We start from the raw sequence: 125680 nt of genomic DNA on the forward strand, positions 1-125680 counted from the left end.
TGTTAGTATTCCAAAATTTGAGTACTCATGCTTAGTTCATCTCTAATTAGTCAAACATCTCCTTACTCTTCACTTTTGAATACTATCACATATAATCTGTAACTTAGTATATAAAATTTTCCTTTTACTGGTTAATATCACAATTCTATGGCAGCGAGCCATTCTCCCAACACGAAATATGGCTTTCGCAGATGCCGATTGACATTGGGCCTTTTCGTCTGTCTAGAATCATCTGTAAGAGATGCATTGGCGAAACTTGAACATCTGGTTTCAGTTCTCTTTGCTATGAAAAGCATAAGTATAACACAGCCTGGAAATAACCTGGGTCTCGAAGGGGGGGGGGGGAGGTAAAGATATTCCTGTTTTTATTAAAAATTTTCTCTCTAGCCGCATGAAAAGGCATTTTATCTCTGCTATGCTGCCAAGAGTGTGCTCCTGAAAGCTCTGTCTTAGTGTGACACTCTTTGCTATCAAACTAAATTCAATCAACGAAAAAGTTTCTCAAACAGTAGGCAATGCTCCACATGTTAACGACTTTTCGATTTTCTTTCATTCTTGTAACTTGAAAGTCCGTAATGAAAGGCAATAAGCAATTGAGCGTATATGTTCACAGACTCTTAGTAACAGCTTCAGCTTTTCAGCAGAAAAAAGGGCACACATTTTTGGTGAAAATGCAATCTCCATCCTGTCCCATTGTTAAGGATGGGACAAACTAGTATCTCAGTAGCAACAGAAGCAAACTCCTGATGACTCATTTTTGATAGAAAGCTAAATATTCCATGCACACATTCGTCAACTAAGAGAGAAAAGTGTAAAAAGAGTCGAATATCTTTCTTACACAATCCTCCACAGAGTGGAGTGCTGATCGACGTTCGTTGCTTCGTCTTTATCTTGCACTTATTCGATCAAAGCTTCAATATGAATGACATGTCTACGCTTCTACATCACCCATTCAGAGTCTGCGGACTTTGCCTCCATTTGTGAAGACAAGTACCTGCTCTATCGCTTAACTATGCCTTAAAAATGAAGTTTTTTTTTTCTTCTTAATAAGCATCCTACATGGAGGCTATTAATTTTGCCCTGAGTTCTGAAGTTTAATATTACAGACATCAGACTGTCATTCATTCGTTTGACAAACCTGTGAAAGATTATTCAAGTTGTTTGCAAAAATGTTAACAACATTAGCTACACTGAAGATGACAGTACAGTATTCTTCCATGGAATGTTTGCACTCCATCATGCAACCTGTCGTTGTACTAGCCAAGTAAGTCGCATACTCTGTCATCAGCATACCTGCAGTTTAATGCACACAGAGCAGAGTACTCCGATTTCTTACTTGTCTATACCGAAGGTTCGAGATCCGAGTCGTCTATTAAATGTACCGTACTGCTATTTTTCTTGACCACACTGTCTCGAGTTAGATTCCATTTGAAAGCGGTAACTATACTAGTATTACCGCACCCTACAGTTTGCTCTTCTCTGCATCTATATTTATGCAAACCGACCAAAAATGTATAATTTTTGGTAGGTATACTGCCAGTTGCTTACAGGCCATATCCTCCTGTGTACGATCCACTTTCAGTGCCTTGTGATTTTTTTTTTTTTTTTTTTTTTTTTTTTTTTTTTTTTTTACAATTATATCAAATGAAGACTTAATTTTGATCTACGATTCTTCTGGATTCCCAGCTACACATTGGAATCACGAGAAATGGTGCTGCCAATGCAGTTGCTAGGTCAGCTCGTACTCTGTCATTCTCCTATACAGACAGTTAATAAGGATAGATTTAATTAATCAATAGCGGTCACTGACAAATTGCATGTGCTCTTGCCAGGCTCCACATGGGTCAAAGTAATCTTACACATTCTCATCTATTGAGGGATGATAACCTATCTTACCACATGTCGTGTTCTTGTGTAATGCCAGCACCTCACAGAAGAAAGATGTAGTTTTGATTTATCAGGCTTAGCTACACACTCTCGGACAGATCTTGTAAGACCCGCACAAACTATGCGAAGTTTAACTTTAAGAATTAATTTCTGCAAACTCATTTGCAGAAATTTATTCTACAATTATGTATTACAGCATTTCTCAATTTTTCGACATCTTATGTACATATAAACAAATTTATTTATGTAGCTATTTATTTTTATTATCTTGTGCACGGCTGTAAGACGTTTGCTATTCTTGTAGCAATAAACCTACCAATCTGTTAACTGTACAGTCCGTGAAGAGAACAAATTCATTTTCAATGAGCTCATTTGTTGTGTTGACGATTAAAGAAAATAATAAGTGGAGCTTTCTTTCTTTCAGAGATGAAAATATGAAGGAAAACAGGAATCTCATTTACTTTGAAAGTTACATTGGCACCTTCGAAAACCATAAGTCGCAGAGCAATTTTATACAGCATCGTCTCCCCACCCCCTCCCTAAAAATAAAAAATAAATAAATAAATAAAAAAAAAGGATCATATAGTCTGGAAAAAATACTTCAATGAAATTCAGTCGGAAGGACATTCTTTAATGATACGCTGATAACTTCTGATTCCAGCACAGACCATAATATACCTCAATCTTTGACTTGATATTTCCCCATCTTTGTTACTAACTATTACAAAACCCATTAATGTTCTGCATGCTAAAAAATGAGTAGGCCACACATTTCTCCTAAGGCAAAACTCACGTCGTTAAATCTCAGTATGCACAGTTGTGATCACATTACATTTTTTACGATAATTATTCGTAAACTTCCGCATTGTAGAAGCCCATCACACAAACAAACTCATGTTTGAGGGCCTTCTTTTATTCCTCCTCCCATTGTTTAAATTTTCTCCGGACCATAAATGAATCTCAAAATGGGCACTTTACGACACCTTACACAAAGGAAAATTTGGAAAGTAAGTAAATTTAATGTGATTGCCATCTCGTGTGGATTGGCAAAATATTTTTCTTGAAATGGGCTAGGATAATGCACAATCGAGACTGTTTTGTTCTTGTCAATATTCTGTTGTGATGTAGATGCTCTACGAGTATGAACTTTGCGTTTGTCCATTAAAGTACTAATAATAGTGTTTAAAATATAAAAGACTACAGGAATGTTTAAAGAGCAACGTTTGCCACAGCTTAAAATTACGAACACCTGTCCACCCATTCAAAGTTCGAATGTCTGAAACCGAGAAATACAGTATGATTTGCATAGCGTAATATAAATATACAAACTTAGCAATTTGACATTAAGTTCTTGCTAATGACAAAGTTTACGCTCTATATCTCTTAAGAAATCTACATCTCTTAAGATTATACTCACGAATTATATTAAAATTATAATCGAAAGGAAAAAGTTTTATTTTTTGTTTTCTCGTCAATTTAACTTAGAATGCACAGTACTTTACAAATTATTTAAAAAAAGAAAAAAAAATGTATCTCAACTTCGCATTTTCCTACCTGATACTTCCACTATTACTGTTCTTGTCAAATATAATAATTACCAGAGAAGGGTGGGGGGCTTTCTACAACTATTCATTAACTTACAGTGGGTGATCAAATTATTGGAGCCACAGTGGGAAAAAGGTATTTTGTGAGTTTCTGGTAGAAATAACACACACTGTCAATGTTTTTACATCAAATTGTTTTTATTAAAATTAGTCCTCTAATGATATACTTAAAAAAGTAAAGTATGCTTATATAATTAAAGAAAAATGTATAAAGAAATAATTATGAGGTCAATATTTGATAACGCCGCCTTTTGCTGCAATTACTGCTTCGATTCTTTTGGGCATACTTTTTATGCATTTGGCGCAGTTTAATTTTATTGATTGGTTCCTATGCCACACATCAATCAAACGCGCTATTAATTGATGTTTGTTGGTGACAAGTTCCTTGGAAATTTCCCGCTTCATCAGTTCCTAAAGGTTCTCGATGGGTTGAGATCCGGTGAATTTCCAGGCTAAAAAGGGCCTGGAATTTCTAGGCATCTCAAACGGGATTCGAATGCGTACGTTTCCAGCCATATCAAAAAATGATAGAGGAAAGCTTGTGTGTATGCTAGGATGTTGGAATAAACTGTCCCCTCCCTCCCCACGAAATATACCAACCGTGTAAAATGGCCGATTTAGTACTTCGTTGTTTATTTTTATTATTGAAAAAATTTCAACTTTTAAAATGTTATCATTGACTGTACTATCAAGGTGAATGTTACACTACTTCCTATATCTGGTTATAGCACTTATCCGTTTCCCTCTAAACCTACTAAAACACTGGTTCAGACATCATTCTTGTCTTCCGCATTAATCAAGGGTCACGTGTACGCCAAATCAGCTGATGTCAGAAGAAAGCATACCTGGTTCTGAGTGATTAACCAGAAATATCCAAGTGAGATGAGTTGGCCATCTTTACATAACTGTGCTATGTCGTTGTTTTTCTTATTTATATTCTTCCCTTTCTATCTTTCAATCGCTATTTTACTTCTTCAGATATCGGGCCTGATATACTTACATCTAGGATCGTTTCCTCTTCGGATACTGGCAAATTTATATTATGCTGCGCCAGCCAGTATCCTATAGCAAAAAAGATCCTTACTCAGGGAGACAATACTAGATTCTGAGGCGCTCTTACACAATGTTTTACTTTAATACGGCTGTATAGATTGAGACTGCAGTCGTGTCCTAAATCTATGATTATATACACTTTCTAATTCCTTCCCACCAAAAAAGGTTCTATTTTTATAAATGGTAATTCGAAATCGTAGTCAGGCATGACTCAGGTTTAGGCAAATAAATCATGTTTATTGGAATATCAGAGCAAAATACACTAAAGAATTTCATGCATTCAATTCATCTCAATACTAAATAAGGAAACTCAAGTTAAAAGATCAACACACTTTAAGTTTAGATCAAAGGTTATAAAGCACGTAAAAAACAGTGACTGATAATTGGGATAGATAGCAAATGATATGGCGTTAAATTAAAAGTCCTTTCTGCAAGCTATTCATAAGATAATATAACAAACATTCTAATGTTATTCACAGTTACTATAAATCTACAATCCCAGTCTCGTTATGTTAAATCAATCACATACAACACAAAAGATCTCTTCCAAACAATTCTTATTCTCAAAAGGAGGCTATCTATCTAATTAGAGTCTGTCCACAAAGTCCTTTAGAATAATGTTCATAATTTACATTCATAAATAATTTTCTCTCTTCTAAAGAATTCTAAACACAAAATAGTGTAATTCTACTTTACCGAACTTTTTCCGACGTCCTTCAACACCACGTGTACGTCTGGTTACCTCTTGTCTATTGGCTGTCCTTACGCCAGCGTAAGGGCTACGCTATCTTCATAATTACAGCCGAACACGGACTCGATTCTATGCGTATCAGGAAACATCTCTATTCCTCTCGATGGAACTTTTCAGCGAGGGCTCGATTCTTCTAGGACTGGAAATTTCACCTTCAGTTCTGCTTGGAATCCTTCGCCATTCAGGGAAAGCTCGCCGTCCGACATCGTAGCACTGACGCTTCACCCCCCCCCCTTTTACTCGAACCACCGGCTAACTTCCGAACCAGGAACCAGGAAAACGATAAGACAAGAGAGGGCCGATGCGACACTCATTCCCTTATATTCTTCGTTCGATGGTCCCCTTTTTCGGAGTCCCCTTTTCACACGACCTATATATCTTTTCTCCCTTTGGGTTCATTCCTTGCTCTCCCCTTTGCTGTTATACTCTTGTATTCACGGAATGCGCGTCGACGTACCTTCCGCGTAACTCCTGCCTCCGGCGTTACTCTGGACACGTGCAGTTGTATACCTTCTATGAATTGTTACTTAATATCTACCTAGTGACTCACAATCATTCTATACAGCTAAAGTGAGGCTTAAATAATATTAACAAATTCCTCTTTTAAGACATTCTCTAATTCGATCTTGGTATGATCACAATAGATTAATGTAGATGGTACATATAATTAACGCAATTTTATACATATGTGAAGAAGTTTCATTTTAATTTCAACTGATGTGCAGGTATTTCTCTTTGTCTGTGTAGTTTAGTATGTTAGACCCTGAATAAATGATTTCTTTGCAAGATTCCTTCATTCAGGATTTAACAACTGATCTGAAGGTCCCACTCAATTTACAATCAACTAATATCAAAACTGTAGTGTCTAGTTTTTTATTATTATTATTGTTCCGGGAAACTCCAAGGAGTCGACAGACTCATCGAGGGAGGCCCTAACATCATGTCAAGAACAACTATTCGACATTGACACAGTATCTATCATATCTTGCCTTGAACTCATTCACGGTCGTAGCACCCACAACAGACTCTGGAAGCTTATTCCACTCATTCACGACTCTCCAAGTAAAAAACCTTGCTCTAACTCCTTTGTCAACCACGCTCTTTCCCAGCTTCCATGCATGGCCCCTAGTCATCCCACCACCCGTCATATTTTCAAAAATATCTTCTGGATCAATCTTATAGAAACCCTTCAATAATTTGAATGTCTCAATCATATCACCCCTCCTTCGCCTATCGTCCAATCTCTGCAACCCACAAATCTTCAACCTATTCTCATAAGGTTCATTCCACAGACCTTCTATCATCTTGGTCACTCGTCTCTAGATCCTCTCCACTTCCTCCCCATCACGAAGAAACTCTGGTGCCCATAACTGGGCACAGTAGTCCAGATGGGGTCTTATCAAGGCTCGATACAGAGGAACAACAACTTGTTTATCTCTACATGTTAAAGTATTTTTCAGAAGCCAAGTGATTTGATGAGCTGATTTAGTCACTTTTGCAATGTGTCCCCTAAACTTCAATTCCCTATCCACCAACACTCCCAAATCCCTGGCCTCATCAATCTCCTGTAGTACGGTTCCACCAATGCGATATACTGCTGCTATTCTTTTCACCCCAAAGTGCATAACCTTACACTTTGCCACATTAAATTGACATCCATTTTTCCTAGCACAGTCCTCCAAACTATCCAAATCATCCTGTAAAATTTTGACATCCTGTGCACTCGCAATTGCTCCACCCAACTTTGCATCATCAGCAAACAAGTGAACACTTCCTTTCAAATCCTTTCCTATATTATTGATGAACAAATTGAAAAGCAGTGGTCCAAGAACAGAGCCCTGAGGCACACCACTAGTCACAAGCCGTCTTTTAGACTCCACTCCTGCAAAAATCACTCTCTGGTATCTCTCCTTCAACCACCCTCCTATCCATCTCACCAACCCTATATCTATCCCCATCTGCTCCAGTTTACTGATTAAGGTTCCATGTGGTATCCTGTCAAAGGCCTTGGCAAGGTCCAGTAGTATCACTGTAAACCCATTACCCTTATCCAGTTCAGCCGTCACTGTGTTATAAAACATGAGCAAGTTACTGAGGCATGATCTACCCTTCACAAAACCATGTTGTCCCCCATGCAATATCCCATTTTCATCTATCCAATCCTGTATTCTTTTCTTGACTAATTTCTCTAAGACCTTGACAATGATTCCTGATATGCTAATCGGTCAGTAATTTACAACAGCAGTGGAACTATTTCCCCTCTTTCCACCCACTCGGGACTAACCCAGACCCGAGACTCAAATTAAACAAAATGGTCAAGGGTACTGACAATTCTTTAGCTGCTTCTCGTACGACACGAGCTGATATACCATCCAATCCCACAGATGTATTGACATTGAGGTTATGCAATAGACTACTCACCTCCACTTCATTCACCACAATTCCCGTATAATCTACTGGTACATTCGTTTCTGCAATGTCACCACCTGGATGATATATTCTTGCAAAGAGCTCACTCAGTAACTCAACTATATCAACTGATTCAGTTACCTCCCTACCATCGGCATTCTTTAAAATCATTCTGCCATGTACATTTTTCCTTTTACTTGCTACATATCTAAAAAACTGTTTAGGATTCTCTTTAGCCTGCATGGCCAATGTTCTTTCGTAATCCTTTTTTGCTTTTCTTACCACACTCGTTACCCTTCTGGCCTGCGCTTTATACCGTTCATGTGCCTGCCGGTCACCTTTCTCCTTAAATTCCCTCCATAATTGTTTCTTTTTTTGCAGCTCACACTTAATGGTGTTGTTCATCAGTTTAACCTCTAGTTGATTTATTATTCGTACTCTAGGTATACAGTCAGCCATTGCTTCATGCAAACACTTCTTAACTGCCTCCCACGCACTATCAACTTCTAGTCCTTGCAGTCGTACATGCCATGGCACTGAACCAATCAAACTCCTAAGCTTGTCATACTTTCCAGCCCGATAATTCCACATGTACCCTGTCTTAATTGAAAATTTCACACCTTTAGCCACCTCCCAAGTCAAGACCCTATGATCACTCTCACCAATTGGTGGCAATGAGGTCATATTTGTTACAGTCAAATCCTCAGATGTAATTACTAGGTCAAGCACTGTCTGACCCCTAGTATTTTCCATTACATGCTGTCGCAGATAGTTATCCCTTAATAACCGCATAAAATCCAATTCCTTCCTCCCGTGTGTCCTCTCCTCAGCCAATCAATGCGACCATAGTTGAAATCTCCCATAATAATCACCCTCCTTCCACTCATTTCTTCTATTTGAGTGTGCATACTGTCACCACCATCTTTTCCATCACCTGGTCTATAGCAGCACCCAATTGTATATTTAGTTCTGCTAGCCACAATCTCACACCAAATGGCCTCAAATGTGCTCTTTTCTCTATCCTGCAATTCAACTTCTATTCTCCTTGGCTGTAGCTCATCAGCTATCATCACAATACTCCCCCCCCCATTTTATTCTCCCTGTCATTCCTGAACACACTATACCCATCACATTCAATCCCACTAGCTATATCATCTACAGTCAGCCATGATTCACTGATACTAATAACCTGTGGTCTGGAAGTGCCAACCATGGCCAAAAACTCTTCCTTCTTATTCCTAATACTCCTAGCATTAGTGTACATGAATTTAAGACCTCCATTAGACCCAATCCTACCTTGATGCCTTATATTAACTATCCCACTCTGATTTGTTGTCTTTATTCCCTCGGGCATATTATATTCATTCATGCATTCAACTGCCTCCCTAAGGACTGTATATCTACCCCCCCCCCCCCTTAATAAATCTAGTTTCCCTGAATTTGCACATCCATTACATTCAGCAACACTTTCTCAAGTGTCTCCTTACACCGTAACCATTCAAATGGAAGCCATCCATCTTATATAGATCCTTTCGCCCATCGAACTCACTCCACACATCCACAAATTCCACACCACTCGTTATACATAATCCACGCATAAAGTCATTCGCAATTATGGCTCTCCTTTTAAACATTTCACTGTCATACCTTGGCAAAAGACTAATCATTCTAACTCTCTCACTCTTTTCTTTTGCTACCTTAAACAATTCATTCAGGTCTTCTATCATTTCCATTTTATCTCCTTTCAAATCATTCGTACCTGCCACAACAATCATTTCTTTCACCCTTTCCTTTTGCTCTCTAATAGACTCAGTTACATCCTTTATGGTCGCACCAGGTTGGTACGATTTTGTCAAATCCTCTACTAACACACCTCGTACTAACGAGTCTCCATACAGCACTCTATCCTTCATTTTGTTCATGTTCACACTCATACGCCTATTTTTCCTGTCATACTTTTTTATTATTGGTTGGTTCATTCAGTCGACTTTTGCTCATACGCTCTAGCTGCTGTTTTGCCCTTTGTATCGCACCATTCAACAACGCGATCTCACTCATTGCATCTATCTCATCTTTTTTATTCTCTGTAAAACCATTAATACTATCATTCACACTCTCACAATTCTCTGGTACAACCTCGCCGTTTCTTGTCATATCCCTATTTTCTTCATTCTGAAGTTTGACAAAAATATCACACTCACGATCCGAAATACACTTCAATTCCTCATTCTCCCTACATTTTCTACACACATTCACTCCTTTATTATCATCTAACCACACTCTGACCGCACTCCGCAAAGCGTACATTTCGCAGATAGTACACTGAATCATCTCCTTTACATTACCGTTCTTGAAAGAAGATGGCGAACCATCATTACTGGCCGCCATTTTCCTTCGTACTGGAGCCATTACTAGTAACGTATTTTATCAAATTATAAATACCAAAAACACACAAACAGACGCACTAAGATACGTAAGGCAAACAAAACTACGCAATATTAAAGTAAATTTATCAATGATAACTGAAAATAACGCTTATCTTATCTGGAGCTTTCACGAACACTACACTACGAATCCCTCTAGCGGCGACTTCTCGACATAGATTATGTTATAAAACACTTTAATACACTAACTACACTAATAAAACTACAATAATATACTAAAATTACACAATTAAATCTAACAAAATATTAATAAATCAACAAAAATCACAAATCTTTCAGGAGCTCTCCGACAGTACGTCCTTTCACCAGCTAGCCTCGCCACCAGTCCCCAAAAGTTTTCATCTAAATAAACAGAACAGAATATGTGCATTTGTTTCAGCAGAATGAATTTTGCTCTCGCTGACTCCAAACTATTGCTGGACATTGGTATCAGCCTGACAATATCGCAGAAATGCGAAGAAAACTCATGATGAAAGCAATTGTCAAGAGTAACTTCAATAACGAAGTTTTCCTAAGTGAAGCAACCAATTTGCTAAATGAACAATCGCGTTATTCCACGTGTATTCATCTGCTAAATTTGTACTCTGCTCCAATATACGATGTGGCTTGCATGTGTCTTGCTGCTGAAACTGAACCAAATAACGCCATGAACAACATGTCATTCAGTAATGCCAAAAAAAACGACGTTATGATTTGAATTTACTTCCGAAGTAGCTCAGGCTATTGGGCCAGTGTATTATGTCTGTTAATTTCGTGTGCTGAAAATTATTTACTCTAAACAGCATTAGAACCATTTCATAGGACGTGCTAGTGGTTCTTCCAATAGAAGGTGGCCGAAGACGTACTTGGACGACCACAGTAAACATTGGTTTCCATTCCCAACAATTATGCTCTTTGCAATTCCACAAATGAATAAATAAATTTAAAAAATTAAAAAAGATTGGGTTGTTAAACGCTACAAAACAGTTTCACATAAATCAAGTTTCTCTTTATAAACGCTTTATGATATACGTTTTTTTTTTTATTTAGATTCTTATACATAATAAGCGTATTTACATGGAAATTATACAGCAAAATGGTTAATATCAAGTCTTTTTCTCTTTAACCACATCGACGTCAATATGGATAAAATACATCACTCCTCATACACTTCGTATTCATCATATATTTCAATGTAATAATGATGATATTACAATTTTAATATGCACTTCGCATCCGTGGTAACTTTGACGTGTATACACGTCATGGCTGGTTTTTAATAAATATCAGCCATACTAAAATATAATGCGGGTTCAAATTGTATCGGGTTGTTATAATTCTAATAACCAGACTCAGAAATAACTAAGTGAGATGAGATAGTCATAAGTAAAATATCATTGGACTAATGCTTAATCTTACAGGCTTGCAGATTGTAAGGAATGAATTGAATGTCCAGAACTAATTTTTCTTTTCTCACGATCAAAAAAAGATCGAGAACTACAATTTCCCCAAATGTGCTTCAACTTTTATCCCTCGCAAACCCAGTCAGTCCTCTCGCCATGTGTGTATATATACATACATATTCATATACACACTATGTTGCAAAATGTCCGGACAGTGTATTTCCCATTGCTGCCAATGTAATAATAATAACAATAATATAAGGACGAGCAGGTCTGGCATCCAACCTTCGCTCCAGCTCATTCCAAAGATGTTACATAGGGTTGAGATCTGGGCTTTGGGCAGGCCAGTTTAGTTCTTCCATCTCCATGTCTTCAAATCATGGAGCTAGGGCCCTTGCTTTGTGAGCAGGTGTGTTGTCGTGCTGATACAGGAGTTTATTACAAACTGTTGCCACAGTGTTGGAAGAACGGAATTGTCCAAAATGTCGTGGTAGACATGCGTTTAAAGATCCGGACACAGAAACCAATGGGCCCAATTCAAACTAGATTGCAGGAAAAACAGCTCCAGACCATTATGCAACTACCTCCAAATTTCACTGATCGATATAAGCTATTCCAGTGTGTATCATTCACCAGGCATCCGCCAGATTTAGACACGTCCATTAGATTGCCAGATCATATAACCACAATTCATCACTTCACAGGCATTGGTAGGTGTAATCAACGGCTTGTGAGCCACAGCATGACAATGAAATCCAACGGCAAACGTCTCCCGGCGAATAATTTTGTCACTGTCAACCGTTCCAGAGCTCATGCGGAAGTCGTTTGTGCAACTTGCAAAGGCTGACGGATGATTTACTGTGACAACAGGTATGAGAGTTCGGCGGTCCAGATTTGTTAGTTTCCATCACGTTTCCACTTCAAGATAACCTCGTTAACAGCAGAATGGGTCGAATGCAATGTGGTAGAAATCTCTCGGAACAAACTTGTGGGCTCCGACTATCGTTTCACGTTCGAACAGATTCAACTCTTTTCATCCACTCAGACTGATGGCAAAGAATAGCTACACTGCCAATGTCCACGTGCCTATGCTTATATAGCGTCGCGGGCGAGGATTATCTGTGACATACAGGCGATGCAAGGCGGAGCTATGGAGGTGTCCGGATACTTTTGGCAACATTGTGTGTGTGGGAAATTACTGTCGATATTCAGAGGCCTAGTTGCTACCTTGCCTAAAAAGGAAAATTTTTAAACAGTGCATTCTCCCTATACTGATATATGGCTGCGAAACATGGATATTAAACGCAGGGCATGACAAGACCAACGATGGACAAAAGTACTACTGGATTGGTTCCACGGAAGGAAAAATGATGACCAAAATCATGATGAAATCAGATTTGCAGGAAGGGAAGAAAAGCCATTGATAGTCTTGGAATCATCTCGAAAGTATTTGCATCCAGAAGTGGATCGGCTGCATATTTATCATGACAATTATGTTTATCTGTCTCACAAAAAACACAACGCATTCTCTTCTTCCTAGACCTACTTCTCACCTTACCAACTGCTACTGTTTACAGGTCAAAATCTACTAGTAATAAAATCTCTCTTTTCTTTCTTTCTCTCTCTCTCTCTCTCTCTCTCTCTGAGGGGGGGGGGTATTAACTGCAACTCCTGAAAAATTTTAGCTTCTGATCAATAGGGAGATATTAATGTAACTTATTCCAATTTCTGGCCATCTTTTCCACATATACCTTCTATTAAAAAGGTTAGATGTTTTTGGTCTTTGAATTAACATGATAAAAATTACACAAAAATAGCGTGTTCATATTCTGAGAGCAAAAAATATTCAATAACTTATTCACTAATATTTTTAAGAGAGAGAGAGAGATGATTGAAAGAAGTTTCATGCAAAACAGTTGGCCGAATAAGTAAATCCTCAGTATACAAAAATAGAAGTGATAAAGTAAATCATAAAAGTAAATTTTATGATATACTTTCGAATGCACCGGATGCCTCCGTTATTGCTGAATGATGTCAAGGCATGACAGTCATTTGTGGAGTATTATGAGAATTAATATCAAGGGTTCCAAAGGGAAAATTCTGGAGGTATTTCAAAAATGATGAGAGGTTATTAATGTATGTATGAAGACGTCTTAAGCAAAAACTGACTTTTGTATCTGAATTTTTGTCAAATAGCTTGCTTATTATAACTAAACCGAAGAAGTATTTTCGTTATAAATGTAGGTGTCTAAATATTTCTATGGAAATGTGACTGGAAAGGAAATATTATTATAATTTATACGGGTACTCCATGGAGTCAAAAGACTCATCGCGGGAGAACCACTCTACCCATTAACACACACATACACCCCCTTAAACCTATTCACTGTTGAAGCGCTCACAACCATGCACAACCACCTCTGGAAATCCATTCCACTCATTCACCACTCTCCAAGAAAAGAATCTAGTCCGCACATCCTAACTAACCATACTCTTAGACAACTTCCAAGTGTGACCCCTTGCTTACCCCCCTACTTCCCATATACCGTACTCTTCCTAATATGATTGTACTCTTTCTAGAATAAGAGATGTTTAAGTTTCAATGTCACATTTTCTATTGCTCCGGTTCAGAGCAGTTTGGAAACAGACGAACCTGTATCTGATTTAAGTATTTAATGATAACCTCATGATCAATATATGTTATAAATAACTAAATATCTAAGCAGGATATTGTTAATCTATAAGACGTACCAATTCCTGGGCTTTCGAATGGCTTGAAATGCAAGTTAAATTTGGAATTATGCAATTATATATTGCTGCTCTACACGAGGGACTCATTGACTCATATGCAGCTATAGAGAACATTAATATAATGGAATACAGATTTTGCCAATTCTCTTTCCCCTAAACTAATACAATATTCTTAATCTTATGACAATGCATGAGCCAAAGACGACTGAGGACCTTATGGCGTAGTGGTATACTACATCCTTACTTTGGCTTAGACTAGACGAAGTTAAACAAGCTGCCTATTAGGAAATGTTTTTGCCGGTATTACAATTAATGAATCAGATGGGATAGAAAACAATTTTTAATGTGATGTGAATTGCGTGAATAAGTTAAAAAACAGATAATAGTTAATATATATAATGAAAATATTTGAATATGAATAACAAATGGAAATCGCATATTGGCTATGATGATATTTGCTGGTTCGCGGACTGCTGTATGCTACTGATAACTACGTGCGTGTCGTAATGAATTAGTAAAGACCATACCTGATGTAAAATCATCCCTCGTTTTCTGTGGCACTGTAGAGGATATTTCATAATTTCATCTGATTCTTTGAGCGCTCTTCTCTCCACAGAAGCCTACGCAACGATGAGCTGACCACTGTTGCGATTGATTACTATTATTAAACAGATCCCAAACGAATATTTTTTGGCGCACTTTTAAATGCATGGAAAATTAAAAATGTGATTATTTCAGTGATCTGGTGGCTCACTATTAATAAACTGGAACATTCAGCACTGAATAGGATTGGAGAATGGTAATATTAGTATGAAATGCGATGAGGAAGCAAAACTTACACAGTGTCAATGCTAGAACACACATAAACTGGATCCCCAAGAGTAAAATATCCCATGCAGACATTGATAATTGAAATTTTATACCAAAGTAATAAAAACAGCTCTTGACAACAGAAGTATTCTATCCTAGTTTCTTTTTTAAATCACACACACACAAAGTATAAACCATAAGGGACTGCCATTATACCAAATGAGATTCCCCTTTAAATATTTATTTAATAAAGATCGAAACCGGTCTGCGTAATGACCCTTCTCATAGGTGTGCTCTGCATTATGGGATCTAGCGGCAATCGACAAGCAGTCGTCAGCCTCTATATAAGTAGCCAAGTTGTTTCACGTGAGAACTTTGTTTTGCTTACACTTGGATAAAGATTAAATAGGAATATAATTTCTTGGCGAGTATAATTTACTTTGTAACCAAGTGAAAAAAACTTTCCGCATAATTATCTTGAATTTATATAAGACGTCTGCTGCTATAATATTTTCTGGAAGTTTATTCCAATTAATGACTTGACTTCTTTACTATAAGAATATTTCATTAAGTGTAACCTAAGCAACTCCATTAGTTCAAAGTATATCCCCTAGATAGCTAAGCGATTTTTACGAAAATGTAAAGATTTCTCTATAATTCGACTTATGTCTTCTATGAAGTTTCCTGCTATTTGTTTTGTCTCTTAAGATTTTCTGTTATCTGGGATCGAAGCCTTCCTTAACAATAGACACTCATGCGAGATATCAGGTCCCAATATGGTTCGTTCTCCTCTGAAAATTCTCAGCCTATCCTTCTTAGATAGGGATTCCACTCTTCAATGTGGTACTATAAATGAGGCGTGATCAGTTTTATACAAGGTGGAATAATCATGCTGTTGTCTGTTGCTGAAGTTCCTACAAAATAATGGAATCCCGTTAGCAATTCTGGATGCCTTAATACTGCACTATTAAAAAAAAAAAAAAAATCAAAAGTGGACCACACCACTTTTCCGAGTTCTTTACCCAAATAATCGTAGTAAGCTACTCTTAGATTTTTGTTACTCATACTTGACATTTTAATTTATCACTCTTCAGTGCCATTTCTCGAACCGACAAAATAACGTATGTTCGACTATTGCTTCAGGCGAACTACCTATCCTAAAGGGACTACCTATCCTTGCTTCAGGCGAACATAACTTATGTTCGCCTGAAGCAAGGATAGGTAGTCCCTTTTCTTTACTGCTAACTATGCTTTCCATTCTGCAAAATTTAATGTCTAAATTTGCAGGCAAAATGATTATTAACCTGTATTTTCAGTTTCATAAAAAGTCATTGCTAAAATATTAAAAGCGACCAATGGATCCCTTTGGAATTATGCTGACTAAAAGATCCCAACTGGAAAGTATTGCAATTAAGCTCTCTCTCCCTCTCTGACAGTCACTAACAACTTCAGTGTAATTGCCCAACAATGCTATGTGTTACCCAGCAAACCGATTCTGCAATAGGTATAAGATTGAATTGAATGTCTTACTAAAATCCAGATACATAATGTCGAAATTATATCCACTATCTAATTCCTTTGTGATAGTATCATAGTTACTAAGTTTGAAACACAGGATTTGCCATGTTGAGATTCACTTAAAATTTTAATATCCGTCTAAATGGCTGTGTATGCAACCTTTAACAGATTTTTTTTTTCATCTGGCGTATGTTAAAGGCTTGTAGTCTTTCAATTTACTTTTCGATCAACCGTTATAGATTTAGGTAACATTATGAAAGTTAGTTACTTTGTCTTTCCCTTGATGGTATATTATTATTATTAAGAGAGACCTCCAGGGAGTCAGGGATTCATCAAGGGAGGCCACATACTACACGCACCAGCTATCATACTTATTCTTGAATTCATTCAGCTTGCACTCACAACATCCAGTGGCAACCCATTCTAATCACAGACCACCCTATGAGAGAAAAATCTAGTCCCCCCCCCACTTCTTAGCGGCATTCATTCCCAGCTTCCAAGGATGCCATCTTGTCCTTTCCCCACTCTCCATATTGAAAAATTCCATCAAATGAAATCCTGTATAACCCTTTCAGAAGTTTATACGTCTCAATCACATTCATAATCAGTATTCCACAATCCTAATATCATTTTTAACACTCTTCTTTGAATCTCTCTAATATATCAGAATCACAAAGGAAATCAGGCAACTATTGTGCACAGGAGATCACACCTGTGCACAATAGTTTAAATGAGATCTTATCAAGGCCTTGTAAAATGATAAAATGTCATCCTTATCTTTACCATGAATGTTCGTTTCAGCGTCGCAATTATCTTTTGAGTTGTATTTGCAATCTTTGCTGCATGGTCCCTGAACTTTACCTTCCTATCTACTAACACTCCAAGATCCCTAGCTTCAGTTTCTTCCAGCATAATCCCAACAATATAATACGACACTAGATATCTAATCACGCAAAAGTGCATGGCTTTACATTTACTGATGCTGAACTGATCAATTTTCCCATGCCCACACTTCCAGCCTATTCAAATCATTCTGCAAATGTTGCATATCAATAGCATTCCTGATTACCCTACCTATCTTTTCATCATCAGCAAATAGCTGTATGTCGCTTGTCAAATCCTTCCCAATATCATTAATGTACAGATTGAATAACAGTGGACCAAGCACTGATTTTTGTGGTACACCACTGGTTACTTTAAATCTTGCAGACCCGCATCTCCCGTATACCACTTTTTGGTATCTGTCAGTCAGCCCTCCTCCTATCCATTCTAATATTCTCTAATCCAAATCCATTTTCTCCAATTTATGCAACAGTCTACCATGCTGTATTCTGTCAAAAGCCTTAGCTAAATCCAAAAGTATCATGATGTATCCATCCGTCTTGTGTAGGTCAATGGTAACATTATTATAGAATGTGAGAAAGTTAATAAAACATGACCTTCCCTTAGTAAAACTCATGTTGCTCATTGCAAAGTAGAGATTCACTGTCAACCCATTTCTGAATGCCAGCCCTAAACAATTTTTCCAAAATCTTCACCACTACCACTCCTGAGATACTAATTGGTTAATAGTTGGATACATCGGTCTTTGCACCACCCTTGTGCAATGGAATTACCATACATTTTTTCCATTCCTGCGGAATCTTTCCTGTTCTGAGACTCATATTAAACAGCTTGGTCGAAGGAATAACCAGTTCAGCTGAACACTTTTTTAGCACACGTGCTGATATATTATACAGTTTTGGTTTTCGAGTTCATTCTCAGGCACTGAAGTCTTAAATTCTCTATGAAAAGCTTTGGTTGCTAATGAATGATGACAAACAGTTATGTTGAAAAAGTTTCTTTGTCGTTATTGGAATTGTTAAATTGTCTAATTTAATATCATACCAAACAGATTCAATAGTAACACTTGAATTATTGTTACGAGAGGGAGGGGCTGAAAAGTTCTGATAAACGCCTAGAACAAAAATTATATTCAAGCAACTGATATAACCACAAGAAATGATGTACCAGTAGCAAAGAACATACGAGGACCATAAGGTCCTCGTATGGTCTTTCTTGTGGTTATATCAGTTGCTTTAATATTTTTGTTCTCAGTGTTTATCAGAACTTTCCAGCCACTCACTCGTAACTACGAGGGAGGGGACTGAAAACATACCCTGTCACTTGTTCCCTAAACATATGCTTTCGTAAGAAATCCGACCTATTTATACATCATCCTTAACCATGGTAAACACATCTCCTGATACCATCTTCTTTACATAAAATATTTCCATTTTCTCTTATTAGCGAATCTCCAATTAATTAGTTTGTCAATCATCTCATTAGATTTAATGTCGGCAGCTCTGTGATCAACAACTTACTGTTCTCTGAAAATTTTACCATTTGTACCTTATGTCAGCGATTTGTTTACAATGTCGAATAGCTTCCTTACCGTTGGAAAATGCTATTAAATTAAGGTTTATCCACCCTTTAACACTCGCTGCATTCCAATTACTTCATGATTATCTCGCTTTGCTATTTTGTGTTTTTATTTATCAAATACCTATCTTATTATAAAGCGAATAGGAAATCAACTTCCTATGTAATTTATAATACTTGGATTTCAAGTTATTGAATTCACCCACACACACACGTTAACAACATATGATAAAGAGGTTTCTCTCGTAAGTGTAAGGGAATAAATAAGCTTACAAAGATATGGTAGGCAACTGTAAAGATTAGACCCGACCTCCTATGATGGGTCTTAGAACTCACATCGAGCTATTTCTATAATAATATTGAAATCAAGTCAGACTATTGGCTACCCGCTGTGCTTCGTGAATGAGAATGAATTGGGCTTATTTGTTCACGAGCGAAGCGCACTTTATTCATAATCCGAAAACATATGAAATGGTGCCAGCCGCTGAGAAGATATGCTGTACACGCGGATGACTGATATTACGAGTCCATTTAAACGACATGCCACAACCGTTATGAAATGTTGCTGTAATGACAATGGTATAATAATCCACAGTACTTTTACAGTCTATTAAGGCTCACCATGACTCACCCAGATCAGTTTTAGTAACCGGTAGTTAGTTTTATGGCCGTCTATATACACTATATATATTTTTGTGTATAAATTTTATTTGTTCTCAGGGGCCGGTTCGCTTAGTTGTGGGATGAAAAGCGCCAGTTTCCGGGGAATAACCTTCATACCCCTGTGTAAGATTGTCTAACTCACCTTCATATGAAAAAAGGCTGAAAGGTTATTCGGATCCTAGAATGGATTCGAACAAAAGTCTTTCCCACCAAAGCGCTTCGTCGAAACTAACTGAACTACAGGAGTTCTTTGAGGATATATTTACACCTAAAACAAAATCATAGAATGAAGACGAGAAATCCCCCCAACTTGGCATTTATAAATTATGAAAGCCTTTGATCGAGTTACACAATAATTATGGAATATAATATAAGACCGAGACTCCAAAAATAGCTATTACGTAAATACAGTTAAGAACTTATTAATAGCTGTTTATAACGGCAAGAAATGGAAAGTAATCAATGAGTTCGACGCGTATGAAGCCTTTCCCAACCTTACACACACACGACGAACAATGAAGTGAAAATTATACCAAATTCAAGAATAAACAGTAAAGTGAATGCTGCTGTATTTGCAGACGAGATCATGCAAAATTCAAACCTTGAAAATATGTCATTTGCAGCAAATAGTACTGAATTCAATTTACAAATTTCATCAAAGAAAATCAACCCTGCAAAACATTTTATGTACTTAGGTTGTGATGAATAACATTTGATACATATAATGATGTCAACGGTAAATTATTTCGTTTCCAAGAGTTTTCCTGCACTACTGTAAAAACAGACCGTGGAAATACGAACAATATTATGTTTGGAAAGTTAGAGAGGGGAAAAGAGGATGAGCGTAGAATAAAGCGGATGGAATGAAATTACTTAGAGCAGCTAAAGAATGTGCAAAAATGGATGGAATAAGGAATCACAAATAAGTGCAATAAATGATAAGAGAACAGGCAAATTGAAGAGATCATACTTAGAAAGGAAGATGGATGAATACCAAAGGAAATAATTAAACGTGAACAAATTGACATAGGAAATCCTAGAAAAATAATCAAATCTTTAATTCCTAAACACGATTGGACTTAATCTTGAAGGAAGAAGATTATTATCACAGTTTCTGAACTCCAAAACGTTTTTGACCAAAGTACTACCAAACGCCAGAAGTATGTTAATACTTGGTTTTACATAGTGTTTATCTTTGCATATTGAATAAAATTGATCTGATTTAACGCAGGTTTGAGTTAAATTAGATAATTAACTTAGTGCGTCTTATTTAGTTGTACATAAGAAAACCTGTTTTGCCGATTTTATTATAGCAGTTTGCGACAAGTCTAGTAATTAAATATTTTGAATACGTACGTAAGCCAATTTCGGTCCTAAATACTTGACGTTCAAATAAAATAAACCAAGGTATGTTGACACTAAACGACAACCATTTGCTATTTCCGAAATACGATGATCCATTACTAATGCGCATTACACGCTTTTGTGAAGAATTCAAAAAAATGAAAAATACCAATAAAGCAAATATCTTGTTTTGTTGGATAATCTTAATAAAATGAGCAAAACAAGTTGGCAGACATAAGAATAATATTATTCCTTGCATAAGGAAATTTCACAGTAGATCAAAAGACAAAACACTCCAGAAAAGATCGGATATCTAGCATCGTGAGAGCATAAATGGTTTATAAGCTCTTTGGATCGGAAAGACCTGGGTTCGATTCTACCCGGAAACTCGAGTTTTTTTTTTTTTTTTTTTTGTCCCTCAGAACAGGCAAACCAGCCCCGTGAACACACGGGTCTACAGTCATAAAACAAATATATACTTAATCCCTCATCAGGAGGGCTCAACCCGCCCGCCCGCAACCCCCCCCCCCTCCACAAAGTGACGGGGGAGAAAGGGTGGAAACCCCATACAAATATTAATGGTTTATGCCTGCTAACCGTTTACATAATTCATGCTTGTTGCATTCTTCAAACCGTCATAACAAATTGCTAGGATACAATTGACATCGCAACGAAACAGGCAATATTTACTTAGTGAATTCAAATAAATGATAAATCTGACGGAATTGATTCATAAATTATGATCAGCCGAATACGACTTTATTAGTCAACAGCACAAAACACATTACTAACTTGAATATGGAATGGGCGTTCGGTATTGGCTATTCTTTTAATGGACTGTTTTTAAGGCGCAAACGTTTTGTTGATAATTTCTTATATATTCTTATAATTTCTTATATGTTCATAATATAGTTAAAGCCCGGGGGGGGGGAAAGTAATAGCTTAAGTTGTAAGTTTAACTGTATTGTTTGACAAATGACAGTTACTCTTTTACGATCATTGCGAATAACTCACAAAAACAAATGATTAAAGTGCCTTTCATGGATTAATTCGAGTATCCATCTATCTGTAACGTGGATGGCGTATAATTTGCACATTTTGTTAAGAAGTGCGTATTAACCAGTTGTTTGAACATATATAACTGCAAGTGCAATGGGTGACAAAGTGGAAAATTTGCATTTTGTCACCCATTTTTTTCTTAAAAATGGGTGACAAAGTCCAATTTTAAGAAAAAAAAATCGATCTAAAAACCATTTAATTATAAAAAGACAATTTCAAAAAAATAAATAAATAAAATAATAAGCTGATACTGTATATATTGCGCAGATAAACTCATCTGACGCATGTCATATGCTCAGTGAAGGACCTTAATATACAAAGTATTTTTTTCCCCAGAAAATATCGATATTGATGTGATCGCACAAATAAGAGAAGTATAGCTGAAATAATAACAGGAACATACCTATCTCTTTTGTTACGTTTTTTTTCTTCTGAAGTGTTTACCAGATGCGAACAATAAAAAAAAAAATCGTATACAGTCCCACTTGCAATCCCACCTTTCCTGAAAAATAATATAAACTCATCAGATTGAAAGTAAAAATGACTAAAGTTAATTCCTTTATAAATTCTTGACACATTTTAGTTTCAGATTTCATTCTTAATAATATGATACATGCACATTACTAAGCCTAGTAGTTTAAATGCTATTTTTGTGCAACAGTGTTCTATTTCGTATTTAAATTTCAGTTATGCATTTCGTCAGGCAGCGCTTATTTAAATAGTCCAGACTTTATATGTATATATTAGTTTAAAAGTTCCATAGTGAAAATATGCAAGAAAATATTAGCAGAATTTTTTCCCGGCTTATGAAAACTCAGAAAGCTTAGGCCTAATAAAGTGATTCGAATGCAGTCCTATTCTAGTTTCTATTCGTAAGTCTGTGCATATGGTTCCTAATCGTCATATTACTATACTTTAAAACTATCTTTATATTTAAATATAGAAGAAATTAAATCGAACAATTAATTCTCTGAACTATACATTAAGTAAGATATATATTTATCATTTGATAAATATATATCTTACTTCATATAAAGATCAAAATAATATTATTTACTCAAAAGTTCATTTACGGTAAAATACACACACAAGATCGACCTCCCATTCCTTTGATCTCCAATGATTGTTATTTCGCCATACAACCATCAGCAGAACCAAGAGGTTTCATGGTAGTCTTCCTCCAGTTCAAATTCAAAATATTTGTGGGATCAATTGGGATATTTTATTGAATCATGGCTTTACTTGTAGTCTTCCTGAAAACATTGCATCTGACGAAACATTGTTTATTATTACTATAAGAAAAGAGACAAGCAAATGAAGGCAAAATGCTCATTTTCTAAATTCATTCACCTTCTTAGATCGAAATGGATACTCTTAACTTCTTCCATCCCACCCTGAAGAAAATTTATTTCAAAACTTCCTAACATAAGCATGTTATTCAGTACAATGAGCCTCCCTAGTCCAGTCAGTATAGACGAAGCCCTTTGGTCGTGAAGACCTGGTTTCGATTCCCGTCAGTGACGTGGGAAACTTTTCCCACGGGAATCTCTTTCCGCTAAAGATGAGTTAGCCGGTCTCATACGGAAATAGGGGGTTTTTCGCCGGGAAACTCGGGTTTTTCGTCCCCCCCCCCCAGCAGAACAGGCAAATCGGCCTGAACACACACACACACACGGATTACAGTCATGAATATTGGCGTTAGGGGATGCAGCAGAGAGTGACGAACCGGCTGCATTAATTCGCCGTAAGCCCCTCAATTAGGGGAGCTCAACTCGTCTTAAGGGACGAATAGGATTCAGTACAATTTTTTACCCGTATATAAGTCTCCCCCCACCCCAATTATGCGCTTCTCAGAAAATTCTGATTTTAATTTCGTGGTAAAGACAATTTATTTTGTTAATACTACTTCAAAACTAATAGGGTTAGACTGGAGAACAAACTTGAGATTGTACCATCCTCACTCAGTCGATTCAGAAATGTATCCGAAATGTTTAAAGATTTTATTGGGTTTAGCCGAAGCAACTAAGGCTATGCCAGATAGCGTATTACGCTTGTTAATTGCATGTTTTCTCCGTGAAAAACCCAAAGAGACTGATCTAATCTTTATTTAAAACTTTCATGCAGCCAAACAACTGGATTGATTGGTTTACAACGGATGCGTAATAATGCTTTACGTTACCATGGAAACAGGAAATACGTCATCCAAAGTAATATGAAAGCGTCTGTAGTTCAGTTTTAAGTCCTCGCCATCTACTTTTGAGTCCACTTATGCTGCAAAATATGCGCTTATATCTGGCTGGCGCCTTGTAAAGATAAATGGGAGGAGATAGAAACTGTAATCACGCAATACCCGTGTAAACCGTTAAAAATACGGGGAGATGGAGGGGAAAATAGAAATTACACAATAGCGATATTTTAGCGCACTACTAGTCTGAAGTACTATTATAAAAACAAACAAATTTGTCAACCTCTAATCCCACACTAAATTAACTTTTGGGTTTTTTCTTGAGAAGCGCCATAACATGTATTGGTTTTTCTTTGTCCCAAATACTCAGCTATGCAGGTTAATCTTTCCGCTCAAATGGACTTTGCACGTAAATCGGTTCCTGTCAATGTCTTCCAACATCGTTAAAAAAGACATCTTTACTCAAAAAAGTAGATTAGACAATTGCAAGGACCTTTAATTTATGTATCTCCATGGTTTTATAAGCAAACATAAATTGTCTTATACATTATAACACTTTTGTGGCGGTTAGACTTTGGCCTATATTTTAAATGAAGGCAATATTAAAACAAAATAAATGTGATTAATTGTAAATGTACTGAAGATTTAAATACACACCAGAGGGGACATTCCATTATGTGCTTAAAAACTTGCCATGATTACCCCCCCCCCCAGCAACGATAAGTGCTTTCTATCCTTTTTTATGCAGGATCAAAACTTAAATTTATAATATGTGCTTTCCTACGATGAAAGTAATCTTTCTATAAGCTCAAAAAAGATTTTTTTTTCTTCAAAATTTTGTTTTCTTTGAAGTATAGATCTTTTCAAAACGTCCACGGCCGTTTTGAGAACTTTTCTATGAAGCTGACATCTTTTAAGCCATCTTACGAAATATCAGTTTGTAGTCGCGCTTTTAAATTGAGCTCTGCACTTCAAAATTTAGTAATAAGAACAAATAGAATTCATGTCTGGCAAGACTGACTATAAAGAGGCACCGACGAATCAGGCGCATATTTACGAGGGTGGCATTCCATCAATATATAAAAAGCAATCAAAAGATTGGATGGCTGAAAAAAAAAAATAGCTTGGGGCGGAAAGAAACCTAGAGCCGGTTTTTGATGTCTAGAGATTCTAATCGAATCTTCGAGTTTATATGAAAAATGATAAGTAATCCACAATCCGCTAGCAGTGCTCTCCATTCAACTGCATTTTAAAATGATCACGATATAATAATTTTCAAAGTTAAGGCTGATACAGCGCTAACAACCGAGAGAGGATTTATTAATACGCATATAAAGGATGTGTTGAACACATAATGCCTTTATTTTTACGAAATATGCCTACGTAATGGTGACAATCGAAGCGAATCTCAGATCTTTCCTGCACTTCGGTATGAAGTTTCACTGGTCAGTCACTAGAGGTCTCCAAGTCACAGTATTGCAAAATGACAGATTAAAAGATCGTATCTTTTACCACTGTAAAAATGATTTCTTCAACAAAATGTTCGGTTATACTGCGATGGATTCATTAAACCATCTGAACGTTTGTGAAAATATACGGGACGTAAAAGGAGATTATGCTGAGAAATAATCGAGTATAATTGGAGAATAAACATGAAAGAATACCGGTTATTGCTTTTTCATGAAATATCCATTACCTAAAAAGAAACGTCACATTTTCAGTAAGTCTTGTTCATTATAGAGGTCCCAACTTCATTATTCACTGGATGAATCTAAATCAGCATAGAAACTAGTTATCAACTTGTTAAATTTCTTGTAAAAACAAATTAAGTAGGTCTTTTTAGCACTGAGAATTTATCTCTTACATTTATAGTAAAAATACAAAAAAAAAAATAAAATAATAATATAAAGCCTTGCATTGCTGTAATTACATAGGTGCAATTATTCTTTCGTGGACCGGTTTGAAGAACCCAGATTTACCAAGCTACAAATCTTGAATCCGTGTGGAAGGAACATTTGTTTGGTACTGCGGAGGGACAATGAAAGCCACAAGTCGCGCGTGTTATGAACTAAGTGGATTTTCAAATCGTTTTATAAATTACCTGGTTCTGGGAGAGAAATCCTATTATCTTCGTATGAGACAGGCTAAGAATTTAATCTTTCAGCTAAAAAGACGGGGGGATGCATTTTTATATTCTCTTTTAATTACACTCTTATTTCCATCTTTATTTTTCATTTTCGAATAGTCATTTTTTCCCCTGAATTTCTTCCCCATGCCAACTGTGAAATGCAATTCTTCGTCCTTCCCAACCAGAAGTAGGTTTGCCAGAGAGACTGTTCTTTGAACAGCTATGACTGCAATGAGAAATAAATACAATCGAATTCCGTATTTAATTTGTGCTTTTACATAAATGAATAACAAACCTACAAAAATAATAAAAACAGCATTTTATCATTGCCAGTCCAGTATACGATTTTAAAACGAGCTATCGTATTAATTGCGAATTGAATTCTCCGCAAAGAGTACTCCGAAGGTCGATATAACAAATGCTTCTCTCTCAATACAAAATGTCCCTCCTTACCGCTCTCCCTCCCACACCGCAATGACCTAGCAGTGTACACTGTGAAGAAATGAGGGTGAAAGCCGTCATTGCCGGAGGGCGACTGCAAAATTAGGTAACTGTATATATAGTGAGGTGTGCTATGAGTTCTTGTTCAGCAAGTTTAGCCGGAGTTCATTCGCCTGTAGCTCACGATGCCTGTCTGCTCCTTCTCCTATCAAGTAAGTACAGTACACTTATTGCATTACCACTTTAGTCAGTCACATGCGAGAGGTGACGTAGTGTAGAGCGGCATATTATTATGTACACCACGCTCACAGTTGTTTATTGAGTTAATAAGTCGACTAATGATCATTACATCCAGATATCAAGGACGCTCTCCTTAATCCATGTGTAATATTGGTTTCGGAGCAATGGAATAACTTAGACCAAATCAGCGTTTGCATTAACCAAGAAAAATTTCGATAATATAGCAGTTTATTCATGTATGTGAATAACCGTATTGCTATGCTTTTAATTTTGCAAGCTTTGTACAGTTTGTGTGCAAAACCTTTTTGAGAGACGATTCAAAAACAGTATCGAAAAAATCGAAACTTGACTTTTTCAATGAGTAATTTTGCTTTATGTAATAGGAGTAATAGAATATTAATCGTGTATGTGTGTGGAGAGAGATACCTTTATCATTTCCACTACATAAAATGCTAAAGTGCGGTGGAAATGATAAAGATAGCTGCCATTCTCTGTATTTTATCACAAACGCTTCTTGAAATAAACAGAGCATTTATCTTATTTGTAGAAAATAAAATATCACTAGAATTTGCGATTGTGGAACATATTCCTTTATTGTTAATTGCACATTTGGGGTATTACTTATGGCAATTTCAAGCATTTGACAACTATAATGCAAGACAGTTTTCCCGTATGATGTTATGAATCTAACTATCCGCAGATTAGCCATTCTAATTAGCCGTCTAAATTATGCAGTGCTGGTTTCAATCCATAGGAATTAACTGAAACTTCCACCGAAAATGTGTGCTACCTGTACTTTAAATAGATGTGGAGAAATAATTTTTCCAGAATGTAATCAAGAATATGACGCCTTATTGAAATTTTAATCTTGAGAAGCTGTAATCGTACAATTAAATTCTCTCTCCGGATCGGGTAAAATTCATCTTTCACCTATCTAATCAAAAACTTTCAACAGTCTGCAGTTAATATCATTCGGTGGTTGTTCTCAGCTAAACCTGCGGGAATTCAAACTTACAATTTTAAATTCAAGGTTTATATATATATTTTTTTTTCTCGTTTGTCCAACAATCAAGATGGTGAAGAATAGACTTAGTACCAAAGAAACTGCATTCTTTCTATTTCTCTCGTCCAAGCCAGATGTCAGTGTATGGTATTACTTATGACAGTAATTGCAAACAACTCTTCAAGTAGACGTCCTCCATACTAATTAATGTTACTCTTTAGTATAGCCGATCCTCTATCTCATTGAAATGTGTGATAGCACTTCCATAATATCCTACTGTAGGAAGACAATGAGCAGGGTGACTATTATCCTCATGACCTCACGGAACCATTTGCAGTCAGTATCGAAAGAAGTGAAAGTTTCAACACGCGATACAATTCAACGAGGCAAGAAGAAATTCTTAACATTATCCTTTTACTGTCGTATGCTTGAACTGCAGGCAATTATTAATAGAAATTCCATATTCAGGTTTATTGTGTTTAGCGCATGTTCCACTGATCACTGTACCAAGGTGTTGTTAAAAGCTGCTTGCGAAGTTCATGAAGGAAGCAAGATTTTTTTAATTCCAATTCACAGTCAGCTGGACGGAACAAACCAACCGAGCGATGCGGAAACATCGAGCAAATTAAGGAACTGGATTTAAAACAATCTAGTAGGGCAGTTTCGTGCAAGTGTGGTGTAGTGTACACTACCATGAAATGAGTTCCAGCTGCTCGCAGGAACTCATCATTAATGGCAACACTTTTTAGGTGAACCAGGTGATGAGCTCTTAACATAGTTCCCACCATTTATTTAAAATTTATTATGTGAGGTAAATTATAGAGTTTTACATTAATAATGAAATGAAATTACATAATGTTATTTAAATTAAGGAGATATTAATCCCACATTGTTTCAAAACCGAATAAGAAACTCAAAGATCCGAATCAAAGAGTTTCATGCCGAATATAGTAAAGTATAAAAGTATCGGCGAATACTAGCGTAAGCCAAAGCACGTAGTACAAACTAGGGCAACTCGTAGCAAAGGAGGGTAAAGCTCTGATCACTATTCTTAGTCTTTTTCATAATGTAAAACACATCTCCTAGGAGATGTATGGTGTTATCCATTATGGTGGGAGGTCACTGCCCAGACCGGTTACTCTAGTATTCGCCGATACTTTTATAGTTTACTATATTCGGCATGAAACTCTTTGATTCCGATCTTTGAGTTTCTTATTCGGTTTTGAAACAATGTGGGATTTAATATCCCCTTAATTTAAATAATGTTTATATCACCGAAATGAAGCCAATTGGCTCTTTATATTTAAGTAACTTAATGGTTGCACCTTTTTGACAACTCGTATAGCAAAGTATATAAGTTCTTTTCGCTATACCTTAGTATTATTTTGGTCTACCTACTCACTGATGAGACCCCAATGAGGGTTGAAACCGGTGCGGGGTTGGCTTTGAGAAGCTCCGCTTGGGGGTAGGTTTTTGCCTGTCTCTGATTGTGGCCACCACTGAGATTATGGCTCTGCTTAGTGGTGAGCCTGCCACTGGGTAGAGCCAATGCTGAAAGTTCTTCTCGGTGACGGGGTGAGCCTGTCACTTAGTGGAACAACGCTGAGATGGGCGATCTTTCGGGATCGCCTAATTTTTAGAGTCCGCTTCACCTATGAAAAAAGGTCGAAACCAGTCTGGGTAGTGACCTCCCACAATAATGTATAACATCATAGATCTCCTAGGAGATGTGTTTTACATTATGGAAAATACTAAGAATAGTGATCAGAGCTTTATCCACCTTCGCTACGAGTTGCCCTAGTTTGTATTACGTGCTTTGGCTTACGCTAATATTCGCCGATACTTTTATAGTTTACTATATTCGGCATGAAACTCTTTGATTCCAATGTGCGAGTTTCTTATTCGGTTTTGAAACAATGTGGGATTTAATATCCCTTTAATTTAAATAATGTTACATCGCCGAAGTGAAGCCTATTGGCTCTTTATATTTATATTTAAGTAACATAATGTTATTTGGTGATCCGCTCATTCCTAGCAGGTAAATAGTAAGTATTTAAAACTTCCTATTTTCTCTATCTCTATTCCCCCCCCCCATAGTTTTCATACCATTTTTTATAGCAGAAACTAACACTACAAGTTATGAATCGGATGGACACTATTGCTTCTGGACGGAAAATAGCGATAGATTATAATCTCTACAACAAATGTGTGCTGGTTCCCTATAAGGAAAATCCAATGACTACGACCCGGCCGATTTCAGTGTTAAAACGGAAATTTCCCAGGCGAAGTTTTTCCTTTAAGCCAGAGCTTTTATCGAGTCTAACCATGGCGTAACAGAGAAAAGGTTTTAGCACAACTGGCTTTTTTCGGTCTTCTTCTGTGATATTTTAGTAAAGCGCCACGAAGACACTGAGGTCATTCTAGCTACAATACAGCCTATTAAAAAACGGTTGTGAGCAGCCCGCTACTATCAGCCCTTCCATAAGCTAATTTCCTGAATGATTAAACTAAAATATTTTATAAGCCATCTAAGTTGCAAATATGTAATTTTTTTAAAAAATCAAATTGCTATACAGATCCTAAAATAAGTAGCACTTCAATGGTGAGAATGTAGTAGCAGCTGATTAAACGAAATGCTTTCGCTAATAATTAAAATGTGGAACATATTTCCCCTGGTGTTAATTATCCCTAATTTTAGTCATTCATCATCAGAAAAAATAAATAAATAAATAAAAACGACCTTCAATCGAGAATATCAAGACAAAGCTGTTAGCCGACTAAGAAAGCAGAAGGTTGACTGAAATTTAAAAACATTGATATGCCGGCCTGTTTGGGCGAGTGGTTAGCGTACTCACTCTCCAAATAACAGGCTGCAGGTTCGAATCTCGCTGTAGGCATGGACGTTTGTGATTGTCTTTAGGTAGGAGATGAATTTCAATTCTCGGTAGAAGACCACCGTCTTCCCTATTGGAGACTTGAAATGGCTTAAACTTCCATGTTCGGTCCCTAGAGCAGGATTTCCGAACTATGAAAAAAATTAATTAAATTATATTAAAAATGCAAAAGAATATATAAAAATAGAAGAAAAAATCCTTAACCCACCAACGGTACAAAATATACCAACCCCCCCTCTTATATAAAAGTTTTTATGCAGGATCATTCATTTTTTTTTTTTTTTTTAAGATGAATTAAGTAAAACTCGAGGAATAAATTGCCGAAATGAGAGGCAGTGCGACAGGTACGTGGTGTGTCTGCAGCATTTTACACCACCGTACTCCATTTTGTACCAGTTATGTAAATGTAAGAAACAGTGGTGAATTCTCTATGCTTGCTGCGCAAGCTTATTAACTGAGAAAGAAGTAATATTTATTTGTTAATAAATGCATGCATTTATAAGCATTCTATTTAGGCTTTTATTTTTGTAGACAGAAGACGTTTTAAGCTTGCGCGGCAATAATTGAGGTTTGCGTTGTGTATCGAAGGCTGACGCTCGCTCATCTAATCAAGCTACCTTGGCTTGCTCGGTTTTGGGAGCATCCAAGTCCTCACTTCAGCACTGTGATTTCATGCGCGCGCATAGCCATTTGCGCTCCCTCCACGTCATCTCACCCATACGCAGTCAAAGTAGCTATAGCCAGCCTTTACAAGTGTGCGTATTGCTTGGAAAAATTAAGTTACAACCAACTTTTTATGACGATGTTATTGACCAGTTCATAAAGAAGAACCGTAGAGTAGAATTTGTATTCAAGTAGCTAAATCGAAAAAGATGGAATATCATTTGTAAAATAAATGTTGTATTTGTATGATTAAATGTACATAAATTTCTAAATATCTAGTTTTGAATGGTCAGTAATTCATTATTCCGCTAATCAGACTTCAATCACACCTCTCACTCCCTGAATGATAACAAGAGCAAGCGTGAATTTCAAGACCAGCATTCGCCCCTGAACACTATATAATATAATATTATATTATATATAACACTAGAACAAATAGCAATTGTGAATTTGCGAGTGGAAATATAAGTCCCCTTATTTGTACGTACGTTTCTTTAGGAAAACTTTGCGGGATCCTGCACTTCATGCTATTTTGTGCTGCTCTAATTAGAAACTACAGGCTAATTTTTTTGTGCCATTTCACTGCTTTTGGAATATTTACAGACATTTTTAATGTAATATTTTATGCAAGCAAACACTAGCGCTGATTAACATGTGTAACCTCGTTCTTTTACTTCGCAATATTTTATTATTAATATTGGGTTAGTTTTTAATGTTGTATCACAAAGATATTACCGGAAGATATTTTAAATGGGAATATTTATCTGTTCTGGCAAAGAATTAGGATTCATCTAAAAAAATAAATAAAATAAATTAACTGCAAACGATACTTGAATATTTAATAACTGATAAATAATCCAGCCACTTCGTGGTGTATTAATTTTCAGACAAATTACTTCGCACAGCATTTTTTCACTCATATGGCCAAATTATATCAAAAACTATAGATTTACGTTAACTGTTTTAGAATGAGTAGTCGAGTGAATTGTGATCGGACGTATTCCTTTAGACTCTGCCTAGTTGAATTTTATATAAGGTTTTTCGGGAAGTTCGAATTGCACTGGAACTAACACATTTTGAGACCTACTGTCTCCCGCTCTGTATGAAATATGCAGAGGTATGATGGCCGGGCAGGCCCCCCCACCCGCAATGAGGACCAGTGGTGGATGAATGGTATTTTAGGGAGGTAGGTCTCTGCACTGTGTCTAAGTAAGTTCCCAAAACTCCCTTTTCCTTGTTTTTAGGATAGTCACCTATAATAAACTAACTTTTTGCTGGTAGATGCTTACTCTAAGCTGTCTATGGGATTAGCTAGTGGACTCTCAAAGTCTACAGGATCACTCGCAAACTACTCGGGAAACCCGAGCAACCGCTATTTTCTCTTAGGCCAAATTATGGACTCTCCATATGATGAGCTCGACTTCAAGCAGCTATTGGCAATCTTCAAACATGCAGGAGGCCTGCTGCAAAGGAAATGACCAGGAAAGGTAGCAATCCACCAAATAGAAGAGGTTGAAACAGAGGACTATCAGTCCCCCTGACCCTCTCCCCAGCACTTCTCAAGATAACACCAGAGAGGTTATGTCGCCAGTTAACGACCAGCCCCTAGTAGACTCAGATTATCAGGTTGTCAGCAGAAAGAAGCACAAAAAGGAGTCTCCAGCTGCAGAACCCTGAAATAATACCTCAACCCTTGGAAAGAACAGCTCCAATGGACTTAACAGCATAACCTGATGAAAGAATAGAGACTGACTCCAGAGCAGAACCCAAAGAGGATTCCACCAGTAATTTTAAGAACAAAAGAAAAATGGTCTTTAATTATAGAGACGATGAAGAATACAAACATCAAATTTACATCAGCCAAGAGTACAGATGAAGGAATCCGGATTCAACCTGAAGGAACTTCGGACTACTGCCAGCTCACCAGACTTATGGATGAACTGAAAGTCCCATATCACACGTTTCAGCTTAAGAGTGAAAAAAATCTAAAAGTGGTCATCAGGGGTCTGGCTGAAACCATACCAGCTGAAGAAATAGCTACTGACCTCAGATCACAAGGCCTAGAGAGCCTATTAAGATATCGCGCATGTACCGAGCAGACAAGCGCCCCATGCCTCTGGTCTTAGTCGAGATCAGTAAAGATCATAGAGAAATTTACGACCTTAAGGTAGTCTGCAGCTTAGTCATCAAGACCGAACCTCTCAGAAGAAAGGCTTCAGCTGGTCATTGCCATCGCTGCCAAAAATATGGGCATGCACAAAAAAACTATGTAAAGCGGATTACAAGTGCGTCAAGTGCGGTGACAACCATCCTTCGTACACTTGCGTCAAACCGCGAATCATGCCCGCTAAATGTGCAAACTGTGGCGGCCCACACCCAGCCAACTACAAGTGATGTTCACTCCACCCATCTAACCTGCAGAGTGCTAGAGAGGCATTACCCCCGCCCACTCAGAAGCGAACTACACCAGAAATCAGAACGCGGGCTGTTACTCCCGAGAAATCATACGCATCTGCGGTCTCTACAAGTAACAATCTGGCATCTTGCAACCAAACCCCGCAGCAATCCTAGTTGCTGCTCTAGGAGAGATATTAATGGCCTTTAGCATTAATGGCCAATCCCAATCAGGCCGACACCAACAAATTCCTCAAAAACACATAATCATCTTCTCCATGATTAATGGATAATATGGTTACCATAACTAACTCAATACAGATTGCATATTAGAATGCTAACGGACTAAACAACAACCTCCTAGGGTTACAGGAAAATTTATCGAAAGACAATTCATCGAAAAGGCAATTCATCGAATGAACAATTCATCGAAAGACAATTCGTCGAAAATGCAATTCATCGTAAAACAATTCACCGAAAATTTTAAAATTTCGATAATGTTATGGTAAAATAATCCATTTAGAACAAAAAACTTAACCATGCAGACTGCTTCTTGTACTGCAACTTATACTAATTCCGCCACGTCAGAGAGTTTTTGTAATCCGGTACATAATTTGGACACATTATTTCTTTGTCGCCCCGAATATAGCTGAACTGAAAACTGAAACGGTTCGACATTTTCTTGTAAAAGTTTCAAATTGCGAATCTAAGTAAAATTCATCCCATAAAAATTGCTGTATTGAAGTCGCATATTACTACTAGCAACAATAATAATAATGAAGCCCGCATAGTTCAGTCGGAAAAAACGAAGCTATTTAGTTAGAAAGACCTGGGTACTTTGAATCCCATTTACGTATAATTTTCATCAGTCCTGTTCTGCTAAAGGCAAGTTAGCAGGCATAATAGAGATACGGCTGGTCTTTTTTTCTGGAAACAGGCAAATCAGTCCCATGAACAGACATTAAACAGTTTTCGGATAAGAAAGACTATAAGAACCATATTGTTCTATAATTTCCCTATGAAAGTAGCATTGTAATCTCCTTATTCACGGTTCAGGTTTTGTTCTAAATGGATCAATTTTCTCATAACATTTTCGAAAATTTTAAATTTTCGGTAAACTGTTTTTTCGATGAATTGCATTTGCGACGAATTGTCGTTCGATGAATTGCCTTTTCGATGAACTCTCCGGATACCACCTCCGGTTAATCACGGAAGCACAGGGAAGCAGAAACCTCCTAGAACTAAAAGAATTCGCTGAAAGATATAATAAGATAGACATCCTTTTAGTCAAAGAGACGCACCTTCGGCCTTGCGATAACCTCAAAATAAGGTACTACACCCTACTTAGGACAGACATGCTCAATGCCAGAGGGGGAGGGACGGCTGTATTTGTTTAAAAAAAGCATAAGATACAACGAGATCAAGAAAACAACAACTACAAACCTGGAAGAAACCGGAGTTGAAATACACGCCAACAACACAGGTAGTCTAAAACTATATTCAGTCTACAACCCTCCAGGCAAACCACTCGTAGCCTCAGCCCTCTCCCAGCTCCTTGACACAAACGAAGCAACAATAGTGGCGGAAGACCTAAACGCAAAACATCCCACATGGAACAGTAGAAACACCAATAATGGGAAGAGCCTACACAAATTCGCTATGACAAGAAACATCACCATAGCAGGTCCTGTTGAACCAACACACTACGGACCACTGGGCAAACCTGACGCGCTGGATATAGCCATTTTCAGGAACACCCACACACCAGTTCCAGTTACAGGTTATTAATGATCTTAGCTCCGACAACAATCCAGTTCTTCTTAGCCTAGGCGGGGAAGCAGAAACCATCCCCGAACGATTCTACACAAATCTCAAAAAGCTCAACGCAACTCTCTGCAACATCACAGGCCCTGTCCCAACCATCTCCTCACCCAAAGAAGTAGACACAGCGATCAATAAACTGGAAAGCACAATCCAAACTGGCCTTGCAACAGCCTCCACCGTTACCGCACCAGCTCAAACTAACCTGCTCCCAGAAGAGATTCTAAAGTTTATCCGCAACAAAAACAGGATCAGACGTCGATACCATGCAACGAATCTTGAAAAATGGTTTCGGAAATGAAGAATTGACGTCAATGTAGACAAAAGCACGGCCATACTATTTACAAGGAAGAAAGCAAACCATCACGGAGCAGTCACGATGTTCAATACTGATACCCCATGGCAAAAAGAAGTAAAATACCTGGGAATCAAACTAGATAACCATCTTAGCTTCAACTCCCACATCTCTCATGCCTGCAACAAAGCTAACTCAGCAATAGCTCAACTCTACCCTCTACTCAACCGTAGAAGCAAAGTCAGTCCAGAAAACAAACTAAGAATATACAAAGCAATCATCAGACCCATACTAACTTACGGTTCACCAGCGTGGAGCCACCTACCCTAGCAACATCAAAAGATTACAAATAATCCAAACCAAATGCCTCCGAATGATCTTCGATGCCCCATGGTTTGTAAAGAACACTATCCTCCACCAAGACAGAAACCTGCCAGATATACCTACGTTTCTCCTCCAGATAGCAACCAAGTATTTTGCTCAGGCATCACTCCATCCCAACCTACTCATTCGTGAGTCATCAGATTACGATGAAAAAGACAGATGGAAACATAAACGCCCAAAGGCGGCCCTGATCACAGATTGAAATATTTCTACACATTATTTCTTTGTGTAGAAATATTTCTACACATTATTTAATTAGGGCGAGCCAAGTGCTCAAAACTTTCTTTATTTAAACAATTAAAAATATACCGATTACGGGATAAAAATCCAAGGGATTGATGTCCATCCAGCCGTAGAAGTTAAAAGTTAACTGTTTTAGTATAACGATTTGTTTTTCAAACCAAATATTTTTCAATTCAAAAGACAATTCATTTCCCGGTATTCTTCCACTTATTCAATCATAATCACAGATTCACGCATTTTAAGCAGTTGAAGTTAATGAAATACGAACAATAAAATGTTTTCTGGAGTCCACCCAATTGTTGCCTATCTGAAGTTTTATTTTTATTTCAAACATTCTAATATTCGATGCTATAATACGACTTTAAATCAATCCCAAAACAGTATTCAAGAAAGGAAAAACACTGGATGTCAATTGTTTAACACAAATTCGATATAACTCCAAGTTGAAGTGTGAATTATTCAGTGGGTGGGCGTTACACTTGTTTTAAAACAGATGTAGAGAAGAGTAAGTGACGGAATTACTAACGTCAGTTCTTATGAACGTTGATCTAGAGCCTCCGTAGTTCAGTCGGTATGGTCGGAAAGACCTGGGTTCGATTCCCGTCCATGACGCAAGGACCAGGTCTCTTTCAATTAAAGGTGAGTTAGCAAGTCTCATACGGTGGAGGAGGATTTTTTTCTCCTGGAAACTCGGGTTTTTCGTCCCTCGGAACAGGCAAACCGGTCCCGTGAACATACACTCTACAGTCAAAAAATACATACTTAGTCCCTCATTAGGAGGACTCAACCAGTCCTAAGGGGAGTCAAGGAACGAGGGAGAACCCTACACGAATAAAAAAAAAAAGAAATGAACGCTGACCACGGAAACAACAAAAATATGCAAGCAGCAGTAACGGATCGTCTTTATCAAAGAGCAATGAACTGGTGGGAGAAGGATCATTAATCACCCTAATTGCTCTATTATGCGCCGAGTCAAGGATTTTATTTATTTTTTTTAGGGACTTCGTAGAGTCACACCGCCCAAAATATGAAAGAACAGCACTCAATGGTAGAATGAATCTTGCACAATTAATAGTTACTTGGAAACCAAACTCCTAAAATGAAAGGGAAAAAGAAGTTACATTTTTGAACACCGAGAAGGCAATACAGTACTTGTAATATGTTAAGGTTAGAGTTATATTAAAGAAAAATCTCGTCCAGAAATTTGGGTACTGTTTCATGCATTCATGAAATACCCAGCTTTTTGTTAATTTTTTTTTTATAGTTCTAGGTTACGCGATTTGTCTGCGAGATTTTTAAATTGTCGCAAATCTCCAAAAAAAAAAAAAAAAAAAATTTCCAATATATTTATTCAAAAAAACAACAACAACAACAACAAAAAAAAAAAACGTATAAGTGGATCTGCGCAGTTCAAACCTGCTTTCTTCAAAAGCCAACTGTAGTTCCAAATGGTTAGTTGTATTAGAAGAGAAATAAAAATGAAAAATTGAAAGGAAAAAAAAGCCAAAGAAGATCAAAGAAATGACGTGAAATTAAGTTGGACAGTGGTCACGGGATGTTATAACAAACGTGCCGAAATGCAGCCAGTGAACAAAGAAGCAGAAGGTGTAATTGGGAAACAGTGAGGAAAAGAGAGAGCTGAAATTAGGTGTTAATGCGAATATGTATGAAAACGAAAGTCGTTAAGAATGGAAGAGGGGTCACATACATCTGTGAAGTAGATCTTGGTCATGGAAAGCAGTTCAATAGGATCATTTTGTAATGGCAAAAATTGGAAAAAAATCAACGTAGACAGGATCGAAATGAATGAATAAATTTCTAACTCAAATCTTCCAAAATGTGAAGAACCTATAACACCTTAATAGGAATAAGTGTTAGACAATCTGAGAATCCAGACACCAAATACGCTACTTTTTAAGCCACTTCAGGCCACCTATAATCAGGATGGAGGTCTCACATTAGGTGACTGCCTCTTGGTGGAAACCAAAGATATCTACATTCACTCGGCTTATCAAACTGGGAATTAGTGAATTATATAAATTCACTCGTTACCATAATGTCTTAACAAAGATAGAACCATTCGATAGTTTTTGTGGATCGTAAATTTATCATTGACTACATACGCCAAACACTGCAATAGGTTCAACAGGTATGAAGAATGGTCTCGCTATAGAGGATTATCTTTGAGAAAAGTGACATAGTCTCATCGTCCACGTTAGTTTCTTTGCGTATTTAAAAATCCAATTCTTTCAACCTTGATCTGAAATGTTCTGCATGTCTGCTAACGTTAGCAAACACACAGATGTCTACAACTCCCAAAGATTTATTTTGAGCATGGTTAGCAGTTAAATACTATCCTCCCCCCCACCACTTTTTTTTTCAGGTGGAAGTAAAACACACTTCGTTAGAATATGCAAAAGTATGTATTAATATTAGATCATGCTACCCAAGAACCAACCTTACGAAAAACGAAAATATGGTTAACCTTGAGCACAATATCTCTAACAAATGATGGGAGTGGGGATACAATGATCGTGTGGGAAAAAAAATGAGTTTAAAAAACTTGCGATTTCTTTTTTAAAATATGAAGACTATATCTGTAATTATAACGAGGGATTTTTTCCCTGATGTAGGCGCCGACTTATTTTTTCATGTACGGCAAAGTCTGTAAATATAACTTGTATTTTATGAAACAATAACTTGTCGTCTAGACGGTGTCATTTTTCGTTGCAACCGTAAAACTTCTCTTCCCATCACTTTCAGCATAGCAAATGAATGGGTTCAATGTTCCATAAATACTATAACTTCCTTAATCCTTGAAGTCGTATCTTTGTTTCTTCTTCTTTACGACCTTGACTGGTCATAGAGTGCCGGCCTCGAAACTTCGTTACGTATCTTACGAGCGCATTTTTAGCAGAAGTGTACTGAGGCTAATACACAGTTCAGGAGGCCATTTTGCCAACTGAGGAACAGTCAAAATTTCATATGAAATAACTTGCATTGAAAAATATTTTGCGAGCAAAACAGGATCGTCCCTTAGGAATTAAACAACTGAGAACTCTCACAAAAGTATGATGAATGTTTCAAGTCTATGCGAGGTGATAGGCAGGAAGTATTACTCTTTAATATCGACAACAAAATGCTAGGCTGCTTCTCGTTTCAAATTGAGGCAACAAGCGATCAGTGTACCGTTCTTGGCACTTAATAACTTCAACATCTGAATCGGAATAAACGGCTTAGAATAAGTATGATTCCAAGGCGCCCTTAATTCCAAATCATCACAGCATTTTGGATCACAATTTTAGGTTAAAAAAGACTTGCACTGTAATTTATACAGCTTACCGTTGAAGGTGGAAAGCTATGAGATTTAGTACGATTTATCCCACTCATTATAGAATGGTGCGCTATCCTCTCCAACTACAAACAAATGTGTTAAACAATGCAGAAAGCTTTTGGTTCAATATTTGCTGTATGAAACTCAGACATCTGGTTATGGGTGTGGCAAAATAGAGGAAAGAACAAATACAGAGCGCTCATGAAAATCGAGGTTAGCACCAAAAAGACTGTCTTTTCCTTATTCTACATAAAAACGCCTTTCATATTTAAAAGGGGATATATTTTAATAGCGAAATATTCACCTGGTTGCTAGAACTGTAATTTAAAAGAAAAATCGTGTACTAGGATTGGTGGGATAAGATTTTTGAAACTGTGCACTACTATCGTTCTTTATATGCTGTAATTTTCTTTATAAGTATTAGGGGACTTTTAATAGTCGTTGTGCAATACACTACATATTAATCAAACCGACTATTTTCGCAAACCTATAATATGATTTTTTACTGAATTAACCGAGAAATCAACTAATGTTAAAAAAAACTAAATCGTTAGAAGGGCATAAATCAACGCAAATGAAATAATGACAATGACACGTGTCAGCTTTCTCTGTAGAGTTTACAAGTAATTGCTGGAAAAGTTCAAGTCTGATATATCAAAAGATCTGCTTAGTGATTTCCAGACATAAGAGCGAATTATTGTTGTAGATTTCTTGGTTAGTCTAGAAGAGGGGAAAAAAAGTTTTCTTCCAAATAGGGCAGGGCGGATGTATCCGAGCCAACAGCGTGATTTGTAGTCGAAGTATGTGAGCTAACCCAGACTTTTATTCCCTTTTGTGCTCTACATTGCTAACGTGTTCTTTCTTTCTTGCCTCACTGGCCTATGTAAACAACAGGAACATAGTATCATCATCTAAACGCCTGGATACTGGTATAAGGGAATACTGTCCTTCGGAGTCATACTGTCTTTTGTGATCTTTGAGAAGTTCAATAATCTTGATGGACAAATTATCAATACAGAGAATGTATATCGAACCCTTGTGCGGAATATTCTGGTTTTGGAGAGGAGGATTATCCGAAACTGTAAGGCATAAAAGTAAGAATCTAAAAAAAAAATAAGAAATCACCTTTGCATCATAAGTATGATAGAATAAAATGAGGAGAAATCAGTCACCAGAAACTCAGCATTGAAAACCCCACAGTTTATGAGGATATACGAAACAATAATTAATCTATCTTGTTAAGTGAACAGTCTATTCTGAAACCGGCCAACTATCACCAAACTGTTTGTTCGGAAACAAAACCTTTGCAGGAAGTAGAACCGCTTTCATTCTCGACTATGGAAGTACAATTTTAGAAATGAAGTCAGTGAAGTAATTATAATTCAGGAATACGAAGTTGGAGTGCAAAAACCGTTTCACTAGTAAGGACAAAAATAAATAATTATTAGGCATACTCGTTAAATGAAATGAAGGTCGGAATAAGTCTGGAACGATATCATTACAATAAGGTTAATACAATAATAAAATGAAAACAAAGCCAAAGTGAAAAAAAAAAGAGAGAGTTGTTTTCAATTGAAAACACAACTGACACACACACACACGATGAGAATAGGGGGAAAGGAGTCAAATGAATGTCATCGTTTCAGAATAATCTCTTAACTAATACAGAGTTGTGATATTTTCGGCAGCTCAAAAATATCTTTTATTCCGCACCATTTAAGTAAACCTGAAACTTTAAACATAAACGTAACTGATAGAAGTTACTACTCACCAAGACTCAGAGAAACACTATTTCGGAAGTGATATGTGCAGATTTTTTTTTTTTTTTTGTAACTCTTTCTCTTCCCCCTTTTATACCTACTAAATAATGGTTCGAATTTTGGTAAGCATAATCCTGATAAAAGTTAATATAAAACTCCTTCCTTCTTGACGCATGCTGTAATTATCAGTTGCTTGGTGGGAAGTGTCAGAATCTTGAAGAATGATAATAAACATGTTAATGACCTACCACTCCACATTTTTTTCTTGTTTAGACATGCATATGTTGTATAGGCACCACATATAATACTAGTTGAATTAGCATAGCGAAATTCATTATTTTGCCAAATGTAAATAGAAACACATCTCTAGTCTGATTGCCTGAGTGGCTAGCGAACAAATTAATCCGAACACTCACATTTTAAAGAAAAATTTTAATTTCAAGAAAATAAGTATAAAAATTAAACTTTAACTAATGATTTATGTGCTCCTCTGTTCCTAATAAGTTCATTAATTCGCTTAGGCTCGAAATCTACCAACGCAGAACACATTCTTCTTATTTCTGCAACTCGAAACCATATTTTATAATGGATTGTATTAAGTTATCCTTTGTATGACAATTTAAATTTTCCAAGTTTCTTTTTCACTATGGCCCAGAAATTTTCTGTTGGGTTAATGTCAGGAGAGTTACCTGGCCACTGAAACAATTGGATGTTGTAAATTTTGAGCTCACTTTTTTTGAAGTGTGGCATGGAGCGAGATCCTGTTGTAAGATGAGTTCTTTGTCTTTCTGAATCTGGGGGACCACTCGTTTCTCAAATATTTTTAGGTACTGGCCACTTATCATACCAGCGACAGGCGCAAGTGATCCTGGACCCTCATGTATAAAACAATGCCAGAACATCTCTTTAGTTGAGTGTTTAGGAGCTTGTTGAAGGTGGGCAAGAGAAGTCTTCTCAGCCGCTGATTTGCGAACTTAGGCAAAAAAAAAATGGCTCTTGACTGAGAATATGACCTTCTCCACTTCTGAACAGTCCAATCTTTGTAAACGTTTGCCCACTTGAGCCTCTTTTTCTGCATAGCCTTCGACCACAGTTTTGGACGGACTGTCATGTCAGAAACATTAATCCCACTAGTTGCCAAGTCTCTATAAAAGTCTACAGCAGACAAAACCTTGGATTCATTTTGCTTTTCCTAACTAGTAAATGATCTTAAGTGTAGCTTTCCTTTTTCGGCCATATTTTCCTTTTCTGTCAGAAAAAAAAAAGAAAAAAAAAGTACCTGTCTTCTTAAACCGCTTTAAAATTGCATTAAAAGTATCAGTATCCAAATCCAAAGCACACTCTTTGACAATTTGAGTCATTGATGTTTGTTGAGAAAGAGTACATATTTTTGAATGCATTCCTGGAGATGTGTTTTATTCATTTTGTGTAACTATGAAGCTACACAAAGTGAATAAAACAGTACGAATGTCAAATTGTTTACACTATTAAAAACGCGCAACACTATTAATAAACATCGTAGAGGTAGTTAAAACATGCAGCACTCAACCAAAATAGTGAACCAAAACCGAAAATTATTGTGAACTGAAACAAAAACCGAACCAAAATTAAAAACTTAACGAAAATTCGGCTTGTTCGGATTAATTTGTTCGCTACTGTATCTGCTCTCCAACTAACAGGTTGCTGTTCGATCCCTACCTTGGGCATTGGATGCTTGTGATTGTTTTCAGGTGGGAAACGAATTTCATCGGCGGGTGTGAGACCACCCTGCTTACAGGAGGCCAAAGTAGATGAAAAAAAAAAAAAAGTTCAATGTTTGGTTTCTAGAGCAGGATTTTTAGGTTATGTAAAAATAAAATTTAAAAAAATAATAATAAAATATAGAAAAATAATCCTTAGCCCACCCACCGTACGTTTATTAAAATCTTTCTTGGATGAGTCACATAAAAAAAAATACACTCTAATTTGCCGTTCATCTTTCGAAAGCTAATATAATATTTTCAAACACTGAAGGTACCCTTTCATATGAAAAATATACCTTATCCCAAAAAAACAGCAAACAAGGAAGATTATTCCACTAGTAGATTTAGAAACAACCGAGCATAAAAAACTGTGCAAATAGCCGGTTCAAAAAAAAAAAAAAAGTCCCTCGGTCCAATTAATCTTTTTTTTTTCGTGATTCAGCGCTATCAACTTAGAAGTCAATTTCTGGAAGCCATTTTCCGGAGCTATTTCCCTATTTGCTAAAAGGCGAATCACGCACAAATATTAAGGTGTTTGACATTGACGTGTGTATTGAACTTAAATCATTTTAAATAATATCTGTAATAAAGTTAGTTTTAATTTTAACAACAAAAAAAACATACTAATAGACAGCTGTAAAATGAATTATAGACTGTACGTTTATTAAAATCTTTCTTGGATGAGTCACATAAAAAAAAAACACTCTAATTTGCCGTTCATCTTTAATAACCGTAATGTACATTCTAAGAATGCTGTATTAAACTATTTCTGTCAGTGGATGGTATTCTTTGCATAAATAGTTGCATTCAGGCCATGGAAGAACAAGATATTTGTCCATTTCCTGTTTTTGCACGAAGGTTCTCTGTTTGTGAGAGACAAACAGTGACGGATATTATGACCCATTGGGAGGCCGGAAACTGGGACATTTACACTTTAAACACAAAAAAGGCATTTTTGAGTTTCTGAAATTATGGGATTCATTGCTGAAGAACATCAACATTTAAGTAACGAAGGGTGGGGGATAAAACGAAACATACATAATCGGCCACGCTGCCCTTGTTTTTTGTTACAAAAAAACAAATTACAGACTTAGGTGTAACATCGCTTTCCTTCTTTTGAAACTTCCTGCTGCTCCAAAGTGGGGGCATAAAAAGGAATTTTTTTTTTCTCTCCCTTTGTCATGAAAAAGAAATTGCTACTCTCGGACCCAGATTCCAATTATTTAGCGGGTAGAATTTTCATAATAATGTATAAACAGCATTTTCTCGTATATACTTTCTCTCGCCAAGTTCGGAGACCTGGATTACGAACTTTTACCACCGAGTCAAAGGCGATAAGCGGCGGCTTAACTGATGCTATCGTTCGGAACAAAGTGCTCAAAAGCGTTACAGCTGCAGTTAACAATAAATTGGAACAGCGCTTCTGCGTGGGGTGCACTAAAATCTGCAAAAAATAGGAATACTTCCACGATACCTGTTATGTTAGTATAATCCCGGGGCTAAAGATGATGGCAGATGGATGAGCATGACTAAGTTCTGTTTTTTAATAGGATTTTTTTAATAAACAAAATTACCTTTTTTTTTTTTTGTTTGTTTGTTTAGAGCTATTGAAGTTCAGTTCGAGACTGAAAAAGAAACTTCAGATCAAAAAATTAAAAAAAAATGTAATTAAGCGTCTCTTAATAACACATAGTTCGAATTAAACCGATAAAGAGATGTATGTATGTCGTCCTAAGAACAAGCGACCAAATATTGGCACGGGCATCTTGGAAAACTAGCACTGGAGCAGTGATGCCGACTGGTGGCATGACCTCCTTTAGTTTTGAATAGCCAAGATAAGACTATTGACAGTTCAAATATTTTTTACCTCAATACCTATATACATGCTAGTCTAAAAAAAGTGCTATCAAAACAAAAAATTCAAACGTTAAAATGTATGGAATTTTCCAAAGCCTCATCCATAAATTGTATAACGCTCTTGGTGAGTAGTGCTTTTGTGACCGAGAATAATGAGGGTCAGGAGAGAGAGAGAGAGATCTAAAGACTTCCGTCTGGAACACCAACTGTAGGTCATGAACAGAAGTAGCAGGATTTTTACTCCTGGAAACTCAGGCTTTTCGCCCGGAAAAACAGACATACTAGTGATTAGAACACACACACAGACACACACACACACACACACACACACACAATATATATATATATATATATATATATATATAATGCAACCTAGCATTATAACACATTATAACAATTGTAGCCTTAATTGCTTCGACAGCGTAATTCAAAACAGCCACTAACTAAATTAGACATTCCAATCTTTATACCAATGACAAATTAAAGGCTATCTAATACCTAAATTTCACTTCTATTTGTATTAATTATGTTTCACTAAAATGTTTAAAAATCACACGCGTTTTTATAAAAATTGAAAACTATGCTCACTCGCGGCGATTTTAATTACATATATAAGTTGGGGATGGGGGGGGGGTGATGCCCCGTCTCAGTTTAATCAACGGAAACAGGGGAATTAAGATGTAGAACATATCTTTACTTAATATAATCTATATAAAGAGATAATATGGTATCCAAATAATAAAAAATTGAACACGAAAATAAAGTGTAAAATAAAATAAAATGTAAGAGAATAAGAGTAACGAACGTTACAGCGGAAGACAGATGCCAGGTACATGCAGTGCTCGATTCGACTTCTGTTATCTATACAGGTGTATTTCTTCAGCTGTTTTGCTAGGTAATAACCTCGTATCTAACTGGAATTTCAAAGTTTTGTGAAAAGAAAGTGGAAATACTTCAGTATGAATTTCAAAAAGGAATGCGTTAGGCCTCAGCTTACTTTAAGAAGTTGTTTGAGGGGGATTGTATCTTTAAGTAATACAAGTCATAAGTTGGTGAGCACTTTGGGAAAAACTGAGACAACCTGAGGGGGGGGGGGGGAGGCGGTTGCCGAAATGGTATCGCGTTATAAAGGAGACGAAATATGTTACTTTTTTTTTTCTTTCAGGGTTAGAAATACTGGGCTCAGAGTTTTAAAAATTTAATTCATTGAAATTTTGCAGGATATCTTCTTTAAATCCTTAATATTCAGTGGAAAATTGCAAATAAACAGAATAGACTTATTCATCTTATGTTTTTAAAATATGGTAATTATCCGTTACTGCTGAAATTATAAAAATAAAATTTATCTCGAATTTAAAATAAAAATGAGGAGTGAGTGAGAGATTTGAAACAGTGGCAAATTTTTGAAAGGGAGGAGGAGGAGAGGGTCATGCTTTAAACGAACATTAGTATCATCCATTACTGGATACTCCCCATTTCACGCATTCATCCAAATTGGAATTTTTTGAATCGGAAAAAACTTTTTGTCGTATTAAGTCGTACTGCATTTGGTTAGTCATAATTAATACATGACTATCTACGTATATCTGGGATTCCAACCAATCTTAGAAATAAATCTGGGAATTATGAAGCATTTCCTATCTTGGCAATGAGCATCCATCGTTATAGAAAGATGTCAGTGTTAACCCCCATTCTTCATTTCAGATAAGTCAATAATTTTTCGTTTTTTCCCCATCTATATAATCGATTGTAAAACTAGTTTTACAATATAGCTTCACACCATATAATTTTCGAATCGTTTATGGACGTAAGATAAAAATGAAAATATTTTCCCGTGTATTTTAATAACAAACTTGGGAATGAAACGACGTGTGACAGCCAACGGTTGTTCACGAGAGCATATTAAACAACACGTGGTTAAAAGTTGTCCTACATAAAAGGCTGTTGGATTACTGGGCTAATTCATTGCAAGTTGAAGAGTGAAACTCTCCCAGAACGAGGTCAGCAACAGCCTGCTGGTGATCTTGCGTAACAAGCTATAATAATATAAAATAAGGGAGGAAAAACGAACTCTTGTAATCTCATATGTGTGACTAACAAATTTTTTCCCACGATTTCTTTTTTTGTTTAAAAAGAATACTTGTGCATTCTCTCTCTCTCCCCCCTCCCCCCCCCTCTGTGTGTGTGTGTGTGTGTGTGTGTGTGTGTGTGTGTGTGTGTGTGTAGGCATTTCCGTACAGTTTTGTTCATTGGTTGTAGTCTCACCCCCACTATCTAATAATTCTTGAATGTCATCTATGACAACCTCATGGAAGGTAACTTCCTGCACCGTGTATTCCTTAACAGAAATATAACCGGTTTTGAATTATCTTCAGGCCAGAACTACTTTCTTCCATAGAGAATTATATAATGGGCTGTCATACAGAATATGATAACGGGTTATACATTCTTCCCCGAAATCTAATAATTCCGTTCCTTTTATTATGACGTAATTGCTCAAACTATTTAACACGTTCATTGCCTATCGCGCGATGCGAGCTCTCACCAAACGGCCGATCACGCGTTATCGCGTGGACGTTGCTAACTGAAAAAAAAAATTGGCCACCACAAGAAATTCCAATTTTCAGCTTGGCAATGAAAGTGTTAAATGACTTCATTATCATTAGTTGCAATCAATTAGTTAACTGGCTAAAACTTCCGCGTAATGGTTGGTGTAATTATGTGGAAATGGTGTTTGTATCCAGTGGCGGTTCGTGGCTTGAAATCGTGGGAGTGCTAAACTTTTGAAATATACATACACACTGTAAGTACAGTGAATACGTGTTTGTATAAAATATTAAAATTATGGTAAAAATTTTAAAAAAAATTAAACATGAAAAAATATTGCTTATTATCGATAAAATTATACAGTTTAGTATAAACCTAAAAATAAAATCCATTATCATAACCCCAATAATGTTCTAAAATAAAAACTATAACAAGCATTAGGTCTTTAATTGTATTGTCCAAATATTTAAATAGACGGAGTAAACACGATAAGCACTACGAACACTCTACTACTGGCGCAAACTGCATATAAACAACAGTGGAACTGCGCGACGGACAGTGCCGCATTACGCTAATTGCTCGCATCTCACTATGATGTGCATATGCTTGCGCGCGTAGCGATATGGCCACTGCGGTAAGCACATTGCTGCTGGCGTCCTTCACTCTCCTAAGTGCTACAAGATGGATTTTTATTATTTTTCATACAAAATAAGAGAATTGTATAGGATTGTTGATGATAAAATTAAATATTACAAGCAAATATAAATAAATTAATAAATATATTTATGTATCGAGAAAAATTGGGGGTGCTGCAGTTCCGCAGTGCCTATGCACGAGCCGCCCCTGTTTGTATCCGGTCCATAGCGCTAGACTGCCAGAAAAAAGACTATGGTACGATTCTGGACAAGTTTCATTGTACACATTATACATATCCAAAGATAATTTGGAAAAGTAGAGTGATATCCCTTCTTCCGTAAACACTGGTTTGGTTTAGACCATAGAACTTACTATTTCAGATCTATTATATATCTCCTATTAGTGCTTAGGACAACGAGTTGGAGTCAGTTGCCAGCGGTGCACTTTCTCCTGATACCTAAAATCAATGACAGCATCACTAACAACTGAGCGCAAGGCTACCAACTATCTCCCAAAAGTTAGGGCTAAAACAGCTTTGCCTGCCCCCCCCCCCGAAAAAAAAACAATGCCATAACGTTTTTTTATTTATTATTTTTGAAGTTTTGCACAGATAATAGACTTGAATGACGACTATAAAACCGTAGTCCATCCACTGTATAAAACGAAACATTAACTCAATAGGAATTCAGATTTGAAGAGATCCAAGATTCGAAAGGTCTACATGGCGCATTATCCAGTGGTAATAATCCGCTGTACTTTAAATTATTTTTATAGGCAAAATATTGTGTGGGTACACTATGTTTACAAAAGTATTTGGACACCTAGTTGTGGTAAAAAAAAAAGAAAAAAAAAGTGTTTTAATTACATTTCTAGTACCGCGTGGGATCACCTTTGGTCTGAATGACAGCAACTACTCTTCGGAACATGCTGTCAACCAATTTCTGATACGTCGCAACAGGAATGTTCTTCTATTCCACGCGGAAAGCTACCACCCATTGCTGATGATGGCCGCTGTTCTCTGGAGCGAATTCGGCGTTCTACTTCGTTTCAAAGATGTTCGATTTGGGGGGGGGGGGGGGATCTCACTTTTATCGAAACTTTGTGGAAACCAGTCTCGGACACGCAGTGCAGTATGGGATGGAGCACTGTTGTGCTCAAACATGCAAAGTTCACTGCCGAAGTACTTCCACAGTGTCGGAAGCATAAAGTTCTCCAAGATGTCCAGATAATCAGACATCATGGTTTTGGGCACGTCTACCCCCCCCCCCCATATTATTAACGAGCCTCCATCAAACTTGACAACAACTGAAATGATGCAGTTCTACCGGAACTGTTTCCGCGTAATCTCTGGATCCAAACACTACCATCAGAGTGAAACATTTTGAAGCGTGATTTGTCGCTCCACAGAACCCTTTTTCTAATCATCTATGGTCCAGGAAAGGTGTGAAAGATACCAGTCCAAACGTCGTTTGCCGTTGAGGGTGGGGATGATGTGTGGCTTGTTTGCAGTAGCTCTGCCATGGTAACCTAAGGCGTGCAACTCTCTGCAGACATTTTTTAGTACTGACAGATGTTCCTGAAGCATTTTCCATGTTGACTGCGAGGACCGCCCACTAATGGCTTGCAGGATGCTCGAACATTCGAGACAAAGCTCGTAGATCTCGGTCAGTGAGTGTCTGTGACCTCCCAGGGCCTTTTCCTGATGTGGTAGCACCATCAACTTTTCATCTACGAATGACATAAGCAACGGTGGATTTCGGTATATTGAGACGGGTAGCATCATCACGGACAGAAAGACCACTGATGTGATACCCAACTACCATCCCGCGTCGGAAGTCTGTCAGTTCAGCTGAACGTGGCATCTTGACATCCTACCTTTTATTACCAGACTTTACGCAAACACTCCCTGAATATTTGCATGACATGTAACGTGTTCAAATACTTTTGTCAATAGTGTATACAGCAAGCACGACATAATAATCCTGTCATTGAACACATGCAGTCACTCCTACCTTTACGTTTGGATTTCATGGCGAAAAGATAAAATCAGTACGTTCGTTATATTAATGAGGTTTCATTCTCAAATAATTCGTTAGGGAGGTATGTTCCTACTTGTATCATCAGAATTGTAGGTTGAATTTATTTATGTAAAATATTGTATTTCCATTTCTTTTGTTTCTACAAATATTACCATGACTACTGTTGAATAAATCATTTCAGTTTTAAACTCGCAAAACTTCTTTCACTGCCATTCGTATTAACCGCCCCTCATATACACTCAGACACTGAATGTATATGAGGGGAGGTTAATATATATAAAAATTTCTATAAAGAAATATTGAAATTTAATATGATTTCTAACTGTAAGCCAAAATCTACAGTGCAATTGTAATGAAGTACGACCACCAGCTGTTCAGAATTACAGAGTTAAAAACATCCAGTTTTTCTTCTTCTTAATGTCATTTTAAGTACTTTTCCTTCCTTCTAAAGAAATACTTAGTCCACCTTCATTAAATTTCCTTGTTTTAATTATGTTTGTTACCATTTTCCTCATAAGCAACCACCATTTCGTACACGTTCCATTACGGATATCACAATTTATTCCGTCCACTTTAGCATTCTCGTTTCTGTACTTTATCTTCTTCCACGACCAAGAAAGTTACAGATATGAGTAATTATACTAATTATCTATTTAGTTAAGATGCGCTAATAATTTGCTTTGTGCGTACTTAAATTAAATCTTATAAAAATATCTTGCATTAATTTTATCGTCAAAAGTTGGATTGCTGACATACGTTATGAATAATGAACTGGAAGTGGAACAGGCCACGTCAACTATCCGAATCATCATACTAGAAATATTATTAAGTACTCGTAAATAAAATTTATGATCGTCCTGTAAATTGGAATTTCCAGCTTGACTAAGGAGTTAAAAAGCATATACATCAAAACATGACTCAAACTACTGCTTCCTGTGGTCTATTTCACAATGCAGTTCCTGCATTGAACCAAATGACTTTCCTGGCTTCCCTGATCTATATTAAAATTTTAACTTTTGTTTAGTATAGGAGATTATTTAAATGTGTACAATGATGCATTTGAAATTGTTTAAGGTTTTTCTCATGATAAGCTCTCATTAAGCGACCAGAAGGATAAATGAGCTTTTACTATGTACGATTCTACGATATTTCAACATATTGAGCGCTGATCCATCTCAGACTGGGCGAAAATATTCCTCACTTCTGAAAACTTCTGATTTCATCTTGCGCACACAAATATCCTCAACAGTAAGACTCCCTTGGAGCGCAAGAGAAAACTGAATATCGCCTGCAAACCTGGGGATCTGTAGTTATTCGTGGTAAGCTATGAACAGTTAAAAGGAAAAGTGATTTACAGGAATGCCTTACCTTAATAAAGTGCTAATTAATGTACATTTTGGATTTTTTTTAAATAATGTCATTACTTATCACTCTATTCTTCTTTCAGCTAGTTTTTATCTCGAGTTTCATATCACTATATGGGTAAAATTTCTGACTGCTTGTTAAACTGTTATTCCCATATCTTCCTCCGATAAACTCAAATCCTTTCCTTAAGATCCAGGCCGTATTCACCAACTCATCTACTAATAACTTTCTACGATGCTTCTTTCATTATTTGCTCCACAAGTGCATCAACTGCAAATGGATCACGTAATCATTCCTAGTATAGTCTTCATATTAAAGAATCCATCACCTTTGTTTTTATTCTCAGTGCAGTTTCATCTTTACGCGTTCCAAATGAGAATGCACAAGCATGTAAGGATAAGGATGAACAGAGTATTAAAACTTTAATAGCCAAATATTTCAACCTGAAAATTACAGGTCAGCAGTGGCATACGGCTAGTGGAGTGCAAGGTAGAACGAAAACAATTATTTAAAACAGCGAGAGCCACATATTAATAGAACAACGCAAGCGGTTAACAGAAGAAGCATTAGATTTAAAAAAAAAAAAAAAAAAAAACCAATAATCTTCGGTAAGGAGAAGTAGTGATTTAGATTATTCTGACGATGGGTAAGGCTTCGGCGCTCCCTTCAAAACAAACGTTCCAAGTTGTGGGGCATCGATGGGGTAAGCGTGTTTCAGACCAGAGGATATTGTGGTCGGTATCAATTCCATGTTGTGTTAGGCTAGATTTCTCATTAACGATGTAAGAGGCTGTAATATTTTTTCGACAGAAAATCTAGTTTGTCTGAAGTAGGAAAGGGGGCAATCACAAGAAACTCGCAGACTCCAGGAAGAGAAAGAGGAGAACATTTATCTTTAGAAAATGGGAACCAAGACGAGACTTCGTTGAAAGGAATAAATATAACTATTAGTCTGTATTTTTTTAAAGATTCTTGAAATTGGTTCAAGATGCCAGAAATGTATGGGATCGGAAAACCTTCTATATTATTGTTTCATGGTTGTTTGAGGGAGGCTTTTTAAGAATCGAAGACACGTTGTAGAGTTCGTTTGAGAAGCCATTCAGTTGCATTAAAATGAGTGATGTCCAGAAATTCTTGCCTTAGATATTGTGGTGTAGAATATACCATATGAGTACGATGTAACAGTTTATGATTCCAGTTTTCTGGGATGAATGGCAAGTTGATTGCTGTTGTATGTACCGTCCAGTGAAGGTAGGTTTCGATAAACAGAAATAGTTCACCTGAAAAAGAGCGGGAGAGTAGGGTGTATAGAAAAGCTAGTCTGTTTTCCTTTTCCATAGTAAAGATTATCCGGGTTGCAGATTATTTTGTTTGTAAGGCATCTTCTATCGGTTTCATCTTGGACACGTTATATCGGTGACGACGTATATAAACGTATCTAAGACAAATGATGGAGGTTGCACAGATGAGAGAACAAAAAGAAAGATTTTCTTCTACGGGCTCTAGATAAAAGTTTGCGAGAGCTGGAGAAAGTTCTCCCCATAGTGGTCCCTCCAACTTTTTTATAGTATACTTCGGAATCAAACCGATGACATACTTAACTCGTATATTTTATCTTCGTTTTTGAACCTTATTCTTATTTACATTTATCATAGATAAATGTAATTAGTAAATCTTAGCCTCTTAACGTTCCCTCTGCAATTACTCTTTCCAGATTCCTCATTATTTTATATCTTCTACAGCACTGAATGAAAAATCATCTTTTTATTTCGACAACTACTGTTATCATTAGTTAAAATTAAATAAATAAAAAACTTAATTGTACTTTCTTTGATGATAAGTAGTATGTAGATCCCATTACTTCATTATCTTAAATTTATGTAATCTGATGTTTTCCTTTATTAAAAAAAACAAAAAACCTATCGTCTCTAATCCATTTATATTTTTAAGCATCCAACCCGTTTTATGCCTTTGTCTGATGAAGCAATTGCTTATCAAGCTTCGTACAGTGGACATTTATAAACAGGCGCCAGCTTTAATTGTATGAACTTTTGGGTTATAGGAGCATGCGCAACGTTCTATTTTTATTCGCAATATTCTTTCTATTTCGAAGAAGGTGCATTCATTTTTCACTTATAGTATTTATATTCTCTCTCTCTCTCTCTCTCTCTCTCTCGTAGGGTATTTATTTCAACATTATTCAATCTTGAGCATTGCTAAGGCTCACTTCTTACTTTAATTCCTCAATTAATTATTTTAATCGTTTGTTTCATTTGTAAAACGTAAGTAATGTCATTATTTTTAGGTTTATTCTTTAAATTCGGAATGCTGTTAAAACTAAATTCAATTGAGAACTTAAAATAATCAATGACATCTTTAATAAAATCTTTCGTTTCCTTCCTTATTTTGAAAATGTCCAATTTAATTTCAATTTATAGATCTTCCTTTGTTTGATCCACAAAAACTTCGCAAGTTATCATTCTTACTTCAGTTTCATGCTTCTTTTTACGCTCTAGAGAACATTATCTAAATTTTCTACCGATCGTCTGTAAATCCAACTATTCAGATGTTAGTAAGAATATAATTTGACAGATGTATTAAATAGAACGGCTAAAATTAAATGAACCATGTATCAGATCATTAGTCAGATCACGCAAAAAATTGGATAAAAAAAAAAGAAAGAAAGAAAAAGAATACTACGATTAAGAGGTGGGGGGGGATCGATTGGGGAGCTGATGGGATTCTTAATGTCGATTTTACGGTACAGCCCGACACTGACCTGCATTTTTATTATACACATACATATGTAGATTTATAGAAATAAATCCGTTTCTCTATAAATATGCATGCGATTGCGATATTCTTGGGAAGTAGTGCAAGGAATGACTTTGTTAAATCAAAAACGTTTTTTTGCTTGAATTCGCGCCATTGATTTCATAGCTCTGTAGGTGCACCACTGGTGTGTACTTAATTTCTCGATTGTCTCATTTTACGCCTCTCTTAACAAATATTGCATTTAAACAATCTGCTCTTCACTTCCGAAGAAGAAAATGTACCATTGGCATCATCGATGATTTTTTTCAGGGTTTCAATACCTTACATTTTCATGTGGGATCCTGCTATGAAATAAGAGAAAAATAAAAATAAAATGCTTTCTTTTTTTAAATATAAAAATCAAGTGGATATTAGATCCAGCATTATTTTATTTTAAGCATAGACCACACTTAACTGTCAATGAGTTTGAGTAAGGGTTTAGAACTGGATCTATTCTCTCCCTTATGACATTAGTTGACAAGCTCTTTTTCAATGTCCTTTTGGTATTTGTAAAAGAATACCAAGTCAAAATCTATTAGATTTCTAAATTTGTTCGTCTGGTAACATAGGATTTTCGGTTAAGAAGACTTAGTATGTCGTCCTATTGCTCCCACTGTCAGCACAGTAAAATTGCACAATGCTGTGTTTCGTCAGTAGCCGAGAAGCTCCTGTAGATTGTTGTGTATCGAGCTCTCGGATATGTGTAAGGCATGTTTCCTGAAATTGGTGTTGAGCACTCAACACGGCGGGTAGCGTTCTCCTCTAAGATTTTTTTTTTCCCCCTGATAAACATGTATATCGGTCAGAAAGTACGCGCAGTTAACAGACATAATATATTAGCCGAGTAGCCTTAATTGCTCTGAAGGAATCTAAATGACCAACTGATTTTATTACTTCGATTGTTTCGCTTGTGTTTCTCAACAACATTTATCCATTTCATAATATTCCATAGGATTCTTTTCTCCAAACGTGGTTGAAAAAAAAAAGAAAAAAAGAAAGAAAATATCCCTAGATATCTAGGCGCCAATTACATTAGCGCTTTCTCGTTTATCCGCATTGCGAAGAAGTTAATTGTTTCTGAATGGTTTCAGATGATAGAATTCAAAAAAAGGAAAACGCGGTCAGTGCAATGGAGCATGTTCAATAGTCTATATGCAATACTTTCTGGGGTTAACTATAAACTTTGAATTAATGAGTGCTCAACACCAATTTCAGGAAACATGCCTTACACATATCCGAGAATAGCAAGCTCGATACACAACAATCTACAGGAGCTTCTCAGCAACTGACGAAACAGTACTGTGCAATTTTACTGTGCTGACAGTGGGAGCAGTAGGAAGACATACTAAGTCTTCTTAACTGAAAAGACTATGTTGCTAGACGAACAAATTTAGAAATCTAATACATTTTGACTTCGTATTCTTTTACAAATTTTCGATAGATTCAGCAATATTCATACAGAGTATTTTCAACTGGTAAACAAAATTGTTCAAGATTTCACTGCATACTAAACTAAATTTTAAGTCTCCTTAGACGTAACAATAACTTCAAAACGTTAGTTTTGCTCCCGATTCACCTTAAGTTCGTTTCCTGGTTTCTCTTTCGCTATCACATTCTTCTTAGCTCCAATATTTTGTAAAAACACTATCAAAATTTTTTAAAAAATCTGTAGTTCAACTGGAGTAAATATAGTATTTAAAGTGGTCGAATAAAAGGCTTCGATTCATCTTCGCCACTAACACAGATCAAATACATTCATTACAATGTCGCGATCAGTGCGCACCTAACGACTAGGCGTTGAACTAACTGCACTGTGTCTGGCCTAGTCTTGTATTTTATAGTCTAATCCTAATAGGTTAAGTACTGTATACATTTATTACTTGTATGGCCTCTTTAAGTTGAGATAATAAAAAATGGATATGAAAATATTAATGTTGGGTTAGAATACTCGTATTTATCTACATTGGACGCAACATGTTTTGCAGCCGTGTGTGATAGAGTTAGCATTTATAAGAAATATAAAAAAAAAGTTCACTGTATATTATGGTACAAGCGATCCGAGCTTACAGTACTTGAGCGAGGATTTAAAAGTATCTCCAGTTTACTTTTCATCACATTGACCTGAAAAAAAAAAAAAAGCCTTGGGGGGGGGGGGAACGGGTGATCTGTTATCAAACAAAGACACGATTCATGATTCATTCAACTTTTTTTTTCAGTTAAATGATAATACCACATAAACTAATATAATATTGATTTTTAAAGAAGCAAGATAATTAAATAATTAATTTGTTTGATATCACTGTTCTGTTTCCGAAGGGTTTTTTTTATGGTCATTTTCTGAGAAAAAAAAAAAAAAAGCATGCTGCACAAGAGATCGAGAGGTTACTGCAACAAATATTTTTCAAATAGAATACACTAAACATTTCAGGTCCAGACAAAGAATGTTCTACACGTTTTAGATCAATTGCTCTGTCTTGTGTTAGAAACAGACACTAGAAGATTAAGATAATCGTGACAAATGATGTCTAGTCACAAGAAGCTGACGATTTCTGTTTTATGTAGCTCTCGTATATATTTTTCCTTTAATATGCTGATTTATATATACCATAGGCTTTTTCTCTCTGCCGTTGTGAGGATGTTTACTCATCCTCACAGTGGCAGAGAGGAAAGTGTAATTATTAGGTCAATAACTGATAGAGAGAGAGAGAGATATTGATCAATTAGAGGGAAAATACATCGTGGATTTTCATTTAAATATTTGCTAACGCCTTTTATTCCCCGAAGGGAATAGGTGAGACCATTTAGTCAACTACCACTAGTCTCCCTAACTTTGGAGACTAGTGGGCAGCTAACTCCACCCTTAGCCAATCACAGAACCTGGCCCAAGACTTGGGAGGCGAGTACAGCAGATCGCCATCTTGCTGTTCCTGGCCCCATATATTATTATGAAATAGTGTATTCTACGGTCCATTTTATCGAGTTTTGGAAGTGAAAAAAAAGGCTTAGGAAAAAAAAAAAGTTCCTCTGGTTGGTGACTAGAATCGAATTTAAAACGGTTTTTCTTCGGGTGGCTTGGCGCAATGGAAGCAAACACCCCTTCCACAGAACTATACACACTCATTTAAAAAACAATTTTTTTCTTAATTATTTCATTTTAAAATCTGAAATAGATGTGATCAACGAAAAAGAAAAAATGCCCTGCACTGGCCAGACATTCTTGTCACAAGTCATCCGCCTTATGGCTTCCTGTGATTTACCATCTAGCGAAACCATTCCATAGAAAGGGGTATATGTATCTCAGTATGCATGCAATTACAACCACCATCACAAGGCTTAAACAATACGGAATCCTTGAAACCTGACCCGGTGAAATCATAATTATCTGCTCTGACAACAGCGGCCTCAACCTTGCCAATTTCTTTAAACTGGTTATACTACGGCTTCAAACAATTATCAGCAATATTAAGTTAATGAGAATTTAGGCGGAAGATTTGTCTAAGTTCTGACCACACAGAAATCACCGACTCAAATTTTGCGTACCATAAAGCACACAGAGCTTTTGGTTGACCTGTCATCATACAGCAAAAGTGGCTAAAGCAGCTCATCAGATCACTTGGTTACTGAAGAATACTTTGACCAGCAGAGACAAGCAGGTTATTGTTCCTTTTTTATCCAGCCTTGATAAGACCCCATCTTGACTACTGTGTGCAGATCTGGGCGCCAGGGTTTCTTAGTGATGGGGAGGAGGTAGAGAGGATCCAGAGGCGAGTGACCAAGATGGTAGCTGGTCTATGGAATGAATCTTACGAGAACAGGTTGAAAATTTGTGGGTTACAGAAACTGGTTTTTAGGCGGAAAAGGGGTAATATAATCGGAGACATTCAAATTACAGAAGGGTTTTTACAAGATTAATTCAGAGGAAAGTTTTCAGAAAAGGTGTGGTGGTGGGAGAACTAGGGTTCATCCATGGAAACTGAGCAAGAATTTAGTTAACAAGAGTGTTAGAATTAAGTTTTTACTTGGAGAGTGGTGAATGAGTGGAATAAGCTGCCAGAGTCTGTTGTGGGTGCCATGACTGTGAACGAGTTCAAAGCAAAGTATGATAGGGCCTCTCTCGATGAGTCTAAGGACTCCTTAGAGTTGTCCGTAATAATAATGCTCCCTGAACAGAAACAAGCCCAGTGGAGCCCATAAGTTTTCGGACTTGATTTGTTGCGGGTGCAGTACTGGAGCGATCCATCTGCAAACGCGCTAATTAAATAAAACCACCATTGTTTACATCCTCAGAGAGCGGAGTTGGTTTATAATCAGTAGTGTGCGAGTTATGATGTATAGTGTAAAGTGCTTTTTCTTTGTACATCATGGATATGTAAAGTGGCAGAGAATTGCGATTAAAGTTTGTTTTAAAACGAGTCTTTCTGCTACAGCAATCCTATAGCAGAATCGGTAACGTCTTCAGATGGTATTAGCGATTTTGTGTCGCTGAGATGGTGAAGAGCGATGGTCAAATCACATCACAGATGATGAGAAAGCTTCAATCATGCCTAAAAACGTAGTTCTTCGCATTCTGAGTGAGCATTTCGGGAAGAGGAAGTTTTGTTACGTTTTGTTCAACATGCCTTGACAACTGAACAAAAGAGAAGATCGAATCATGTCATGTCAGGTCATTATCGCGATGGCGGATGCAGATGAAAATATTTTTGACGAAACATGGATTGTTGGAACATCTCCCAGACCGAAGAAACTGAGATTCCAAAAGTCACTCATCAAAATGATGTTGGTATTTTTTTTTCTCCCAAAGCGTGGTGTACAAAGAATTTGTACCATAGGGAAGTACAGTGAAGAATTTCATAAAGAAGTTATGGATCGTCACTTGAAACGCATTCATCGTGTTCGTCCTGCCGCATTCCGGTCGCAAGATTATTTCCCGTTGCACGGACCAGCTCATAATGAACCAAATGTACGTCAAGTTTTATGGCGCAAAGATGTCATATGGTAATATATGACAATCACAAACATCCATGCCCTTGACGGGATTCGAACCTGCAGTCTCTTGTTTGGAGAGCGGAGACCCTAACCACTCGGCCAACCACGCCTGCGCGTCACGTTTTGACTATCACCCCCATTTCTCTCCTCCCGACTATTTGCCGTTCCCCGAGGTGAAACTAAAGCTGAAAGGACACCAATTTGCGATGTTCCAGCCATCCCCCCCCCAAAAAAACCCTATAACCAATTAATTAAAAACAATCGAAAAAGCGGAATTTTCTGCGCACTGCGAGAACTGTAACAACCGACTAAGGCCTGCATAGATGCCAAATGGGTCGTATTTCGAATAAAATGTTTTATCTTTCTCTCAGTTCTTTTTTATATAATTTTTGTCCTATAACTTCAGATTTCAGCAATTAAAATAAAATGAATGAGAGAGAGAGAGAAGTAAATTCGTTCATTCGATTTTGAAATCGGAGTCGTTTCTATTAAGCTCACCACCCGAGAATTTCCGAACAAACTGATCAAAACAAAAGGGAAATTTTAAAAGTTTTAAATGAAGGAAAGGAAAGCAGTGCTGGAAATACTTTACTATCTTCAAGATAGCGAGTCCAAATAGTTAATGGAAGAATATAATAACGTCACCCGAGTAGCAGAAAGTAAACTTCAAACTTTCTGCTTTCTCAGAACTCGACTCATTTTTTCTAATGAGATTTAATTTTATGAGATAAGTTGCCGTTCGCTGAAGAATAAAAAAAAACAGATTCGAACTTGCAACAATAAAAGTAACTTCAAAAAATGACATTCGTTTGAAAAGCCCTACAGAGGACAATCCATTCTCTTCCTATGGTAGAGAAGACTTCTTTCATTTCGCTCCTTCTTCGGTTAGCAACCATGTAATGCACTTAACTGCCAGGATATGCGAAGATTACAGAAACATGATTCCAATTTGTTTAGTCGATCCAGACCGTACTTACTGAGAAATAGTAAGTTAGTGAAGAAAATAAAAAGTAAGAACAAATATAAACGAAGCTTTTATTTTCCACTTATTTGGAATAGAGAATATATGGAATGCCCTTCAACACAGTTGTGCATAGAAACAGTTCTATGATCGGTTCTTTGGTCTGAATTTTTATTGGCGCATACGCGGATCCTGCATAGGAAGCAGGAATAACGCGTAGTGGAAGAGGACTACCGAGGCCCTCTTGCAACATGTCCAAGGTTAAAGCAGTATACTTTTAAGAATTACAATGCATGGACGATACTCATGTAATTAGAAATTTGTGTATATGTGATATTGATAATGAAATATAATCATAATTAGCATAAATGCAGGAAGGACGGTTAATATAACTGCCGGTCTTATTGGACGAGTGGTTAATGTACTCATTCTCTAACCAACAGACTGTGGGGTTCGAATCCTACCCCGGGCATGTATGCTTTGTCAATGTCTTTGGATGAATTTCAGTACCCAATGCAACACCATCATCGTCCTGCTTACTGGAGGCCCGAAGTGGTTTGAAAACATTTTCTAGAGCATGATTTTTATTCAAGCCTAATATTTTACTCCATTCCACAGTAATACGAAGGTGGTCTGAAACGTTCTCGGCCTAACAAAAAAAAAACGAATTTATAATTTCAAAATTATTTTTCTTTTTCAACATAATCTCCCTTAAGACTAATACATTTATTCCAAAATACCCCTCTACAGCAGCAATCATCTCTTGATTTGAAGAAAAACGCTGACCAGCTAGGAATAGTTTTAGTTTTGGGAAGAGATAGAAGTCAGAGGGAGCCAAATCTGGGGGACAGGGTGGATGTTCCAACAATTCATAGTGCAGATCCCTTAATTTTCCCATTGCCAAAACATCTTTGTGGGCAGGTGCATTGTCCTGATGAAAGATGATTTTTTTTCTTCTGCAAACCGGGTATTTTCTCACGAATTTTTTCGTCTAGTCTGGTTAAAAGATCGGAACAATATTCCCCGGCTATTGTTTTACCCTTTTCAAAATAGTTAATAAACAAAATGCCTTTAGCACCCCAAAACACCGATGCCATGATGATGGAATCGACTTTGTCTTCTTTGGCACTGAACAACCGGCTTCTCCACTGTTTTGACTGCTTTTTGGATTCTGGCGTGTAATAGTGAATCCAAGTCTCATCCATAGTAATAAATCGACGCACAAAATCAGTTTTATTTTTGTTAAAATGCTCGTTCAGAGATTTTCATGCGAGTGCGTTTTTGATCTGCTGTGAGCAAGCGCGGCACCCATCTTGCGCAAAGCATTTTCATTTGCAATTCTTCATGCAAAATATATCCTACAAGTTCTTTTGAAATGCCTATAGTCTCAGCAATTTCACGCACTTTGACTCGCCGGTCATCCAATACCATATCGTGCACTTCTTGATCAATGATTTCTGGTGTTGTTACACTTTTTGGATATCCTTCACGTGGATCATCTTCAAGGCTGGTACGGTCACATTTAAATTCAGCAGCCCATTTCTTAATTGTCGAAAACGAAGGAGAAGAGTGCCCATAAACTTTTGTGAACTTCGAATTAATTTCTTTTGGCGTTAAGCCTTCTTTTATAAAGAATTTTATAACCGCATTTTACACTCGATTTTATCCATTTCAAGGGATACAGACAACACTTTTGTTTCAGACAGCTGTATAAAACGAACTACTTGTTAGAATGACTTGCAATTTCACATAGATGCTTATGACATATGTACCAACTTAGAAAAAAAATCTTGCCAATAGTGTTGCATCTATGGTCGAGGCCGAGAACGTTTTAGACTACCCTCGTATATTATAGGTTTACAACTTTTCATGCATGAGATTCATTTAAAAAACGAAATTTAAAAAAAATAAACGTTGTTCATGATCATTGTAGATTTTATTCTAGTCGCCAACTAGAGCGACTTTTTTTTTCTCCCAGCCGGTTCTCTAGTTAACTGATATTAAGCACAGACTAGTAAGATTTTTTTCTTCGTCAAGCTCTGTTTCTAACTTAGAACTTCTGAAAAAAAAAAAACAACAAAAAAAATCAACCACAGAACTCATACTCCTAAAACGAATATATTATTTAGTGTTTAGGGATATGAGCGGAATAGATCTAAATGAGATATCCAAAGATTATGGTATGATAATATCAACAGAAAAATCAAAAACTATGGCCTTTAAAGGACAAGATCCAGCAAGAACTAAAAATAGTAATAGATAACAAGATCTTAGAACAGGTGAATTCATTTAACTACCTAGGATGTATGATCACATATGAAAATGAAAAAGATATAAACGTAAAAATGGCAAAATATTTAAAAATAACAGGTGTAATAAACTCTATATTTAAACCAAACCTAGTTCAAAAACAAATCAGACTAAAAGTATACAATACATTAGCCCTACCAGTCTTAATGTATGGAAGCGAAATCTGGACAATAAAACAAAAAGACAAAAGATTAACAACAGCAGAAATGAAGTTTATGAGAAAAACTCCAAAGTATACCCTATTTGATCACAAAAGAAATGAAGAAATTATGAAAGAACTAAACCAAGAACCAGTAATAGAAAAAAATAAAAACATAAATGGATGGAACACTTTCAAAGAATGAAAACAGAAAGATTACCAAAACAAGCCTTAAAGTACAAGCCATTAGGAAAAAGAAAACCAGGACGTCCTCTTAAACGATTCAACGATGATTTGTAAGGCTGGAACAGGCCATGCTGGGCCTAAATCCTTGATACGCATGATGATGATGATGAATATGAGCGGCAGCAGTTGTTCTCGAAGTCTTGAAATCTTCGGTAATATAGAACTTAGCTACCTCCATGAATTGAAGTAGAGACCAACCTTCCACTGATATTTCTAGTTGGTTATGGCTAAAGAAATCCATCTATTACTTTTTGAGAATAAGGCATCAGTGGCTTTATGTATTATTGCTTCTATCGTTATTTATTGGTATCATTATTAGTCCGCTAATTAGCCATTGTGAAACATATCAGTTTATTTTGTATATAAAAAAAAGGATGAGGATGGTCTTATCCGGTGTAAGGCTCAGCAACATTTTTTATTCTACAGTACTGAGATAGTAAGTTTCGGGCAGTAGTTTTGAAATTACTAGATTTCTTTTGGACTTTCCGGTTTTCCCTTAAAACACACTCGTAAAAGATGTCCTCAAACACTTTAAATGTTGATCTTACTGCTAATACAAAATAGAAATTAAATAATTTGTAGAATTCTAATTAGTTAGATATACTAATAAGACTTATAATAAATCTATTAACCGACTAACTGTAGGTAGAACGTTCTGTTCTGACAGTTTCAATTCAATTTACAAGCATTATTATGTAATGTTACATTACTCTTAAATCAGGATTTTTGGTAGGTCGCATTCGATCTCCTTTATACTTTTCGCATTAGAGCAACACTTTGCATCTCTGTATCTTGTTTGTCATTTAAACTAACGCATCCTATCCTGTTTGACAGCATCCAACATAATGTTGAAATTTTGGGCCATTACATTTCTGTACGCATTTCATTTTCTAATCACTAATATCTAAAATGTACTGCCGAAAATCACACATTGTTAGTTGGCCCATGATGTTTTTGTTGTTCTTTCCATCTCACATAATGCTACCTGAATTGTACAAATTAATGCAAGGGCGAAACTTAAATTAGCTGTGTGAAAGGTGAGGTGAAATCCGAATAAAGTTTTCATTGAAAGTAAAAGGCGAGGTCCACTGATAAACAAGTTTTGGCATCCTTTTTCTTAAAGTGATCCATTTGTCATGCTAATGCGTGGAGAACGAATTAACATGGAACTTAATTTATTTGCGTGACGTCGATCACGTATCCACCTCCCACTTTCAAGTGTCGGTTAGTTAATGTAAGCGAACAAAACGAGAAAGTTCACCTACTTAACAAACGGTCGCCTGTTCTGCCCTGGATAAATTCTGTGTGGTTTTTGAACACTTCACCTGATGACTTTACAGCGTAATTCGCTATTATAGGATATTTTCGAAACTTCTGTTTTCATCAAGAAAAACCTACGCCTCATCCATTTTGAGAGAGCCAGACTCGACTGATTGGAGAAGCCCAAAATATTTTCATCACGTTCTTGGTGTAATTCATAACCGGAATACGGGCAGTAATTCTTTGCAGCCACGTTTCAGATTTCCAAAAATCAAAAATTTCAACTATTTTACACTACAATAAATTGAACAGATAAACTGTAGTCGTATAATCATCTCTTGTTAAAAAGAGGCGTTTTTAATAAAAGGGAAGTTCATATCTGATATCTAAAAATACTCTTTAACAAACCTCTCAGGCTTCTGAGCTAGATTAACAAAATGTGTGACCTCTGCTGTAAATTTAGTGTATATACACACGCATACCGTGAGCAGCATGTAATAGTGGAAAAGAGTTTTGGATTGATTCGGCACTTTACGGCCAAAATCCAAGACTGAGACCAGCAATACTATGTCTATCAATTAACAAATAATACAAATAATAAGACCAGCAATACTATGTCTATCAATTACGAGTGTTCTCGATTTCTTGTTTTGAAGGATAAAAGAACTTTACGGGACGAAAAACTGTCACCTACGTATGAGACAGATTAATTTATATTTATTTGACAGGCCCTTTATAAAAAAGGTTCCCTCGTCCTAAATCGGATTCGAATCCTGTTTACCAACCGACGGTCAAATGTCGCTACGTGCTTGCAATGATAAAGACAGTTGATTTCTTTCCAATATATCTTCATTCCATTGAAATCCAGGTGATCAAATCAATGCACAGTATCCGTATGTGGCCTGATTGACCTTATTCAAGGGAATAATAAAGACAACCGTTCTGAACTGCAGCAGCGAAAATTATGCAGAATAAGGAAATAAAGTCGGTGAGAATGACAGCAATTAAGTTTCGAGTGAAGAAAACATTCAGCCGATTGATTTTTCTAGTTAGTCTGAAGCATTATGGAATATCATTGCAAAATATCACCGGAACGAAAGAAACGCAAAATCACCTCTCCCCGTGCTGTTAAAGTCATTCTCACTGTTTTGCATAATGCAGATGTAGTATATTTGGCATTCATTCTGTTAGTACCACCATTAAAAAAAACGGGTTAGCATTCGTGGGTAACTGGGCATATTGGGCACCACCATTTCTACAGGACATTTAACGTCATTTTGACTTCAATTCTTTCATCTCGCCTTTCCACGCTAGATGCCAGTTCTATAATGATGGGTTTATGAAACCGTGAACCGTACAGATAATTATGTCGATGAGTGGTTGTACAAAATTTTAGAATCGAATCATGTATTCGCTTTTGTGTAATCGTTTAAACACCTTGTCATTACCAATATGTTGCATCATTCACTTCACTGTTCCAACGGCCAGGTGAGATGATTTTTTTTTTTTTTTTTTTTTGTGAAGCAAGTTTAAATTTGCGTTCTCGACTATGTCGAACTGTTGTGAGGGATGAAAACATAGGAAAAGAAAGAAAGGAAAAAAAAAAAAAAGCTTTTGTGGTGCAGTCGGAGATCAGCTGACTTCTTTAGATAACTAAAACCGCCTAGAATATTTTTCTAAACGGAGATTTGAATCTATTTAATAGTGCCCAGCTAGAATCTATTCGGTTCCCAATTCTTGGATAGATGCAATCAAATTAATACGACCGATGAATCGCTGTAACAAGAAACTGGTTCCATTATAGTGACTCACTAACTATAATCATTTCATAAATATCATCAGTAGTTCATCGTTTTACTAGTATCCTCGGAGAATATTCCGTAGTATTTTACGCAATTCAATTCTCACCTGATAACTAATTATATCACGCATTACATGAGTTGATTGATTTAGGTCATTGCACAGCTTGTATTTCGCTAATAAGTGGACTCGATGAAGCACTTTCCTGTTCATAACTATTTAGACTAGTAGAAATGAAAAAGCAGAAACAGTGAGCAAGAAAAAATAAGAATCATCAGTTAGCCAAACTGCCATCTTGTACATTAATTAGGATATGAAAGATTTTTAAGATGTGTTTCGAAACACAACCTCTTTATTTGTATTCTAGAACAGACCTTTAAAATGCGTAGTTCTTTCACGCCTAATAGCGATTTACTTTATTCCCTGGTGAACTATTACGAAATAGTTCACTTTAAAATTTTTTTTCGTAATAAACACAGGTAATGATCAATCTAAATTAGCTTCCATGAGCCTCCTAAGCTCACTAGATGTCCTTTGTTTAGAGAGATCTTCACTAAAGTGAAAGATTTTGTAAAGTCTTGAAGATCTTTATAAAGGTATTCACAGTTGAAGGTGAGTTAGCCGTTCTCAATGCCGTAGTACCAGATTTTCACTACCTGAAACCAACCTTTCAATTGAATCGCCTTTATAAAGATTCGCGTTCAGGAGGGATTTTCAGACAAGACCTTCACTTTTCATCCTTCAAAAGAAGTAAACCGGCAAGAAGAACAAATGCAATTCACATACATAATATACTAGTCTCACGGCTTCTTCAGCCGTAATTCCAAACTTCCATAGAACGGCGGTGGAATTTTTATTATTATTTCTTGCTCAAATACACTAACGTTCTTCGCTGTAAAGAAGAGTCCTTAATACTTCTCTTACTCGATTGAGTAAGAGAAGTATTAAGGGATATTGTTCTGAAAGAGAATGACACAGAACTGTTCCTACAAAATAAGACTAGTTTCACTGGAATTTAAGATTTTGTCTGCAATCCTTCTCTGCGAGTATAACCACCCTCCAAGCATCACCTTATTTGGGGGACGACTTCATCACCTCTTAGTATAATGTTAAAACGAAGTTTTCGATTGTACAGAGAAGAGGAAATCACCAAGTTATTAGCTTTCCTTAGATGTACATGTATCTTCCAGTTTCAACCCTCTTGCCTTCCCTATAGTTCCATTTATATAAACATAGTATTGATCCCCCCCCTTTTTTTTTTAAAAAAAAAGAAAAAGGTTGGTATTTATATATGGAATTATGACCGAAGCAACCAAGACTACGATAGCAATGTGTTATCTGTGTGAGAATAGCTAACTCGCGCTCTATTTCAACGAACGCCGTTACAAAAAAAGTTCTTAGCGTCCCACATGGAAATAGATTTCTAACCAAAAAAGCAAGCGTTGCGAGTGCGACTTCTGTAATTCTGTGATATCACCACCGTTTTAGGAACATTCCTTTCCCATACGCTAAAAATTTTCCATTTCCTTTTATGTATGCATCATTACATGGCCTAACCAAAAATGACAAATAATTTAGAAAAATTACCACGCTAATATTTTCCTATCATTATTCATGCTTATATACTTTATTTTCAGCCATTTATCTATTTGAATTCGTGATCGTTCACTGATTCATTTAGTTCATAAAGTTCATTTAGTTCACTGATTCATTTGTGAAGCTAGCTTGTTTCGTTTGGACTCTTTGCTACTAAAAATTGACTGATATAAACCAAATTGGGATGACTCCACAAAATGTCCTCTACTCATGGAGTTCCGTTTCAACGATCCCGTCGTATGTCGAAAAAGATCGCATGTAGAAAATCACCATGGGCCATAAGAACATGTTAACAATTAATATGCCTGAATTCTAAAATGCGTAGGTCTGTTTTGTTATACTTTAAACTGATATTCCTCTTTTTTTTTTTATAGTGAAGTAATCCAATGCACACGTCACAACGTGAAAATTCCTTACTGATTTACGCTTACGTGTCGACCCACACTTTATTGCAGGTATTTGAAACCAAATCTGATGGAACAGTGTGGTTAATCCTTATTCCCGATATACTGCAAGTGTCCTTACTGTCGGTTTGCCTGTTTTGAGGAACGAAACCCCTTCCCCACCGTATGAAACCAGCTAACTCACCATTTGATTGAAAACACCTAATAAAGGTTCCTGGTATATAGACGAGATTCGAAGCCGGGTCTTTCCAAGAAAACGGTTCGTCTAAAGCAACTGAGATATGGAGCCTCAACCTGAAATTACAATGCACAAATTACTGCAGTACTGTACTGTAACAAATAATGAAACGTGTGTAGTATTTCTGTGCACTGACAGTAAAATAATCAGGGGAGGCTAGTTTATCAACAAGAAAAATTTTCAAATTCAGGAATTGTAACAGCATTCTAAGGATGGTTCACAAGATGCATAACCTGTGGAAGATCCAGGCTCATCTTCAGGTGACAGCAGGAGTGGGCTTCTTTAAAAATCTGTACCTACAATAAGTGGGATGTATACATTACATCCGACTTATGTCTTTTCTGCATAAATTTGTCTGTAGAAAGCAAATGGCAGCTTTTGACAATTCTGCCTACTTTTCTAAGTCTTTCCACTGTGTTCGGGTCCATTTCCTGAAACTGCCGAATATCCTTATTAACAGTGGTAAATGTCTCTCCCAATTTTTTTCAATGTAAACATTTTTGCGATTGGTTTCTTTGTGTCCTACTTTTTTTCTCTTTTCATCATCAACTTTTTTGTGCTTCTATCTTTATAATGTCTTTATTCGTCAGCTCTTCGTTCACAAATATCGCCAAATGCTCTATATCTTCAGCTTGCAGTACTATCTTATCACCAATCACTTGTAAGAGTAGAATCCTGTGAATACATAACATTTTCAGCAGCTTCTTCCAAAGATCATTCATATACTTTGCTGTCGCCTCGCTCTATGCTGTATCTATATTCTTTGTACAATGCATGTTGTTATATATCTTCCAAAAATGATGATTTCCTCGCCACCAGTAGCAGCAGTTGCTTGTGAAAATATTTCTAGATAACGTCTTGAAGAGGGTAATAAACACCCTGATTCATGGTTTACAGGAGTTAGGTGGTATTCGGTGAACGTGTTAACGGGATAGCTGTCGTAAGCGCGATTCGTCCAAAAAACTAGGACCGAGTGCATTTCGAATCGCTTTGTCAAATTCTCCACTAAAAATTGCAAAGAACTGAAATGAAGCATTTCTCATTTTAAATTAAAAAGATGACAAATACCAAAATTTTAATAAAATCTACTCATTAGGAATTTTTATATATGAGCTTTTTCAATTGAAAACCGATCTCATAGGAACAGGGTTTTTCCTTCCGAAAACTTTGGTTTTTCATCCCGCGTACAAGCAAATCAGCCTTCAGAACACACGTAATTTACAGACAAAAAAAATACCAGCGGTAATGGTAGACAGTAAATGGCGCTGTATATTGATGGTACTAACGTTCTATGTAGTTGGAGAAGAGGACCTTCGATCGATGAGTCCTTGGAGGTGTCACGTAAAATTATAAAAGCTGTTATATATGTATACCTACAAGACAGGCAATGCTACGTACTTAGGTGTTTATAATAAAATAACAACACTCATTTCATTATAATAACACTCATTTAGAAACTACTCATTATGGAAAAGATTGACACAAACTGGATTTGAGAAAGAGGAGATAGGAAATTATATACATTACATTTGGACTAGAATAAAAATACCGCATTATCGATCACATTTTATGAAGCTTATTAATGTTTTTCATTAATTAAAATTACCAATCACATTCATTAAATAAATTCATCAGAATAATATTGTGAAAGGATTTTTATAATACAAAGTACAAGAAAGAAAGAGGCATCGTTAAGTTTTAAAAGCAGTATGCTATTCGAAAACTTTGACAGGCTTTTAGAATAAGACTTAGAAAGTTCATAACTTCGCATCTTATAGAAAAATAAATAAAACTAAACAAAAAAAAATGCTTTAGACGGACGTAACGTCACGTTTCGATTCTATGCTTCTTTTTTTTTTTTTTTTTTAAATAACCTCATCCACGAAATGGTAAATTTTTCATAGTTCTTGCTCTAGAAACAAAACACGCTTTTCAGGTCTAATAGCAGAGTGTGGCATCACACAGGTAGATGAAAGTCATGTGCCAGGAAACCACACTCCGTGTTCTTGAATGCTGTCGACTCAATCACCCAGGCCAGCAAATGAAATGCACTATACAAGACTGGTAATAACGTAATCTTTCTACGATAACATGTTCTGCTTACATGAAGCAGTCTGCTGTTTCGTCAGTGTGGTAAGATACAACATATTCTATTGCTACCACATGTTCTACATTCGAGTTCAGCTTATCCCACAATTTTTTTGAATTCACAAGAAAAAAAAAATGAAATAAGCATAAAGCAATATTTTAGTTAATGCCATTGGGTAAATAAATAATTACATGACTATATAAAATCAAACTATAGAAAACAGACCTGTAAATCGAGGGAAGAATGACTGTCCTGGTATAAACCCACACTTCGTTGGTTAAGTATGATATTTTTGGAGCTAAGAATGTAATAGATTTCTATTTCAAAATTGTATACCGTGATTACAAAATAAAGACGTAATACAACTGTGAGTTTATCTTTAAATTACGTTCTTACTTCATCACTTTTTCCTCATATATATATATAAAAAGTATTCATTATTTCAGATTAAGTAGCAAACTGATTCGGCTAGTAATTTTCCTTGGTCAAAATACGGTCAATGTAGCAGTAGACATACTCTCTTAAAAAAAAACCTTTTCCGCTACCGGATTCTAGTTTGCGGTTGACTTGATTCCCTTTATCTTCATGAAAAGTTATTCGACCTTCACAGAGATAAAGTAAATTAAGTTATAAAACATCCAATTTACTTTAATGGTGTCCTATTTTGCATTTCTGTAGTTGAAACACGTTGAGCTTATGGAAAAAAAAAAGAAGTCCTAAACGGCTTAATCATTCCAAGGCAAGTTCCTATGCATCTAAATGCAAAAAGAAGTTAATTTTCAGAATAAAAAAAATAATAGTGAGGCGTCTCCATAGTTCAGTCGGTTTTGGCGATTCCTTTGGTTGGAAACACCAAGATTCGAATTCCATTTAGGGAACGAAAAACATTTGTCAAAGTTTTTCACAATTGAAGGAGAGTATGCCGGTCTCATGCGAAAATGGCAAGGGTTTCCCCTCCCGGAAACTCGGAAGGAAGACGTTTTCTTCCCGCAAGACAGGCAAACCAGCCAGAAGAACACATGCAACTGACAGCCACTGTTATCCAGATGGGATTAACTGCCCGATTAATTAAGTTTCAAACGAGCTATGTTAATTGGCCTTGAGAGGGCATGGAGTCTAACATGTAAGGGAAAATGGCTAAAAACAATACTGTTTGTATATCCATGTAATAAAGAAATTTTACTTTTCTAGTAAGGTTAAATACTGACTACGCATTTCCGATGTTAATGCAGCCATCAGTGTTACAGTTTCTTACTCCCCTGGTCGAGTAATCGTTTGGATTACATCTTATACGTGTTTTAAATTCGTAGTTGGTCGCTTTCAAAAATTAGACCATTTCTCTCTTGTCCGTTATAAAAAATGATCCTGACACAGCTACCATGCCCTAAAAACAGTAGCCGAAATGCTATTTTGATCCCCTTCACCTACAAACTTTCGTAGAACTCTCAGGGTCATTCATGAGATTCCTCCACCTGAACACATTACTATGTCGCTGTTGGAAACTGTAATGGGTGGGGGAGGAAAATAAAGATTTTCATTATGCTGTTGAGATTTGCCCAGCGAAGCCTGTGGAGAGAAGGAAATTCAGTTACTCCACCTGTTTCTACAAAAATCGAATATCCGATGCGTGTTTATCTGCTCACGTGTAAAAGTGAATGAAGACACGGATTTCCCAACTTCTTAGCTGTTTCCGTTAAGCCCGAATGACAATGCCGAATATTGTCGTCTGCCTATTTGCTGCATATTTTCTAGTTCGCTGAACGTGCAGGAGTGGGAGAGCTGACCCAGAAAGCGGCCATATGATTTATGCGTAACTACTGGCTGCCATTTGCCCACCAAGATAAGGCGACGAACGTATCATAATAGCATTATGAGGCTGCTGTCGTAAACGGAAAAACAGCCATGATGTCAAAAGTTGTCGAGAGATAGGTTATTAGAAATCGTCCGAACGAATTAGCTTCACGTTTCGACGGTCCATTATAGATAGAGAAAGTAACAGTCGCTAACAGATAAACGTAAACACCATAAAAATGCGTCCTTTTTGGAAAGCATTTTTGAATTGCACACTTGAGAGAGAGAGCCAGCAACGATTCTTTCTCCAGAAGTCATTATGAAAAGAATTATCTCGAAACCCAGTTATTTTTATATATTATTACGAGGTCATATTTCAGAGAGCATGTGAAATTAGTCTTTCAAATCATCTCGATAAAGAACTGCATCAATTCATTTTTCGTCAGATAAGAATTATTTAGCAGACAGACATTCACTCCTCTTAAATATGTGGGCAGCATTACACAAGTTGAAAACGCATACGTTGCCAGCGCGTTCTCGATATGCCTTAACAATTGAGTTGAGTACGTTCTCTTGGAGCGATTCAATTTTCTGGCGCCCGAGGATAACTACTGTATACGTCAGTCCTGCAGTGAAAAATGTATTCTAGTCTCCACATCACGTAGTAATATTAAACGTTCAGCAAAATATAAAATTATATATATATATATATATATATATATATATATATATTGGGGCAAATATTATTTGCACAGTATTCTTCTAAATCAATAGTCGGGGGGGGGGGGATGTCCAGCCTCAGTAATACAAAACAGGATTGCCATGTTGTATTTGATACATACGTCAGTGAATTTATCATGTTGCGAATTATGCATTTTAATGAATATGAAAGCTATAAAATAACATATTCTGTATTTTATAACTTAGTACAAATTGAAGCCATTCCTGAAATTTCGACACTACCCTACGCTGTTTTATTGATTGATATTTTGAAACAAGTCACACTGAGAAATGCACATACTTAACACAAAATAACTGATATCCGCAGTAACTGAATGAAACCTAACCAAAATGAAAGTTATAAGAGAAAACTAGGGAGAATTTCAATAATTCCCACCCAACTAAGAACTTACCAATTGTAAGATTAATGAAGAGTATAGAGGAGGTTTTATGTATGGATGCAATAGCTTCAAAACTAAGGTTTTTCCCTTCCAAGAAAAAAAAATTACTTAACAAGGAAAAATCGACTGTAAAATACTAGTTATGATCAAGAAATATTCACTTATTAACTATCATGGCATGGGAATTCACTCAACCTCGGCGACAGTAAGAGGTGAAAAACGGCTGCCTACTAATTCTCCTTTAAACAAAAAAAAAAAAGTTCATTGACTGCCTTTAGAAAATAATGAGATCAGATAATGTTTATATTTGATACATCGACTAAAAATCTTTTCGCTATCTAAAGATAACATAATAAATTAATTTACCAAAGACTACAAAATGAACATTTCCCAACTAGTGGCCACTAAATTAGGGTTCTACATGTAAGATCACGATAGTTTGGTATAAATGCACACTAAAGATACTTATTGATGAATATACTCGTAGTCGTCTAATATCGCAGTTCTTAAAAATTAATCTTCCCTTGTCTTCATAAGACACATTGAATGTGTTTTCATGTCACCCAGCAACTATTACATCAATATTTAGTGATTATTATACGCATTTTTGTGTTGTTTTCCCTCACTAGCAAGATTCGTAGTCCTGTAGAGTATTTACTTTCAACCTGAATGAATAATCGAAATTGTCTCGAGTTTCACTCGCGTTAATGGATTTCCAATTACTCTAAATGCGATACGAAGTTCTCCACCGTAAGTAGGATTGTTTTTTTTTCCTTTATTACAACAGAGACATCAAAAATTAATCCACGTACATTATTATCGAGTGATCTATCTCCTGAAAAAAAAAAAAAAAAAAAAAAAACTTATTTGACACTTTAGAAGTTCAGTCTAAATTGAAATTATTCTTTCGATATACAAAGTGTTTCCAAAATGCAACAAAATTTAAAACAACTATTTATAGCAGCGTTTCTCAACCTTTCTAAGCCCAAGGGCCAGTAAAATGCCTAAAACGATTCTGCGGACCACTAAGTTACAGAGGCGTAGCTGGGGGGAGGGTAGACCCCCCTGGCGGCACCTTTTTTGGCGTTTATGAAATTTTGCCTTACTGTCTATAAAACAGCAACCTGAGTGATGAAATAGACTTCGACAATGTGATCGACGATTTTGCGAACAGAAAAGCAAGAAAATAACATTTTAGAATGATGGAATTAAAGTTTTACTTCAAAAATAAACAGTGTTTTTAATTTATTTTCCTATACGTCGTTTTGACTTTTTTTAAAAAACCTATGTAGGAATTACCAACAATTCTACAATTCTTCTCAACCGTGGAATTGTGGAAGAATTGTGGAAGAAAAGCTTGGTGAAGAACAAGCTGGATTCAGGCCAAATAGAGGCTGTCAGGATCAGATCTTCACTTTACGACAAATAGTCGAGAAAGCATGGGAATATAACAAAGATCTGTATTTAAGTTTTGTCGATTTGGAAAAGGCATATGACAAGGTGCCAAGAGAGAAGCTATTCAATACGCTGCAGTTATATGGTGTCAATGGGGCATTATATCAAGCAATACTTAGTCTTTATTTGAGTTGTGAGTCAGCAGTTAGAATTGAAGGAAGTACAGGAAGATGGTTTAATGTTAAATCTGGTGTGAGACAAGGATGTACATTATCCCCTCTGTTATTCATTATCTATATGGATCACATTATGAAGGAATGTAGTATTAAACCTGATATCAAAATTGGAGATGTTAATGTCAGCTCTTTGCTTTATGCGGATGATGTTATACTTCTAAATAAATCCGCTACAAGTCTGCAAGATTCTCTGACTAAATTGAATAGCTGTTGTAATAGATATGGTATGAAGGTCAGCAATAAAAAGACAAAGACAATGAAAATAGGCAGAATCATTGAAAATGTCAACTGTGTTGTGAATGGAGAACCTGTGGAACAAGTAAAACATTTCAGCTACTTAGGCACAATTTTTACTGAAGATGGTAAACTAAATATAGAAATAGACAACAGAATCAGCAAAGCTGGTATGGTGGGAAGTCAATTGAATAAATTCATATGGAATAAGAAAGAAATTAGTTTGAACACTAAATTAGCTGTATACAAGACAGTGTTCAAACCAATTTTAACTTATGGATCTGAGAGCTGGGTCAGAAGTAAAACACTTGACCAAAGACTAGAGACCGCAGATATGAGAGTCCTAAGAAAGATTAGAGGCGTGAACAGATGGCATCAATGGCAATATCATATTAAAAATGAGGATATTAGGAAAGAACTTGACATTGTCAGCATCCCGGAATGCGTTAGCAGAGCTAATCTCAGATGGTATGGTCACTTAAATAGAATGGGAGAGGAAAGATTAGCAAAACAAGTGTTTTCTGCCAGGTTGGCAGGAAAACGACCCAGAGGAAGACCAAGATATAGGTGGATTGATACGGTACAAAGTGCCTTAGACGATAGAAATATAAGATCTGATAATGTTGGAGTCTTGACAAGTAACAGACTGATTTGGAGGAAAATTGTAGATGGGAAGTTAGTAATGATGTAATTTTTTCATGTAGTACTGTCATATCCTGTACACCCCTTGAGGGTACATGGCAGGAATTTGATGATGATGATGAGGAATTACCAACATTTCGGAAAAACTGTGCCATTTATAGCATGCTAAATCTAAAAGCATGTTTTGAAAGATATGGCAACATAATTAATTAAATTGGAAGTAAACCATTAAGTGCGTCATGATTGAACAAAGTTTTCATTTTTATTAAACAAATAAATAAGATGATATAATTATGTTACTACTTACTTTTAATGAGATTGTTGAGCTTCTCGGCCCTTTCAGAGTTGCTGGGCATCTGGTTCAATATTAGTCAACTTCAATCGAAGATCGGCACACACACTAAGACGATTTCTGTATTTTGATTTTATTTGAAGGAGTGATGAAAATCCTTTCTCACAAAGATATGTTGTAGAAAACTGCACGACGATTTTCAATGCTTCTTCAGATAATTCCGGAAATTCACTTCTCAGTGAAGACGAGATCCAAAATCGAGCAAGATCACGGAATTGCATTTTAAGCCCACTGTCACTTGAAAGCTCAATTAACTGTCCCGTTTTTGTGACTGCAAGCCCCTGAAATGGATCGCGAACCCACAGAAATTTCTTATAAAAGTTATTCGGAAAATATGTTTCAAAATTCCGTTTCAGATTTTTGAGGTGGTCACAAACCCTTTCCACAAACTCAGAATGAACAAAAATATTATTTTCCACTAAAAAGGATTCCAATGTTGGAAAAGGTGCAAATTGTCTGTCTTTTACATAATTTTAATCCATAAAACCAGTTTTTTCTCGAATGCCTTTATTTTGTCGTAGGCATCAAGAACAGTTAAAAAATTCCCCTGAAAGGAAAGATTTAGTTCATTTAATTTCGAAAAAAATGTCTGAAAGATAGGATAGTGTTGATAACCATGCTTCATCAACAAGGAGTGATGCAAAATCAGAATTACGTTCATTTACAAATAATAAAACTTCGTGCCTTAATTGAAATAACCTTGTTAGTACTTTGCCCCTGGAAAGCCAGCGAATTTCAGAATGAAGCAAAAGTTGTATATATTCACTGCCCATTTCATCGCAGACTACTGAAAATAACAGGTTATTTAACGGTCGAGCTTTAATAAAATTAACTAGCTTGACAGCGTTGTGTAGCACAGTTTTAAATTCTGTTGGCATTCCTTTGGCGGCTAACGTTTCCCTATGTATGAAACAACGCATCCAATTCATATCCGGAGTTACTTCTTTGACCTTAGAAACAACCCCAAACTATGCCTGCCTGTAAGAGCGCGAGTTCCATCCGAACAGAAGCCTATAGATTTTCCCCACTGGATCCTTTTGTGTATTATGTAATTATTGAGAGTGTGAAATATTTCTTCTCCAGGTGTTCGGGATGACAAAGTTCTACAAAACAGAATATCATCGTGAATGTTGTTATAATGCGCACATCTTACGTTGCATATTAACTGCGCATCATTTGTAACATCAGTAGTCTCGTCTATTTGTAACGCATAATAAGGGCTCTCCTTAACTCTTTCAATTAACTGAGATTCTCTGTCACCTGCCATATCATTAATTCTGCGACTGACAGTGTCATTTGAAAGAGGAATCAAATCAACATCTTTTAGTAACTTGTTGCCAAACATAGTTTTTACCACATCTTTTATAGCTGGAAGTAGTAAATTTTCCCCGATAGAATAAGGTTTCCCTGTTTTCGCTATGCGCAAACTTAAGAGATAGGACGCTTCTAGTGCTTTGCTATTAATGGACCCCATAGCTGAAATTATATCTTTCCTGTGATTTAATTTCCCTAAGCGTTGCTGAAAACATTCAATTGGCTTATTTTTCACATCACAATGTTTAGTTTATAAATGTCGTCGGAGTTTCGCAGGTTTCATGCACTCGTTCGACAACACTTCATAACACATCGAGGTTTCTGTTCACTTTCATCTCCACACTAAGTAAACCCCAATTCCAAATACGAACTGTTATATTTCCTACTGTATTTTTTCTTTGAACTGCTTGTTTCTTCTACTTTAATAGTATCAGATTCACGTTACAACACGTGTATTACAATTAGGGTTAGCATTACCTGTTTCATTTGCTCTTCTTTTCAAAGTCCTAGTTCTAAGCCACTTTTCCATTATTAAAAAAACGTTTCGGAAAAATATATAAATACTGGCGACACACTTTGGTTGTAGGAAACCTTCAATAATAAAAATCAATACACAACAAGCAATTGGTTGAAATGTGGATAACACATGTTCACTTCAAATCTGACAAAACTACAAGGGAAGGCGGAAGCAATAAAACTATTGAAGCCTTTGGCTCTTCATATATCAAATAAAACTATATTGTTTTTCACTTTACCCCTCTTTTATTATTCGTCATTCTGCAGCTACAAATTTAGTGGGAGAATGACGAGGGGTGAAGTGAACAACAATATAGTTTTATTGCTTCCGCCTTTGAACATTCTGACGCTATTTGTCGGTTTTTAAGGCTTCATTTGATTTCAATAATTTTTACTTACTTATTCGGTTTTAATTTGTTTTGTTTGGATAATTAAAAAATTAATTAAAATTAATTAAATACATTTATTTAATTAATTTAAGTCTGCCTGCGGACCACCTGTCCCATCGTTGCGGACCACAGGTTGAGAAACACTGATTTAAAGCAAAATGAAAAGGAAAGAAAAAAAAAAAAAAGGAATATTCACTCATTCGTAGGTTGTATGACCGAGTTGGAATTTTTTTATATTTTTTTATTTTTGGAAAGCAGCATTGCATGAGTTTAGTATTCTGTCCAATTGTCGAAATGCTCTTCGACTAATGTTTCAGAATACTCCCTTTCTGTGGGAGTTATGAGAATGGCTAAGCACACTCCATTAACGTACACGACACTGTACCTTTGTGGAGGCGCAATATTGTGTATCTCCACAAGTGTCACAAAGAATAGTGTCCTGTTAGAAGTATAGGATGCAGTTCTTGGTGAGTCTAAAAGAGGCCATCTCACAAGCAGTGTACGTGGAAGGAAATAAAGTGTTGCAATTAAGTGCTATGAATGGTGTCCATATTGAGTGTCTGATGTTGAACCATCGCAGTTATCAAATCACATTACGTATACAACTTCTGAATATTGATTTCTTTGTATTCAATATCGAATAAAAAAAATTGGTTAAACAACGCGACTTGTAACAAGATCCGAGGCATTCTACTTTCTTCTTCCTCTTTCACGGCCCTGCCAGTTCTGTATCAGTTGTTCCGAAATGACCAGTGCGCCTTAAACAACCAAAGAACAAAGTATGTTCCAAATCTGATTGGAAACTGGTTTAAAGAGATAAGCGTAGAGTTTCTGGTGGAGAAGAAAAACTACCCCTCTGTGAAGTTTCTCTATTTTTAAAGTATTTTAAACATATTATTAATTGGATTTACTTTAAATCTGGCAACTCGTATCCTCGAACAAAAGCGCCGAAACGATAATATCCATGTATGAACCGCAGCAACATCAGGTCAATTTGTATGCAACTGATATATCACTTATTCACGAGTGTTAAGACGAGCATCAGATAGCCCCTGAATTGTTAATTCCTTCCAGTTTTAGTGAAATCGTCGCCATATATTTGCGAACGAATTCTTTCTCGTGTAAAAGTAAACAAATCTAAAACTTGAAACAAAATCAGACGATCATCTTCTCATTTCATTGGAATTATTATGGTCAAAAGATCAGCTAAACTGAGGAGAGGGGGAAAAAAAACAAGAGATCTGCGTTAAAAAAAAAAATTGCATGAATAAACAAAATGAATTTTATTCTTGTTAAAATGCTCCAAGCACTGTTCAGAGATTTTCATGCAAGTTCGTTTTTGATCTGCTGTGAGCAAGCGCGGCACGCATCTTGCGTAAAGCTTTTTCATATGCCATTCTTCATGCAAAATATATCCTACACGTTCTTTTGAAATGCCTGTATTCTCAGCAATTTCACGCACTTTGACTCGCTGTCAAAGTGAAAGTCAAAGTGCGTGACCAATACCATATCGTGCACTTGATCAATGATTTCTGGTGTTGTTACACTTTTTCGACGTCCTTCACGTGAATCATCTTCAAGACTGGTGCGCGTTTAAATTCGGCAGCCCATTTCTTAATTATCGAAAACGAAGGAGAAGAGTGCCCATAAACTTTTATGAACCTGAATGAATTTCTTTTTGAGTTAAACCTTCTTTTAGAATTTTATAACCTCATGATACTCATTTTATCCATTTCAAGGAATACAAACTTTGTTTCAGACAGCTGTTAGAATGACTTGCAATTTCACATAGATGCTTATGACAGATATACCAACTTAGAATATAAAAATATCTTGCCGATAGTGTTGCCATCTATGTTTGAGCCCGAGAACTTTTCGCACCACTCTCGTATTTCAATGTTTATAAAAACTTCATCAGGATTACTCTCTACAGAGTTATTAGAAGTCAATTTCGAAATTATTCAAATATCCTGATTCCTCTACTTCAGTGTTTCTCAAACTTCAGATATCCGCGTACCCCTTCTTAAATTTTCATTATTAACAAGTACTCCCTTATCAAACAATAAATAAATAAATAAAGTATATTTCATTGTAAATGTCTATGTTATTTGAATTTATATGATTTATGTAAACAAAAAATATGATTTATTTTTAATAGAACAAAATTTGGAATAGGTTCCTCTTCATTCCCCGTCCATGAAAATCCACATTTCAAGTATGGTAATTCATATCATACTTACGAAGATTTTTCATCTTCTTCTTAGTTTGTTCTCTAGAGATGTCAGACGGCACACCCTTATCAATTTCATTTGATCCAGATGCAATATCAACGTTTTCTTCTTGCTTACAGCTACTTGTATTTGCTCTTTTTTGTGGCTTTTATAAATCCAATGATCCATACTTAAGAATTTGAAAGCTAAAAAAATTACCGTATTTACTCGAATATAATTTGCACTTTTTTTCCCCAAAAATTAAAGCTAAAAAATCGTGGTGCGAAATATATCCGAGGATTTTCGTAACTAAAGTTTTCAGAAAATAAAAAACTGCAAACGGTGTGACTTATCAAGAAGCTCCTACTCGCTATCGAGAACAGTTTCCTTGTGTGCATCGTCAAAGTCATCTACCCAATTACCTTCATCTTCTTTCCCATTATTTCAAACAAAAACTACCAGTACTTTACAAGACTTGAGACACGTACAGCAGCTATGAAGAAGTGCATATGATTGGTGCGGTATTAACAAAAGATCACGCGAACCAGACACAAATTAGCATTTCAATAGTTGATTTGAAATGCAAATTCTCTTCAACCGAATTCCATAATATCTGAAAACACATTCACTATATATTTCGTAGTTTTAACACGTTGACGACGGGTTGGTGTCAAGCAAAACCATATGTTGCAACGGCAACATATGGTTTCGCTTGAGTCTATACAGCAGTTTCTGTTGGAGGGAGATGTGATTCATTAATTAGTGTCGTTTTTATCCCAGTTGTCTCTAATTGCACTATTTGTTGAGAAATATAATGATTCCATCCATTAATGATGCATAGACGAAAATTGCCACGTACCCCCCTGAAGACCTTTCGCGTACCCCCTGGAGTACGCGTACCACATTTCGAGAAACACTGCTTTACGTAATGAAAAATTTTTGCCTGTTGCTCATTTGCGACAAATCAAATTCGTGCGCGTGTAATTTCAGTGCTGATCACGATGACTTACTCGAGGTAATAGTAAAACTTCCACTATGAATTATAGAATTTGAAATAGATCGTTGCGAACGTATGTTCTATTGGTCCAGAGTTCCGAACACGTTCATGATCGATAATTTTCAGATTCCATTAAGAATGGTAAAGGTTGACGTCTGTGTATAATTTCTCAGTTCCAATCATTCAGTGAAACTGTTAATAATTACTATTATTTGACACCTCCAGGGAGTCCAAAGACTGCAAAACTTCTTTGTGGTATTTCACCCCTAATCACCATTGCTTTACTGTCAAGAAGAGTTAAGACGAAATAGTTAAAGCCATGTGTGTTTTGGGCATACTTCCCAGTCTGCTTATCTGTGTTGGGGGAGGGGAAGCAAGTTCATGTAGGTCAAAATCTGGTCATCTACATATGTGACTGAAGCAGTCCATATAAATATTCATAGTTTCGTGGACAGGATTCGAATCTCTCTCTAACCAAATGGTATATGATTGTTCTCTGAACTGTGCCCTACAGATGTACTTTTTTTCTAGAAGCTAACTGATACAGAATATATTCAAATACAAATAATTTTTAAATCGCATTTGATAAATTTAAAAGTTACGCAAAAAATAATAAATTAGTGGTTTTCTTTCTCCCTTCCTTCAAGTCTTTCTATTGTTATTCCGTCTCTTTCTCTACTGACCGATGCAAAATTTGAAGCTTTTGTGCAGAAAACGATAATACACAAAAGAAACGACTTAGGTTTTACGTAAATCTTTTCTCTTTTCATATCGGATTCTAGACTACTGCCAAACGAAATGCATTTGTTATAAAATATCAGGTTACATGAGAAACAAGTTTATAATGCAAAATAATTCAATTTCTACGGGTTTTTTTGAATAATTCTTCCGCACATTGTTGCAACATAGCCTAATAATGATGAGATTTCATAATTTTAGCTTTACAAAATGTGGGCAATTTTCAGTGGAGTGGAGTAAAAGATTTAGAACTGAAACGATGCAAAACAGCAAACAAAACGTTTTGTTCATGAAAGCATATTAGGAACAGCTGTACAACATGTGGTTCAAAGATGTCCTACATAAAAGGCAGTCGTAGATTAGTGGACTAATTCATTCCGAATTGAGTGAAACTTTCCTAGAACGAGGTCACAAGTAGCCCGCTGGTTTTCTCTTACGTAACTAGGTAACAAAAAAACTGAGCGATAGGGAAAAAACATCAAAATCATTTAAAACATCATTTGTGTGGCATGACAATTTTTTTTTTCACATATAAAATATCAAATATAAATTAGTTTCGAAACCAGCAGTGCATTATGTATCTCGCACGTGTACGATAGTACACTGGCAGCGTATTTGTAACGATCTTTACGTCATGGGAGGTTAATGTGTCAAAGCTTGGCTGAAATTAGGTTTTTACACCTTTTGACTTTTCGCATGAACTTTATAATCGCACTCGCCATCTTTCCGCTAACGACTGGAGAGTTATTACGCTGTACAGTTCAAAGAGGATACTTTCCCTTATCGATAAGAAATATTACATTTATTACTGACATTAGCACATTCGAAGGATTTGAAACTACCAATGGATATGCTCGCATTTCATAATGCATGATATTAAAGTACAAGTTTTCTTTACTTTTTTTATTGCGACATAACTTGCATTAGAGATCTAACCTATATTGTTAGGACTACAAACAAACTGGAATATCCCCCCCCCCACACACACACACAAAATATCGCATTATCTCTATTTCATTAACGATAATGCGATTTAAATGGTCCGTTTTCAATTGATTGAAAAAGGAAAGAAAATCAGCTAAGTTTATTCGCTACAAAAGTGTGAAAGTGAAATAAGATGGGGGTGGAGCTTTTTTAAAATTACGAAAGAAAAATATAGTTGGAAAGAAAATTATGGAAAAAAAAAATATAATAGAAGGTCGAGAATCAGAGCAACACGAAAAGATCAAACTCCTAGGAAGGGCCTTTTAAATCTTACTAGATTTCTATCAGTAATCCCAATTATACAGCAGACATGGTCAATGCACTATGAAATACAGACGGTGTGCCTTTAGGAGTATTTTTAAAATGCCAGTACTTTATGTATATGCATATCTACAAAAACAAATCAGGCGTTTGTATAAATATGTATTTCTATATGACAACACTCTTGAGAAGCAGTGCAAGAAATGACATTGATAACTACAAAACTGTATTCGCTTGATCGATCTGATAATTCTGTTGGTGCATTCATGTATCTCATTTCTCACACGCCTTGTTTTAGGCGTCGCTTGCAAAATGTGAACAACCTAACAAACTATGTGTTCGTTTCCAACTCAAGTCAGACTCTTCTTAAGTGAACATAAAATGTGAATTAATATTTAACTAAGTAATAATGGCATCAGTGTTGATTTGCATGAGTATAAACAATAAAATCTCGTGATTATAAAACCTTTCAAGAAAGAAACCTTTAAATAAAAACAATATCTCGAAATAACTGTTTCATTTCTGAAGGAATGCCATTTATCTCTCTTAAAAAGAGAACTTGGTAACAATTTGCTGCTGACGAAGTCATTAAGGACCAGGGTTGGAAGTAGTTTAAATTAGCATTTCTCGAAGCAAAACCTATCAATCAGTGAAACATATTCATTTTTATGGTCAGGGCAGTGATTGATATAAATAACACTATTTGCATTCATGTGTTGGGCTCTTTTCTTGGAATTAAATAAAATTAACTGCAGAAATAAATGCGATTATAATCTATATTTCAAGTAGTCGTATCAACAAATCATGGGCATACATAAGTATTTTGATTTTAGTTATTGCAAAAGGCACTTTGGTTAATTCTAAAAAAATGATCGCAGACGTTTATCAAAATAACTATTTACAGCCCGCGGTCGGAAAATATTGACAGCAGTGCTTCACTTTCTTAATTTTTGTTAATATAAATACAGTATATTACTTTATTCTGGTAATGTCAAACTAATGCTGCAGAATTTCTAATCCCTCATTTAAACCTTAGATAAGAAGCTAACGCAGGTTGATCGAAAGACCTTACGCAACAAAACACTAAGAAATTATGGTCAATATAATATATAATACGATAGAAGCACTTATCATGAGAACACTATTTCAATTATAAAAAAGGAATCTTACCTTTTCTGTGAATGTTGGAAATATTTCACTCTGGCTGACAAGTTATGACATATTTCATATGCTTAGCACATCTTATTGTAGAGGTATAAGTAGCTCCTCTACGAGTTTCACTAACAAACGTAACTAATTACTAGTCTATCGAAATTGGGAGAAGATTAAGGTAATCATTAATTATATACTTCACTGTATTTTACTTTTTAAACAACCTTGAAGTTCACAGTTCACATTCTCGTGATGTTGCAATCGAGTACCGTCAACACCTAATGAGGAACGAGTAAAAGAGAAGAAATGGAGGGGGAGAAGGATAGTCTAGTTAATGTGCGTGTTATCATTGCATATTACTGCACTGCTCCATTGAATAAAACACATTATTGCAGTGATAAGAGTTATATATTTTTAATGGTCAAGCGAAATGCATACCGAGATCGAAGGGCAGGGCCTCAAATTTTTGCCAAGTCAAAATGTTTCATTATGGGAAGACTATAGACCGTTTTTGTACACATTGAGGCACCTGTGTGTTCTTTTATGTGAACTTGACTCTATTACGGAATGACTTTTTTTTTTTAATTTTTTGTCATTTGTTTACAGTTGATAACAAATAAATCATGAATAACAACTGGAAATGGTGGAGTGAACTGCGTGTGTATGACAGTATCTTTTGTCATTTTCAAAATCTTATTCTAAAGGGGGAGGGGAGTAAAGAAATTTGAAAATTGTAGCAGGCAAAAGAAATAAACCTTTTAAGTTCAAAAAAGACACAGAAGATTAAAAAATATTCTTTAATTAAATACTTTTTAACATATCAGATTTTCAAGTTATGGTGCATATTCTTAATCTTCTATTTAATAACATCCTAACGTGACAAAATAGAATGAGTTGAGTCATTTTTTTTCCCCTTTCATTTATCATCAGCGCTCATCTATTATTTGAACATTTCACATAAGAGACCTAAAACATCGGAGCTGTCGCCAATGTAGAAGTTAGTCTTATTTAAAACTCCAAACTATTTTCAAGTATTGATTGATTCATTCATTAATTTTTTTTCGCAGAAAAAAACTACAGCTGATTAATTCATTGGAATTAATCAGCTTCTTTCTGAATTAATCAGCTGTAGTTAATTAATTCAGCAGAATTAATTAACTACAGCTGATTAATTCATTGAATAGTTGTTTTGGTTTATCATGTTCAGAATGTCGTTGAGCAAGAAGCATATCTTAGCTCTATTCATTTTCTTCTATTAACATTGTAACCAGAATGTTTTTCCATATTTTACCCCGTATTTCGTTCTTTTTTTCATCTGGTATTTTTTCCTTTTTGATTTACAGTGTTGTCCGCTTATGTTCGCTAAATTTGAACTCCTCAAGATCAGACTAGCATATAGGAATTTCAGTCCTCAAAAATGATCCTTATAACGAGAATTTTCCAAAAAGGTTTAGCAATGTGAGATCAAAATGCTTTGCAATGGGACAGTATGTGAGACCACTGTCTTGTTTTGTGGGACGCAGGTAGTGGCTTGAAAAAAAGTTCCATGTTTGGTCTCAAGAATAGACTTTCTGGGTTAAATAATCATTAGCCCATTATTCATGTACTACTACTACTTTATTAATGATAATACTGGTGGAAAGATTAACATCCTTCCACCGGTGATATTATCACTAATAAAGAAATGAAAAAATATTGTGTTTTTTTTTTTACTTGTCCAAAGTTTAAATATAATCTCTCTCTCACACACAAACACAAACTTTGAAGCAATTGATTTTTCTAAGAAAAACTATTCAGTTTTATTACATTTCGCCTCTTCCTCATTGTAATGTCAAATTATCAACTTCTTTATCAAACATCTGTTATGCATATGCAGGAGGTGTGCAGGATACCATGACGCTGCTGCATATAAATTTTTAACCTCAAAAATTAGACTCCAATATCAACAGATATTATATTTCCATCTGTATTAATCCATTTAGATCCCGGTCTTCCTCAGAGGTGATTTTCCTGCCATCTAGGCATCAAACACCTGCGTTGCTAATCTTGCGTCTCGCATTCTGTTTAAGTGACCATAACAGCTGAAATTAGGTTTCTTCGCACATTTCGGAATGCTAACAATGCACAACGTTCCTTCCTAATACCTTCATTTCAATATGATTTTGCCATTAACGCCATCTTCTTTATTTTTTCTCAAAAATCTCACTAACAAACGTAACTAATTACTAGTCTATCGAAATTGGGAGAAGATTAAGGTAATCATTAATTATATAATTCACTGTATTTTACTTTTTAAACAACTTTTAAGTATTCACAGTTCACATTCTCGTGATGTTGCAATCGAGTACTGTCAACACCTAATGAGGAGCGAGTAAAAGAGAAGACATGGAGGGAGAGAAGGATATTTGTGCTCTCCGGTCTTTGATCAACTGTTATATTTCAAACCCAGCTTTCACATCATAATTTAAAATTGGATAAACACTGTTTTGTATAATTACAACGGGTTTAGTTTAATGGTTTCACTAATTTCTCTCTTATTGCTTATAATACTTATTCAGTTAACTCCTGACGATACCAGCTTATCTTATCCTGTTGTCTATTTCCATATTTAATTTATACGAGTAAGGGGGAGGGCTGAAAAGTTCTGATAAACACCTGGGAACATAAGTTACCTTCATAACTCTGCTACTAGCATGTTCTTTCTTGTGGTTATATCAGTTGCATTAATATCATTTTTGTTCTAGATGTTTATCAGAACTTTTCAGACCCCCCCCTCGTAATCTTCACTAAATTGTGCTTAAATAACTGAAATATTTTACTTGCTATATAGACCCCCCCCCTTCTCCGTTTACGATGCAACTGATGCTCTTCATGTCTGCCTGTTTCCACTGGTTTTTGTTACTGCTGATGTTCATACCTATTCTTTACAGCAGTTTTAAGTTAAGGAATTCTGCACACATGTACTTGATTTTTTAATAGCATTTCATCAGTACAAACACATAATATTAATATGTCCACTTTTGATAGATTTATTTCTACTTTCTTTCATAGTGTGATCCATATAGATGATGAATAACAGGAAGCAATGTTTGCCATTGCCATACATCTGCGTTTTAAAAATATCTTCCACCTATTTTAGTTCTAACTGCTGAATTATGACTTAAATAAATAATGATCATAAGAGGACACTATATCTATGTAATCCTTGATGTGGTGTTCTGTTTACACCATATAATTATAGCATTTTCAACAACTTTCTCTCTTGACACCTTGTGATATGCGCTTTAAAGATCTACGAAACGGAATAGATCTCTGTTACATTCCCAAGTATTAAGTATTTGTCTTAAAGTAAAAATCTAATCTTGACAACTTCTATTTCGCTAAACCCAGCTTGTTCTTCTCCAAGTTTCTCTTCCACAATTTTTCTCTGCCTCTTTTCGAGCTTACCTGGAACAATTGTAGCGACAATTCTCTATAATTCTCTCATTTCAATTTTATTTCCCTTTTCCCAGATGGGTTCAATCAGAACTCTAATTAAATCATCTCGACTATGACTTCTGAATTATGTAGTGCAGCCATTGTAAAACTCATATCTTGTCTGCCTTTCCACATTTCATAGTTTTTTATGGCTTTGTCTACCCTCAAGTACCCTCATAAGTACCCTTGAATACTTTTCTCTTGAATATTTTACACTACGATTCGGTCACTTCTTGTTTCACTTAATAACCATTCACAATAATTATTACTTCAGACATCGCTAGGATACCTTTTATAGTATTATTTCTTTCTCTTCCTCTTTTTTTCCAGTAGTCATCAGAACATCTTGCCACCTTCCTGATATTTATCTTCTGTATTCTTGCTTTATTCTTTTCCAAGACTTCCTCTAGCTTCTAAGTTCACCATGGAGTTCTAATTTTTCTATCGTTGTAGAGAACTTGACTGCATGTCTTTTTTTAAGGCTGAATCAATTAATGTTTTTTTTTTCCAGAGTTTGCCAAAGAGTCTGCAAGGATTGATTCTTCTCTTCAAACTCTTTGATTTTTCTCGAATAGTATTTGTATATTTGGGTCTACTGTTCACCTGCGAGTCCCCTACCCCGACTTCGATTCTTTTTTAGAACTTTAACATATTTATTTTTCTGTTCAATAAGACATTCATTCTTTTCTACTCAATACTAAATGGTGATCACTTCCTATTTGAAATCCTCTGTATACTCTTGTGTCCTGAACAAGCGCACGTCTTTGTCTGAACATGGTACAATGACTAGTCTTTTCCCTGAACAGAAATCCAGCACGGTCTTACTATTATTCTTATTTTTGCTCTTTTCTAAAAAATTTTTTACCAAACATTTCTTTATGTCTAGTGTTTATTTACAACTCTTTGAAAATAAATAGTAGACATAAATTCTTTCCACGAGTTTAGCGCATTATGAAAGAAATACAAAATAACTCTAACAAAGAACAACTTTCCCTTTGTGTCAACTGTCTTCTCTGGTGATTCGAAAAATTCCTCCTCTTCTTCCCTAGATGAACCCTCTGTAGGCAAAAAACGTCTCATTGTCCACTTCTCCATTTTGATGTTTGTCCACTTCTCTATTTTGATGTTTGTCCACATCACTCTATTCTACATTTTAACTTTACTAAATTTCCGTTGATTTCTCACGTTAATAGTGCATATTTTGATTTCTGCTGATGTTGAGTTGGACATTGTTCCAGTAGCTGACTTCTCACAGATCGCGCTAGTTCCCTCAGAAATACAGCGCTCTTCCCCTTGTTCAATCGGACATTCCCATAATTGGCGTGACATTTCAGCTTGTTGTACCAGCATCGTCGTTTGGTTTAAACCAATACAGAACACATTTTAGTTGACTAAATCCCAAACTGTCAGCCCATTCTCGTTCGTTCGTTTAGTACAGGACTGTTCAAAGCACTGACCGCGGGCCGCATGCGGCCCGCCTGTGGGTTTTGATTTTCACGAGCGAAAAAATAAAATAACAGTTTGAATCGAATGCGTGTTAGATATTTTAATTCTGTCACTACTCGATAATCTCGATGTTGGTAATTTTATCTGGTGTTTTTTTTTTACATCACTATATACCCACGTGTTTTTCAAATATTAGATAATGTCAAAGAAGCGTTCTTACACTGTTTTGTTCCAACGCGCATACTCCGGGCGCTCACGGGGAAAAGAGCGCGCGATTAGTGCGCAATAAGTGTTGTTCGTTTGTTCAGCTTTCGAGGTTTGTCGCTGCAGCTCACCAAATTACTAGATACGCATTGTGATGCGTCCCTCGGATAATTTTTTTTTTCCAATGCCTCGGATTACCTAAGGTTGGATAGCCCTGGTTTAGTATATATTAACAGAGTGCACAGCGAGAAGATGAAGTCAGAGTCCCCAATATATTATCCACGATTCCTTAAAAAAAGCTATGTGGAGGTCTCTGCTTGCTTATCTGGCTTTGATCCTTATGCGACCCCATATTGCTTTCATGATTTCTTGAAGTATTTTTAGGCTCCTGTATACAAGCAAATATCACCTATTAGCTTCGTCACATCTGCCGACCTGTCCGTCCGAGTGAAACAACTCAATAATGAATGAACCGATTTTGATTAAATATAATAGTAAAGATTTTAAGAAAAACTTGTTGAGGTTTAAAATTCAGTTGACATTAAAATATATTTTTTACACAGTGACGTAGATAGATTTACTGAACAAGCTACACACGCGGTGGAATTATCTTAGACCGCCATCTCTCCTCTGAATAACAATCGAACCTAACAAAACAAGCTCATACTTTTCTTCTGGTAATCTTGTCGCCTTGTCGCGGTTTATTATAAGCAGTGTATATCATGTAATATACACTGCTAGGAAAGAAGTCAACGGACACCATAATGTGAGTAACAAACAGCCATGGCGCCAACCTTAATAAGATGTAGGATCTCCTTTCGCTGCGATAGCTGCAGCAATCCTACGGGGCATACTTTACAAAAGCGTACGATAGCGATCAATGGGAATTTTGACTATTCTTCCTGTAGGCATGTAATGATGTCACGGACTAGTGCCTCACCCAGAGGGGCCAAGGGACCCTTGTCCCCCCAAATAAAAAGGAAAAAAACACTAGAAAATTTTCAAAAAACCTTTTCCTAATTAATAAAATTCATTTTTTCAAATTCGTGTTGTCTCGTGACTTCTATTTCTATACTACTTATGAATTAGCGATTATTGCAGATGCTCAGTCATAGGTCGTATGCGATGCCAAATAAAAAGGAAAAAAACACTAGAAAATTTTCAAAAAACCTTTTCCTAATTAATAAAATTCATTTTTTCAAATTCGTGTTGTCTCGTGACTTCTATTTCTATACTACTTATGAATTAGCGATTATTGCAGATGCTCAGTCATAGGTCGTATGCGATGCGTAGTGTGTATTCTCAAATTGTCTACTCAACTCGCCCCCCCCCCCAAGATTAAACCCTAAGTGCGCTACTGTCCTGGACTGTTGTGGGGCGGACGTTCCTCGACCTAGTCGACGGTTCAGTTTATCCTACATATGTTCAATAGGGTTGAGATCAGGGCTCTGTGGAGGCTAGTCAAGTGTGGTGAAGTTCATGTCCACAAACCACGCAGTTACAGCAGAAGCCTTATGACACGGTGCATTGTTTTGCTGAACAGACAATGGTCAATTTCCATAGGAACGCCACAAAGTAGGAAGCATTACATTGTCCAGAATGTTCAGATACCTCTCTGAGTCTTGGAATCTATTTGGCGTCACAAATAGATTCCCAAGGCCAAATCAGGAAAAACAGCACCATACCATCACACCCCACCTCCCAATCTAGTAAGAGACGTTCACCGGGCTTCCGCCACACTTACACTCCTCCATCTACTCGGTAGAGGATGTAGCGTGATTCGTCTCTCCTTAACAGAGCTTTCCAAGCTTCTACGTCCACTGTATGTGCTCTTTGCACCACTGAGCACGACCCTGCATATTAGTTCGAGTAATGTGGGGCTTGCGTATTGCATTCCTACCCTGGAAACTCTTGTTGTGAGCCTTGGTTCTGAATGTTTTTGTGTAGATTCGTGTTTCAGTCGATGCTCGGACTCTGCATTCAACGTGTCGTGCGACGAATGGTGGTTTTTACATATTATCCTTCGCAGCACCCTACGGTCACGTGTGGTGAGTCGTCCACTGCGGGTAGCACTTGGAGTTGACTCCTTGTGCTTCTATCTCAGTATGGTATCACTGATTGACCTGGGATGGTCCAATTTGTCAACAATTTTCTTATAGGCCTGCAACATGACATCCTACAACAATGCCTTTTTTTTTTTTTTCAAACTCCGTCATTTCCCCGCTCGGCCATTTCACCTAGACACAGTGACTTGAGAGTATCATATTCCTTGAATTTATACCGGCTACAAACACATGAATCGTTACATGACTGAGGCACCTTGTCAATGAAGATGTGTGTGTGGGGGGGGGGGGATTCGTTGACTTCTTTCCAGTCAGTGTATCTTAGTATCGGGAACGTGCCTGAAATATTCCGTCTCATGCACGTTTCTATTTTGTTAGAATGATAAGACAAAATAGTCCTATGGCACCCAGGAAGTGTAGGTACAACTCTACCCTGCCAATTCTAAATGGGTTTTAGATAAACTTTTATCTATTTTATTATTATTATTATTATCTGAGTCCTCCATGGAGTCAAGGACTCATCGAGGGAGGCTATAAATCACCCAAACCAGCTATCATACTTTCCCTTAAATTCATTCACACTAATGCACTTATTACGCATAAAGGCAAATTATTCCATTCACTCACTGCTCTCTGGGAGAATGATGTGGCTCTCACCCCTTTCTTGACTGTGAACAAACTTAACTTCAATGGATGTCCCCGTGTTCTTTCCCCACCCTCCTTATAACGAAAACTTTCATCAGTTGAAATCCTATAACATCCATTCAAAAGTTCATAGACCTCTATCATATATTGAAAGTTTTTTTCACTTGGTTAGGCTATAAGTTATATATTTAATTTAATCCTTTATCCAAGTGTAAGCAAACAAAGTTTTCGCCTGAAGTATCTTCAAGACTGGGGAAACTCAGTGTTCACCTTTACCGCGAGTTGCCCCAGTCCTGAAGATACTTCAGGCGCAAACTTTGTTTGCTTACGCTTGGATAAAGGATTGAACTAAATATATAACTTATAGCCTAACCAAGTGAAAAAAACTTCCAACATCTTCCTCTAATCCAGAGTAATTTAATAATAAGGTGTGACACCTTTTGGCAACTGGCATAGGGAAATATGACTTCTGCATTGTTCAACCTTGATATCATCTCTGGGTCTGGCTCCCACTGAAGAGACCTCGATAAAGGTCGAAACCGGTCTAGGTAGTAACCCTCCCCGTAATGCATAGCATTATATATGTCCGCAAGTAGATGTGCTTTGCATTATGGGATACTAAGGTAAGTGATGAAAACTCAGTCCACCTTTGCCACGAGTTGCCCCAGTCCTGAAGATATTTCAGGTGGAAACTTGTTTGCTTACATTTGGATAAAGGATTAAACTAAACATATAATTTATAACCTCTATCATATCACCCCTCTTTCTCCTGTTAACCAGAGTCTGCAATCCACATACTCGATATCTCTCCTCATAATCAAAATCCCATAATCCGGATATAATCTTAGTAACTCTTCTTTGCACCTTTCAACAGCTTTTTTTTTATCTCCTTGGAACCCAGGAGATCACATCTGCGCACAATAATCCAGGTGTGGTTTATCAAAGCCTTATAAAGAGGCAAAATGACTTCCTTATCCTTACATGTCAAGGTTCACTTCAATATCGCAATTATCATCTGAGTTGTATTTGCAACTTTTGCTATGTAACATTTGAACTTTAAATTCTTATCCAACGATATACTAAGATCCCTTGCCTCTTCAGTTTTATTATAGCATAATCCCGCTAATATAATATGCCGCTGGAACTCTAATCACGCCAAAGTGCATAACTTTACACTTACTAACATTAAACTGACATCCATTTTTGTGTGCCCAAATTTCCAGTCTATTCAAAACATTTTGTAATTTGCTGAATATCAGTAGCATCCCTGATTTCCCTGCCTATCTTCGCATCATCGGCGAACAATTGCACATCTGATGATAGAACCTGCCTGATGTCGTTAATGTATAGATTGAACAATAATGGTCCAAGTACTGAACCCTGAGGTACAACACTGGTTACCTTAAATTTGGCAGATTCACACCCACTGTATACCACTTTTTGATATCTGTCTGTCAACCATCCCCAATGGGTAGACATGCTATATTCTGCAAGGAACAGCATGGGTTTACTAAAGGAAGGTCATGTTTTAGCAATTTGCTCATATTTTATAACAATGTTACGGCCGAGTTGGATAAAAGGAATTGATAAACTATGATAATGTTGGATTTTTCTAAGGCATTTGATAGGATACCACATGAAAGGTTGTTGCATAAACTGGAGAATGTGGGATTGGAATATAATCATAGTGTATCCATTCCTTTTATCCAACTCGGCCGTAACATTGTTATAAAATATGAGCAAATTGCTAAAACATGACCTTCCTTTAGTAAACCCATGCTGTTCCTTGCAGAGTATAGCATGTCTACCCATTTCTGTATGCGAGTTCTTACCAATTCTCTAAAATCTTCACTACCACACCAGAGATACTGATAGGTCGGTAGTTAGACACATCAGTTTTTGCACCACCCTTGTACAATGGAACTATCATATATTCCTTCCATTCCTGTGGAATCATTCCTGAGCAGAGACTCAAGTTATACAAATGTGTGAAAGGCCTAGCCAATTCAGCTGAACATTCCTTTAGCAAACGGGCAGATATTCCATCTGTTCCTATTGACAAATTCTTATCCAGGTTATGCAAGAGCTCTTCAACGACATTTTCATGAACCTCTAACTCTTCATCCAACTTAGCAGTAGCACTGTGCACCATGCTACATACACTTGATTGATATATCTTAGCAAAGTGAGCACTTATTAACTGAACAATCTCCTTAGCTTCCGACAATCGAGTGCCATCTGCATTCAATAAAACTATTCTTCCACATTCATTCTTTCTTTTCCAAAAGAATTTTATTAACGATAAAATTCTTTTTGATTTCCTTTAGCTTGCATGGCCAATTTCTTTCCATACTCCGTTTTAGCTTTCCTCACATTACTCGTTACTATTCTGGTCTGAGTTTTATATATTTCATAACTCCTCTCACTCTTATTTCACGATATTCTTTCCACATCATCTTCTTCTTGTGGATTGCTTGCTTAATAAGGTTGCACCTCCATTTCACTCCCAACCTATTTATTCTTAGAACACTAGGGATACATTGAGATGCAGCCTCGTTCAAGCACAATTCCACAAAAATTCCCATGCATTGCTGACATTTTTTCCATTCAGTAACTGATGCCATGGGACCAAAGATAGTATTCTCCTAAGTTGATCATAATTTCTACTTTTGTAGTTCAGCATGTAACCTGTTTTAATCGGAGCTTCAATACAAGTAGATACGTCCCAAGAAAGTGCCGCATGATCACTGTCACCAATTGGTGGTAAAATAGCCATATTCTTGACAGAAATCCCTTTTGACGCCATCAGCAAATCCAACACTCTTTGACCTCGAGTTCCTTCTTTCACATGCTGCTTGAGAAAGTTATCTTGCAACAATTCAATAAATTCCTCTTCTTTCCTATCATGAAAATTCTCTTCTACCAAATCAATGTTTGGAAAATTAAAGTCACCTGTAATGATCATTCGCTTGGTACCCATAAGGCTAAATTGGCAATGCATTTCTTCGTCCCCTGCAACTGAGCCTCCAGGTCTGTAGCAACACCCAACCATATATTTCATCCTGTTAACCTCCACTTCACACCAGATTGACTCAAATTCACCGCTACATGGGACATTGTTACCATCATTGTTTTCTTGTGTTTCTATCCTAACTGGACTTAAGTCATCTGATATCATTAGTAGCACTCCTCCTCTCCTATCCCTTCTGCCATTCCTAAAAATAGCATACCCATTACACGCGATCCCACTTGCCATATCTGATTCTGATAGCCAGGTTTCACCAATGCCAACAATCTTAGGCAACATCGTATTCAATAAAGCAACGAACTCAACTCCTTTGTTTCTAATGTTCCTGACATTTTGTATAGACATAATAAATTACCACCTGGCCTATTCTTATAATAATTATGCAATCTATTTGGTCTTGTTCTAGAATTTTCTCTTTTCCCTCCCCAGACAAACTTAAAAGGTCCGAATCCAAAGCAAATTTTCCCAGTGCTTCGCCACATACATAACCATGTTAAAAGGCATTCATATCTTTATCACGTTTGCATACTATAGCTGAACTTTCACATTTTTCCAATTCCTCTCTTGATGATCTACTTTCCCTGACTCTCTGCATTAGGTCTCATATCAAGATGTAATTTCTCCAGCCTTCTGATGCCAAATGAATTCAAGTGCAGGCCACATTCTTATACAAGTCTTTTCTGTCATGAAACACACTCCACACGTCAAAAAATACATCCATATATTGTACACAGCCTGCGTGTGAAATCATTTGCTATCATCGCCCTTCTTAATTCAGTACAATCATATCTGGGTAGTAATCCGACAATTTTTACTCTCTCACATTTCTTTCTCACTTCTTCCAACAGACCTTTCATATCCTCTCTCATACTATATTTGTCACCACTTAAATTATTAGTACCTACCAGTACAACCATTTCTTTTACTTGTCTGTTTTCGTTTTCAATTACGTTTTTCATATTTTTAATTTTCGCTCCCGGAAAACTAGAAGTGGTGACTCCCTCGGCAAGCGCAAATTTTAAAATTGAGTCACCATACCATATCACCTCTTTTTTCTTAGATGTTAATTGACTTACCTTGTTGTTATTAATATTTTGATTACCAGGTTCAGTATTTTCCTGCCTGTTCTTGTTCTCATCCTTTTTCTTATCCTGTCTAAGTTTAGTCAAACGTTTCTCCACCTTTTTCAATTCCCTGGTCGATTTTCTAATGATTTCTTTTAATTGAGCTATTTCTAATGTCAGCGTATCCTCAGATAAATTATAATCATCATTGCAGCAGTACTTTTGTTCATCAGGACAAACGCTCTCCTCAGTAGCTACAACTTTAGCTTTAGTCACGAGTTTTCGGCGCCATTTTTAAAAGTAGTATAAACTAATAATATTTCTAAATGTATATTATAAAATGCTGTAATATAATACTTATATTAAAAATACTACAATAATATACTAAAAATACGCAATTAAATCTAAGAAAACACTTAATAAATCAACAAAAATCGCAAATCTTTCAGGAGCTCTCTGACAGTACGTCTTTCACCTGATAGCCTCGACACCAGAATGATGATTTTACCAACTCTTTTTGAAGTCTTGAGTCTATGGCTTTTAGATTCAGTAATTTAATGCTGAGGTTGATTTAGGAGAGTGTGTTCCTCTCATTCTGAAAATTCCGTTGTTACAGTTAGTTAATTTTTCACATTTGACGTCAGTTTTTGACGCCGTATGATCACTCTCGTACCTCACTGGGTTTTGGGAGTTAAGCCTTCTGAGAAGTGGTATTCCACATACAGGACAATGACAAACATCCATACCCATAGCAGGATTCGAACCTGTAGCCTCTTGGCTGGAGAGTGCTAACCACTCAACCAGGCCGGAAACTGCTTATAGTGAGTAGCGAAATAGGCAAAACTGTCTGATTCAGCACAAATTCCAAAAATAATGTTGAGCTTAAAGAAGTGTGATACAAGTTTCATGTTTTTATTTGTTTTCCAGCTTTATTTCGAGTGAAAATGGCGTAAACGTAAATTCATGCGATCAAAACTACTATCATAGAATAGTAATATATAACCACTACGTACCTCTTTCTGGGTTTTTTGTCCCCAGAAAGAGGTACGTAGGACTCTTTTAGCCATAACTATTTTGGGGAAGGGGAAATTGGTTGGCAGCTTGCCTCTACCCTTAGTCATCAACAATAACTGAGTTTAAGGCTATCGATATTTTTGAACCGCGAAGTGAGAACACAGCAGAGGAGTACCCCATCTCGTGACCACAAATCCTAGCGTGTGTTACTATCTGGAATAGTATTAAGTTATATGGTCGGTTTTCCTGAGTTGTGGGATTATGAACCCGAGTTTCCTTGAAGGAAAAAACTTTATGTTGCTGTGCCAAAAACTGATTAATTTGGGACCAGCCGAATAGAGGTGTATTGAAAATTCCTCTAGTTAAGAACTACACATACCGGCCACTGAATTAGAAACCTTTATTTAATACCGTGTCGGATCAATCCTGTTGGACCTTTATTACTGATCTTCTTCAATTCCCTGAGCATAGTTCGGTGAGATATGATTCGGAAACAGCCTTCATTAAATGCTTCGGTCACTTGCAGCACACAGAAAGTTGTTTGTCTGTACAATCCTTCTCAAATGACTGCGATCTCGTTTCTGACAGAATATCGTAGGATCATAGTTACGTCTTTTAGACAAGCAATGTGGGTTATTTTTCCACTGATTAAACACCCGGGCTATCTCGCATTTTGAGAAATCAGTCTGCTCTGTTGTTTTCAAAATCGTATCTCCAGCCAGATGGGAATACACAATAAATCCTTTATCGAACTCCGAAAGATCCTTTGTTTTTCGTATTGTGATCAATACCATTGACGATTACTGACCAACAATAATCTTAATTAGCTGCCTAGAACACGCGGTGACGCACTTGACCAAGTAGTATTTAGCACATATGCTGCATGAGTACACATATGCACATAATTTGCACATGTGCTGCATGATATTTACGTACATCTGCACAATGGTTTCTAATTCAGTGGCTGATATGTGCAGAATGAAACCTATAAAAGTTCTTGCTTCTGGCAATCAAAATAATTACGGAACAACAAGGCTACGCAGATCTTGTTAATAGTAAGATTCCACAGTAAATTTGTATCATTCAGTAAGTTATGAAATATTCGCACTCCGTTCTGCTCGGTCCGTTCTATTTTCGAATACATTTTAAATGTTAATTCATGTTTCTTTGTGATAAGACAATGGAAACATCAATCAAAATCTCACATGCAGGACTTTGAAAGTATATGTACTTTCGACAATGACATGTATTATCATGGCCTTGTTTACCTGTGCTTATGTTCCAGAGCCCTCAACGACTGGACAGATTTTTTACTAAAATTTACTGACACAATTCATTTTGTGTTCAAATTATGCAACTTTTAGTACATAAACATGAACACACCAGAAAAGAAAGCTCATGATCGTTAGCAATAGCTGAGATTGCTCAGTAATTGCGATAATCCTTTGCATCATTTTCTGTCCCAATATGATAACATCGCAGCTTAATAAACTCAGACCAAGCATTCTAGTCGTCACTGAGGGAAGTGGGTTTTAAGAACCAGATACGAGGGTGCAAACTAATGGTATAGTGCGAGCGAATCTTAAAAAAAAACTTTAGTGAAATAAATGTTTAGAAGATTATCAAAGAAATCTTTTTAAACAGATTAAACGTTGTTAAATCACTCTGTTCAAACAAAGAAATCAGTAACTATTGTTTACCCCATTGATTACTGTTTCTTATTGTGATATTAAAAGTATTTATTTAGCATTCTCAAGAGACAAACTACTAGTTGATAGTCTCATGCAATCTGATGCAGTAAAAATATTGCACCAAATAAATAAAACAACTGCGTTTACACGAATATAAAGACTGTGGAATTCATATTTCAAATGTCTTGGATGAACAAGCAGGTGTCTTTATATTGCTTACAAAAAAAAAAAAAAAAGTTGTGCAAATCATGTACACCTTAACACTGTATTCAAGTGATTTATTCGTACACTGCCACCTCTGACAAAATAAAAATTAATACTTAATCAACAAAACCACCATTATGATAATCACAAAACATCTGATTAAGAATGGAAAATCAAAACAGTTACAGAACAATAAAATAACACAGGATGAACAAATGACAAAGCTAAAAGAATATTTTCTTTTTTTTTCTTTTTTTTCTTTTTTTAAAGCGATTTATAAGCGTGATTTGTTGGGAGTGCCAAAAGAGACAAATCATATTCTGTTTTCATTTGAAAAAAACAAACAAACAAAATATAATAATAATAATAATAATAATAATAATAATAATAATAATAATAATAATAATAATAATAATAATAATAAATCTGTGTTACAGTTCGAAAGAATGTGTTATTTATGTAAGTTTCCTTATAGCCAAAAGTTTCATTTCATTATAAATGGCATTTGTTGCACCAGAATTCATTATAGTTTTAATATAGTATTCTAATTACTCCTCCACTCTAATCATTACCATAATGATGTATTTGAGCCTAAAATACATACTGAAATTAATAAACATTAGGGCTTTGAGTTAATGGATTTCTTTCATAGACCTCTGTGACGTATCTAAAACCCTTAAAAATACATAATAAAAATAATAATAAATACAACTTTACAGTACTCTACATTGATTTTGCAGAACATTCAACCTTAACGGAGATAAAGAACGAGTTAAATTATATTATTTAGTTTTTTTTTTTTTTTTTAACGTATACTGCAGTTGATTTCAGTTCAATAATGGAAAATAAAAATGTAATAAATGTCGTAAGCAGCGTAACGAGGGATGGGCGACGGTATAAAGTCCGCTTTCCACACATGCATGAAAAATGGCTCTCAATCGCTGAGGTAAGAGATTGCATGAAACATTAATAATGAAATCTTGCTGTGTATACCAAAGTTCTTTATGGCACTGGCCTTGAGGCGATTAATAGTCAGAATGCACGTATTCAACGTAATCTGTAACGACAACAGTAAAATTAGATAAATAAATTGCCCAACAGGAGAGCCTTATGATGACTTCATAGCTTCTGTCCTCTTCAGCTGAATCAAGACACGGATTTCCCAGTGTTTTCCATAGCCAGCTTCCGTTAAGCCCCAATGACGTAATGCCAAATGTTGCTGTCTACCTACCTGCCGCACATTTTTCCGGTCCGCTAAACCTGCTGGGGTCAGTGGCTGACCCAGAAAGTGGTATGTGATGCGTGCCATTGCCACTGGCTGTCGTCAGCACAGAGAAACCAGGTTAAGACAACGCACTGTACGTAAGAAGCAGCTGTCGCAGACGGAAAAGACCGCCATAGTTTCGGAAGCTACCGAACATCGAAATACTGACATGATGTCAGGGGTGTGAGGTGTCATCCCACGGCCCATTATGGACAGAGAAAGGAACTGCCATCAACCGAAGACCAAACAGGTACAGATACGAATTTAGAACTATTTCAATTAAAAACCTGTATATTGGAAATATGTACTTACATTGACGCAATAGTTATTTGCGTTGATATCTCGGGAGTGAACAACAGAAACTTGCTAATAGTCATTCAACTTAAACATTTCTATGCACATTTAAATATTACTATTTATCTCTTGAACTGGATGTTTCTCTTCTTAGTGTTGACGCGAAGAAACTTATATAGCTATGGAAAAGAAAGCACTAATATCATAAACCATATATTTGTGTAAGCATATATATATTATATTTATGTTACGATTAATAAGTTTAAAGCACCTACTTTATAACTATTACATCCATTAGACGAGTAGTTTTAATTCCTGCATGAAAGTTATTTAAACCGTTAAATAATAATCAGACAAAAACGCGATTTCATAACATCGTCTGCTCGCGGTTGAATACAAACTGTAGAAAGAAGTTAACGTCCAACAAATATTGGCGTTGCTAATTCTGCTTTGATATTTATAAACGCGTGCAACACCAAAACTGTATTGATATAAGACCCATAAAATTCCTCCCGTTGCAAGGAGGAATTTAATCTGGGTTTCTTTTCTATACCGGCTACTCATGTGTGGAAAACAAACCACGTATCAGCCACGGAAGTGATTATAATCTTCATTTGTGCGAAAAATAAAAAAAAATCGAGTACGAATGCTATAAACAACAAAAAACTGGTCTATTTGAAATTGTTTTGCGAAGATAAAAATGCCTTATTACGTGACAAGGGTGCCTTTTCACATACATCGAATTCTAGATATTTTATTAATATTTTAACTATTAAAGTCACTTTCTTATACTTATACTTTCGTATAAATTCCACAATTTATGGAAATTTCCGGTTTCTGTAAAAGCAAGAAAATTAAAATAGCTTAATAGCGGGATGTTTTTGTATAAATGCTTTTTATTTCTGTTGCTTTATAGTAGCTTAACGAATCAGGATTTTATATTGTTTACATCGACCGATAAAAACAGTTCAACTGCAATGGTAGTCTTTAGAAACACGAAAAATCATAAGGAACTTAAAATTAGGACAGAAATACTTCATGTGAATGGTACTTCATCATCCTTTTAAAGTACTAGGCTCAATGACTTGTCACAGCCAAGTAACGCCGTTGTATAAACGTAATTAATAGCATGATAGGGCGGGGCGTTAATCCTACATAGTTTGCTATGTCTATCGAAATGTCTATCACAGGTTGGTTTGTCTATTTTGCGAGGAGAAAAAGCACAGTGTATAGCACTAAAAATTCAGTCCGCAGTCCTTAAGACTGGCTAATTCACTTTTAGTCGAAAAAAAAATATTATATCCTACATTATTTTTTATTAGTTCTATCTATCTTCCTAACTACTATTTCGATGATATTTACTTTAAAAAAAATTAAACATATTTCACATTTCTGTGAAGTATGTTTCTGTATGATTTTAAATAAATATCACATCTTATTCACACTTGGATACTTGAGTAAAGTTATTTATTTATCCTGCCTGTTTGAATAAATATTAGCCAATTACGCTGTTTTCTGCAAGAAACATTCTACACCAAAGCTTCTATTGTTTAGAAATAGAAGAACAAGTAATATTGATACATAAAACTGATTTTAAAAAACTATATAATGGTACCTAACGGAAAGTATTAAGTGTCGTCCTCATCGTTGTTTGTCCGTCAACTTTTGACCTTGAATAGATCATACCACTGATCATCTGCATCAGAGATTATCCTAATTTGGAAGAGAAACTCATTTCTATAGAAAACGTCCGAAACGAAATATCTAGCGAGTTAAATAAAATAAAATAAAAAAACGGAAATGAGCTGCTAGTGTAATTGGTGTAATGCTAGAAATGTAGAAAGGGCGGGGGGGGGACTTTAATACTCACAATAATACTATTACTTCTTAAGATTAATGAACATGAAATTGTGACAAATGTCTTCAGTATTCATGTGTCATCTTTCTTCTCTTCACTTTGGCTAGATATTCATTTAGTTTGTCGCCATAGGAAATGACTGAGCAGCTATCCCATTGCTGAAGGATTTACAAAAGATGGACTAAAAGAATGCATCTTACATTTGAAAATGAAATGAGATTAGAGGATTTATTGATTTAAAACGTATACAAAAATTGTTTTACATCAGCATACTCAATCCAAGATATCTCACCGATATTTTGTGTCGAGTATGGCTTATGTGGTAAAACTGGAACCCAAAGAGGATATATATATATATATATATATATATATATATATATATATATATATATATATATATATATATATATATATATATATATTTTTTTTTTTTTTTTGATAAGAAAGAGAGAACAATGTGAGCAGAAGGCCACAAATGCAATCTTCCCAGGTGAATTTGCCAATCTTGATAAAGAAAAGGCTTTACGGCGATAAATATGTTCAAGCAACAATACCACGTAAACATATGTCAGTAATTATTTGAGCTTTTTTTAAAAAATGTTCTGAACAATCCACAAACCTGGAAGTGATTTTGATGACTTCAACTATTTTACGATTTCAATATAAAGATATTTTTATACACAAATTACATTTAAGATGCTTTATATTTAGTACCTTTATCTTAATTTAGATAAAGAATTAATAAGTAATAATCATTATAATAATTATATAATTAACAATTTAAAAAATATCAATTTTTTTAAACAAAAATATTGATTGTGGTACAGTGAAACTTTTCTGTTTGCTTGCTTCTACACATGCACTGTGATTATATTTCGATGCGGTTTGTACTTAGTATTAAATTACTGGAAAGGGAATTGATTGGTAGTAAAAGTGAACCGGGAAGAGGCAATACTGTAAGGTGTTACGAGGATGAAGAAGAAAAAATAAATACGAAAGATATTAACAATTAAGTATCATCGTGTAATCATTATAGACTGGAACAAGGAAGCAACAAACGACGACATATTGAACAAAGAAAGAAGAAAAAAAAAGGAATATGTGTAGAGTAGTTAATGGAGATTTATCTTCGATGAATGTAAAAGGGAGCATTCGGAGATAAGAAGTGTTGAATTTGGCGATAACATCGAAGGATGTGACTGCAAATGAGGTGGCCATTCTATCCTCTGTTAGAGATAGAGCAGCCATTCGTTCGTGACATAGGAGGTGGACAGAAATGAATTCTCGTGGAGACACAGTACAGGAAATTATGGTAATAACTTAGACGACAGCATGAAACGAAACAATGGAAGGAAGAACCGCAATGAAAAGACATGAACAGCGTGGAGAAACACGTCAGAAGACATTTAAAAAGAACAATGTTAGATAATGTTTCCTAAGTTAGATTGTCAAGCTGAATGACAATTAAAAGGATGAGTGACATCATTAAACTATAACTACCTAAAAAAAAAAAAAAAATATATATATATATATATATAGTTGAGTAGATTAATAGATGAAAGGAAATCCCTAGAAGTTCTTTCGCCATGTGGCAGATAAAAAGCAAAAAAATATGATTATGGAATAACATTGGTGATAGATGCCAGAGAACTGACCACAGTAACAGAAGAAGAAGCAGTTGGATTATTGAACAATGAATATTGAAAGATGGATGAACTGGATTAAAGACATCGCAAAGTTTTGATGTAAACACCACGTTTAGAGTATAAGAGATTAAGAGATCTGTACATTTGTTCAAGGAATGTGTAAAAGAATTCTTAGTACCCTGGACGTGTTCACCTTGAAAGATGTCACATTGAACTAGGGTAAGCCCAAAAAAAAAGCAGCAAATTTTAGTTCGGTTTATATTTTTCTGGAAAGGTCTGAAGTTTTGGAAAGGTTCATGAGAACTAAAATTCAAGAGATATAGAGCTTCATGGTCTATGTGCGTGGGGTCGACGGAATGTTTTATTATGAAGAGGAAGTCATGTTTCTGTTATCTACTTACATTTTATAATGAAGTGACAGAGTTGAATACAGTGATATTAATAGACTTCACAAAGGCCTTTGTAAGAATATTGCACTTTGGGTGGGTCATTACATAAATTACGATGATTGTAAGGGTGATATAAGTAAAAGGATGCCTGTGTGATATATCAAATAGTAGTATATAGATGAACAGTCAAAGAAAGCAGATGTGACAAGTGGGATGCTACGGGCCATATCCTTGGTAACTTCTGTTTAATGTATATATTAGTGATATTGTGAATAGTTTGAAGAAATAGTATAAATAGCTTGCTAGGACAGACGTCATTCTGAAGTGATACTATACTTAGGTCAACGTTTTTTTATTCCTTCTGAATAGCAAGCTCATTAGTAACTCCATACAAATATAATTAAGAAATTACATCTGTACAGTGGAGGGGAAAAATACAAATCTAAAAATAAACACTAAATAAGGTCTGCATTTTTTAGAAGTAAAGAGTATTTACAAATAGCCCTCCATAATTTACCCATAAATGCACTTCTTGCAAATCTGATTTTTTTCCCCTTTATTGTATTCCTCAATTCTTAAGAATATTTTCCTCATTTAATTACGTTTGAAGTAAACCTTTTATGTACTTACTTCAGTACTTGGTATATCATATAAAGATGGCGAATAAGAAAAATATTACGTTCTTCTTTCTTGGACATTTATTTTTATCTCCTCATAAAGTCAAGAAAGCAATGTTATCCAGGAAGGAAGATAACAGTACTATAGATCAGGGGTGGGCAAGTTCTTCGGTAATAAGAGCCTCATATAATATATTTTTTGAATGTTCAAGAGCCGCAGAAAATATTATTTTAAAATTGTATTTATAAATAATAAAAAATACAGCAATATAGTAGTCCTGCTCACCAAAGGAAGGATATGTTTAATCTCTACTCGTTGCAGGCTTTGATTGATTCTTCATTTGCAGTTAATAGTTTAAAATCTGGCTGGTAGGATGTCAAAGCTGTTCTAAGAAGCTCGGTGAGGTGACTGTTAGTGAGGATAGCACGATGTTTTGACTTGACAAATTTCATTACAGAGAAGAGAAATTCACAGCAGTAAGTTGTCCCAAAAACAGATAGTCGAAAGCCAGTTTTCTGAAGATTGGGATACTTTGCTTCTGGGATTTGTTTCCAAAAGTCAGTTACAGATGAGCTTTTATGTACTAGGTTCAAACCCACATCTTCCTGCAGCTCAATAAGCTCTGTCTCTATTGAATCAACATCCGCGGTAAAAGGTGCAACAACAGGACATCCATCGTTGATGACATCAATCAAAAGGATTCACAAGAAATTCAAAACATGGCTTTAACTTTTTTAGTTTCTCAAGCTTATTCTCAAAATCATTATAAAGTGTTTCTAAGTTTCCTTCGTATTGTTTCAGTTAAAATCGTCCTCCCATTATTGGTTAAACACTCTCATTTCTTGTTCGTATTTCTGTTTTATACTCTTCTGTTGCTCAGTCATTTTAAACCCGGGTCATACAACTTTCACTAAAATCAATCTTAATTATTTATTAATCAGAAAAGTACTTATCTGCACTAAAATTTACTAGTTATGTTCCGCTACCGCCATAAGCACGTAACTTGTGTGTGTGTGTACTGCATGAAGAGTGATGATGCAGTGTCCAGGCAACAGAGGCAGTGGGTAATGCAGCGATCATAGTAGTCACTTTTGGAACTAATTTTGGCTGGAGCGACACAGGTCATAAAATGTCGAAACACTTTTTACCGACCAAATACAATAATAAAATCCACATTAACAACCCTTTTGGCTGGTACCATTTAAAAGCTAAAAATGTAAAGTTTCAAAATATGTGTTTTTTACTTATCTTTAAAGCATTTACGAAATAAAATATTATAATATTGGTACATACTACACTACAATTATTAATTTAAAAGTTTAGAAAAAATGGCAGCGAAAACCAATATTGTCTCGGGAGCCGCATGCGGTTCGCGAACCGCAGTTTGCCCACCCCTGCTATAGATATTGAACATTTCATTGTTTGACCTGGCAGACGAATTAACCGTAAAAATTCAAGTTGAAGTTTAGCTTACTATTTTTTTTTTTTTTTGTCTGACAGTAGATGGTAATTTTTTGATAAAAATGACCCAAGTGAATTAAACTGTCTAAAAAGTTTTAAAAAGTACCGAGAGTAAATTTTCAAAAATAACTGAGACTGCATTGCTAGTAAAACTACAGACAATGGAGAAAATTATGTAAAGAAAGTTAATTTAAAATATAAATAAATATGTAGCTTTCTTTTGTTATCAAGCGTCCATGATTATCTCTTTACAAATGCTATTATGTTTAGCAGTCTGCCCAATCGATCTTGTATCCATAAGTTAATGGATATGTTTTGCAGAATGCGTCTTTTTCAACTGGCTGTTTCATATACGAGTACTATATTTAAAATAGCTTCATCATCAGAGACAATCTTTAAATTTGCTAGTTGAAATTATTCGTATGCTAAAACTCCTATGAATTGTATTTATATTGGTACTTTTCCCCATGTTTACAAGTTCATTTTGCTTCTGCGAGAAATGTACTAATGAAGTTTTATTGTATGTGTAGACGCACATACACGGTCTATACGACCTACTGCGCTACTTACAAATAAATGTTAAACTGCCAAACGACATATGCCTTAAGCTCATTTAACTTTATAGAGTTACTGTTTTTTTTTTATGTACATGTTAAGTCTGTGAGTATTGCGAGAGAAAACTTTACTATGCCCACTCGGTTATTTCTTGATTATGAAGGGACATTCCAACGAAAATCTGTGTGCCATTAATGGTTCTTTTTCCCCGCTCCATTTCTCCTATCTCATATAGCCAGAAGGTAGGGATGGGCCGAATACCTTTGGTCGTAGAACTAGATATACCGACTCGCTAAAAAGTTCACGGGCTGCTCAGTGGTTTCAAAATACCTTCACTCATTTTCATAGTTTCGTCTGCCTGATTTTTTATCGTATGGATTAGTTCGTTTTCATTTAAACATGCTATAAATAGGAACTAAATAGTTCTACTTAACATCCAAGTATAAACAAAACGATGAACTTAGTAAGTAGGTTTATTTGCAATAGTCAATGTTCCCTCGGTAAAAATAGCTTCGTGTTTTACTCTCTATGTTTGCTATTAACCAGGGGATTAAGGTAATGCGTCACACCTTACTAGGCAGACGTAGGCTACATTTGAAATAATTTCAGAGATCTTTAAATTGCGTTGCTGATAACAGGAATGTTGTCTCAAAACTGCTCTTTATTAAGTTGTCACTGAGATTTTTTTATTCTTTTTACGTGTATGAAATAACTAGGTTTTCTTCTGATATTATTGGTTAATAAGTTCGTAAATCACTATTAGGCGGCTGACTTCAATCACAAGAAATTTCCCCCACCTTTAGACATTATGTGTATTCATTCTATGTTAAAAAGACATGAATCACACTTGATGTTTTTTTTAATCTTTCACTTTACTGAATGCTTTTCCCCCTACTAGAATATAATCTAAACATCAAATATCTAAAGAATTTCTACCTTGAAATTAAATTAATCGGAAAATGAGTGCATAGAATAGTACTCTCTGCCTTACAGACTTATAAAGTCACTTACTGAAGTAACCATTACTCTCGTCTCGGATGGCTGGTTGTTAGGCGTGATGGTGCTGCCTTTCGACGACCAAAAAATATTTCCTATGCTAACTAGAAAGCATATGCCTAGATTATAACGTTCTCAGGAAAAAATACCGTCTCTCTGAAAGCTATATGCGTGTTTTATACTTATTTAAGGATCAGATATACCTAGAATTCAATGTTCGGTAACTGTCTTTCCCAGAGCAGTTGGTGAACTTCGGAATCTAGGCAAAGTATCTGAAACTAGACAACTCTAGGCAAATTAGTTTTGTTGATAGTGAAAGTTCATACAGTGAATATTTGAAACCCATATTTTTTTTGGACTGGTATCGCTAGTTCAGGAAATGATCCAGAGAAAGATGAGATTGGCAGGACATGTACTGAGAGGTTCAGTAGGACAGAGGATACTAACAGTTTTAGAAGGAAAAATTATGGGAAAAGGTTCAAGAAGCAAAAAACGAAGGACATAGCTTGAAGATATAAGATCATGGAAAGGATCACATGGCTATGCAGAAACAAAAAGGAAAGCCACCAACAGAGAGAACAGAGAGAAAGGACATGGTGCTGTACCCTCTCACTGAGGAATCTACATGAAGAAGAAGAAAGATCGCTAGTTCATAATGTGGAATAGACAGAGATGGGGAAGTAACAGATACTATACTATATTCTGTTGAATAATTAGATTGGTTTAACAAAAAACGAACGAACTATTTATACAAAAAATATAATAGAAGAAAACTATAACAGAAAAAACATTAAATGTATTTTGAGTAATTTGACGAAGTGTTTATTGATGTATTACTTTTGAAGAAACGATCTCTAAATACAATTTAAAAACTAAGAGACATTCTTTAGTTGAAGAGGGATGCAGAATTAGTATTTCACTCAGTGCAGAAATTTTATTAGTTGACAGACGAAGGTCAGAAATTATTGAAAGACGTTTTCTTTAGTTTCTACTTAGTTTTTGGATAATCTAATCTTTAGCTGATCCACTGTGCATGAAAGGTTTATAACCTTTTAATGTGAATTAAAAGATTATAAAATTCACATTAAAAAGGTTTAAAATTCACATTAAAATATAGACCATTTTGACCTTGTCAAAAGCAAACAAACAACAACAAAAAAAAAACTATGAAAAGTGTTCAAAAAGCATCAGGTTTCATTCTAATATCAAGAGTAATTTTTAGGACTTCGTTGAAAAGTACTTTCTTTGACTTTCTTTTACTAACATCAATCATCAATCTGCATTCAGAGTTAAGTGTCAGAAAAACGTGTAGATGTCGGTGTGGGATCAATAAAGGGATTTGTGTTGTAGCAATTTTTAGGATATCTGAAATTCTTGCCAAAAATAAAAAAATAAAATAATAATAATATATATATATAATATTCATCAAAGCTTGATTTGCTTCCTCAGTCTTAAGAAAAGGCTGGTTATATTCCACTAATTCGTGCCCTACCCAAGGGCCTATGAGTTGTGGAAATACTTTCTGAAAATGAAAGCTGTGCCAAACAAAGCGGCCTTTTGCAGCTGCCCAATTTTTAATCCATCTAACTCGAGTGCTTCTAGATGTTTTTTTTTTCAATGTTTTAGGAAATGGTTTAAAGTTTATGGATTGCATTTGAATTTGTTTAGCGTTGGGCATTTAAAAAGGTTATTGTTTTCTGAGAAGGCACAGAGTCAGTTATTATTATTATTATTATCATCATGATTCAGGCCTCCATGGCGTCAAAAGACTCATCGTGGGAGGCTTCTGTGTTTATTTGTGCTGATATTGATTTCATATGGTTAAGTAGAGATTTTTGTGTGCGAAGTTGGCCGAGTGGTTAACATATCCGCTCTCCAACCAAGAGGCTGCGGGTTTCAATTCCGCTCTGAGTATGGATGTTTGTGATTGCCTTTAGATGGAAAATAAACTTAATCGCAAGGTGTGAGGCTACCTCTCAACTTATTGAGGACTAAAAGTGGCTTGAAAACGTTCATGTTTGGTCTCTTGGTCTCTTACCGGATTATGTATAAAAAATATATAAAATTCATAAAAATAGAAAAAATCCTTAGCTCGCATCCGGTACTAATATGCTATAGAATTACAACATCTTTCATGGGTAGGAGTCGCATTATATACATATGATTTATACTTTGCGGTTAAAACTCTTGAATTGCGGAACCAAGTAACTTCAGGTACGACATGTGGCCCGAAAACTGTGAGCTCAAGATGAAGTTGTCGCAAAGCATCTCCATATCTTTCTTGCTGGAACCCGGATTCAAATCACATCCAGGACGCCAGGAATCTTTATCAGAGCTTTTGAACTGGAGGTGAGTTAGCTCTCATAGTGGCAGTTTTCTCCCGGTAGTATTTTTTATCCAGCAAAACTGATAAACCAACCGTAGAACAAACGCCATTAACAGACATAATACACTGACCTCATAGCCGTACTTCCAACCAAATGAATCCAATCAGCATTGCTGAAATTTTGCATCGAATATTAGCTTTCTTAAAGGCTCACATGAGCAATTAAATACTTTCATAATCACTTGTTAGGACAACAATTCTTACAGTGGTAATTACATTCTATATTTTCTAGTGTTTTCAAATTTTCTGCCTCGATTATACTGAATTCGTTTACGGTGCATGTCTCTGTTCCTAGGAAAATTAATGGGATAAACTGACGATCATTTAAGAAACCGTACATCTTTTTAAAAAATTAAACAATGATGGTTAATGAATTGAAACGGTTGACTTCGTAATTTCCTCCTTTAGTTCTTAAAAAAGAAATTAATGAACCTATCGAAATAGTTACATTTCGTCCTACAGCTAGTTCTTTATCATGTATGCATTGTAATCGGACTGTATTGGAAAACCGGAGTATAAAAATATGTTGCAATATTCACAGATGGCGCTGTACTTATGGAACGTTACAACAAAGTTGGGCTATCAGCTTCCATTAAATTGATAATCAGTATACTGCACCAAACATTAATCATGTGTGTATATGAGTAATCTACCCAAACAGAATAAAACCAATCTTTTTTCGTTTTTCCCCCAGCTAAAGTGTAATGTGTCAATGTAAATTTTTTATAAGATTAAAGTGACAAAACTGAATTTTTTTAAGGTAAACGTTAGTAACATATCCAGTAACATATTCGTCCACAGATATATATCACATATTTGCAAGATATCTCTATCTAACTCCTTTCATTCAGTTTGGATCTGTCAAACCAGCTAATGAATGATTCGCGAACAACATATCAGAAAGATGCACAGATTAATGTTTGCCTACAGATTTAAAACTCAAGTCTGCGATGTATAAAAAACACCTTCCAAGCAAAACAGGTTTTATCTTTCCCTCTAACACAAGCAGAGAAAACTGTGCCGACAGAAATATAAAGTCAAGAGAACACCATTTAATGTCGGCAGTAAGGAAGGAACAGGTCCTTCCTTATTTCACCTAAAGAAGGAGGAGGAAACAAATTAGAAACAACAGCGGAACAACGAACACAAAAAAGAAATGTGCTGCTAACGTAGTTTCAAAACAACAAGAGGAACTAAAAAAAAAAGAAAAGAAACAACTTACCATATGAAGGTTAGCTGTAAAACGAAACCGTTAAAACTGTAAAACTTCCAGGAGTGTTAGATTCACATTAAGTGAAAAAAGAAAGAAGAAGGTGGCTCTCCTAGCATATAGAACAACTTATAAAGTTCCCATTAACGGATGAAGAAAGAACACTAATCATAAACTGAGAATAAAATATTTTCTTTGCCAAAACCACTATTGATAACAAGCCAAAACACAAGTCTCTTTTGCAGAACTTGTTTTTACAGTATCTGAAAACCGATGTTTGCCTTATTTTACTTCCTATTCAAAATAACTGTTCAGTATGAAGTAAAAGTCAATGTAACTTCAGCAAATCTAACTGTAACTCTCTGAGTGATATTTCGTTTCACCTTTGACTTTTACCAGCGTCAGCCGACATTTCGCTTCATATACAAACATACACGTCTGGAAAATCCCATTCGCGTGCGATGACACTGTAGGGAATAGAACTGATGTTATCCCCCCCCCACACACACAAATGGTCATTCACTTACATGAATTGTGTGAAATTAGCCGAATCACCAACGTTATGATGCCAGTATATTGTGTCTGTTAAGTGTATTCAGTGGTCGGGTTGCCCGTATTGTGGGAGGAAAATTTAAGGAAGGAAGAGGTCCTTTCTTATTTCACCATCAAATTAACATCCAGTTTATCAGTTCTTTCTAAAGGCATGAGGGAACTCCTTAACACTAAACTTCTATGTTACTTTGAAGCCTCTCAATAATAAGCGATCGCACATATTCGAATATGTGCGATCTCAATAATAAGCGATCGCACATATTCCCTCATTGATCAACAAGAGATCTTCTTGCTCATGTTATCTATCTCGGAACAAATGCCAAAGAAAAGTTTGTGAAATTTCAGGTGGTTGCTCTTGATATCTCTCCAGCATGCGATTAGCTTTGGCACAAAGACTTATAGAAATATTAAGTAAGCTCTCATTATATGGTGTCTTTTGACTTCTGGAACTGTATTGCTAACTTTCTGTTTGAACCAAGTTTGAATTCAAGCAAAATTCAGGGCTCTTTAACAGGGTTCTGTTGTCTTTCAACTACTCTCTTCTTTATCAGTGACTTTCCTTTAATTGTAAATCAATAGTTTTACTGACTGACAATACACTACAGTATATCTTCTCATTTGACAGACCTGAGTTGAGTAAGATGGCTGCTAACCGATTACCAAAAGTTAAAACTAAAAGAATTTTGCCTATTTCTTTTTGGGAAATTAGAGACGTCAGGAGGAGATTATTATTTTTTAATATCTATTCTGCAAATAATTCCATATTACCTTAATCTTGTAAAGATAAGAACAAAATAATCTGGAATGCTTTGTTATATTTTTGCGCTGAGTATTTCTATTTAATCATGAAAGCTAAATAATGTGAATAGGTAATGGGAATGATTCATTTTATTTCATTGGTTAATTATAGTATTATCGAGACTGTTTTATGCTGATAAACAGAATTAATATTCATGAAAATCAAACTTTTTTTTTCTTTTTCAGAAGCCATGTAAAATATCAAGGATACTTCTCATTTTTATTATTATTTTGGGCAGAGGATGTTGCGATTTCCCTGAAGACTATGGAAGTGATTTCATTGATGGAGCTTCTAAACATTTCTTTAGTCTTCTTATGTCGCCTCTCGACTCCAATGAAAAAAATCAACAAAATAATTATCAGGCGAATGAAAGAACTGCACATGTCGCCACTGAAAATAATAGAAGGGATACCTACCGAACTCAACCGTCAAATAAACAGTACTATTATCCTCGACAACCAAGTGTAAACTACAATTTGCCCGAGGATCGTGACTCTAGATATAACAAAAATCCTTACGAACATTTTCATACTGATAACTCTGCTAATATCACAAGTGCCGATTCTTCGCACTATCCTGCAGTGCAGCACCATTATCCTGTGCCCGTTGAACACCATACCTATTATCCTCCTCCTCCTAAAGAGCACTATCCACCTCCTCAACAGCATTATCCTCCACAAGAATATTATCCACCACCACCTCCACCCAAACCAAAAAAGATTCATATAAGTTTGAATCAAAGAAGTCCGGATTATAAAATACTAGACACTCATTTGAGGCTTCCTCCAGTTAAACTTCGTTTTCACATCAATCCCAAAATTACCATTACGTCTAATACTAAAGATCCACTCGAAAAAAAGCCTGATCACGACCATCATGATGAAGAACCATATCCACCTCCAGAGGAATTTTCATCTCATCATCAGCCTTATGGTATCAATAAGCAAGTGACAGCAATCAACTATCCAAAGGTGCATCATGAGTACCAGCCTCATCATCAATACCACCATCATCAGCCACCATCATCTTACGGTCATCAGCCACCATCATCTTATGGTCATCAGCCACCATCATCTTACCATCACTACCCGCCTCCCTACGAATCTAGCCACAGGAGTGGCAGTCATTATGAGCCATTTATCAGAGTAAAGACAAAACCTATAATATACACTGAACCTCCCCCTACTACTGCTGCCACTACCACAACTCGTAGACCAACCACTACCACCCGTACAACTACTACTCGCAGAACGACGACCACTCGCAGGGCAACAACCACTCGCAGAGCTACAACAACAACAGCAACAACTCGAAGACCAACAACAACCACACGTAGGACTACCACTACTACTACCACCACCACAGCGCGCCCAAGGAATACACAGCAGTCATCATTAGGAAGAAATCCTGATTATTCATATCCATTTCCTCAGTCAAATGAACAACAACGCAATGACAAGGAACTGAGCACGTCAGCAACAACAACAACTGTGAACAGCGAACGAGAAAGAGAAATGGCTGCATCCACTAATATACAAGCAAAGAATGATGCTAATGTAGATATCCTTACTTTCTCTAACAGCACCACTGATAATGAACCACTGAAAGTTTCTACCGTTACATCAGATGTACCATCGAGTTCAGCAGCTACATCAACTGTGAACAGTAGTACTGGAAGCAGCACCACTCGCAAAACAATTCCTTCGTCGTCATCAACTTCTCGTTCGTCTACTGACACGACTACAGCAATAATTCATCAGGTGGATGAAACAACAGCATTTATTGAAAATTTAAAAAAAGAAGATGATACTAATCCTGAACCTCTATTTTTTATTAATAACAGTGCTGAAGAATCGTCAGAAAGCATCGATGCTCCTGTAAAAATTATCGAAACCACAATGTTAATTGACGGAAAAAATCAGACTGTTCGATTTTATTATATCACTCAACCAGTGCATTTACCTCCAGATGTATATCGACAAGTTATCCAACAAAAGAACAGCAAAGAAATTAAAGGCAAAAACAAGAAGCGGAAAAGCGAAAACTAAGGTTATAATTCTTGTGTCGTGAATTTAACAAACCTGTAGAAGAAAGTGATTTACATTTCTTCTAAGTTTCAACTAATCTTGAAACTGGAATAAGGGACTGCATTTTGTAAACAGTGAAACCGTGTAAGAAAATGGGCTAAAATACCATTTGTTTAACGTTCTTGATGCCATCTATCGGAATTTGAAACTGACAAGCTTGCTTGTAGAGTAAATAAAAAAATAGCACCATATAAAAGCAATATTAACTCTTCCATGAAGGTAACTAAAGTAACAGAATGTTAAGTAGTTAATTGCTGTGAAGAGAAAGATATATGAAGCACAGTTTTTTAATTAAAATTTTTCTATGATGTTTCGGAAATATTATTATGAAAAGAAAGTAATGTTAGCCGTCACTACACAGATAACACGATGTAGCATCTATTTTGTTAAGTAAATTATAAAAATAAATACCTATTTTAGAAAAATAACTTACTGTCGAATTTAAAAAATGCAATCGAATACTAGTTTTTATTTGAAAGTATATGGTTAACAAACACTGAGTTTGTACATTTAAATTATTATCAAGTTGATGAAACCAGAAAAAATAAGGATTTCTTTCTATGTAAAATGTACAAATAAATAATTGTAGTCATTGGTGTGCTTTTGTATTTGTTCGAATTTTTGCAAGGTAACCTGACAGTGACAGTCCTATTAATAAATTTTGCGCTAAGATAAATCTATATTATTCTCCTGAAATGGGAAACTTATGTAATTTTTCTGCAGCGTCTCATTCCCCATGGTTCAATCAGTATGATTTGTTTACATATGAAATTGTGTTTAGACACAAATTACTATCACAATGTACATTTATGGATTGAATAAATTGAAATGCGTCGTGAAAGAAAGTATTATATCGGTTTAGACAGATGCATCAACAATAAAATGACTACCTTTTTGGAATATATTTATTATTTGTGACGCAGGCATCTCAAACACGCAATGTCACTGAAAATCTGTGGACGGCAGGATTTTCATTTTCAATGTAGCAAGCCTTGTAACTGCATCATCATCATCATCATTATTGTTATCGTAAAAGTCACCGTCAGTATTTTTTTCGCAAAACAATAGGTGCCAGTACTCATTCTTTACTAGCAGGAAAGAAAAAAAAAAAAAAACACAAACTAAAAATTAAAAGGATATGAAAAGAAAAAGAAAGATAATAATAAAAAAATTATTGATATTTTTACTTCATAGCGTGATGATTTTTTAAATAAAAAACAGCTGATGAAGTCTATATAAATAAAACAGTTTATTAAGCATATACTTATTCCATAAGTATATAAAAAGTAAGTAAAATGTATATAGTCAACAAAGATGTTAAAATTTTGAATGTCAATTTAATGTGGCAAATTATAAAGGTATTCATTTTGAAGCGAATAGATTACCAGCTGTGTACAGAAAAACCTCGCTTAACGCGATTAATTAATCCATCAATTAATGCGCGCTAAGCGAAATCGCGTTAAGCGAATACAGTAAGCAATAAGAATAATTATAATTCTTCCATCAGTTAGTAATTTGAAAAAAGTATGTATAATCTATAACCGAGGGTAAAATCATCAAAGTTACTAAAGATCAATTGCTTCAATTTTTATTTAGTGTCTAATCATTTGATTGAGCTACTTTTTTACAAAAAAAAATTAAATAAAGATGTTTGAATAGTGCTCGACTTTTTCATTTTGTCATGCAATTTGCGATAGCTGGCGACCGCTTTATCAAGAATTCGGCGGACAACGAAGATTCGTTCCATATCAGGATCAGCATCAAACAAAATTTCCTTAGCAGACTCAGTGTGACTGAAAACTAGCTCAATTTCTATTGAGTTAGCTTTTTAGTCGTAACATTCTCTTCTTGTTCGCACTCGTTATCTTCTTCTTCTTCATATGCACGCTGTTCTTCTAGTTGAAGGTGATCATTCTTTTAACTGTTCTGAATGGGAATCGAGCAAGTTTCTCAGGTCTTCATTATCCAGTTCATTAAATCCAAGTTCTTTCCCAATTGTGCTGATGTCTTTAATAATGTTATTAGCTGGGTTATTAAAACCAGTGAAATTATTAACAGCAAGGTAAGACCTGCCACACGGTTCCTTTATTACTGCAGCTTTCTTTATCAGTCTTTCTCTATTCCATATCAGGGATCATGGCTCCCAATCCTGAAGCGGGCCTCCAGGTCAGGATTTTTGGCGGGGCCACCTACCTGTCGCTCAGGTTAACGACAACATTTGTTCTGCTCTACATTCTACAGGGTTTAGGATCAATTAATTTAAATGATAACACAAAAGTAATATTTATTTTAAGAAAATACCAACATGTACATAATACAAACTAATAATAATATTCAAAATTACTTCAAAGTATATTTTCTAGCTTTTGTCGACGCAAATTTATCAATAATGCCAGTAAAATGAACTCACTTAGCCAAATCATTTTCGATGCACAAAATTGCTAGGTGATTAAGTCGTTCTTGGCTACTTGTGTTTCTTTGCCATGTTTTCAATGAATTGGTCAAAATAGTTTATTGTGCAAAATAATTTAATGGCGAGGCAGATATTAGCAAATATACCTTGCAGGTTTTTGTCATAAATTGCGTTCAGAAGTCTCATCGGATTTGTTTCTGTGCCAAAACTACCTTATGAATACTTTTAAGGTGAAGAATTTCATGCAGAACTCTTCTGACAGATCTTTTTCATACATATTCACAAGGTTTGCTGCTTTTGCGATAAGTTATGGAATTTTAAAATAGGTGAGAATAATTCACATATATTATCTGCTGCTTCAAACCTTGTTTTCAAATCATTCATAATGAATTCCAATACTGGATAAATTACGAAAATTTTGAAATCTTGTTCAGGTTCTACAGTAGTTTTTTGATTTCCGCAAAATTGAAGTTGCACACCGATTGCTTCAGCAACTACTATTGCTTCTTGGACAACACTTTCCCACGAGTCACGTAAGTGTTATATCTCTTGCACTAATTCTCTTATAAGTGCGGACTCGACCTCAAGAGATATTCCTTTACTTTGTATAATAATGTTCTTATTGTCAATACTTGCTAGTATTTTGTGCCAAAACATTGTCAATAGTGTATACCTTTATAAGATCTGAAATATTTTTTCAAGCCTTTAATTGTGTTCAGTGTTGAAGGAGTTAATTCTGTGTCCATCTCTCCGAGAATGACATCTAACACAGCAAGTACACCGGGATAATGTTTAACAATTGGGGTCACAGCTTGAATTCTTTCATTCCACCTTGTTTCTGAAAGAATCTGAAGAGATAGTGGTATGTGTTTTTTCAGTACTTCCCAGCGTGCGTGAGTGTGAGCAAAGAAGCTCTCTATAGTAAAGAGTAGAAGCTCTCTGTATTCCCAAAAAAACGTTATAATATCTGGGTTGATTTTGGCAGCACTGACTCTTATAATAAAATAAAATAATATAATATAATAAACTATTTTATTATCTTATCTTATCTTATATATATCATAGTTTATATGTTATATAAACTATCTTATTATATTACGAGATATAAAATAATATCTTATAATATAATAAACTGCTATCATGTGCTCCGCAGGGAGAGAATAAGGCGCATTTGTTCTTTTGTAAAATGAGAGTTTTTACGTGGCTTATTTTTCCAGGCATAAATATTTGCGCCATTGTCGTAACCTTGTGAATGGCAATCTATACTATTGCAAGTATTTCTTCAGTTATTTTTTCTCCAGATTTTCCAGTAAAGTTCATGAATTCAATAAAATGTTCATTGATTTCAAATTCGCTTGAGCCTTGGTTTTGTGATATGTATCTGCGAATTAGGACGTTTTGTTCATTGTGGGAGATATGTGATATTGCGTCTACTGTTATTCCGTAGAAAATTGCATCTCTTCTTTGGTCTAGAATAGTTTGGAGAACTAAGTTTGTTATAATTAAGTTTGTTTCATACAAAAAAATCATAACTAAAAAAGCTGTATATTTTCTTTTGCATACGAACTAGCAAATTTGAATTCAAATAAGACAAACAAATCCTTCTCAAATGAAGAATTTTGTAGAAAATTTTCAATTTCTTCAGATCAACTTAACCAACTAAAACTATCAAATAAAGCTTTCTCTTTTATGAATAAAATAAAATTCTCTGAGCATCCGTAGCATACGCACTAGGCATCGGTAGGGTAGTGTACCGATAACGTAGGCGCAGCGTCTGTGCGGCTTCGGCATTGAAACGATGGAGTGCATAGAAAGTGAGACGGGCGAACGAAAAACGAAAACTCAAGTAATGAGTTTTTCGAATGGGAAGTTCAGAAGAGTAACCATGTCTGAAAAGATGGATAATTGGCTGGAAATGACTGCAAAAGGTGATGATTATGGCACACATCTTTTTGTCTTTTGTTAGTCTCACTTAACTGGCCGATCCGACAAGACGGGTTCCCCTAATTCCAGGCCCCCAGGTTAGAGCCTTGTCATCCCTCCTTGTGGGGGCCATGTCAGGGGTTGAATATAATAAAACCTTATAGGTATCTAAATTGAAACAAAATGAAGGAATAGTGATTGAGCAAGAGAACAGAGATTGCACGTGTGATGATAGCTTTGAGTCAACTGCCGAGTGTCGCCGGCCAGCACCCGCTGCACTGCCACTGGCTGCTACATTGAAAAGTGCCGCCGCTCGTTGCAGATTGGCAACGAAAAAAAGTTCGCATAACGTAAAAAGTTGCGTTAACTGATTAATCACTCGCTTAAAGCAGGAAATAGTATCATTTCACTCACTCGCGCTATGATTATCGCGCATATCGAATTCGCGTTAAGTGAAGTTTTCCTGTACTATATTCATGGAACTGTACTCCAGGAATTTGGGAATATTGGTGGATGGGGAGTTAAAGTTCAGAGGGATTATTGAATAACACTCTGATAAGCAGAGATACGTTTACTGTTCCTCTTTATAAGGCTTTGATAAGACTCCACTGGATTATGTCATACAGTTCTGGTCGTCTAGGTTTCTTTGAAATGTGGAAAGAATTTAAAGGCGAGTGATCAAGATGGTGCCATGACTGTGGGATGCTCTGTATGAGGAGAGATGAAATTGTGGGTTACAGAGGCTGGTTGATAAGCGGATAAGGGGGGGGGGATATGATGGAGACACATACGTTGTTTAGGGAGTTTTTATGGGAATGATGTAGAGGAAATATTTCAGTATTTGAATAATTTGAGGAAAACGAGGGATCATCCATGGAAATAAAATAAGAGTGTCATTAGCAAAGGTGCGAGGACAAGGATTTAGGAACTAGGATTTAAAACTACGTATCTGTAAACAAATCATGCAATGGAACAAAGTAGATTTTAACCTGAGTTCCAAGTTTTCACCTGAGAATTTAATTGGGGATTCCTCTGCAGAAATTTTAATGATAAAATTTATGTGTAATTCAAACTTAGTGTTTTAAAATCAAACAAAAATTATGAATCTGCGCGATTTATCTCGAAAAATTTTGTTAGATCCCATGAAAGTCGATAGCTAATATATCAAAGCAAATTTTCATCACTGCTCATTATTTTGCGAAACCAAACAATAAATATGGTCATCACATTTCCATATTTCGTCAAAAATAAACCTCTCCATTAATACTATCACAACATATATAATATTTGCAGTTAATTCTCCCAGGTAGAACGAAACTAAAATGCACTCTCAGTATTTATGTTATTAAATTTGTTAATGGGAGGAAAGATAAAAAAAATAAGTAGCAAACCATAGCAAAGTTGATGCGGTATTGTTTGAAATAAAAATAACAGAAGTAGATGTGGTATCTGTGTTCAGAAAGAAATACCTATATCCTAATAGACAGCGCAACAGATCGCTTATGTGAGGCACAGAAGAAAATCTGTACGAAAGGGACTTCAATAAAATCAGTTTATGCATCTCGAACACAGCAAAAAGATTAATTAAAAAAAAAAACAGCTGACGTGTTTTATTTCCTTATATACGGGGGTAGGCGAGACAGTTTTAGCCCTATCTAACTTTTAGAAACTGAGACTATAATTTTAAATGGCAGCCAGTGAAGAGATGGCAGACAAACAAGTGCCACCATCCATTGTATAAACAACTCTCTCGCTCTCTGCAAAACCAGCGCGAGATGTGATATTTAAAAAAAAAGGTAATTTTTATTTATTCTTTTTGGCATTATTTTCCTTCTGTATTTAATTATTAATAAACTCATGTATGATATTAGCCATTCACTCTATTTTTCGTATATGTTATGGAAAATATATCTGGGTAGCTGTATAAAATGTGTTTCCTATGGTGGACCGTGATCAGAAAAGTTTGAAAAAAAAAAAAAAAACTGTTCTAAATTTATTTTGCCAAATTTTGGCCTTCAAATAGTCTCGGATTGAAATGAAAATTAAGACTCGACGAATAATAGACCTATTATTAAACCGAAAAAGTTTACAAAACTACGCGCAGAACAGATCAAACATTTACAGAGAAGTTCTAGTTATATACACAGTCTTGATATAAATACTAACGGAACCGACCGGGTGCGAGCCCGGTTCCGTTAGTCGCGCTGCGCGCAGTCATCATTCGCGTGTTTATCAGTAGAGGGAGAGAGAGTGTGTGTCCAGCTGTGCGGGTTAACATGGAGTTCTAATAGCACTTCATAAGGTTGGAATGTCTTATTTACAACAGGCTAAAAACACACGGATCGGTAGAATGTTTGTGTATCGATTATTGTTATAACGAGACAGAAGACGTATCTGACCTCCAAAGAACAGGTCGACAACGCTGTGTTACCACCCATCAGCTTGTGAGGGCTCTGAAGGCATGCTTCCGCCGTAATCTTGTTAGAACGCAGAACGTGATATCGCGAAAGATGAACGTTTCGTAGAGAACGATGTGACGTGTACTAACTGATGACCTGGGAGTGAGAGAGCCTATAGTCGTTCTACTGGACGCTTCCTAACACCCCAACTTATGCGGCAGAGGGTGATAAAATCAAGGGCAATTCTCTGGCGTTACCGAACAACAGACACAAAGATATCCCCTTTCACAGATGAGAAGATTTTCACAATTGAAGAGTCGTTTAACCGCCAAAACTATCGGGTATAGTTACGGATGGTCGCACAGTACGTGCCATAGAACCGAGGATTCAAAGATATTACACCCCGCATCAGTGATGGTTTGGTGGTGGTGTGTGTGGGGGGAGGGGGGACTTCTCAGGGGTATCTAAGTTGCATTTCCGTGAGAAAGGGTTCGAAACTTCCGCCGAAGTGTATCCTGAAAAACACCTTGTTTCACGGTACGCAGTGGACCTTCCAATAAGATTTAGCCCCTGAACACAAGGCGAGGTCTAGAATTCCCAATCTGAATCCGTTAGATTTCAAATTGTGGTAGCCTGTAAAACGCAACATTCGAGCATCGCCAACCTGAAGGTGGATTTGGAGCGAGTAGCGGTAGCGTTTCGGTCGGATGTTGCACGTGCCTCTATCGATATGTGGCCTCACAAACTTCGGGAGTGAGCAAGGATACGAACATTGAGTGCTGCTATATGCACGTTATGCATGTGGTCTGTGTGTGTGCTGAAAGCTGTAAATGATTTACTGATAGATCAAACATTTATGCGCTGTTCAAGTTGTACGGTATTTATGGTTAGACTAGGTATAATATACATATATATATACTAGGGGATCCTCCACCTGACGCCTACGGCGCCCAACTCCCCCCGTGTTCCGGACTGGTAGGCCGGTTCTCCTTGAATTCCGATGACTCGAATTTTGAAGACTACCCTGACACTCAGGGTAGCCCCTGAGTTTCAAAACGTTTCAAATAACTTGACAAAAACGTTACATATATATATATATATATATGGAGGGTGATCAAAATTGAAGTATCCCTTTGTAAGGCCTTATAAAAGCATTCCAGTGATCCAAATGCTGAGAAACTTTGCAAGAATACATTGTGCGTCATGCGAAATACGATAGATGAGAAGAAAAAAAAAAGTAGTTCCAAAATTCACCACCAGGAGCGTTGTAAACATTAAATGCATGCAATTTGCATATCAGAGAACTCGCAGGTGCCAGGAGGGTTTAAAAAGATGAACACGGGATTTTCCCTTTCATTCTGGTTGTTAATACCGTTTACAATGAAGCTGCACTACCTAAATAATTGCAATGCTGTTGCTGAACTCCGCGAATTTCGTCGCCTGAATAAATGTCAGTGAGGTCCGCTATATCTATGTGCTCTGCGACGAATGGTTAGTCGTTTTGTAAAAACGAGATCGTTGGGAGTTAGACCTAGCAGAGGTCGTAAACCATTCAGTTCACAAGTGAATGAGTTGCTACCGCCGTTGTGCAGTAGGCCATAAATAACAGCGTTGGTTCTGCAATTTACGTGCTCTACCAAGACGCATGAATGTGCCTTTCACAACTGTCTGGAAAATTCTGTGTGAGATCCTGCATTTCTACCCACTCAAGTTAACCCTGACACAAGCGTTTCGCCCGCGGACATTGAAAGTCAACTGATATTCGCTTTAACATTCCTTGCTCGAGTGGAGTTGGACGCTTCGTGGCCGTGGATGATTTCGTGGGGGAGACGAGACTCACTTTCACCTGAACGGAGCTGTGAATTTCCTCCATGGAATTCAACAAATTCCTTTGCACTCACTCAAAGTTACGGCCTGGTACGTGTTTACAGTTTCGTTTATCACTGGACCATTCTTTTTGAAAACATTCGCTAGTTGGGTATTGTGACCTGCTCACTGCCAAGAGATATCGCGATATGATAAACAGTTTTGTTATGCCACAGCTACAGCAACACCTGTGCATGAATTCAGACATTTTCATGTGTGATGATGCTCCTTCAACACATTGATCAATCCGTACAGGAGGTTCTTCGAGAATATTTCAGAGAAGCCATAATGATCAGCTATGCGTTTACCACTGTATGGCTGCCTCGTTCACGTGATCTGACATGAACGAGGCGGCCCGGTGACTTCGTGATCTCGGGAATTATCAAAACAGGGTTTACCGGTATCAACCTGATAACTTGACAGCATAACGCAGCATGTGCTCAACATCAGTCCTGACCGTTAAACACACTGCGCAAACTTTGCAACTGGGAAGGGCAACACATTGAACAGTACAGCCCTTGTAATGAATAAAAATGTATTATTTATGCTTGTGTTGCTTTTCTCCCTCTTTCTCACACACACACACACACACAAATTACTACATCCACATTCATACATCATACAGCGCCCCTGTGGTGGATTTTACAACTACTTATTTCCCCTCAGATATCGCTTCCGCATTACCCAATATGTATTCCTGCAAAAGTTCGAAGTATTTGCATCACTGGGTGGCGTAGTGATGTTTCTATTTCTTCAGGTTTTCAGATTTTTTTTTTTTCTTCAAATGCAATCTCTGCATAAGTAAATCAACAAACATTACTCAAAATGGTAACGTTTTTGATAATCTGAGAAAGTTCGAGAAAATGCAATATTTGATACATATAAT

The 125680-nt window shown here is 36.1% G+C and overlaps 1 protein-coding gene and 1 long non-coding RNA gene across 2 annotated transcripts; one reads left to right on the top strand and one right to left on the bottom strand.

Moving 5' to 3' along the window:
- Nucleotides 1-22497: 22497 nt before the first annotated feature.
- LOC150099772 (uncharacterized) lies at nt 22498-101976 on the bottom strand. The gene is made up of 3 exons (XR_016549373.1): nt 101912-101976; nt 101655-101815; nt 22498-22598 (listed from the first exon to the last, which is right to left on the bottom strand). It is a non-coding gene; the product is annotated as an uncharacterized LOC150099772 (long non-coding RNA).
- Nucleotides 101431-116767, top strand: LOC150099773 (uncharacterized). Its single transcript, XM_090403416.1, has 2 exons — nt 101431-101592; nt 114292-116767. Exons 1-2 carry the CDS (start codon nt 101551-101553, stop codon nt 116152-116154), a joined length of 1905 nt encoding a protein of 634 aa, XP_090259542.1. The 5' UTR covers nt 101431-101550; the 3' UTR covers nt 116155-116767.
- Nucleotides 116768-125680: the final 8913 nt, after the last annotated feature.

This window comes from Typopeltis vanoorti, chromosome 14, assembly GCF_054136105.1.
Source record: "Typopeltis vanoorti isolate ZY-2024b chromosome 14, IOZ_Tvanoo_1.0, whole genome shotgun sequence".
Lineage (NCBI taxonomy): Eukaryota > Metazoa > Arthropoda > Arachnida > Uropygi > Thelyphonidae > Typopeltis > Typopeltis vanoorti.

Excerpts from the sequence above, each read along its gene's own strand:
- LOC150099773 (XM_090403416.1), top strand. The coding sequence starts at position 101,551 with ATGGACAGAGAAAGGAACTGCCATCAACCGAAGACCAAACAG. Across the intron at positions 101,593-114,291 it reads ATCAACCGAAGACCAAACAG|AAGCCATGTAAAATATCAAG; the intron begins GTACAGATACGA and ends TTTCTTTTTCAG.